Source organism: Myotis myotis, unplaced genomic scaffold (assembly GCF_014108235.1).
Source record: "Myotis myotis isolate mMyoMyo1 unplaced genomic scaffold, mMyoMyo1.p scaffold_m19_p_8, whole genome shotgun sequence".
Classification (NCBI taxonomy): domain Eukaryota; kingdom Metazoa; phylum Chordata; class Mammalia; order Chiroptera; family Vespertilionidae; genus Myotis; species Myotis myotis.
The window spans coordinates 33,324,875-33,467,091 of record NW_023416390.1 but is presented as its reverse complement, the minus strand read 5'-3'; the positions used below and the strand labels follow the sequence as shown (position 1 = coordinate 33,467,091).

At 52.0% G+C, this 142,217-nt stretch overlaps 1 protein-coding gene and 3 long non-coding RNA genes across 9 annotated transcripts; 2 read left to right on the top strand and 2 right to left on the bottom strand.

The window, feature by feature from the left end:
• Nucleotides 1–26,467: 26,467 nt before the first annotated feature.
• On the bottom strand, nt 26,468–30,892 carry LOC118662123. Of its 2 annotated transcripts, XR_004969596.1 has the most exons (4): nt 29,934–30,892; nt 29,306–29,462; nt 28,675–29,118; nt 26,468–26,677 (listed from the first exon to the last, which is right to left on the bottom strand). It is a non-coding gene; the product is annotated as an uncharacterized LOC118662123 (long non-coding RNA). The 2 variants fall into 2 exon arrangements; XR_004969595.1 differs by having other exon boundaries at nt 29,306–30,892.
• Nucleotides 30,893–39,292: 8,400 nt separating this feature from the next.
• Nucleotides 39,293–65,838, top strand: LOC118661274. The gene is made up of 3 exons (XR_004969249.1): nt 39,293–39,484; nt 65,159–65,304; nt 65,690–65,838. It is a non-coding gene; the product is annotated as an uncharacterized LOC118661274 (long non-coding RNA).
• Nucleotides 43,445–123,364, bottom strand: SH3BP4 (SH3 domain binding protein 4). 4 transcript variants are annotated; one of them, XM_036319096.1, is made up of 6 exons: nt 123,233–123,289; nt 88,221–88,298; nt 60,750–60,993; nt 51,746–54,108; nt 46,390–46,578; nt 43,445–45,348 (listed from the first exon to the last, which is right to left on the bottom strand). In XM_036319096.1, exons 3-6 carry the CDS (start codon nt 60,865–60,867, stop codon nt 45,124–45,126), a joined length of 2,895 nt encoding a protein of 964 aa, XP_036174989.1. In that variant the 5' UTR covers nt 60,868–60,993; nt 88,221–88,298; nt 123,233–123,289; the 3' UTR covers nt 43,445–45,123. The 4 variants fall into 4 exon arrangements, 3 of the variants coding, with proteins under 3 accessions (XP_036174989.1, XP_036174990.1, XP_036174991.1); XR_004969246.1 differs by having other exon boundaries at nt 45,214–45,348; nt 46,390–46,651; XM_036319097.1 differs by lacking the exon at nt 88,221–88,298 and having other exon boundaries at nt 123,233–123,364.
• LOC118661273 lies at nt 99,166–101,573 on the top strand. Of its 2 annotated transcripts, XR_004969248.1 has the most exons (3): nt 99,166–99,565; nt 99,783–99,964; nt 100,553–101,573. It is a non-coding gene; the product is annotated as an uncharacterized LOC118661273 (long non-coding RNA). The 2 variants fall into 2 exon arrangements; XR_004969247.1 differs by lacking the exon at nt 99,783–99,964 and having other exon boundaries at nt 99,297–99,565; nt 101,201–101,573.
• Nucleotides 123,365–142,217: the final 18,853 nt, after the last annotated feature.

The window sequence follows — 142,217 nt, the reverse complement described above, 5'->3', positions numbered from 1 at the left end:
GTCTCCTGTCAATTTAATTGTTAGGCCGGCTGAAAGAACCCAGAAGAATAGAGGAAAATTTCTTCCTCCCCACACCTGTCCGTCAGAAGCAGGTGACAATCTGGGCTCTGCACTGGCTTCTGGGTGAGGCAGGGTTGGGGGTGGGGAAGCAGTGGGGGGGAGTCTGTGGGACTGAGCCCTCAACCTCTGGCACCTAATGCTACTTCCAGGTGCGCAGTGTCAGAATTGAGCCGCAGCTGGTGTCCCACAAGTGCTGGTTGGTGTGGGGAAGCCCCTCCCCCCACACACATTGCAATTGGGACCAGGAACTCATAGAGCTTAAGATCAGAAGAGGCCTCCCCTCTTCACAGCAAATGCAGATGAAAATGTGTCACATGTCATCGGGGACCGATGTCCCCATTCTTTGTGGCATGAGTGGGAGCAGCGAGCAGCACCAACCGGCAGCTCTGGGGGAGGGAGGTTTCTGCTGAGACCTGGGGGGACAGCAGAGCCAAGCCTACAGGTGAGAGCCAGTGCTCCTTGTCACCCTGTCCAAGGTCCCTGAGCTGTGACAGCTGGCAAGCCAGGGCCAGACGGGAGGCCTCTCTCGTGAGCACTCCCTGTGTTCTCACAGTGGATGCATGTCTGAAGTAAAGCCTGAAGCATGTTGTCTTAACAACAGCCAATGTGTATAATTTGGTTCACTATGTTGAGTAGACATTGAGTAATAATTAAAGCATGAGATAAAGCAAATACTTGCAATATCGCAGAATCCAGCGTGTTGTTATGTGAAAAACATGCTCAATAATGCTTTTGTATTTTAAAAGTAATACAAATAACAAATGTTTAGAAGAAAAACACAGACAAGCAAAACGAAGGTCCAGCCCCCCCGGGGTCAGGCAGCTGGTCCGGAAGGCTGGTCCCCAGAGGCTGGTGGTGTCTGCTGCCAACCTCCCTGCCCCTCTCGGACTGCCCGTGCCCCCCCCCCTCCCCCAACTCCTGCACGGCCCTGATGTGACCGAGACATGGCACCTGGCTTGGCAGGACAGCCCAGACCTTGATTTTGTGTGGACCTTGGCCTTCGGAATACTGTTCTCTTATCTTTTTGTAATTTGTTCTGATCTCCCAGAGGCTCAGTTTCTTCGGGCAAGCCCCCTCGAGTATCCTGCAGGAGACACCAGCCTTTCCTGGTGCTCCCGTCACCCCCCACATCAGAGGCTAGGCATCTGGTCCACTTCTGGGACCTGGTCCACTCGTTGCACAACAGCTTCATGGAAGACCCCCCCCAGGGCCCGGTGAGGTGAAAATGCCGGGTTTTAGTGGTTCTAGGTGGACCAACCTAGAGCCCTCCATTCTTTCCCTTGTAAACATTCTAGCAATTAGATGTGCATTTGGATAAGACACTATTCTTTAAACTACTGTCGTCCCCTGTAGGGTGCCCCTCGGGGCTCTAGTGAGCTCATTTATTTGAATGCCCGAAGGCCAGCGGGGCTCTGATGCAGGAAGGAAGCTTAGCATCGAGTGGGAGTGGACGTTCTGAAAAGCCAGAGGTCAGTCCAAGGACTGTGGCCCCTAGGAAGGTGGGAGAAAGGGACAGGGAGTGGGGCGGGAGAAGCAGAATCACCTGTTACAGCTCTGCTTAGGGCTGTGGTGGCTGAAGGACAGTGAACTCAGTCTGCACCTTCCCGGCTCCCATCTCCTCTCCCGTTTCCACCTCTTGAGGTAGAATTCCTCTCCTTTCTGCAAAGGTGTGGAGAGAAAGTGGAAAGTGGATGAGAGAAGGAGCCGGAGACCAGGAGACAAATGGCCCTGGTCGTGGCCCAGTATCTGGGGCTTCCCTGTGGGTGGAGAACTCAATGGTGGGCACAGGCTTGGTCTCCTGGGCACCTCTCTTCTGTAGATGTGTTGAATTTGCCAATAAAGTGCATCTTTATCACAATAATGAACATCTGGAGGGAAAACTGGCCTTCTGGTTGCATCTTTGGAATTCATTCTGGAGTGCTTTTGGAATTCAGACTTAGAATCAACAGTTTTACTGGGTGCTCACACTGCTAGAGGCTCTCTGTCTGTCTGTCTGCCCTCCTCTTCCCTCACTAACCCTCCTCCGCCCTCGCCCCCCGACCCCCCGCTTCCCGTCCCTCTTCCTCTCCTGCTGCTTCACTCCCTCCAGACAAGGGCTGGGTTCCCGACAGCATTTTCTGTTGGGGGCACTGACTGGATATCACTCAGAAGCCACACAGTCCATAAAAAAAAGGAAGTTCTTTCCCGGCTCCCTGTTGCCAAGGCAACCACTTGCTTAGGATCCAAAACATTAATATCTCTCTGCCTCAAATCTGTTTTCTGGTCAGACTTTTTCCTGCAGTGACATCTAGTGACCACAGGGGGGAAAATGATTGATGCCTGGCCTGGAGGGTAATTTTAGAGTAGGGAAGTCCAGGTGACCACCCCCTCGGACACCTGGCACCCCACCCAGCCTCAGGCCCACCACCAGTGCCCTTCCAGGAGCCCTCCTCTCCCCGGGCTCCCCTCCCTGGGATCCTGCCACCCAAAGTCCTCTGGGTGCCTGCCTTAGACATCTCTATCCATGTGCAGTACCTGCCCTAGTCCAGAGCTGCTCATCACAGTAGCATTTTAAAGTGCTTCTACACTCTGGGCTTGAATATGGGAACCTCTGCGTGGCCCCTGCAGATATGTTTACTGTGTGACTCATTCCAGACCTGAGGTTGCCCTTTCTCTGACATCTAACAGGAACCTAGACTTCCTCTTCCGGCTGTCAATCACTGATGCTACAGGGGCTGCAGACAGACCTGATCATCAAGCTAAGGACACTGGGACAAATGGTCACATGATGCGTAACAACTGATAGTGATGAAACCCTTTGTTAATCAGACCCCTCCAGTGACCTTGAGCAGGGACACGTGGGGACACGATGCAGATAGAATCTTCCCCAGAGGTTAGGTGCCTCCTACCCCAGGAGGCACAGCTTGATCATCTCTTGTGGGGCCCCAGGAGGTGCAGACGGTGAGATCAGAATGAATTTGGGACCTGGAAGGTCCTTCTGTTTCTGGGGAGATCATGGTCCCCATTTCCTCTGGATCAGCCTGGTTTCCGCCGTTGTCCACCACATGCGAGAGTCCACCAGTGGTCACAACCCTTCAGACCTCCTGGTATTCCCCCCCTTTGCGGGATGACTTTGCAGTTCATCCCATCAAGAGGTGGAGTCTCCAGCTTTCTACTGCGTTGAGGACTGTGCTCTGGGTAATCAAGACTGAACAACCTGAACGTGTAAAGAGTTGGGGGAAAGCTCATTCCACTCATAGGGGACATCAGTGAGAAGGGCAAGGGTGGGAACCGGCTCAGCAAAAAGTGTGGTGGCCGAGGACAAGAACGCCATTGAAAGGTATTGAGGGATTTTAAATGGGCGGTGATCCAACCTAGATTTGTAAAATATCCCTCTGGCTACTTGTATAGCGTGGACTAGAAAGGAGAGACAGGAGGGGAAGCGGAAGGCATTCAGGAGGCTGTTGCCGTGGCCCAGGAGAGCCAGGTGGTGCCTTGGACCTGATTGGTGTCAGCAGCAATGGGGAGAACAGAGACTTTCTAGATCTGTTCTTGTGCGGATGGGGCCTGTGGGGACACAGTGATGGACTGGAGGTAGACCCTGCAGGGAGGAAGTGTTGAATGGTGTGGTGGGTTAGAAGAGGATATGGAGAGCTGGAGGAGTCAGGGTTGAGTGAACAAGTGGGTGGTGCCGTTATTTGTGGAGCTGGGGAAGAGTAGGGGAGGAGCAGGTAAGAGGCAGGAAAAGAGAGGGGTTGGTCTTTTGCCACACAAAGCTGAGGTGCCTATGAAAAAAAATGGAAATGGAAACAGCCAAATGGAAATATCTAATAATCCATTGGCTGTGAGATCTTGGAGCTCAGAGGAAAGGAATGAACCGGAGATGTAAATTTGGGAGTCATGAGCATCTAAGTGGCATTGAAAGCCATGCACAAATTATCCAATGAACTTATTCATGTGGCTTGAATTTTTACTCTTTTAAATGTTGTGACCCAGGCTGTATCAGTCAGGCCCCAGCAGGAGGCAGGTGGTGTGCTCCAGTTAGGATACTCTGAGGAAGGTTTATGAATGTGCTGGGCTCAATAGTGGCTCCAGAGATACCAGTGCTAGTGCCCGGAACCTGTAAATGGTGCCCTACATGGCAAAGACTGCAGATGTGATGACGGGTCTTGAGATGGGAGACTAGCCTGATAGGTCCTAAATGCAATCACACGTGTCTGTGTGAGAACGTGAGGGAGATTTTGCTGCAGACAGAAGAGAAGGCAACAGGGTCCTGGAGCAGAGACCGGGGCCCTGCAGCATGAGCCGAGGAAGGCCAGTAGCGTCCAGAGGCGACAAGGGCCAGATCTCCCCTCAAGGAGGAGAGGAGCCCAGCCTACCCCTTGATTGCAGCCCAGTGATGCTGACTTTTGGCTTCTGACCTCCGGAAATGTGAAAAAATAAATTGTTTTAAGCTACTAAGTGTGTGGCAATTTGTTACTGCAGCAATAGGAAACTAATACAATGGAAGAACTGGAAGAACCTTTTACAAAAGTTTGGTCCTGGGGCAGTGCCCTGGGGCTAGTGACAGCATCCCTAGGCCCTGCAGGACCAGGGGACAGAGCAGCTACAGAACTTGGAAGGAGAGGGACACCCAAAGAGAAGAGGAGCAGGCACAGCCAACCGGAGGGGACCTGCAGTGAGGGTTGGGGGGGATGTAAATACCCTAACCTCTTGGGAATCCTGATGGCGTGCCCCAATGGCCACGCCTGCGAGGCAGGGCACCAGCTGGGGCCCAGAGGGGGAGATGGGTGGAGTGGACCTTGGGGGAAGGGAGGCCGAAATGGACAGAATGTCATGATCTGTGCAGCCTGGGTAGGAGAAAGATGCAGATGAGGACACACATGCAAACACACACATACATGCACCCACACGCATGCACGCACATGCTCCTTCCTCTGGCTGGAGAAAGTCCTTAGAAACGAATGGTCTGCACACACGTTTGCATTGCACTTGCTCACTGGGCAACCTCAGAGCCTGCCCTTCCTGCTACAATGGAGGAGGAGTCATTCCTGGGCACAGGCCGGGCCCACACAGCAGCATCCTGGGAAGTAGCCCCGGCTTCTTTCTCCCAGAATCCCAAGCCCTCCATCTGCAGTGAGCTTAGTCTGGCAGATGCCCCAGTGGGGAGCTAGGATAGCAGAAACAGGAGCTGCCACGTGGAGGCAGGTGTGCCCTGCCTGTCTGTGCCCCGAGAGGGGCATTCTGAGGGAGACCTTCCCTAGACCTTCCCAAGCGCTGAGCCCAGGTCTATTTTTAGCTGCTGATGGAGACACACCAGACTGGCCAGAAAGCGGCGGCAGAAGCAATCTTCCGGAAGGAAATGGGATGGAGCTTTGAGATCAGTAGGCATCCAACTCCGAATCCTGGCATTTAAAGGACACGGGGAGCAGCAACTGGAAGAGAATCCCTGCGGGCGCTCCGGGAGAGAGGGGTGTAGGGCCTGCAAGGTGGTTTCAGAACGGCATCAGGAAGGGTGACCTGAAGTGCCGAGATTGAAAAGAGCAGGAGCTGGAGCAAGTCGGTGATTCCTATCAGATCTAAAAATGTAGCTGCTCTTGGACCCAGCAGCTCCTCGTACACATACAGCCACCTGGGTATTTGCAAAGGCGAGACCTCACTGCAACCGCAGTGACCCTCATAAGGACCCATTGCAGTCACACACAGAGAATCTGCAGCTGTGGGAAGAACACTGAGGAACTGTGCCGCTAGACGTGGGGAGACGGCTACAATGTGATTTTAACAGGCCAGAGAGCAGGACAGTGAAAGCAGGCTGCCTCACGGAAGATGTCTGGGATGAAGAGGACCAGCCTGGAGACCTGGCGACCTTTGGGGCGACAGGGAGACAGACTTTCACAGCTATTCTATAGTTTTGTACTGTACATGTACTGTCTTAATCTAAAACAATCAAAGAGCAGGAAGTATAGCTGGTATGCATCCCTCACTCAGCAGGTCCCGTGCCTGGGGGGAGGTCAGGGCGGGACCCAGTGCCCCCAGTGCCCCGGCCTCTTCATTTTCAAGCGCAGAGTCCCAGTTTCTGGGCCATAACCGCCCAGGCCAGGCCAACCCACAGATAAACCTGCTTTCCCTGACCCTGGAAGTTTAAAAATTGCCAATTTTAAAAAGAGGGCACTGGCCCCACTTACTTGCTCAACGGTCAAATCCTGCAGAGGCGGCTGGGGGGCGTTCGGCATTCCTGCTTGGCCACAGAGGACACTCAGCTCCGCCGGTCCTGGTCCCCCTGCTCCTGGGCCTGGGCGGACTGTCTAGAGGAGACCCCGCCGGAACCCAGTCTCCCTAGGTTGGCCTCAGTGATGTCAGTGCACCCCCAGGACGCCCAAGCGTAGGAGCAGTGGGACCAGGACCCTGTATTTTGTCCTGAAGAGTCCCCTCCCGGGGTTCCAGCTGTATTCGTTTCCTGTTGCTGCCACAACAAATCCCCACAAACTCAGAGGCTTAAAACAGCACAGATTTCTGATCCAGAAGCTCCCATTGGTCAGCCGTGCAGCAGGTCCGGCTGCTGCGCTGCAGGTGTGTACCTTCTGGGGGCGCAGAGAGTCTGTGTCTGTCCTGCTCCTTGAGTTGGGGGGCTGAGGCCTTGTCCCACTGTCGGCTGCAAACAGCCATTCCCAGCCTCCAGAGGCTGCCACATGCCCTGGTTCTGCCCCCCTTTCTCCATCTTCAAAGCCAGGGACAATCCCTCTCACCCTCCAGTCCCTCTCACCCTCCAGTCTCGCCTGCCTCTCATTCCACCTTCGGGTCCGTCTGACCCACCCCCAGTTCCCTTTTCCATTTCGTAGAGTCCCATCTGGATGACCCAGGATCCTCTCCGAGTCTCACCTTAGTCACATCTGCGCAGGCCCTTTGTCACATAAGGTAACATTCACAGGTACCAGGGATTAGGGCATGGACATCTGCCAGGCCATTTTTCAGCCATCCAGGTGTCCCTCTGGGCATGACGGGCGACTGCCAGTCCAGGGGACGGAAGGCCAGGAAGTGAGGAAGCCGCGGTGAGCGAACTCCCTGCCTCTCTCACCAGGACTCCAGGTGCTAAGAAGTGAAGTCCAGTTTGCTACCGTTCAGGTCTCAGGGGCTTCAGACCAAAACAGTGGCCCTGGCCCTGGAAGGAGGTCTGGAAACCCGAGGACGAGAGAACACCACTGCCTCCCGGTCCTGCCTGTTCCGAGACTGGGGATCTTTAGGAATGCAACTTTCTAACTTAGCAATTATGTGCGAATTTAATTATAAGTGAAAAGAGGTCAGCAAGAGCATTCCAGCCTGGAGTACCATTTATCCGGTAGGGCTCGGTTCATCACACAGGGGACCAAACGAGCAAGCATAAGCAGAGAAATAATGGAGCTGTTGTTCTCCATAACCGTGGAGGGAAATGGGCGAGTGAACCCACAATTCCTTTACGCGATCACCGCGTACTTGAAGAGGTGGAATTCGCAGAGAATTAACACAAATCTCAAATACCGGGAAATGAACGTGCAGCTAACATTGAAAAGCTGAAAATCCTAGCAATTAAAAGAATGTCAATCAAAGGAACAGCATGCCCCCCCCCCCACCCTGCCCCCTTCGCCTGCTTGCGCTGTGCAGCGGGGCCTCTCCTCCGATCACGCACATTGCTGCACACCGCAGCAGGCTTCGCCTCCCATCGCTGACTCCTGTGCGTCTGCTCTCATCTACACCATCTGAATCTGTTCGCCTGCTTCTTGTCAAAACGACTAGCCAACTGCCCCGGTGCTGAGGGCTGATGGCTTGCTCCTGCACCCCTTGCTGCAAGGGACGACGAGGCCCTGAGTGTCACAACGCTGTTCTAGCCCAAGCTCTCCGGTCTGTATTTGTGACAGGATCATGGGCAACCTGCACATGCGAAAGGAATGCAAGGATGAGCTTCCCGGAGCTCACAAAGACGCTGACAGCTCTTTCCCTCCATATACTTCCAGTCGCATTTATCAACCCTGGGGAGCACACAGCCCTAGGTCAGGGGCACGTCCTCCCTCAGTGGGGTGCTCAGCCGCTGTACTGGCTGCTTGACAGCGACCTCCCTTCCTTCTGACCTTAGCACATCGACTTTCATTTGAGAAAGCCCCACCCCCAACCCAGTCCCTAAGGCAGTGGTTCTCAACCTTCTGGCCCTTTAAATACAGTTCCTCATGTTGTGACCCAACCATAAAATTATTTTTGTTGCTACTTCATAACTGTAATGTTGCTACTGTTCTGAATTGTAATGTAAATATCTGATATGCAGGATGGTCTTAGGCGACCCCTGTGAAAGGGTTGTTCGACCGCCAAAGGGGTCGCGACCCACAGGTTGAGAACTGCTGCTAAGGTGTGGGTGGGTAGTTCCAGGGCTGGGCCTGGTCAGCGGGTACATTCCATTCCTCTAGCCACTTCCCCAGCCACAGGAACAAAAGGGAAGCCCTCCTACTGGCCAGTAGTTACTTTGCAGCCAGGGACAAGCCACCCCTAAAACATACAGCCAAGCCTTGCACCCAAGGAAGACACTTGACTGGAGAATTGAAACCATGAGCTTCATATTTATGAAGGATGACTGCAACAGCTATCCACACTAACGAATCTAGGTGTTTGTCGATAAATATAAACCCACATACACGGGTCCTACGGCTCTGGAGGAAAACCAAGCATAGCCAATGACTGGCAGGAGACATGGTTAATCCAAGAAAGAGAAGGAGGTCTTTCGAAACCCTAATTCATATCCTTAGAGAGTTTTGAGGATCAATACTATATTCATTCAACAAGAACAGGCTGATCAATCAGAGGATGACAAACAGTTCTTGGAAGTTAAAAACAATAAAACAAAAAAATAATAATATATCTAAACAAGAATCTCAGTGGAAGACTTGGGTGGCGACATGGATGTGACTGAGAAACAAGTCCAAGCTTAAGAAGACAGAACATACTAGTAAACCAAAGTGACAAAGAGAACAATGTTCTGGAAGAAATTCTCAAGCCTGCCACGGGCAGTCACAGGGGGAGGGAGACCTTCCTAGTTGACTTTATAGACACTCCCTGCTGTTTGAATGGTCTACAATGAGCCTGTGGAATTTTGTAATTTTAGAAAAACAGGAAACATACATTTGAACCCTCGTAGCCCATTTATTAAAACTGTCTGTGTGTGTTCGGGCACAGGACCATCTTCAAAGGCTGTTCTCCGCGCGCTAACAGCTCCTTTCGGTAGGGTGGGATTTAATGGTTTGCATCTGCTTCCATCAGTGGGTGTTATTCGTGAAGAAAACTCTACATTTCCAGTGCAGACAATCCAGTTTGCAGGGGACTGGCCGCATCATGTTGGCAACTGGGCGACTGCTCACTTTTGCAGGGGGCGAGGCTGCGAAGGCTTAGTGCTGGCTTTTGAGTTGGGAGTTGATGGAGCCAAAGGATCTGGAGAAGGTGCTCCAGTGGAAGTCTGACTGGGATGCCTCAGGCCCTCGCCAGCGAGAGAAGACATCGCAGGGCCCTGCTTCATCACAGCCACAGCCCATGCTGACGTGGTTTGGGTTTTATTATGACTTTATGTCCCCTGTAGTCTCTTGGCCCTCAGTGACTCAGTGTCTAAAGAGTTACCAGCTATGTTAGTGGTGCGTAACAAACCACCCAAACTTAGGGGCTTGAGTGTGCGTCTGCAAGCTAGCTGGCGGAGGACGGCTCAGCTAAGAAGACTCAGCTCTGTTCCGCGTGGTCTCTCACCCTCCAGCCGGTGACCCTGGGCTCCTTCTCCTGGGAAAGCAGGGGCGCAGGTGAGTGAGCAGAAGTGCACAGAACATCTTGAAGTCCAGGTTTAAAGGCCTGTCTGGATTCAGGGGACATGGAAACATAACCCAACTCTTGATAGAAAGAGGGTGAGGTCCCATTGCACAAGGCGATATGGGTGTGGAAAGGAGTGGAAAACAGGGGCCATGTTTGCAATCAGTCTATGTGACCCTGCTGGTGCCCCAAACCTCAGCAAGGGCATGTAGCGACAACGATACACAGTCACACGTGGGCATGCATTTTGCCGTCGAGGTAGCTTTTGATGTACATAGAGTTAAATCTCAATGGGTGCCCAACAGTCTCCTCTCTGTCCAGTCCAGTGCTCCTCCCTTTTCCTATCCCATCTGAATGGTCTACAATGACATGTGGAGTTTTGTAATTTTCGAAAAGCAAGGCCCCAGGGAGCCTCTCTCACAGGCCACAGAGATTTCAGTTCCCACACCTGTCCCGGGGGCACAGCTCCTCCCAGGAGCAGGCTCATCCTGCCATTCAGCCTCTCCATGCAGCACAGCTACTCCCCACCCATCCCCTTGCTCATGCAGACCACCAGTCACCTCTCTAAGATCGCTTTATTGTTTTATTGCCTAAATGACTTTTGCACCAAAGGTGAAGAGAGAAAGGAACAATGGAGTGAAGGAAAGAGGGAACATTCCACCAGACCATAAAAAAGAGCTTGTTTTATTTGAGGAAAAGAAAGCGAGTAACAGATGGGGGAGGCTCTTTGCACATACTGCATGGCTTCCACAGAACCATCCCAGTAAACCCCCCCATCCCGACAAATCCCCCCATCCCGACAAATCCCCCCATCCCGGCAAATCCCCCCATCCCGGCAAATCTCTCGGTGCTAACACGCAGCCTGCTTCTCAGTGCTCAGCGCCCAGGAGCCTCTTCTCTCTGGAGAAGAAAAGGCAAAGGCAGCTTCCTCTGCAGCCTCCGTGTCAGGAAACAATGGTGGCCCCGGTCCCATTGGTCCTTTCCCGGGCCAAGCGGTGACATCACGGAGCCATCTGACTTTTTCCCTACATAAAAGAAGATTAATGGCCACGACCACAAGAAGGACTATTGTTTTGCCAGCTTTGTTCACATCGGTGGTTAAAATATGTTCTTTCACAAAATGCAACATTGCCCCCGAGGTAACGAAACCCCCTCCTTCTGTGGCGTGGCTTCCCTCCTCTGCAAAAGACCACACACGAACAGAGCCGCGCCCACCGTCAGTGCCCCGATTGTCCGATTGTCCGATTATCCTGGCTCCCGGCTGCTCGCCATTAGCCCGGCAGCCAGGAAATCAGAGCCTCACGCAGGATAGCCAAGGTGAAACACACCCATTTGGGTCATGGTCAGAAAAAATCCTATTTGTCCGAACCAAGGGTCTTTAAGATGCTGGAACCTGAAACTTAGAGTGTCAAGCCTCATCGGTCGACCTGTGTTTTATCAGTTGGGCTCCCGGTCCTTTTTAGAGTGTGATGAAGGAAGAGAAGCCGCACAGAGCTTATTTCTGAGACTGTGATGCTATCGGCTTATTATGTTACCTGCTGTGGAGTCTGGGGGATGTTCCCAGCAACGGCAGAGTCCCCTCTCCATTCTATGGGGTTCTTGGGGCTTGCAGCTGTTGGCAGAATTGGCAGAGTTCCAGAGGACAGAGGGTCCCCGTGGGTGGCTTCCCCCAGAACAGCCAGCTGCTCCAGTGCAAACAATCACTTCTTCCTATCGGACTTCTTGGTCCTTGGGGGGCTCCAAATACTAGTTCTGCAAAGTGGATACCAGATGGGACGTTCCCTGGGTTTGGTGAGGACCTGTGTGTGGGACAATGTGAGATAGAACACCCATGGCTTTTACAAACACCTGTCGTTTGAGTCAGTGAAAAGGTTCCTATTCTGAAACTCGACGTTTAAACCCATAGCAGGGCTAGCTGGTGGAACTTCCTGGGGTGACGGAAACTCTCTATCCGCTCCATCCCACGTGGCAGCCACCAGTCACCTGTGGCTGCTGAGTACTGAGCCCGGAGTGTGGCTACCGCATCGGAGGACCTGACGTTTACGTTGTGTTTAACCTTAGTTGGTTATATGTGAAGAGCCGCACGTGTCATCGACGGCTTTTATAGTCATGCGGTTCCTTATAAAGCTTAACAGTTACTTATGACCCAATCAAACACCTGCTCCTAGGTAGCTATCCAAGGTGAACATAGAAAATTGCATTCAAGTGTCTGCAGCAGCTGTATGCAGAATGGCCAGAAACTGGAAGCCGCTCAAATGTCCATCAGCGGATGAGTGGGAAAAACAAGCTGTGGGGTATCGGACAGTGGGACGCCGCCCAGAGATAAGAAGGGGCACACTTCTGGTAGCAGCCTCGCCCTGCCGAGCGGATTCTTCCAGGCTGCCAGGGTGTGTGATTTCCTGTATCTAGAAACGAAAAAAGACGGAGACAGAACGCAGGCGAGTAGTTGCCTGAGGGTGGAGGACAGGACAGGCGGGGAGGGAGACGCCAAGGGGCACGAGAGGCCTTTCCAGAGATGGAATATTCTAGATCTCACCACATACAAAACTCATTGAACTGTACACTTGAAAGAGGTGAGCTGTATCTTATGTAAGTTATATGCTCGTAAGCTGGTTATTAAAAACTCTACGTAGCTTTTAAAATGAAAATTATAAAACTGATTTCCGATGGGTTGCTTACTTCTCTATTTATCTCCCTACTTACCTTCTCTATTTACCACCACGAGGCAAGCTGGTGGTGGCTATGACAAGCCCGCTGGTGACCGGAAGGCCTCCCGATCCCCTAAGTCCATAATGTGGAAGAACGCAAACAATTCTCCAAGAAGCAACTTTCTCGCTTGCAGGTAGTTGTTCTGTGAACGTGACAATGAAGTCTAGCCAATGCCAGGCCCAACGGTGTCAGGGCTGCCTTTGTGCCCTCTGAACTGGAACGCTTCATGCTCAGGGTAGACCCAACACCAGGACCCAGACAAGCGCCCTGTGGCCAGACGAGCTCCCACTCCCCGCCCCCTGGGGCTGACCACGGGGCAGACTATCATGTTCTGCCTGGGATGCTCGCTCACCAGCCTCCTGAAGTCAGAGGGACCAGTTTTCTTTAACAGGAAGCGCTTCCCTCTGAGGGACGGCGTTGAGCCCACCAGTGTCTGGAGGAGGCATGCTCTTAGCCGAGGGCACAATGACTGCATTGGGTGCTGGTGGTGAGCTTGTCCAGAAAGCAGCCCTCCCAGGAGCCACCCGCTCAGCCCGGCAGGTAATTACGAGCACCAGGGGCTTCCTGCCCCGGCCCAGCAGCTAGCGTCCAACTGGAATGAGAACTGCCCCTTCAGGATGAGCTGTCCAAGGTGAGGCTCATAGGAAAGGTCTGGAATCAGCATGTCTCCAGGAGAAAGCCAGTCTCCCACCTGCAAACCCCTATCGGCGGGCTTCAGCAGAACAGATTGTCTCTGCTTGGGGGAGCTGGACCCTCGGGGAAGGTTCAGTCCAAGTGAGCAGGTGAGCAGGTGAGGAGGTGAAGAGGTGAGCAGGTGAGCAGGTGAAGAGGTGAGCAGGTGAGCAGGTGAGCAGGTGAGGAGGTGAGCAGGTGAGCAGGTGAGCAAGTGAGCAGGTGAGCAGGTGAGGAGGCAAGGAACCATGGACCACTGATGTAAAGGTGTTTGCTTCTCCCACTGGACGAGGCTCCAGGGCATCAGTGGGAGGCTGGGGCAGCCCTGGGAGGAGCCTGGAGGAGAGGAAGGGGCTGACCCTGGGGACAGTGGGGAGGAAGAAGGGACCAGCCAAGGTGGGACTACCTGGCATAAGCTGGAGGAGACCTCCTAGAATCCGGGCCCTTTGGTTTGTCAGATACCACGACCAGGACACAGAATGGGCTCATCCTTTAGTCCAAACGGCACCAAATCTCCAGCCAGCAGAGCTGGGACCATGGTCGTTATCCGAAGGGGTCTGGTGAAATCTGTTTGTCTCTCTAATTGACTGTTATTTTTGGTTTTAATTTTATTCGCCCTATTTTAAGTTTGTTAACTGGTACAAATCATTTTTAAAGACCTATTCACAGCCTAAATCAAAATAATAAATAAATTAATCACCACCTTTTAGTTTAACAAGTAAGTACAGCCAAATGATAAATGACCTAATAACTAGTTACATATTGCATTTCTTTGGGGCTCGGGCTAAACATAAACTGGGCCAAATTGTTCTCATTTAGGAGACAGAGAGAGATCAACGGGCCAGAGCTAGTTTTTAAAATTGTTTTTTAAAAATGGCAAGAGAGCCCTGTCATAGACAGAATAACACCCCCACCCCAGCCCACCCCCAGATGTCCACATTCTAACCCCTGAAGCTCAACCTCCATTTATTTTAGGGATCTTCCAACAGGGAGATGTTCCCTGGGTTATTTGGTCTGTTTATTTCTCTGTTTCCCACATGAGGACAATTTATTCCAGTTTGTGTCTAGCTTTAGTCCCAAAGAAATGTAATATGCAACTGATGATTATTAGCTAATTTTTCATTGGGGATTTTGGGGAGGCCGGATTAGGGTCTGGCTTTTGGCTGAAGAGGACGCCTGGCCTGGGGTTTACCAGGGGTTTGAGCAGGCAGATGAGAGAATGTCCGCAGCTCTGCACAAAGCCCTCGTCCTTGCCTCCTCCGGCTTCTGCAGAGAACCTGCTCACAGGTCGCTCGTCGTGCCCGCTCTCCTGGGATGTCGGAGTCCAGGGGTGTGCTAACATCCATGGCGGCACACAGCCCGTGCACCATGCCTGCAAGGGTCGAGAAGGGTTTTCCCAACCAATATTTGGAGTAAGTCGCCTCCTTGCAGATGTTCCTTCTCAGGTTCCAGACCCTGCAGGTGGGGGTCATGATTGTTGATTTCTACCAACCGGGCACTACCTTCCCCAGGTGTGTGTGTTGGGGGCGGGGGAGGGGCGGGGGCGGGCTCTGCAGGGAGCAGACAGTAAGGGAAGGGTTAGTGTTAGGTCGTCTGAGGTACGTGGAAAAGAATAATGGAACCAGCTAAATCTGCATCTGCCCTTTGCCACCTGCTGTGCCAGCAAGTCTACGCAATGCCAGGGACAAAAGTCCTCCTGTGTGAACAGGGATCTTTTAGGGTCTAAGTGGCAGACAATTGCTACAGTCACTGTTTCAGTAGTAAAAGTGCAAGCTTCCAATGAGCACACTGATTCTTACTCAGGCCTTAACAAACACCGTCTTCTACACGGGACTCCATTCGCAGAACTCCTGGTTATGTGGGCGGGTCTTACACACTCACTGGGTGCTGTTTGGGTCCCCAGCTCTGGGGCTGCATGGTCCGCCGTCAGCAGGACATTTGGAACACGGCAGCGCGGAGAGGTATTTTGGAGGAGGGACCACGTCCCCTTCTGTGATTCAGGGCCGGTCTGAGTGACAGGTTGGACAAGAGGATGCTGTGGACATGACGCTCTGGGATCTGGAGGCCAGGGCTGGGAGACCTGTAGCTTCTCCCCAGGGATCTTGGGAGACTCACCCTGGTCAGGGTCCCCTCAGAACCTCGTCTCCAGGCGGAGAGGGGCCTGTGGTGCCTGGACAGTGCCTCCAGCCAAGTTCCCCGGACACAGCCGCAGGAGGGCGCCATCCTGACAGCCAGAGTGGAGGCCTTCGGGTGCCTGAGTGAGAGCCACCCAGCTGAGCTCCGTCAAGCACCGAGCCATGAGGTGTGATAAGATGCCATTTCAACCACTGAGCTTTGAGATGGTTTGCTACGGGGGACAGACAATGGGGACGGTGACCTTGGGCAAGCCCCTCAGCATCTCAGGTCCTGTTTCTGCCTCTGTTGAAAAGAGAAGGAAATAGTCTTCCAGACTGGCCCATAGGTAAGACTCATGAAGATCAAAGACAAAGACCTGTGAAGTGCTATCAGTTATTACGGCCTTTGTCTATATGAAGTTTGGAGAGATAAAGTATCTTTCAAAAGATGTCTTCATTTGCATAAAACTATGAAAGAATTTAAATTGCAAGACCACATACAACATCATGAGATAAGCATAAAGAGCATGTTTAAACATGGGACTGACGGGGATGAAATGATTGGTTTTGGGGTGAAAAGTCTGGAAATACACAGACTAGGTTTTTCTTCCTAGTTCTTCCATAGTGGATTCAGGAAAAGATCACAATTGTTATAACCTGTTTCTTACCACCAGGGGGCGGTGTAGTATTGCAAATAAAGGAAAATAGTTCAATGAGTAGAAGAATAGCTATAATTCAAAACGTGCTTTTTGCTGGTTTTGCTAAGAATGTAGGGAAGGAACAATTCTGAGACTAAGTGGACAGGCCTTTTGTGCTTAATTCTTGTACCACAGGATGAGGATTAAATTCCCATGGAGAGATTCAGTAAAATTCGTTCTGCTTCTTTTGGAAAAAAGCCATACTATAACTTTGGGGGGAATGTATTGATATGAACTTCACCTTTGTGTTACCTCTTCTAACACTGGTACAGGCGAATTTCCAACTGACATCAGTTACAACTTTGATCAAGGCTGACTGGCTGGATATGAGAGCGGAACAATAGTCATTGAGGGTTTTATAAATAAATTTAAACAGTTTATAATTTGCCAAGCACTGATTCATACATAAATAAGGGCTGCTGCCCAGAGGGCACCGGCAGTTGAAGGCTGAGATAGTCACAGGAGATGACAGGAACGAGAGGGAAGAGGCTGAGTGTTTAAAACAGACTCATGGAGGCTCCGGAGCCTGAGCTGACCACCAAAGAAGACAGAGAGCAGGGCATCTGAAAGCCGGGGGCCTTGAGGGAGGCTGGGGAGCGGGAGCTGAGGACGCATGCCCCAGGCAGGGCCACTGACCAGAGCGGACAAGTGCAGCCGGGTCTGAATGATGGACGGCCTTGAGTGCCAGGCCCAGGTGAGGGCCAGGGCCTGATGGAGCCAGGGGCCAGTGGCACAGGCAGGAGTGTGGCTGAATCTCACCCCAGAGACCCAGGCTCAGTCAACACTTTCTCATGCTCACATCTGGTCAAGTCAAAGGAACAGCTCACATAAAGCGAGTCTCGATAACAGACACGTGTGATGGCCACGCAGCTGGCTGCCTCTGCCCTGTGAGATCTGAGTGCCTCTCAGCCCCGTGGCCCTCTCACCACCGCAGGGTACACAGGACCCCCGAGGCCGAGTCCTCTTCTTCCTGCCCTTGGCTGTCCTCTCTGCGACCTCCAGACATCTCCGCTACCCGCCCAGGTGCCTCTCCTGCTTTCCCTCACTCCTCTGTCTTCCAGCTCCTGCTATATGAGTCCATGTAGCCTTCGTGCGTCTTTCCTCTGCAGCCCTGACTAGTTCTCCACAACCAGTGAGGACTTGGCTGTGACTCAAGGCAAGAGTGCCGCCCGCTGTGTAGCCAGCCCGGTCTCCATGTCTCAGGGCCCTGCGACTACAGGACACTGCGTGTGAGGCGGCATCCCTCATCTGTGCAGGGCTCACCTTCGGCCTCTGCGAGGACAGCAGCACAGCGCATGCACGGCTGCCCGGCTCCCTCCCCATCCTGCCGCCGACGCCTGCTGTCTAAGGACGCGGCTCCTCTCTGTTTGTCAGCACGGAGGCCACCCCTTCGATGGCTCAGGTGACATTCCAACGGGAGGTAATGACCACATTAAAATGACAGCGGGCGATGGCCCACAGAGGTCCAGCGGCAACGAGGGACACGTCATTTTTAGAAAGACGGATAGGCAATTGGTTGGCAGGCCGAGTGCCCTGCCACGTGACAGGAGCGTGAGGACGACTGGGAGTTCTCTCGGCTCGCGGCTTTGGAATGACAGCACCCCAGTCTCCCTGGTGTTTTTCTAAGTAGAGGGGGACCCATCCCATTGGAATGAGGTTTTATGCATCTCTTCTATCCCATTATGTTTACTTTACACAATTTAAACACACAGAACAGCGATTTTCAGCCTTTTTAATCTCCTGGCACATAAACTAATTACTAAAATTATATTTTTTGCTGATCTGACCAAAAAATTAGCTATAATTTTGATTCATTCACACCGGACGGCTATTGTTGTGTTGGCTGTTGTCTTTTTTTGTTTGACAATCTAAAGGAAAAGAGGTCAGTGCCCCTGACTAAATAGTCAGGCATTGCGTGTTTTAAAGTTCCCGCGGCACACTGGTTGAACCCGCTGACCCAGAAGAACACTGTGTGGGATGGCGTTTCCTCTGCAGCGTAAACGAGGTGGTGAAGCAAGTGAGGGGGTGCTGGGTGAAGCCTAAGGTAGCTTGGAACCAGACCCCAACGAGGACCCAAAATGGGTGGGAGGAGGTGTGGGTTCTGCCGGGTGAACGCAGAGCGAGGGAGCCAGAGGTGGGCCAGCAGCCGGACTGAGTGCCCGAGGAGTATCCTCGCCTCCTGCCACCATCTCCCCCCTGCAGTGGGGCCAGCAGGTGGCGCAGGGGGGGGGGGCCCGGGCCCATCCCCCCACCCCCCCATCCGCTCCCTGCCCAACAAGAGGGACCCCCCACACACACACCCCGACTGTTGTCCAGTGGAGACCTCTGTGTTTAACATCACCCGGGACCACTGCCATCCGAACAGAGGGGACCGAGGGAATGACTGAGCAAGCTGGAGGACAATGGGCAGAAAGGCCCCTTCCCTCAGGGCAATGTCACCTCCTGCGCCCTGACAGGGAGCGCTCTGCTCCGATGTCACCTGCAGCAGCAGAGCCCACTTCGCTGGCATTGGCACCTCCAGGAGAGGTGCCTTCCGGGTGAGCAGCGGAGGGCGATTAGGGTCAAGCTGGGGGCAGGGCTGGGGATGGGAGGCATAAGACACGCGGATGTGAAGGGAGAGAGAGGGGCTGAGACCGGGAGATAGTTATTTGGAGGAATTGGTGCTCACAATTGTGAGGGCTGGCAAGTCCGAAACTCTCAGGGCAGGCTGGCAGCCTGGAGATCTGGCAAGAGTGGGTGCTGCCGCTCAAGACTTGAGGCAGAATTCCTTCCGGCTCGGGGGAGGTCAGTCTTCACGCTTAATGCCTTCAACTGATTGGACGAGGCCCACCCACACTGTGGCGCGTGGTCCGTTTTACTCAGAGCTTACTGACTTCCACGTTCATTCGTCTGAAAAATACCTCACAGCAACATCTAGCCGGGGGTTTGATGAACACACGGGGCACCCGAGCCCAGCACGTTGACACCTAAAATTAAGCATCATGCCAAGCAGGCCACTTCTTAATTTTAAATGGAGTGAGTCACATAGTCTCTGTCCGGATTTTCACAAAATTGGGCGGAAGTGAGTAAAGAGTTCTGGAAAGTACCAGAAAGGTTGGAGCACTTTACGATGGGCTTGCTCCCGGCAGCGGCCTGCTGTGACTGGCCTCAGATTTCCGTTTCCAGAGAGTGTAAAGAATCCATTTGCATCTTATCCTGCACAGCAGAAGGACGCTGCCACCCCCAGGGAGTGAAAGGGTGGCTCGGTTTTATTACGATCACAAATCTATGCTGGCAGCCGAGGCCGAAATGCCCTAGTAAGAAGCTGGGAATGCTCTGCTGGGGGCAGGGCTGCCCTGCAATGATCATAGAGTCCTTCCTCCTCTGAGCACGTACGCGGGGCTCTGTGTCCAAGAAACAGCGGTCTGCAAGGCCTGGGCTGGCCAGTCCTTCTGTCTCACTCCTGCGGGTAGAGTTCTTCCCCAGACACGAGGCCCTCACGTCACAGGGCGGTCCATTGGCCGAGGCCTCCTTCTCCACTTACAGATGCAGTGACCGCAACGCAGGAAGGAAACTTTAGGAAAAACCTAACATCCTACAGCCGCACACCTGTTAGAACCGTGGAAATCCAGAACACCGGCACCACCAAATGCTGGCGGGGTCTGGAGCGACAGGAACTGTCCCCCCGCTGCTGGTGGGGACACACAATGGCACGGCCTCTTTGGAAGACAGTTTGGTGGCTTCCTGTCAAACTGAACACACTTTTACCATATGACGCAGCCACCACGCTTCTTGGTACCTACTCGAAGGGGCTGAAAACTCATGTGCACACACACGCCTGCACACGGGTGTCTGTAGCAGCTCTAGTCTTAATCGCCCCAACTTGGGAGCCACCGAGACGCCCCTCAGTAGGTGATGGGTAGTTAAGCTGTGGTGCATCCAACCAAGGAATTTACTCGGCGCTAAAAGGAAATGAGCTATGAAGCCAAGAAAAGACAGGGAGGGAGCTTACATGCATCTTTCTAAGTGATAGAAGCCAATCTGAAAGGAATACTGTGTGATTCCAACTACATGACATCCTGGAAAGGGCAAAGCGATGGAGACAGTTAAAAGCCCACTGAAGACGGGGACCATGGTCTCTTCTTTCAGCTCTACCCCAGCACCGCTGTGGGCCTCATAAGAACACTTTTAGGTGGATGAAAGAATGAACAGATGTGTAAAGTAGTAGCAAGTAGTTTTTTTAAATTGTGGTAAAATAGGCATAATCTAGAATTTATCAACTTAGCCATACTTAAGTGTATAACTCAGTGGCCTTCAGTCCATTCACCACCACCACCTCCCATGTCCAGAACTGCATGGACCGGCTCCCGGCACAGAACTCTTCTCATCTTGCCAAACTGAAACTAGATTATCAACATAGCATAAAATAAACCCAAATGTTTGGATTTTATTGTATAAGTTACCACCCGCATGATTTCCACTACCCCTTAAAGAGATATCAGGATTCATAGAGACTTGGTTTCAGCATCACACGTGTTATATGTAGAGCTACATTAGGTGGTTTCATAGTGAAACGTGTTCCTCCACCACCATGCTCAGGTGCTCAGAGAACTCTGCTTTTCCCGGGATGTTTCTGGGGTTAATGACAGGAACAGACAGTAGGAAAGTGATGCTGGCCCCACTGGGCAGACAGTCACGCAGCCACGCAGCCACGCTACCTGCAAGAAACCACCCGACGAGGGGATTATTTTGTATTTCCTCTTTCCTAAAAGCTCACAGCGCCGTGGCCGCCTCTGACAGGTGCAGCTGACAACCTGCAAACCTGCACAGCTCAGGACAAAGTCACCTTTGGTCTCCAGGTGGAAGACCCATGACCTGGACAGTGACATTCAGGAAAGCAGAGGGTTAGGGTTTAGGATCACTGGGTGGCAGCGCCAAGTGCCAGGCCCTGAACAAAGGGGAGCCTGTGTTCGTTACTATATTTACTGGGGGAGTGTTTCTAATTGCTGGCCCCCTTCGCCAAGACCAAAGGCAGAATCTATTAGCAACTTTGCCCAAGATCCAGATGGGTGGGGTCTTGGCATAGAGGCCCACGGGAAAACGTGGCTGCCGGTGCCGACAGGTGGCGCTCGCGCTCCAGCCCGAGACTAGGCTCATTCTCTGCGAACTGGATGGGCTCTGTGGATGCAGCATTCTCAGTGAGCCTGGACTGGAGCGGGTGGTGGGGGAGAAGGGGATCTAAATGATTACCTAGTGTGAATCCCTACTGGACTTCACCGTCGAGAGGCTGCCCCGGCCCAGGAATCTCCCAGTGGCTTATTGTAGGAGGAGCCACACCCTCCGTGTTCACTTCTGTGCCGGCAGAGATGGGGACCGGCCTCAGGTCCTGTGAAAGAGGAGACCAGGGACCACGGGGCCCCCAGACAGACAGGCAGGAATAAGGACCACGTGGGCCCAGAACAGGTCTCCTCTGAGCCTCCCTCAGCCCTGTAAGCGCACTGTTATCACCACCCCTCTGTACCGGTGAGCTCACCACGCTTCCAGAAGCATAAGGACTGGGTTCAGTGGCCCAGGTGAATCCAAGCCCGTCCTCTTGACAACGACGAACATTCTTCTGAACACAGGGGAGGGAACCACGACCAGGCAACGCCAACAACAGCAGCGAACCCATGAGAACAAGCCACAGAGACCTCAGCCTGGGCGGTGGAAGGCTGGCTGATGGGAGCTCACCCCACCCAGTCCCCACCAGCTTCCCCAGAGACACTCCGGTCTGCACTAGAACAGCTAGAAACGAGGTGCGGGCTGCAAATCCAGCGTCAGGCCAGTCACCTACCAAACCCTTCCAACCCATGCCCAGTCCCCAACCTCGGCAGCCACCCCTGGGAGCAGGTGGCTGGACCCGCCGCTGGAGTGGCAGCTGGCCCATGATTCACAGACAAAGTGGACCCCACGAGCACGCAGGGCAGGTATGAGTATAAACCTCCGTGCACACGATGCTCATGCGTACATCCTCACAGCAAATTTCCAGGGACACCAACAACGCACCTGCACAAACCCAGAGGCGGGAAACAAGCCCATTAATTGTCTCCCAGTTCTGTGGGTCAGAGTCTGAGTCCAGCTGTAGGAGGCGAGAGTGTCCCCAGGCCGGAAGCAGGCTGTGGGGAGGGCTGCGAGCCTTTCTGGAGGCTCGGGATCAATGAGCCCCACGCCCACTCTGGTTTTGGACCAATCCTGTTTCTTAGGGGACTGAGATCCCCATTTCCCTGCTGGCTGCCAGCCTGGGCCAGTCCGTGCCCCTAGAGCAGTGATGGCGAACCTATGACACGCGTGTCAGAGGTGACACACGAACTCATTTTTTTGGTTGATTTTCTTTGTTACATGGCATTAAATATATAAAATAAATATCAAAAATATAAATCTTTGTTTTACTGTGGTTGCAAATATCAAAAAATTTCTATATGTGACACGGCACCAGAGTTAAGTTAGGGTTTTTCAAAATGCTGACACGCCGAGCTCAAAAGGTTCGCCGTCACTGCCCTGGAGGCTGCCCGCGTCCTTCCCGTGCTTTCACGTGGCTCCCCTCCAGCAGCTAGTGTTTTGAACTAGAAGGAAACGCAGGGAGCCGCGTGGCTGCGCGTCCTCACTTCGCAGGGTCTAGAACTGGCCTCCGTGGTGATGAGGTTACTGGTCCAGGCTAGCCTGCCAGGGAAGAGGTGCCAGAATCAAATCGCCTGACTCTGACCCAGTGCTCTGCATTCTAAGGGGTGCACGGAGGTTTCTCAAGTTGCTAACCCAACCCTCTGTTCTCACAGATGCATGAGTTCTTTTTAAAACTCTTGCTAAGATAAATTATGCTGACTTTTCTGATAAGGTCTGTATTCGTTTTCCCTTGTTGTGTAACAGATCTGACACACAGCGGCTTAAAACAGCACATTTATTCTCTTGTCGTTTTTGTGAGCGATGGCTCAGCTGGCTTTCCGCTCAGGTGGCACCGGGCTGCACTCAGGGTGTGGCCACAGGGCCGTGGTTCTTGTTCAAGGCGCAGTTCCACCTTCCCCGCCGTGTTGGCAGAACCCAGCACCAGGTGGAGGCAGCCCCGAGGCCCTGCGTTCATCCTGCCGGCTGTCAATCAGGGTCACTGTCAGCCCTAGAGGCCTCCCTCCCTCGGGACCTAGTGATGTGGCAAGATGTGGCCGCTCACCTCGCAGCTGTGCTTCTGCAAGGCCAGCCGGCTGCACAGGTGAGGTCAGATAATCACAGGAGTGTTGTCCCCGTACCTTGTCACACCGTGTAGCCCCATCATAAGAGCAACATCCCTCCCTCCCCAGTCCAGGCACATTCACCAGGAGGGGATGGCACACGGGGTCTGCACCGGCGGCTGGAACCTTGGGGCCCCTCAGGGCTCTGCTCCCACACCGCCTTGTACACATCTCATTCCCATGGCATTTCTCTGGGATTCTTTCATTTGGATTCTTCCATGACTTCCGAGAGAAACGGGCACGCCCACATTTGCGAAGACCACCAACTCAGCCCTTGGGTTTCCCCTCTCTTCAACAGCATTTCATGCAGATATTCTGCAGAGCCCACTTTGAACCTGGCTTTGCTGAGTCTATTTACTCTCTGCTGGGAATGGTATGTTTGGAATGTGATTTTTGCTTTATATCATCTACATCCCACTGCCAGCCCGGCAGGGATATCGCCCCAGGCTGCCCAAAGCTCCTATTTCCAACCAACCCCTCCCACCTTGGCCTGAGCCCCCACCCTTCCCATTTATGGGGGCTCCTCCTCCCAGGTGACCTCCACCCACCTCCCTGGCGGCTGCCCTGAGCAGGAGGAAGATGCTTAGAATCAAAGAGCTTCTGAAAACTTCTTTGTCCACTTTGATGTCCTGGAAATTCCATGATTAAAGAAGACAAAGTTCTTTTGTTTCCAGAGCCTTAATTAATGAAGACTCTCCAGGAGGCCAACGGCCGGATTAAGGCAACAAATCCCCCTCTCAGAAGCAGGTGCCTGGGCCGCCTATTTATTGATTTACTCGGCACGTGGGGCTTGTTTGTGACTCGGTCCCACAAACGCCCTGCAAGAGGGGAAATCCTCCTCGGAGAGGTTTTCCTACAAGAGAAGGGAAGAAGTGTCTGTGTGCGGGCCTTCATGGTGTTGCCCTGGTGCCCGCCCCGTGGCTCCAGGGCCCGCAGTTCTCTCTGTCCCGCAGGGCGCTGGCGCCTGACCTTCCGCTGATGACGAGATTTGCAACAGCACACCTCCCAGAGAGCAGCTCAGGCCACAGTGCTCACTGTGTGAAGAAACAGTGCTTCTCCATTAAAGAAAAACGGCCATGTGCTAAAAGGTCATCGTACCAGGAACTATCTCCAGATAAATCATCCGAATCATTAGGAATGGTTTTAGAAAGTTTAAGGGGTTGTGGGGGAAGCAGCTACTGCATATCCATACGAGAATGATCTTTACTTGCATACATTTGGATTTATAATAAAATAAAACTCTGACTCTCAGATTGGGGATTTGATGTTCCGGTTAATTTAATCTTCTGGTTTCCTAAAAGCCAGGCTAAACGCTAGTTTCAGCTCTTGTCGAAAATCTTTCTAACATGTGATCGTCGGAGAACATGAGAATCCACTCTTGAAAGAGGAAAAGGGGTTCATTTTAATGGCCCAGTAAGTGTATTGGACTGAATAGATGGCGCTCTAAGGACTTTTGTGATGGATACATTTGGGGGTGCCTGCTCAGCTCAAGATGACCCCCAAAACTGTCACACTCTGGTGGGCTCTGGCCACTTGTGTAAAATGGCCCTGCCCTGTTGGCCCCGAGGGGAGGGCACCGGCCTAGGAAACTTTTCCCTGGGAGTTTGGGGTCAGTGGCTCCCAGGGGCTCGGGCGCTGGGGGCAGCCCTGGACTGAGAACGAAAGCCAGTATGTTATGGGAAAATAAAGGGGAAAGGTGGAGTGTGCTCTCCCTGGTCCCAGCTCTAACTCTTCTGGAGGCCCAACTGCATGTCTGCCCTGAGCCTCAAGGTCTCCCTGGAAGCCTCCTAGGAAAGTGCCCGTTTCCCGTAGGCCAGCTCCAGCTGCCTGATGTTCCTTGCATCCCAAAGAAAAGCACACTTCCAGTCCCTCAGGCCTTCATGCTGACCAGAGTCCCCAGGTCTGGCCCTGGGGTTAGCGCCTCTCTTCCTGCCCCTGCTGTTCTGTCCTGGTTTCCCCTCCCCCGTCTCCTGGGCTTGGAACTTCCAAGCCTCCTTCAGTGTCTCTCTGTGTCTTGAAGCCAGTCAGATGCCAGGACCGGTGGATTCCTCCTCCCTCAGTCTCTCCCTCGGACAACATTTTTTGTTTAACAAACATTTGAGATCGTTATATATTCATATGCAGTTGTAAAGAAAATAAATGGAAAGATCTCATAAACCTTTCACACAATTTCCCCAAAGGTAGCATCATGCATAATTATAGTTCAAAATCACAGCCAGGAAAATGGCACAGAGACCTACAGAGACAGAGAAGATGGCCATGGGCAGACACAGGGGAGACTGGAGTGAGGCGGCCACCAGCCAAGGAAGGCTGGAGCCACCGAGGCAGGAAGAGGCAGGAAGGACCCTCCCCTAGAGCTTTCAGGGGGAGCCTGGCCCTATTGACAGCTGGAATTTAGATTTGCCCTTCGGAGCATGAAGGAAGAAACGGCTGCTATTTCAGCCGGGTGGTTTGTGGCCATCGGTCACGGCAGTCCTGGGAGCCGAATGCCAACCTGACTCGGCTTTCGTCACTTGTGAGTAGCAGCTACTTGAATGCCCCCATTAGTCTCTGGGCACATCCTTCTTCCTGGCACTGTTGGGTGTCCCAGGCTGGCCTTGGACCCTCCCCGCTCCAGGCCTGGGTCAGCCACCTTTCCCTCTGGTGGCGAAAGGTATTTAGAAACCAAGGTCTGGGTGCTCTGTGTGCTCATGACAGTCGATGTCATTGTTCCTTCAACTCCTCAATGGACAGAGATTTAAATATGTTTTTCAAAACATCATGAGTTCATACTGACGATGCCTTCACCTCCAAGCCAACATCAGGGAGCTTGTCCTCACAGCCCCATGCCTCCTGTGGGACTACCTCCTCCCACAGCAAGAATCTGGGCTTCCGACATTTGTATAGTGACTCATGTGCAAGAGAATACGCATGAAACAGTCTTATTATCACTGCACCCATATCACTACTGAAAACAAACCTATTATGTACATTTCAACATTTCTTTGTCTTTAAAAATATATCCCACTGGAGGCAGTATGGTCTGAGTAACCTTTTCAAGCTCAAATTAGCTGTTATTTTTCTGTGTGCTGTGATATCAGTTTGACACAGAGTGAGACCCATCTGTTCCTGCCTGCGGTCCGTTGTGTTTGATGCCATATAAAGCATGTGCACAGCACGGAGACAGTGAAAAATATCACTCAGGAAATTAAAATGCACGTTTTAATTAAACAAGATGTTCCTAAGCGATGTGGTGATGTAGGGCTGACTGGACGTAGAGGATGGTGGCCGTCGGCTGTTCCCTTGCTGCTCTTTGGAGCAGTATTCAGAGCCAGGACTTCCTGTGCAGCCACAGCAGGCAAGGGCGAAGGTGACTTTCAGAGGCGGAAGCGGGTCCTGAGAGGCGATCACGAACCAGCTGAGGAAGGAAAGGAACTCGCTGCTGAAGGGAGGCAGAGGCACTTGGCGACCTCAGCGGATGCCAGAGAGAATGAAAAGTCAGCACCCACTGGGAAGGCAGGCTTGCCGGACGCTTTTCTGAGTGTAAGTGGGGAGCAGTGATGGTGAGACGGAGCCACGGTGAGGACGGCCTGGTGGGACACGGGGAGGGCTTGGGCCACCTTTCCCGGATTCATTGGCGGTCCCATCGCTGCTTCTGCGGACACAGCTGCCGTTTGACTGACAAGCTGCTCTGACTGAAATTTGGCCGCTGAGTTGGTCCTTTAAATCTGGCTTTCCCCAAAGTGTATTTCATAATATCAATTAAACTTTCAATTCTCATGGGATTCACAAGTGCCATAATTTTTAAAACGTTGTGTGATGTCTGAAATTGTGAACCAGGTAATGCTGACCTCCCCAAGGAGTCACTGGATGTCAGACTGAACAGGCCCGAACGTTAAATGTCAGATGTGAGTGAACTCGATACTCTGCCTTCACAAATGGCTGCGTGCTTGCATACTGTGAGTTCAGACCTGCTCCCCTGTGCCTCTTCTTAGAGTTACCTAGGAAAGCCTGGGTTTCCCTGGAAACCATTGATAAGGTTTCAAAACATTTCAAAACAATATAACTGTTCTCTCGAGTTGTTTCCTTGGTTGCCGAGGAAACCCATCTTTTATTTTGACGCGGCCACGAAAGCAGAGGTATGCCTATGCCAAGAGCAGCTCGGTATCTGAACATTCTTGAAGGGAGGATCGGCCCTGAGTCTGAGGGTCCACAGATGTTTCCATCCCTCCACCCTCTGTCCACCGCCCTCCTGTTGGAGGCCCTCCTGCCCCAGGATAGGGCAGGGAGAGATCTCGGCTCCCAAGACCGGCCCTCATTCCTCAGCCCCCTCCGGCACAGCTGGTGAACGCTGGGAAATGCAGTGTGTGGTCGTGTGGCCCTCACCCCTTGTTCTTGCTGCTATCCAGATGATGAATAGACACCAAGCACACCAGGTCCCACCCCGTCTTCCTGCCTCCCTGGCCGTGGGAAAGGCTCTAGGGTGGGAGGCAGAGAGTGGGCAATGCCACCGGGAGGAAGTGACCTCAACCAGCCCCTCCCTCTCCTGCCCCAGCTCCCCAGGGAGCCCTGAGGTGTCCTCTCCTCCCGTTTGTGAGATGGTGCAGCGAGGCTGCAGGGGGCTGGGGTGAGGCAAGTGCACCAGAGGGGTGGGATGGGAATGGGGCCTGGGCCTGGGACGAGGGGGCAAGCAGAGGGAATGGATGGAGGCCTACCTGGCCCCAGCATCAGGACTGACTGGCATGGCTGGTGAGACCTGAGGGAGAGGGGTCAGTCCCCACTGTGGAGGCTCCATGGAGGAGGGAGGAAGGAGGTGTTGAGGAGGGCGTTCCCAGGAATGTTCCAGAAGTTGTTGGAGGAATCAGTGTCCAGCCACAGGGTGAAGAGCCTCCCCACAATGGGGAAGTCCACTTTTTGGAGAAACCACGGAGTTTTCCAGGAAAGTGAAACAGTGTGTCCCTCGGGCTCAACTTGGAGGCATGGGTTTGACTGGGGTTGGGAGCGATTCCTGGCCCTCACCCTTCGGAGCAGCTGTTCTCAACCTGTGGGTCGCGACCCCTCTGGCGGTCGAATGACCCTTTCACAGGGGTCGCCTAAGACCATCCTGCATATCAACTATTTACATTACCATTCATAACAGTAGCAACATTACAGTTATGAAGTTGCAACGAAAATAATTTTATGGTTGGGTCACAACATGAGGAACTGTATTTAAAGGGCCAGGAGGTTGAGAACCACTGTTCCGGAGTGTCAGGGCCCTGTGGCCTGGGAGGGCGGTAGAGGCCTTTGGGAGCCTGGCTGCTTTGGGCACAGAAGTGACTGGATGTGACTGAGTCCTCGGGAGACACGGGCAGCAGGGGAGAGGTGGGAGGGGCGGCAGGGGAGGCAGCATTGGAGCTGAGCTGGAAATCCTACCTGTGGTTTCCACAGTTGGCCAGGAAGGAAGCTCCCGGTGCAGCATGTGTGCCCAGCTGTCTGAGCTCGGTCCGTGAAGGGGAAGAGGCAGGTGCATCTGAGCAGGCCCAGGGAGCCTCGGGGCCCTTGGCAGACAGGGGGCACCGCCCTCAAACGGGCAGTGGCTTAACTCATGCCACCTGAGCCCGTTTGGAAAAGAGGGCGCCTTCCTCTCCCAGGAGAATGGGACACAGGCAGGATGCTGGGGAGTCTGGGGCAGGTGGAGGGGACAGGTGGGTCTGTGGCTTTTCAAACCCCTCCGGGTGGGAAGCTGCCTCCTGGGTGGAGTGGGTGGCTGGTAAGCTGGGCTGCGTGTGTGCAGTGCTGACGTGGTAACTCCTGGCACCGGCGTGCCTCTTGCTGAAGACAATGCTGGTCAGGCGGCTCAGCTCCTGGGCAGGGGCCCTGGGAGGGGAAGAACTTGTTTGCTCCAAACAGGGAAACTCGTCTGATCCTGGGTCACATTCCTTCTCCCTCCTGAAGGACATCATTCCTGAATCGCCACCCCCCACTTCCACCAACCTCCCCCCGCCCCCCCGCCTTCCTTTCTCTCTAAAATCAATAAACTATTAAAAAAAAAAATACACCGAACTCCAAAGCATGTCCTTGATCAGTGCCTGTGGCTCCAGGGAGTCTCTCATGGGGGGCGGGGACGGAAAGGTGTGCCTGTGGGTGTCCTGCGTGGTCCCGGAGGGCTGGCTGGGCAGCTGTCCACGGCGTTTCTCAGGTCGGCCTTGCCTGAGGAATTCCTAGGGAGATTTTCAACATTTTCACAGAGATACCTGGATTATGAAAACAGTCCTTACATTGTTTGCCTTCAAAAAAGCATCTTTTGGAAAAACATTCTTTGGGGGCACCCTGCCCCTCTCCGAGGGTACGACTCATTGCTTTCTGTTACTGGGCAGGCGGGGCAGGTTCCCGCGGGCCAGGCTGACCTGTGCTCATCCTGAGATTCAGGCAGACCTGGGCGTGTCTCTGTGGCCTCTGGGCTGACCCCACTGAGGAGGATTTGTTTCCAGCCTTTGGCTCTTCCTGGGAAATAACTCAGTCTGAGGGGAGGGAGAGTGGACAAGCACAGAGTGGCCCAAAGCCAATGACCCCACGTGGCAGGGAGAGCAGTGTCTGTGCCACAAACTGCGCGTGGCTTAGCCCACACGGACTCGGGTGTCTTAGGAAGAGGACCCGGACATTGAAAAGTGACTAGGATTGAGCGGACTTACTGCTGCCCTAACCTTCTCCCATTCTGCAGCCCCGGCCACGGTAGAGAAAGGGTGTGCCATTGGGGGCTGTGCAGCCTGTCCATGGAGTTTTCACGGTGACCCTGGCCACTTTCTTGTAGGGCCGGCGGCTTCAGAAACATCGCTGACCTTGCCATGCAAAGCAGTCATTCCAGTGGGGAGCTGGAGTCAGGGCCCGGGCCTGGTACCGACTGTGGCCTGGAATGCGGAGACAATTCCTGGGCTGTGCATGCAGTAGTTTCTGCATCAAGCCATCCACAGAGCTGGATGAGACCGGCACGACTAGGAGTGCACCAGAGATGACTGAGACCCTGTGAGGAGGCCTGGAAAGGAAGGAGGTGGGCAGATGAATCGGAGAGGAATCCTGTGACTTGAGAAATAAGTAACAAGTTAACACTGACCAACTAGAATAGATAGGTCCAATTTATCAGCTATGGAGTTGGCAAAGACATTTTAAAATTACAACTCCAAGGGAGAGCTAACGCCATTAGGTGGTTGTTGGTGGGGAACATTACAATGAGTGGATCAGGCTGGCAACAGCTGATCCCTATCATCTTAATGTCACCGAAGATGGGGCACCCAGACATGGGCCTGTCGAAGCTCCACAACAGGAAGCCGCAGCACTGCCTGTGCAGTATTACTGTACCTCCACCCTGAACCTAATTGAGCCTCTATCAAGCATGCCAAACTCGCAGCCGGCATGCCGCAAGTTTAAATAAACGAGGCATGCGGCCCACCGGCCACGAGTTTGCAATGCTTGCTCTAGATCTAACTACGGACCCACAGGAAATAGGAGGCTTAGAACAAATGTAGAGAACTTCTCAGTGGCCCAGTGGTTGAGCATCGGCCTATGAAACAGGAGGTGACGGTTTGATTCCCTGTTAGAGCACATGCACGGGTTGCGGGCTTGATCCCCAGTGGGGCGTGTGCAGGAGACAGACAATCAATGATTCTCTCTCATTATTTATGTTTCTATCTCTCTACCTTTCCCTTCCTCTCTGAAATCAATAAAATATACATATAAATATATTTTTATTTTTAAATAAAATAAAAAATAAAGAACTCCTCAATGAAGTGAGACATTCTCTCGGACAAATGACCTGGGAAATCACTGGATTGTTTCCAACAAATACCTGCCCTGGAGAAACCAGAGGAGAAGGCAAGAGAATTAAGAGACATATCAGCTAAAAGCGATGAGAGGAGCAACTGTACCAAAATGGCCAATCCCAACTTCCCGAGACAATCAGGAAAAACGGAGGAGGGACTGGTTAACAGGCAGTAGGAATAAATTATTGCTAATCTTTGGGGTGTGATGATGGCATTGTGTGTATGCGTTGAAGCTTTGGCCACGTATTTGTTAGAGATGAACACTAGAGTATTGGGGAGTGAAATGATATGATATCTGAAATTTGTTTTAATTGCCCCAGAAAAAACAAAAAGAGTTTTGGAAGGACAGATGAAACTCAAAGAACACAGGGGGAATATTGAAACGGGGACTGGATATTGGGAGTTCATTATCCTCTTCTCTATATTTTTGTGTATGTTTGAATTATTTTCATATTAAAATATTTTTTAAAAAGCCATGGCAGTTCCCATGGATTGGCAAAGATATGAAGAATTTTTATTATTTCAGATATTATATTATCCAGTTTAGCAGTTTCCTTTGGTTCTACCTTCAATTTCTCTCCTCATTAGGTTCTTGTTATCCTTAAAACTCTTGAGGGTAGGAGACCGTTTTAGAAAACAAAGTCTTTCTTGGCTAAGTCCATTATCTCTCTGTCATCTGTATCTTTCCTGGGTCTGCCTCTATGACTGGTTTTGGCCCCAGCTTCATGTTGCATCTTTCACATCTTCACCTGTCTAGTAAATTTTGATGGCATATTAGACATTGTGAATATTACATTCTTGAGTGTCCAGATTTTGTTGTCTTCCTTTAATACTATTGCGGGTTTTTGTGGGCTTTCTTTCTTTTTTTTTTTTTTTTTTTGGCAGGCGGTTAAATTAATTTTTAATCAGATTGATCTTTTTGAGTCTTGTTTTTAACGTTTTTTTGTAATGACGGGTTTAGGCTAGCTTTTATTGTTGAGCTAGTTTTGTATAAGACTAAAGCCTGACCTTTCTGAGTTCTTTTCTGCGTGCTCTGTTTATGCAACAAGGTCTCTCCACTTGACTGATGGGAACTGTGTGAGCTCTGGAAATTGTGAAACTTACAAATTCCAATAGTGGTTCTTTCCTTGACCTTGGAGAGTTGATCCTATGCATGCACAGTGCAGTTTTCAGCCAAAGACTCAAGACGGGAGGGGAAGCTTTCAAAGGGCAGTTCTTCTGTGTGGCTCATTCCACCTTCCATATATTCAGCTCTCAACTCTCCTTGGCCTCCCTGACCCCCGATCTCAGCTCCTCAGCTCGAGGAGACCTCGGCTCAAGGAGGAATGCTGGGAATTGCTCTCCCTTTGCTGTGGTCCAGAATCGGGGCATGTGGTGACATCAGAGGAGTTCACCTGATTTGCTTTCCTTCTCTCAGAATCCGGCAATGACCTTGGTCCGATGTCTAAAAACATTTGTTTCCTGTACTTTGTCCAGTTTTCTAGTTGTTCATGGTAGATGGGCAAGTTCAGTACTGGCTACACCTCATGGCTAGAAGCAAGAGTCCAACTTTCCCATTTATTAAAAAAAAAAAAAAATCATTTACCCAGTTTAGAAACTTCTTTCACTAAATGAATGAAGGCAGTTTCTTTCACTAAATGAATGAAGGTGAAGTTTGCACACACATAGGATCAGCGTTTTATGGTGAGTATGAGGGACACCTAAGGAAGCCGGGACAGTGACTCCTTATATTATTTCTTCGTGTGTTGTCTTTGCAGGAAGAAAAGGTTGGAAAAAAATAGAAAAACAAAACAACAGTAAACCAGAGTAGCAGAGGGAACTAGTCCCTATAGGCGCGAAAGACTTTGAAAGGAAGTTTAATCCTTCAAATGAAGAACGAAAGAGCCAACTGGTAAGAAAACAGACGTCCCCAGCCCCCAACCACCAGTGAGTCCAGAGGACCTGTCTGCTCCCCGCACAGCGCAGCATCGAGGCGCAGCACACGATAAACACGCACAGAGGGCTCGGAGCTTCCAGTCACAGCCCTTGAGTGGCTGGTGTTGGTATAAGAGCACTTTCACTGAGAGTGTGAACTCAAAACTAAGGGGACTATTCAAGAGCAGTGAACAGGTTTGGAGAGAAGGGCAGTGAAACCCACGCCTCTGCTCTTCAGGAACTGCCCACCCTATTCTCTCTCTCTCTCTCTCTCTCTCTCTCTCTCTCTCTCTCCCCCCCCCCACCCCCTCTGGCTCTCGGGTGCTGCTCCCCTATGTGCTGGGGGCGTGGTGAGCACGGCTGAGATCACATCGGACCTTGCAGGGTGGAAGGGGGTGTCCTGGGATGCAGGCAGGCAGGGAGCGGGCCGGCTGCGGCCACGCTCATTCAGGGACGCGGCTGCATCCTGGCGTCTGAGCAGCCTCCCCCGGGACTCCCACTTGCCACTCTAAAACGCCACTATTTCCCTTTATGTGAGGTTCAGGCCGACTCCTCAGAGGTTAGACCTTATGTTGCTCCTTCTTCACTGAACGCCAGATCTGAGTGCGTAACTCAGAGGGAAAAGGCAGCAGCAGAAAGCATTTGTGGCAGAGCCAGAGGCAGGCAGTGCAGTTCAAGGCCCTACATTTGCCCAGAAGACCAGAGGCGCTCCCACGAGCTCCCGGGGGCCCGTGGCAGCCCTCCTTTGACAAAGCTGAGCTATAAAGCCACAGGTAATGATATTAGAACCCGACGCCTGCAGGCAGTTTTCAGAAACCTTCCATATATCCAGCTCTCAGCTCTCAGGGTGTGAAATGGTTTGTAAAATATGATGGCAGTTTTGTTCCTTTAAGCGCCTCTAAGCGCCATGGAAGACGCTGCTGAAGAGTGACATTAAGAACGATAAATGAGCAGCAGGGAGGAAATTCTCGCTTCAGGACTGGCAATGGCTGGCTGTTTGCATTTTGGACATAATAAAAGTGCCAGCAAAACAAATATGTGCTCGGCTTTCATTCGGAGCTCTGCGGGGTTGTCAGCCCAGACCCTCCCTGTGAGAATCTGGGTGACCCTCCTGTCCCCTGCCCCTTTTTCATCCTTTCTCCTCCCTCCCCCTCCCTGCCCTTCCTAGGGCAGGTGTTTGTTGTGCTGGCTACACCGGCCACCAGGGATGCAGTGGTGAGCAGAGCCAGACCAGGCAGCAGCCCAGAGTGTCCAGGGGGAGGCAGGGGTCCAGGAAAGAATCATATTAAATATGGTGCAACCACGAAGTGAGAGGAACTCTCTGGAGGAAAGGCACCAGAACTTAGGGGTGTTTAACAGCGGACAGGGATCGAGGGCCCCCCTAGAAAGAGCTGGAGGAGAAGCTACCCAGGAGCGGGTCAGGAAGGGCTGGGATGGAGGGAACCATCTCCAAAGAGGGGCCCTGGTGACAGGGAGGGGTCAGGGAGCAGAGAGCAGCCCAGATGTGATTTCTCAGGTCTCTGTTCATCCTGCCTTTAAGGAGGTCTCTGCGAAGGGGCAGTCCTGGCCAGGCTGCCACGGCGTGTTTCGGTCCTCCCCGGCCTGGGCAGATAAGGGCATCTGGCTCCCTCTTATCAGCAACTGGGGTGCAGGAGGAGAGCCGTGCCAGACACCGGTTGGCGTCTGCGGGCTGACCTCACCACCGCATTCAGAGCTCCTACATTTTTCACTGCATAGCTCTCATTTTTCATGCTGCTCACCCGGGGATGGCTTCAAGCTGTCACAGAGGGCGCCACGGCTCTCTACGGAGTCAGTCTACCCGAATCTACCTCTTCAAACACTGCGGAGCTGGGATGAACAAAGAATATTTATGGTGGAGAAACATGGGTTGAACTTCATCTTTGGGAACTCAGTGAAAGGGCTGATATTCCCCCAAACTACAGCTGCTGAGTCACCTTGCCGTTATTCCTTGGGGTGCATAGAAACCATAAATCAAAGGGGTTTGGGATGATTTTTCAAAGACTGTGTAACCACGAGAGAGGAGGTACGATCCGAACGCACCTGACAATTATCTCTCTAAAAGGCTGAGTAGCTCTCTGGGTATTTTGAGCTTTCTCTTTTGGAAACGGAGAAAATCTCACTCTTCTTCTTAGTCTGTGGGTACTTCTGCAAGGACACACCTGATCATTTTTTCCTCGTGTGTTAAATTCTGATGCAGACAAATCCACCCGCTTAGAACACCATGATGTTGTGGAAAACAGGAGGGAAACTGTGACGACTATATTTCTCAGCAGCCTCCCCCTTAAATTACAAGGTTTTCAAATTAAACCTTCGGAGTTCATGTAAAGAAGATGGGCAGTTTCTAAGGAAGAGGATGCTGTTCAGTTTATGTTCATACTTAGTTTCTGGCAAAATGTTGCTAGGGTTCTTGGCCTTCAGAGAAAGGCCAAAACGTCTCAGCCAAACGTCTCCAAACCTGCTGCAGAGAAAAAGGCAGCTTGACCAAGGAATTCTCGGGGGGGGGGGGGGAGGTTAGTGGGTGCAGGGGGACTGTGGGCTGTCTGGGTCGTGTATGACAGAGATGGGTGGGGGTATGGGAGCGGCGTAACCCAGGACCTGGCTGGTGTCCTATATATAAGTCAGCATTACTTCATTCAACACAAAGTCTGTGGAAAGAGGGATCTATTGCTTCTATGGGCAGTCGCGCATTTACAGACCTGTTTTGTCATGTGGTTCAGGAGTCTACATCTCGTCACTGCCGGTCCCTCTGTCTTCCATCGAAGGGCTTCCCTGGTGACCGGATCGTTGGCTGCTGCAGCCGACGGCCTCGGGCCCCCTGCTGGGAGAAACCCATCTGTACCGCTCTGGAATCCCGTGGTATCTGGGTAGAGAGCTCAGAGAAAGGCCGCCCATTGTTTCCACGTGGACGCCGTGAGCAGCAGCTCTGTGGCCAGGCTCCTGGGGTTTCCTGTTGATGATGGAGGTGCCCTGAGTCCGCTCAGGTTGGGACTTTGCCTGTGTCCCCAGGGGAACCCCGCCCTGGGGCTGCTTCATTTATTCTTTTATTGCGTGTTGGTTTTATTAAAATGCATTTTGCATTCCACTTATACATGTATTAAACCCTTGAACCTTAAATGTATACAGTGCTGTATGTCAATTGTGTCTCAACAAAACCAAAAGAAAATGCATTCTCCTTTCACCAGGATTCCTTTGCCATGTATCAAGAATTACATGTGAAGAGTTTAAAACCACGTGATTATATCTGTCATTGATTCCAATGGCACTGTGGATGCAGGTTTGCACGTTAGGACCCTGGCTGCACTTCCACAGTAACCGGATAGGCCAGTGTTTAGGCCCAATCGACCAAGTAATCCATGCTTGCCAGCTCACCGCAGAGAAATAGGCCCACAGACACACGCTCCCACGCACATGTGTGGGCCACTTGGGGCCACACAATCTCCACTGGCCCCTACCCCTCCTCCTAACAGGAATTCTAGTTGGTTCATGGTTACATTGCAACCAACTAGGGCAGTGGTCGGCAAACTGCGGCTCGGCAAACTGCGGCTCACGAGCCACATGCAGCTTTTTGGCCCCTTGAGTGTGGCTCTTCCACAAAATACTGGCTCTTCCACAAAATACGGCTCTTCCACAAAATACCGACTTCTGCGCATGGGCCACGAAGTTTCAATCGCACTGCATGTGCGCGCCTGCATGTGGTATTTTGTAGAAGAGCCACACTCAAGGGGCCAAAGAGCCACATGTGGCTCGCGAGCCATGGTTTGCCGACCACGGAACTAGGGGCATAGAGCTCCCACCCGCAAGCTCCCAGGTGACTGAAGAATTTTTGGCTAATGAAACAGTGGAATTCTATTGGGTATAGGTGGCCAGGAAAGTTCTCCTTTGCCTTGTAAAAAGAGAGATTTAGCTGGCAGACCCCACACCCTTTTTGCTCTCCTTTTCTTACTGCCCGGATAATGGTCCCAGCCCCGGGTGATGCCGGCCTGGCAGTGGGACAAAGCCACACCCTATGGACGGCTGTGCAGGAGACAAGGGAGGCGGTCCCTGAGTGAGAGCATCACCCTGGACGACTTGTCAGGTGAGAAAAACGAAGCCCTCCCTCAACAGGGCTGCTTGTGACCAGTGTCCTGCTGCGTCCAGACTAGTGCAGTCCTGGCCGACAGGCAGAGGGACAGGCACGGTGCACCTGGGCAGGTGTGCCCTGGCACAGGCAGGCTGCACCTCATCAGTGCCCGTGTCAGTCCCTCCCGCCCCCTCTGTTTACCTTAGCGCTGCAGGTCCCTCTCTGATGCTTGTTAAAGTTCTGCATAGCACAATCTTTTACACAAACACCACCTTTCTCAGAGCTCTAGGCTAGTGGCTGGTAAACTTTTGTGACTCATAATCCTGTTTGAGAATCTATTAAAATGGTGGATAATCCCCTTAGAAGATGCACAGACCATAATAAACAAAAATTAGTGCACCACTGAGGGGTTCATACACCCCCTGAGGCCCATCTGGGGGCCCTGGTGGAAACCTCCTGTTCTGGGCACACAAATCCGTTGTGATTATCTGCCTGTATATGGCCTCTCAGCTGATTAACAATATGCAAATTAGGTACTTGTTTAATTTTTAATTTTGCAAATGGGTATTCATTCTGTTCCTTGGATACTTACAGCTAATTCTAAATGACTCTCATTTCATAAATTATTATCTGTAGCAAAAAATATAGAGAGAATCAGGAAACTATCACCAGCACAGAGCAAGAAATCCAACAGCACAAAAAGACACCCAATGGAAACTGAGTCCTCCCCTCAAATGCAGATTCCCAGGCCCCAGCAACCCATGACCAAGTATCGTGGTGTCATTTTAGGAATGCTTTGTGCATGGCCCTGTTATTTAATTTTTTTTTAAACAAATATTTTTATTGAGTTCAGCGAGGAAGGGAGAGAGAGAGAGAGAGGGAGAGAGAGAGAGAGAGAGAGAAACATCAATGATGAGAGAAAATCATTGATTGGCTGCCTCCTACACGCCCCACACTGGGGACTGAGTCCACAACCCGGGCATATGGCCCGACCGGGAATTGAACCGTGATCTCCTGGTCCATAGGTCAATGCTCAACCACTGAGCCATGCCAGCCAGGCCTATTTTATCTTTTAACAAAATGGGAGATTTTATACTCAGTTCTAGTTTTTTCATTTACTATATCTTGACGATCTTCTCTCACCGACAATTATGGATCTGCCTGTTCCTTTAATGGTTGAGCAGTGTTCCGCTGTGCAAACGTACTGCGATTTATCTGACTGCCCCATTATTGATGCACATTCATGTTGCAGCAACTTTAAAAATCGTTCACGGTTCACCAGGCCTCTGTGTCTCCATGCCAGCTGCTGAAGTATGTGGAGAGCCTACGAGCTCATTATATCTGCTTGCCCAGAGGGAATTAAAAACGAAAAACCTATGGCAAACCCGTCTCCACTTTTCATCGTCTCCACATAAAACGCTCTCAAGGGAAAAGTACAGTTTTTCCTATTGGCCACTTTCAATTATGCAAGTCACCATTTCTATCTCTTGCTGGGGCTTCTGACCCACAGCAAAAGGTCAGCTGGATGTGGCAGGAACGTACAGAAAGGACCTCAGAGCCAGGCTGCCTGTGTTTGAATCTCAGCTGCACACTTCATAGCTGTGTGACCTTAGGAAAGTTACCTAACCTCTCTGAGCCTTACTTTCTTATCTGGAAAACATGGATACTAATTGTACCTATCTCACAGGGACCTCTTAAGGACTCAGGTCTTTAGGACCTTGACAGGCATGGCGAAAGCGCTAGGTCAGTGTTGGCTAATTTTAGTCTAGATGGCCTTGGACTAAAACCGAGGAACCCTTTGCTTCTGTGGTGGTGGTGTTGTCCAAGGTAAGGAATACCAGGCCTGTCTCAGAACCCTCCTTGAGCTTAGATGCAGGCACACACATGCACACTCCACACCCACCTCCCAGGGGCAGCTGAAACCTATCAAGCCTGCACTGGCGTGCAGGGGGGCTCCTGCAGGGTGCTGCAAGGACAGCGTTAAGCAAATGAGAGGGCTGTGCACCTGCCCAGGCAGGGCCCCCATGGGGACAGGAGGCAGCTGGAATCCCACAGCCATGGACCATAGCCCTGAAGACAGCGCGCTGGCGAGGCCCAGGCCTGTGGAGCAGTGTCCAGGGGAGAGAAGCCACTCCTTCTCACCAGCAGGAAACCCCAGAGGCACAGGGCAGGTGGAGGTGTGCCTGTTGCTAAGCGACAACCAGCCCATTTACCCCTCTCCATGGGGACGGCCCAACAAGTCCCAGAGGCACAGTGTGTATCAGAGAAGCCGCCTCGAAAACAATTGCCTGGATTTTAATTAAAGTTCAGCAGGAGGGACTGAAACTGGGACAGTGAGCGGGAGCCGGGAAGCATGGAGAGGCGCTGTGGCTGCTGGAATATTTAGAAATGACGAAAGAGAATCCACGCCCATCCCTTCCTACCTAGAAATGTAAGCCATTTATGTTTCTCTCCTGTCTAGTGTTTCACCACAACATTAAAAACTGCGCTTGTCTTCACACTTCAGGGCACCCATGAATCAAATGGGAAGCCTGGTAAGTGCAGGCGATGACATTTTTAAAAATGACCTTAAATAGCTGAAGTCTTTCATTTTTCTCAAGATTACTAGGCTGGTACCCATTTCACCTCCTCCAAGAGCTGTGGGTAGAAAAAATATACGGGAATCCAAAATAATAATGGTATTTCAACCAGCCCCCTGTTGTGATTTGACGGGCTTGCAAAATACCCAAATAAGAGTGAATATTATATACATTTGAATGATGCAAAGTAAAGTATTATATTTTGAAGGCATTTTGAAAATGATACTAATAAACTGCCTATTTGAAGTGAGATACTATGCAAAACTCATTTTGGGAGAGAAGGCTGCCTGACTACAGAAAGTGCCCAATATTTTAAACAGAATGGTTGAAAATGTTACATGTCACAGATGGAACAGGGAGTTAAATGGAGTTGCTTTTACTTGAGTATGAATTTCTGAATGCAAAACAAATGTATTCCTGTTTGGATAGTTTGACACCCTGTGCATAGCATAGTGACCCCAGCTACCAGTATGTCTCTATGTGTTTTGCACAGACGTAATATTTGAAAAATAATAGCTATCTCCCAGGCCCTGAGAGGAATGCATATATTTCCAAGGTCTGTGTATATTTCTAACCAGGTCAAGTGTCCTGAGGCCCTCACTATGCATCAATCACCTTTTCTGTTTTTAGTTTCTCACCTCATCTGTCACATGGAAAATGTGATAGTTAGGAATATAGAAAGGTGTTTTGCAAAACGCCTTGGAGAACTGGACTCTGATTATTCAAAGAGATTTTGAACCCGTAATTGCATTCTTATGAATTCACTGGTTGCATGAAGCATACACCTTCATATGGCACTTCCGTTTGCACACACAGGTTGCATTTGCATATTTCAGTGTTATAAATAGCTGTGACTTGTCAGCGTCGATTTTACCATAAATTCGTCATTCTGTAGATGTTGATTCTATCCAGGCTCAGAGTGAAGACTGAAAGTGACTCAATTCTCCAAACCCTTTCTCTTCTAAACAAAGACCATGGCCTGTGATTGCTGGGGTTGCCAAGTAAACGCCCCACCTGCCCATCCTCCTGCTTCCTGCTTTGCTCAGGTGCCCTGGTGACTTTCCAAGGCCTGTGACACTAAGACAGCTCACCTGAGCCTATAGATGTCACCAAGTGTCTGCTATTCTCACGCAGGTGTGAGCATCTGCACCTTGGGTGTGAGTGTAGAAAAAAATGTGGATGTGTGAAAAATACAGCAAATACTTGTTATGTCAAAGTGTGAGCTTCAGCTGAGCTAAACATGTAATAGTATAATGGGGAGACCAGTGAACTAAAATGAGTAGATAGAACTTTCTAGAAAAAAAAATCTAGAATGGACTCCCCATAAAACGTATCCTATCTAATAAAAGAGAAACATGGTAATTGGCGTACGACCGCTACCCTTCCCATTGGCTAATCAGCGAGATGTGCAAATTAAATGCCAGCCAAGATGGCGGCCGGCAGCCAGGCAGCTTGAAACTAACATGAGGCTTGCTTGCTTCAGTGACAGAGGACTGCAGTGTTCCCTGCCTGCCTTGCCGGCCTCTGAGCCTGCAGTTTCAAACATTGTAACAAATATAGACGCTAAACAAAACCCCAGAAACCCAGCTTTCAGCCGGCTGGGATCTCAGAGCTGGAGTTGATACAGAGTTTCGATTATAGAACCGAAACAAACCAGATACCTGCTTTCAGGAGCGGAGGCCTAAGAGCTGGAGCCTCAGAGCTAAAGCTGGCCCAGAATAAAAAAAAGAAAAAGAAAAAAAGGAGCAGTTGGGAGCTTCAGTCCTAGCCTGAAAACAGCCCTCAGCCCCTCACCCAGACTGGCCAGGCACCCCAGTGAGGACTCCCACCCTGAAGGGTGTGTGACCAGCTGCAAACAGCCATCATCCCCTCATCCAGGCTGGCCAGGCACCCCAGTGGGGACCCCCACCCTGATCCAGGACACCCTTCAGGGCAAACCAGCCAGCCCCCACCCATGCACCAGGCCTCTATTCTATATAGTAAAAGGGTAATATGCCTCCCAGCACTGGGATCAGTGGAGCTGAGAGACCTCCCGGCACCGGGATCAGTGTGACAGGTGGCAGTGCCCAAACCCCCTGATCGCCCTGTGGCTCTGTGTGTGACAGGGGGCGGTGCCCCAACCCCCCAATCGGCCCTACCCTGAGCGTGACTGAGGGTGGCATCGCAACCTCCCAATCCGCTCTGCTCTGTGCATGACAGGGGGCGGCGCCCCAACTCCTCAATCGGCCCTGCTCTGAGCCCGACCAGGGGCTGCACCTAGGGATTGGGCCTGCCCTCTGCCACCCGGGAGCAGGCCTAAGCCAACAGGTCGTTATCTCCCAAGGGGTCCCAGACTGTGAGAGGGCACAGGCCGGGCTGAGGGACCACCCCCTCCCCCCCGAGTGCACAAATTTTTGTGCACCGGGCCTCTAGTATTTGATAAAAGAAAAGTCACTCCAATTTCACACAAAGCTACTCAGGTACTTAGCCTGCATTCCCCTAAATCCGTGGTCGGCAAACTATGGCTTGTGAGCCACATGCAGCTGTTTGGCCCCTTGAGTGTGGCTCTTCCTAAGCCTTAGGAGTACCCTAATTAAGTTAATAACAATGTACCTACCTATATAGTTTAAGTTTAAAAAATGTGGCTCTCAAAAGAAACTTCAATCGTTGTACTGTTGATATTTGGCTCTGTTGACTAATGAGTTTGCCGACCACTGCCCTAAATGAACTGATCTGCAGTGCTCACTGGGAAGATGTTTATTCAGTCAGTCATCCCCCTAGGGACTTATTGTGACTTTGCATGTATTAAGTGCGACTTTGAATGCACTGTGTGGGTGTTGGGCGTCTCCTTGCCCAGTTTAGTCTGAGGCACAGCTCTAGTGGAGAGATTTGGGTTATATTCGTGGTGAGGCCAGAGAGCTGCAGGAAAGCAAGGGAAGGACGGCCCAGATGGGACGTCCAGAAAGACTTCCCAGAGGAGTCTGAGTATCAGGGCAGAATCCTGAAGGAAGAAAAATAGTAAGAAATCAAGGTGCTTATTTGCAAGCAATGGAAATTAACAATGGCTCATTCTTCCAAAAAGGGACTTAATAAAGGATAATTGGGTAATTCAGCAGAGGGTTGAGAGATCTAAAGAACCGTGCTCAATTTTGAGCTTCCAGGACTGGCTTGCCGAGGAAGGTGTCATGGCATCGGGGAAATCGCCATGGACGTGTGTGTCCCACTGAGGGAGGCCACAGCCGGGGCGGGAGCTCTCCCTGCAAGCAGTGCCACCCTGGAGGAAGATGCTTTTGCCACCAGCCTCGCCTCCTTCTGCAAGTGGGTGATCGAATCAGAGATCCATGAGGTAGAAGCCAGACACACCTGCATGTAGCTGCAAGGGAGGCTGAAAGTTTATGTTTTTGGGGTTCCAAATATAGCAAGTGTTCTCAAGATTCGGAGCACCCAGAAAACATGACAAAGCCACTATCCCAGTGAGGAGGGTGGTGCCGGTAGGAACAGCCACAAGTGGACTGGCTCAGTCCTAAACTATATTGTGGAATCGGGGTTGCCAGTCCCAGGGGTGTGGAGCCAAAATAAAGGAAGCCGTCCACCTGAACCCTTTGTGTGCTCTGGGCAACGCCGATTCCTACTAGCCAGCGATGACTGAGACCCCGATGTTCCAAGAGCAATGACGTTAATATCAAGAAAATAGATACCTGTTACCAATTGTCACACTGTCACTTAGGGGTGAGTGTCAGGGGAGGGAGCCATTGTTCTCTGTACAGATACTTACACGAGGTTTTATTTAAAGTCTGGTTGGTATGGAAAAAAACACCCACACACTTAAGAGGTCAAAATATCCAAATAAAGTTTACTGCAACTTCTGTAGAATTTAATTTGTGCTACAAGACATGTTGCATAGGAAACTATTTTAAGCCCCTGAGGAAAAATATCCATGGTTTAAGGTGCAACTGGTTTTGTTTCTTTTTTGGGGGAAAGGGGAGAGAGGACCTCTGGCAAGAATGATGGTGGAGGGTTGAAAAGCTGAATTTAAGGTTATCTCGTGTGATGATTGGGGAACTGTGTGTCTCGGTTCTTGCAGCATAAAACACGTAGTGTTTTTATTTTTTGGTATCGTTTTTTTCTAGCCAGTTGATCTTCAGTATCTGAATCAATAGATACCTAAGAATGCTTCAGCCCCATAAGGGACTATACATTGATTATAGTAGGTAATTACAGTGTTTCAAGAAAGCAGATTTAGAGAATGAGACTGGGATTTCAAGTGGGCCCACATGACTTCCTACGTGCCGGGTGCCTATCCCAGCACGTTCCTGGGGACTCCAGCCATGCCCCTTGCTCCCTCTAAGATGCCACAATGACAGTGCCATCGTAGAATTCAACACAGCAAGTCGATCTGCAACCATAAAGGTGATCGATGCAACATTCCACCACGCCCCAGGCTTTATGTGGGAAGTATTTCATTTTCAGGAAATGTTCATAATGCTCAGATAATCTCTGTATTGTAAATAAAAACGGTTCCCCCACACTATTCATGCCCAAGGAGACATGGGTATACCAGGAAGGGAGAGGGATCACGTGGGGGATGAAATGAAGCGGAGAGTTTGGCAAATGGCCGCCGGCACCTAGCACAGGCTGTCCTTGTGGCGAACTTTCCTTCGTGACCACAGAGAGGGGGAGTTTTGCAGGGACCAGCTCTATCGGAACTGGGATTGCGCTTCTGAATGAGCAGGGGCCACAGAGAACGTCAGCTCCCAGCTGCTTCCTCGTCTCAAGGGCACCAGTCAGACTTAACTTTGCCCACAAAACGGTCCACGTGCCCGGTGGCTGGTCACCTACTGCACCACGAGGCCAAGGTACAGAAGAGAAGAAAGGAGGGGAGAACAGGGCCCAGGACGTTCTCCGAAGGAATGGGCTTGGGCTACACTCATTTACCTAAAACCACGGTTCCTATTTGATTGACGTTTGCACAGGTACGGAGTGAAAGAAGGTCCGACGCACGCACAAGCGTCTTCCCGTGCTTCCTGTTGAAATGCGAGTGTGTCTGGGAACAGGAAATGCCCCCAAGTACTTTTAAATACATATATACATCTGTAACATAATTTAAAAAGGTCTTTAGAGAACATAAAAACCTTAACAGCGTCTGCCCCTATAAGCTGTTTTTTTTAACCTATATGGTCCATTAAAAAAATTAGATACCACGTTTCTCCTATGTCCCCTCCTCCCCATACTTTAAAAAAGGGATTTTAAATTTAAATGTATACTTAACAAATAGGAAGCTATTTGATTGGCAATGACCTGCAGTAGAAAGTCCCTTCAGGCCTCCCCGCCCCCGAGATGGAGGCGGCAGGTGGAGCACGGGGTGTGCTTGGTCCTGGGCGCGGGGCCATCGAGCGACCCTCATCTGTCTGAGCAGCCGGCTCTTCCTCCCTCCCCAGCAACATGTGGCTGCATGGGCTTCGGGGCAGACGGGGGCATGGGCCCCAGTGCAGCAGCAGGCAGGGGCATCCGTTCAAATCACAAAGTCGTCCTGATCGGCAGGACTGAAGGCAGCCGCTCGCAGGATGTCCAGGGTGTTCACGAGGATGAGGGTGCCCGTGAGGTGCTTCCAGCGCTTGGTGATGGGGTTCTTCATCCTGTCCAGGCCGGTGTGCAGCTCCTGGATGACGTCCCGGTAGCTGTCCCCGATCTGGTGGCTCCAGGTCAGTAGAAAGTCATATGCGGGTTTCCACATGGCCTGCACGGGGGAGTCGTCCGAAACGGAAGGAAGGAGAAAGGACAGAGTGAGGGACAGTCAGACATTTGGCCAGGTCACCAGCTACAGCTCCTCTGCTGTAGCTGCTTAGTAAGAGCAGAGCAAATCGGAGCCACAGGAGACCGTCTCTGTCCCGGCCTCCATGTTGCGGAGGGAACTGCATTTTGTGTGAGAGCAGGACGTAGCCAGTGGTGTCTCAACGAACAGAAAGGATTTCTCTCCTTACACGCCCTGTGGCACTTTCTATCGTGGCCATTTACTTAGAAATTCACCCTATTAATAATAAAGGACACCCTTGCCCGAGCCGGTCTGGCTTGGTGGGTAGTGTCAGCCAGCGGACTGAAGGGTCCTGGGTTTGATTCCAGTCAAGGGCACATGCCTGGGTTTCGGGCTCAATCCCCAGTAGGGGGCGTGCAGAAGGCAGCTGATCAATGATTCTCTCCCATCACTGATGTTTCTATCTCTCCCTCTCCCTTCCTCCCTGAAATCAATAAAAACATATTTTAAAAGAAAAAACAATAATAAAGGACACCCTTATACTAGGAACTTCCCCCATTCCTAGGTCTCGGGTAGCTTAAAGCGACCTCCACGAACAGGTGAGAAACAGAACTTCTGAGCAGGAACCCAGTCCGTGCTGGCCCACATCAGACATCCAACATGCCAGGAAATCATGCAGCAGGGGCGGGTAGAGGCCCAGAGCGAGCGGATCCCAAAGGGCCCAGTCACCCATCATTCCCTCTGACTGAAGGTCATTTAAGATCAGGATGAGCAAGGGACGGGCAGGCACGCCGATGTTGTCCCAACACCCCAGCCCCACTTCACGGCAGCGAGGCCTTGCCAGCGCCAGAGCGGGAGTCACAACTAAAGACCCCAAGAAGGAGGGGACCTGCCCACTCAGTGAGGGCCTACTGTGTGCTGGGCACGCGCTTTCACGTCTAACTCATTTTATCCTCATAAAAACGCCACAAAACAGATATTGCTGTGACTGAGTTTTATAGGCTGAGAGAAGGGCTGCCCACTCACCTCACTGTCCACGACCCCGTTCCTGTCCCGGTGGGGAGACTCGTACGCGTCCATCTGCTGCTTGGACACCTTGGCGAGCTTCTCAGCCAGCTCCCTCCAGCGCTGCGCCACCTCGACGGCCGTGGTCAGAAGCACAAAGTCCTGGATGAGCCGGACCACCAGGCCCTGGCAGTCCATCTTCAGCAAGGCCTGGGGGGAGGAGCACAGCGTGAGGCAGAGGGCGGCTCGGGTGCCTGTGGATCCTGATGCAGACACCACCTGTCTACCTGAACATTTTTTTTTAAAATATATTTTATTGATTTTTTACAGAGAGGAAGGGAGAGAGATAGAGAGTTAGAAACATCGATGAGAGAGAAACATCGATCAGCTGCCTCCTGCACACCTCTTACTGGGGATATGCCCGCAACCCAGGTACATGCCCTTGACCGGAATCGAACCTGGGACTTTTCAGTCCGCAGGCCGACACTCTATCCATTGAGCCAAACCGGCTTCGGCAACCTGAACATTTTAATGCCTGTAATACACCCCCGAACCCCTGCCTCGCTGTGACTCACAGGACAAAGAAAGTCGGTGATGTGTGTGGGGTGGACGTCCCTCCAGAACCTCAGCATGTGACTGGATTTAGAAGTAGGGTCTTTGCAGATGGAATTAGGTAACTGAGGTCATTCTCGATTGCAATGGGACTGCAGGTTCTGGAATATTGTCACGGAACCAATATGGACAAGCACACAGACACGTGGACAAGGGCGCACCGCCCAGAGTGCTGCAGTGATCGGACAGAAGCTGCACGCCCGGCCACAGACTGGAGACCCGTGGGCCTTCCCAGGCTGAGAGCCGCAGGCCTCCACGGCGAGCACATGTGGCTGGGAGAGCAGCCTGCGGGACAGCCTGGGTGGCATAACCCTAGGGAACTGATCATAACCACAGCACACACTCCAGGGAGGACCTGCTTTCTGCTTTGCTCTTCAGCACTGATTGCAGAATTTCAACGCAAAAGAAGCATTCTCTGTCTTTACAAATAGAAATAATCAATGAGGAAAGAACAAAACCTGGGCGGAGCCAAGACCACTGTGCAAACAAGGACCCTGAAGCTCTCCAGGTCAATACTGACGGGCACAGGGCAGGGAAACACAGAGAGCCTAACCCCAGGGCTGCAGTGCAGGGCGGGCCCAGACCCCGGGCAGGCAGCCGCAGACCCTGCCGGCCAGGTGAGGGGGGCAGGGAAGGCCGCCAGATGTGAAATCCGATGCACAAGCTGTGAGGGTGTTCCCAGCCAGGCAGCCCTTTGGTGTGACCCATACCTCTTACCTCTCACCTTGCCTGCTTGTCTTAAGTCCAGGGGTGAGTATGAACATTAGGTCCTCAGCCCCAGGCATCCTGGCATTCTGCAGGAAAGGCACTCAGAGCGGGGCACTACACTGCCTGCCACCTGAGTGACTCAGACTGAGAAGGGGCAAGGGGCAGGGACACCCCTGACTTCACAAACAGCAGGAATGGCTCCGCCTTGATTCCCCTACTTCCCTTGTGACTGAATGCCCACGGGATACAGAGCAAGTGTTGTCTGGCCAGGTGGCACCAGGCCACTCTCCTTTGCCCCATCTACATGTACTATTATCTCTTGTCCCCAAGGCCTTGAATTCAACCCGGCCTCAAGCCTCTGCTTGACCCCATCCCATGTTCTCCTTCAGCCTGGCCCTTGCCCACAGTGTACCTAGGACCTGACAGCCCCTCCCCCTTGGCTGGCTCCTGCACCCCCGTTTGCCTTCCCCTGGTCCACCCAGGCCAAGCAGGTCCTTTCCTTTGGGGCCCATTACAAGCCTGCCCAGTTCTCCTGACTGTTCACCCAAGTCGTCCTCAAGTAACAGGCCCGAGTTCTTCAAAAGCCCAGCCCCCAGCACCCCCACTAAGCACACAGCAGGCGCCCAAGAAATGTTTAATGCGTGTGAGTACACACACCGCTCCTGCTGTTTGCCGTGGCTCTCCCTGGCTCTGTGTTAGAAGCTGCACCTGTCCTGCCTTTGACAACAGAATTTGACTCCAAAAGCTCTTCAAATGTGCGGTGCCCATTGCCACATCTGCCTGACCGGTAAGTCCCACCAGCACGGGGATCCCCAGGGGTCCACTCAACACCCTCCAACACTCAGGGGCTCCAGGGGCTTCGTCCACTCTGCTGGGGCTGGCAGCACCACCCCTCCCCCGACTTTCAGTATGGTCTGGGGGCCTCATGGAAATGGGATGATCACAGACAGGCATGGCTCTGCTGGAGAGCTGGGTGGACTGGGGACAGGAGGGCCATTCTCTGTGGTCACAGCCGGTGGGTGACAGAGGGCAGGCACAGTACCCCACGAGGCCCATGCACACAACACACCTCCAACCAGCTGATAGGGAGAATATGCATCCACAAGAGGGACTGGAACGAAAGAACAGAAGCACGGTGGTCTGACCACAGGAGGCTGCCTCATTCGTTCATGCATTATTCATTCATTCATTCATTCATTCATCACATGTCTGAGTCTTGCCTATGTGCCAGCTCCTTTCTCCCGTGGATTTTGTCTTTAATTAGGGCAACAAGACACAGGAACCCAGGTAAACAAGGCCATTTCAGATTCTGGAAAGCACCATGGAGACGATATTACGGATGACGAGGTGCAGTGACCCAAAGGCACAGAGTGGCTTTACAGAGAGTTGTGGGAAAGCTCTTATAAGATGAGGTTTGGGCTGGTATCTGAAGGAGGTGAAAGCCCAGCTGCGTGGAATTGGGGGAAAGAGAATTCCAGGCAGAGGAAACCACACGTGCAAAACCTGAGGCAGGAGCAAGCGAGGTGGGTTCAGGATGCAGCGACAGGGCCGGAGTGGCTAGTGAGCAAGAAGCATGCGTGGCCCCCAGCGATATGAGATGGGGGGGGAGGGGGGGACAGGTCTTACAGGGCCTGGGGGCGGAGGAAGGGGCCCAGACCCCATTCTGATGGTAGTGGACAGATGGGCCTTTTTCCTTCCCATCTCCCGCAATCTGCTGTCCAAACCCTTCTTTCCCGCCATCTAATTCATTTAATCACGACTTCCAAACCAAGGCATCATCACTAAACAGACTGTCTTCACAAGGAGCTGGGTGAGGCGGGGGTGGTCTGGCCCTGAGGCGGGGGCGGGTTAGATGCTTGGTTGACGCTGTAGGAAACTCCACTGCTCAGCGATGTCTAAGTCCCTGGAAACGAAACACCTGGTTCGCAGCGACTCCGCCAACACCCCGACTCCGCCGACACCCCGACTCCTCCGACACCCCGACTCCGCCGACACCCCGACTCCTCCTACACCCCGACTCCGCCGACACCCCTGGATAAGCCAGCCTGGGCTTCTAGAAGTCGGGCCAGCCGTTCAGATCTGCTGCTCAGAGGTGAGGAGGGGAAACCGGTTTCGCTTCAGCCCAAGCCAACCTCCCCCAGGCACCTTCCTGCCACTTCCTCCTCCTGGGACTCTGGGAGCCCCGGTGGGTGTGGGGCTGGGGGAGGCGAGAGGGTCCCAGACAAATACCGGGCCCATCCGCACACATACTAACCTCAGGAAGCCACCGAAAAATCTCCTCTGAGTTCCCCGAGGTGAAAAAACGGAGCCTCACTTAAGTCTTCAGAAAAGAAATGAGGACCTGAGAGCAAAGCCACCTCCTCAGACAGGTTTCCTCAGCCCTGAAGGCGCTGCCCAGGTCGGTTCGTTTTCCTCCTGTGCCCGTGCCAGGCGAGCGCTTCTCAGCTGTCACGAAGGCACAACCAATCGTTTATGCTCCATGAAAGCACATAATTCCCTGATCCACGGAGAATTCCAGCCTGAGGCCTGCGAGAGGGAAGCTGGGCCCCTGCCCACTGTGAGGTCGACCCAAAGAAGAGACGGGCAGCTCGGGCTGCACGGGGACTGATTCTACAGGCGGGCCAGGGAGGTGTGCCCTGAGAGAGGGCCATGGTCATCCCCGGGGAAGCTTCCCTGCAGCCACGCTCACCCCCGGCCACGCCAACCCGCATGCTTTCCACTAATGCTGCCAGTGCCCAGTGACTTCCAGGTTAACAAGGTCGCCCCTCTACCTGCCACTTCCAGTTCCCGCTTGCTCCTGGGGGCAGTGCCAGGTTCCCATCTGCTCCACGTGACCAACACTTTATACTATCGCCGGTCACATGATGCCTTGCATCATGCCCCACTCCCTCTGCCGCAGTGGCCGTGGCACAGTGGACTGCATCCCTCTGTCCCCCGGCTCCAGGGGGCAGCAGAGAGACGTGTGTGCAAGGAACCCACATCAGTAACACACTCATGTCAACGTGGGCAACCTCAGACGCACCTGGCTCACCTGTTCCCAGAGTGCAGACACGGAGCGGCAGGTGCTGTGGGGAAGGAGGGGGGAGAAGTGGCAGAAAGGCCAGGAGTGCTGAGTCACACCTCACCAAAGTTAGGAGGTGAAAGGCTGTGTGGAGTCGGCGGAGCAAGGGAGAAAGGCATGTGACCAAGTCACACAGGTGTTCCCATAGGACATCACATCAGGGGACCGGGAGGGAGCTGAGACGGCTCCTAGTATCCAAGGGAGTCAACAGGCAATGGCAGCACAGACTCGACGAGAGATGCCAACAGAAAGATATTATTAAGCTTCTCTGAGGCCACTCCGAGAACTTATCCAACAGTGAAGAGTGGGGCTGTGGGGCTGTGGGGCTGTGGGGTGTGGGGCTGGGGCTGAGCCCAGGCACGCTGGTGCCATGAAAGGTCAGTAAATGCTTCCCGGCTGGCCGGTGGGCTGGTGTATCCCGTACTGTGACACCAACTTCCCCCTTTTTACTTCTTCGTATTCCAATTCCTGGCTGTGCTGGCAAAACCAAGGCTGTCCTCACCCCGACTCAAACACACACGAAAAGGAGGGAGAGGAAACAATACAGAGACATGGTGGAACCTTCAAGTAAGACGCAGAGGAAAAAACTCATTAAAATAAAGCCAGATTTTGGGGCAGTGGTTCTTAAAAGGTTGGAGTCATAGGTGGCTCTCACGGGGAAGCTGATGAAAACCTTCTCCCCAGAGGCTTATAGAGAGGTGGTTGGAGCACAGGCCCCGTGTGTCCACATGCCACTGGGCACGTGGAGGTCCATCCTGAGACCTCTGAGGAGCCCCCAGCTCAGCGGGAAAAGAGATCTGAGCTGTTTGGGGAGCCCCATGGCCCCATGTGGACGCCTCTCTCCAGGTGCATTTCCTAAAACCCTGTCCTTGCACCTGAGCACAGATGAGCCCAGACTCCGGTCCAACGGTTCACCGAACCATGTGGCACCCACGTGTGTGAGGAGAAGGCTGGCTGTTGCTCACCCTCCCGACACCCAAACCCGCCAGGACCTACCATCATGAGCTCCTTCTGGAAGGACTTCCGGTCTTTGTTCTCCGCGTTGTTACAGTCCTCCTTCAGCTTCTCCAGGACGGACGCCACCCGCTCGGGCTCGCTGTCCAGCTCCGCTCGGCAGAAGAAGGTGAGCGGCAGGTTCCCGTAGCCCAGGGCGTCGGCGAAGGAGCGCCAGCTGCTGATGTTCTCCATGAGCAGCGTCCTGACGGAGGCGTAGATGTAGGTGAGGAACTTGCAGGGCCGCAGGATCTGCTCCAGCAGCACCGAGGTGCTGAGCTCGGGCCCCGCCAGGAGGCTGGGCCGGGCCTTGCCCACCACCAGCACGTTCTTGGCGTGCACCAGGCCCACCTTGCCCTGGTGGTAGCCGATGTACCACTCCTTGGTCCACAGCTGCCCCTTCAGCCGGATCTTCTCCTCGCTGAGCAGGGCGATGGCGTCGCCCTTCTTGTACTCCAGCAGGTAGTGGTTCTTGCTCTGCCGGACCACGGTCTTGAGCAGCTTGCCGAACTTGAGGCTGGACACGGGGCGGTCCTGGAAGGTCGGGTACTTGGTGGTGGTGGCGGCGAACGGGGACAGGATGATTTTCCCGACCTCGTTCTTCTTGAGGAACCGTCTCTGCCCGGACGGCTTGATGGCACTTTTCGGGGGCGGCTGGGGAGTCTGGACGCAAAACTGGGTGAGGATGGCCTCCTGGTCGCCCTTCACCTGGACCCTCAGGGTGAAGTCGGAGAGCTCGCTGGGGTTCTGGCAGGCGATGGGGAAGATGAGGCGGCTCACCTTGCCCAGCTTCATCTGGAACCCTCGCACGACTTTGGCCTGCTCGCCGGCTCGGACCTCGTAATTTGTCATGTTGGAAAACATGCAGACCTGGAGGTCCTGGGGCCTGGACAAGACGAAGTGGTGCTTACCCCAGAGCTGCAGGGTCACGGGCGCGGGGCTGGGGGCCTGGCGGGTGACCTCGGTGACCAGGAGAGTCTTTGGGGCACAATCATGCCCAAAAATGGTCACCACTGTCTTGAAGGACGGGTGAATGTGTTTGGGGCCATAGAGACCCACTGTGACTTTTTTATTGATGAAGTCCCACACGGTGGAAGGGTAGAGGATGTTCGGTCCATGGGCCACGATGGCCAGGTACATACAGGGCTCCAGGTTGTCCAGGTGCACCTGGACCGTGTCCCCGTAGCTGTAGTTGAGTGGGACGGGGACATAGGGCCCTTCCTTTAGGTCGCTCCTCAGGCACTGGAGGCCCACTGTGCTTTTGCTGAAAATGTCGTTTTTCACCTCGGCCGAAACTTTCATCTCCAAGACGATGACGGTTTTCACCTCCAGGGTGCTCAGCTTCACCTCCAGCACCGGGCTGACGGTGCAGCAGCGGTCGCTGTTGAGTTCCAAGGGGGGGTCCAGCAGCGCTTTCATGGAGATCTGCTGCGTTTCCCCCCGGGCCACGTGGCCTTCCGGCACGTGGAGGCTGATGCCGGTGTCGGGAAGCTGCACGGAGCCCCCGGAGCTGTCCAGCTTGCACACCATGTTCGTCTCCACTGCTTGGGTCTGGCCCCACCCAGGGTTTTGGCCCAACAAGTCCAAGTCGTGGCAAGACCGAGCCAGCTTCCGGTGGCTCAGCCAGGCTGCGCGGAAGTCCTCCCGGCTCTGGAACTGCTCTGGGGCCGGGGACTTCAAGCCCATGAAATACCCCGATGAGTCGGGCGCGTCGGACTTGGCCTGGAGGACGGAGAGTTCCGACAGACTGTAGGAACGTTTGCTCCGGAAGAACGGGTTGTCCCGCTTGACCGGCCCCTCGGTGTGGAGCTGGTTTGTGGCCGGCAGCTCGTCAAGGATGTTGCCGGTGCTGTTTGTGGTGGCTGAGCTGGACTCCGTGAAGGAAGACGTGCCCGTGTCGAAGAGCAGCAAGTCCACAGAACTTCTGGGAGCCAGCTCGTCCACGCTGGGCATCACCGGCACCTTCCCGTTCAGAAAGGGGTTCGTTTGGACCCCATTCCAGAAAGGGTTATTACTGTAGGTTTTGCCCGATCCCTTCTTGTCATCTGTCCATCCTCCGAGCAAATCTAACTCCTTGGCTACTTCCTCTGGGCTGTCGGGAAGATTGTCGATCATCCCGCTGTCACTCAGCGTGGAGTTCCGGTAGTTGAGGGGCTGCACGTAGGAGGAGGGGATGTAGCCCATCTCCGTGGTGTTGTGGGCATACCACCACTCCCCACCGGACGTGTCCAAGACGTAGAGGTGGTCGCCCTTGGAGAACTTCAGGGTGGTGAAGTTGTTGGGGCAGTAGTCCTTGATTGCGATCACTTCCTTTGCGTTTCCAAAAGGTGTGGGATTGTCTCCTAGCAAGGCACTGGGAGAAGGCACTGCAAGAAACACACAGAGCAGACGGTGAGGGCGAGGCCACGGGCTGCAGGACACTGTCCAAGCTAGAGAGGGTGGCCCAAGAAACTAACACACCAGATGCAGCCACGAGTCAGCAGCGTGACTCTCCGGAACAAACCAGAGTGGGTTTTGGTGTGCGATCAACACACCAATGAGGGTACGAGCGTTTCACCACCCTCGGTCTCGTCCAGGTCCGACACACACAGGCGAGGCCACGATGGAAGTCGGTCCACCAACCGCAGAAATGCAAACCAGTACCACATTCCTGTGCCTCTGACATCTCAATTTGATCAAATTATTTCTTTATCTAACTAACTGGCCAGAGAGCTGCTGGGCCGCGAAGGAAGCAGACCAGGCGGCCTTAGAGTGTGCTGCTGCGGTCTGTAGACTACTCTGATCTAAAGACAATCAAGGCCCCAATGACTCAGGCAGAGCTTCTCCCTTCTCCCTAAGTGCTGCCAAGAACTTGGATGGAGGGCCCGTTCTGGGAAGAGTCATCACCAGAGAACTACAAGGAGGATGGGCCAGCTGGTGGGCTGGGGGGCTACAAAGGGACGTTGCGTCCCAGTATCTCTGAGGGGCAGGAAAGTACTTGTTTATCAAGCATTTGCGCTCCCATCTTCCTGTGACCCGTCTTCCCTCCCTCCCCCCGAAGCCCCAGTCCCCACCTCCTTCTTCCCAGCTCAGCATGCTGCCTGCCTGCCCCGGGTCTCAGTCTTATGGCTCTCCCATACATATGCCATTACATTCGTTTTTCTCCTGTTAATCTGTCTTATGTCTATTTAATTACCAGACCAGCCAAAGAACCTGGAAGAGTAGAGGAAAAACTGTCCTCCCCCAAAGGAGGAGAAATTGAATGGAATTTACTTAGAAAACAGAGATGCTCCGCGTTTAGGGGTCCCAGGGCACAGGCAAGAAGAGCCTCCACGTCTGCCCTGAACACGAAAGATGTTCCCTTGGCGCTCAGGCCCGTTTCTTCCATTTCCAAATTGAACCCATTCTTTTTTATTTATTTACTAGAGGCCCGGTGCACAAAAATTTGTACAGTCGGGGGGGGGGGGGGGGGGGAGGTCCCTCAGCCCGGCCTGTGCCCTCTCGCAGTCTGGGACCCCTCGGGAGATAACGACCTGCTGGCTTAGGCCTGCTCCCGGGTGGCAGAGGGCAGGCCCAATCCCTAGGTGCAGCCCCTGGTCGGGCTCAGAGCAGGGCCGATTGGGGAGTTGGGGCGCCGCCTCCTGTCATGCACAGAGCAGGGCGATCGGGAGGTTGTGATTCCACCCTCAGTCACGCTCAGGGTAGGGCCGATTGGGGGGTTAGGGCACCATCCCCTGTCACACTCAAGGCAGGGTCGATGGGGAGGTTGCGGCGCCACCCTGTCATGCACAGAACAGGGCCAATCAGAGGGTTTGGGCATATCCCCCATCACTCACAGAGCAGGGCCCATCAGGGGGGTTGGGGCTCTGTACCCTGTCACGCACAGAGCAGGGCCCATCAGGGGGTTGGGGCACCGCCCTCTATCACCCACAGAGCAGGGCCCATCAGGGGGTTGGGGCGCCGCCCTCTATCACCCACAGAGCAGGGCCGATCAGGGGGTTGGGGTGCCGCCACTCTCACACTCAGGGCAGGGCCGATGGGGAGGTTATGGCTGTACCCTGTCCCACACAGAGCAGGGCCTGTGTGTGTGTGTGTGTGTGTGGGGGGGGGGGTTGGGGCGCCACACCCTGTCACACACAGAGCCGCAGGGCGATCAGGGGGTTTGGGTGCTGCCCCCTGTCACGCTGATCCTGGTGCCGGGAGGCCTCATGGCTCCGCTGATCCCGGTGCTGGGAGGCATATTACCCCTTTACTATATAGGGTAGAGGTCTGGTGCATGGGTGGGTGCCGGCTGGTTTGCCCTGAAGGGTGTCCTGGATCAGGGTGGGGGTCCCCACTGGGGTGCCTGGCCAGCCTGGGTGAGGGGATGATGGCTGTTTGCAGCTGGTCACACACCCTTCAGGGTGGGGGTCCCCACTGGGGTGCCTGGCCAGTCTGGGTGAGGAGCTGAGGGCTGTTTTCAGGCTGGGGGTGACTGAAGCTCCCAACCGCTCCTTTTTTTCTTTTTCTTTTTTTTATTCTGGGCCAGCTTTAGCTTTGAGGCTTGGCTCCAGCTCTTAGGCCTCTGCTGCTGAAAGTAGGTTTCTGGCCCTTGCTTACAATGTTGCGATCCTGCTGGCTGAAGCCCAGCAGGTTTCTGGGGTTTTGTTTAGCTTCTATGTTTGTTACATAGTTGCTTGCAGCTCAGAGGCCTGCAGTGGCAGGAGGGGAACATTGGAGTCCTCCGTCACTGAAGCAAGCAAGCCTCATGTTCGTTTCAAGCTGCCTGGCTGCCGGCCGCCATCTTGGCTGGCAGTTAATTTGCATATCTCGCTGATTAGCCAATGGGAAGGGTAGCGGTTGTACGCCAATTACCATGTTTCTCTTTTATTAGATAAGATTTTCTTAATTAAAATTTTTTATGTTGACACCACTGCAGATACCCCCCATTTCCCCCTACTTTGCCCACCTCCGCCTCCCCCTCCCTTGGCCTTCACCACACCACTGTCCCTGTGCATGGGGAATGCATACATGTTCTTTAGCCAATCCCTTCACCTTTCTTATCCAGTCACCCACCCCCTCCCCAGGCACCCGCCAGTCTGTTCCATGTATCCATGCTTCTGGTTCCATTGTTCACCAAACTGTTTATATGCCCTATGATTTTGAGGCTGGTCTTTCTTTCCACCTCCTTGAACTGATCACTCAAAAAAACGCCATGGAAATGGTCTCGCCCACATACCGTAAAAATCAAAGGTTTCTGTCTGGGGGAGCGCACTGTTTCTGAACGCCTGCTGGAGCAGTCTGAAAAACCACGGCGCTCCAAACGGTGACTCAGCTGATGTGCGGTTCTTGGTGTTCGGCAATTGGAACAGCAAAACGAAGTCATCTAAGCAAGTGGTGTGTGTTTTGAAAAATAATAATCACACACCTCGGTGTTTTATCTGCCTCCTATACACGACCAAGTATATTCCGCAGGAAGCTCTTTCTGAGGTAAACAAGCCCCACCCCCTGAACTGTGCCTTGTTTTACAGTGTGCTCATATTCTAACTTCCTGTAACAAACAATTGAAAGAAAGGAAACCCTTTTTAGGCTGTCTACATAAACAAGCGAAGGACGGGCTAGTTTTCTAGTTGAAGTGCTCTAATATGTGACTCAGTTCAACAGGCATTCTAGTCTTTCCAATCGGCCTCCAAAACACCCCATCTCCCACCCAGTTTCCCTTTCCGTGGAAAGGAAATAGTGAAAATTAAATTGCATTTCCTTGGCTAAGTCTAAAGCAGGAGGTTTCTATTTATTGGCATGAACCAGGTAACAGAGATGTGCGTGGGAGAAAGCACATCTGGGCCTCAAAGGACCCCCTGCCCTCCCCGTCTGGGCACTGGGAGACCTGGCTCTGGGTCACTAGACCTCGGAAGCTGTCTGACCTCCAGAGCCCGGATTCTTCATGATGGAGAAGAATCTTTCTTCAATGGGCCCTGGTGAGGAGTAAGTGAAATTGTGCTGATAAAGGGCTTAGCAAAATGTTTTGTTACAACCGACACCTGCACCCCCCCTCCTAGTTTTATTTCTCTCTGTAACACATATCATCAACCAATACATCAGACACCTTACACATTTGTTTAGGGTTTTTTGGGGGAGGGCTCCATCACCCATTAGCGTACAAGCTCCATTAGGGTCTGTCATGCTCATGGGTGTCCCTGGAAAGAGCCTGGCACATAGGAGGTGCTCAAGCTACATTCACTGAGTTACTGCTCACCTGGTCTTGTCTGCTTACAACAGAGAGGGCATGTCCATGCTACTGGGCCAAGGTGATGGCCAAAGTGAGGATTCCCCCCTGGCTGTGCCCTCAACTAAATAAAAACAGCAGCACAAAAGGAAATGGCTTCGAAGGGGAGGTGGGGAGAAGGAAGAGGGATCAGGCTGGGGTTAGAGATAATGTAAGACCTTCTCTCCATTCTGTTGTCTGGTCACGGGCTCCAGTAATACAAACCACCTTTGTTTCCTTGACACGTCTAATGAAAATGTCAGATGAAAATTAAAACAAGCCTTCAAGCTATTCAAATCTTGTTAGAATCCCTCAAAAGTTAAATCCTTGCCCTAGCCGGTTTGGCTCAGTGGATAGAGCGTTGGCCTGCGAACTGAAAGGTCCCAGGTTCGATTCCGGTCAAGGGCACATGCCTGGGTTGTGGGCTCGATCCCCAGCGGGGGACGTGCAGGAGGCAGCCAATCCATGATTCTCTCTCATCATGGATGTTTCTATCTCTCTCTCTCCCTCTTCCCTCCTCTCTGAAATCAATAAAAATATATTAAAAAAAAGTTAAATCCCTATAATGTTGCCCCAGAATAATTCCCTTACAGTGATATTTTTAAAATTAAAAGCCAAAGCTATTAGGTTGGCTTTGTACATAGCCTAAGAAAATGTATCAATGCAAATGATCACTTCCAATGACCAGACTGAAGAATGAAAATGGTTTTGCTTAGCATTCCAAGCGCTCTCCTTAGAAGGTTAGTGGTAACATTTCACTCTAGGGTCAGCTCCTTCCCATCGGGGCCTCATGGGTGTGGGCAGTGGTGTGAGCTCCCTTCCCCAAGGTCCCTCCATCAGTCAACCCCCACAGAGTGCCCTGGGACACCAGGCTGGGGCCCCATCCCATCGAATGCAGGAAAATCCCTATCGAATTCCAACCTAGTGAATTCTGGGGAGTGCTGCCCAGATTCCCAGCTCCCTTGCTTTTAATACAGACAAGCTCCCTGGGCGTCAGGAAGTCGGTGCACTGGGTAACACATTTCCTACCCTCCTGCCTCAGTTCCTCTGCAGGCAAAACACGCATCAGGAGCAGCAGCTTTCACAGCAGACAATTTGGCTGGAATAAATTCCCACCGTGAAGCCTGCTCCTGCCCCTGCCCCTGCTCCTGGACCTGGAGAGTACAGTCCACAGGGTCTCTGACCCCTCTCCCCCACACACACACACACACACACACACACACACACACACACACACACGCTCACCAGCCCCTCCTCACATCCCAGGCTGCCTTGCCTTCCTCCCCTCGCTGTGCTATTCTTTTAGGAATAACAGCTCCTCCCAGATTATCATTATTAACATTCAGCTCTCTGCCCCTCGTAAGAACCCGACCCAAACCCCACCGTTTATGCTCACACTTCCCAGCTCTCCCCGTGATCAGCTAAAGTAAGAAAATGATGCCCGTTACCCATCTATGAAAAACGAATGGTTCAGTTATTTATGGCGACGCCCACTCGCTCCGCTGCTCTTATGAATAAACCTCAGGATTCCCTGTGCCAGTCTTCCTCTAAAGAATATTTGAAGCCATGCTCAGAGCCGCAGCAGAAAGCCCAGAGAGGAAGTAGAAGTGGAGGATGAAGTGGAAGAGAGCAGAGAGCAGAAAGCGACACACATCTGCATGACTCTCAGTACGTGGGGAGAGGGCCACGATGTTATCCGGGAGACAGCAGTTCAGTTAAGGATGGTTTATTTAGCGCTGGCTTTGTGCCGTGGGCCAAAGATTTAAAGGCACAGATACAGCTCCCTGAATGATGAGTGATTTCAATAGAAGGCGGTCACGGCTGTGGGATAGTCCATTCATGATGATGATGGTGGTGATGATGGTGGTGGGAGGGGGCACTCAGCACCAGGAGAGATGCTGACTGTGGCCTATGAGGTCAGGATGGGCTTCACGGAAGAAGATGACCCACCAGTATCAACCTTGGGTCCAAAAGATAGGTTTTCTCATTAACCCAGGTGCAGGGTACTTAAACCCTACAGCCACCTGTAAACCAGGGGTCAGCAAACTAGGGCCCCTGGGCCACATCTGCTGTTTGTTTTCATCAATAAAGCTTTACTGAAACAAGCCACGTGCATTTGTTTGCTCTCTTCTATGAAGACTTTCAAGCTACAATGACAGGACTGAGTGGCTGTTACAGAAGTCACACGTCCTGCAAAGCTTAGCAGTGGTTCTCAACCTTCTGGCCCTTTAAATACAGTTCCTCACGTTGTGACCCAAAATATTTTCGTTGCTACTTATTTATTTTCGTTGCTACTTCATAACTGTAATGTTGCTACTGTTATGAATTGTAATGTACATATCTGATATGCAGGATGGTCTTAGGCGACCCCTGTGAAAGGGTCATTCGACTGCCAAAGGGGTCGCGACCCACAGGTTGAGAACCGCTGGCTTAAAGTGTTTCTTACACGACCCTCTGTGGAAAAGCTGGCTGACCCCTCCCAGACCACGCTTTTTCTTCTCTAGTGTTTCCAATAATTATTCATCCTTTCCCCCAGTTTTCTGTACCATCAAGTTTCCTACCGCAATGTCACCAAAACACAAGAAAAGAGAAAACATATTCTGTATGAAGTTTCATTCCTAAAGGGCAAATTCAAAACAACCTCCCAATACACCAGAGAAACAAAACAAGTTATTTATCGTGCATTTAGAACACGATGGAGATCAGGGAGCTAAAGTGTACTGGTCTGAGCATGAACTTGGCAGCTGAGAGCCCTCAGACCCAGGTCTGGCCCCGGGAGCTCACCTTTGACATCGTTAAAGCTCGTTTCCGAAAACCCTTCACTCAGGTCGATCAAGGTCCCCTCGGACTTGCACCGGGGGAGGCCGCTGGCGTTGGCGGCTCGGATCCGCTGAGCTGCCATCCTGGAACTCTTCCGGGGTGAGCCGCTACGGTTCCATGTTCCTTCCTCCAGCTACTCCAGCGACTGCGGAAGCTTCTGCCTCAGGCAACCATGCTGCCCGCCGTGCCCGCGGTGCAATGCTTCCTCCTGAAAGCAGAGGAAGAAAACGTTTCCCCTGAGCAAGTGGAATATGGGTTAAAAAGTAACTTTATGGGAGGCGGGAGGCCTCTTTCTTCCAGAGCCCATTCCCATAAAGAGAGACTCGAGTCACTTCCTCTGCCCGGGGTCCGTGCACCCGGCCCAGCAGTGTTCTGGCCGCTGTGGGTGCCCTCTCTTCCTGGGCACAGGGGGTTGTGAGATGGGCTCTAGCACCTGGCTCGCCAGTTCACTCGTCAGAGGAGGAAAAACGGAATCTGTGCCGTCCACACAGCTGGCTCCACGGTTTGGGAGAGGAGGTTAGCTCTCCAGCTGCCCACAGGGGCTGGGTCCCTTGTCCGAGCAGCCTCGGCAGTGACTCCAGCCCCTCCCCTGGGGCAGGACTTAGCACACACACAGTGCCTCCGCCCACACTCTCCTTAAAGCCTCTCGGGGCACTAAATAAACAAACAATCATAAATTAAATATGCAAGTGGCCACATGTACATAAAAGGTATTTTCATGTAATTTCTGCAGGAGAAACCCTCCATTGACTGAGCCGCGGTGTCCTTACAAAGTGAGCACAGGCATCACACCTGAGGGCTCGGCTTTTTTTGGGGAGGCACACACGGGCTTTTAGGGGGTTCTGGAGACACATGGGATGTCTGGCCAGGAGCAGACCTTCTCCAGGACTCCGGAAAAGGAGCAGCTAGGAGCCTATTTCAAAGAAGTAACTTTCATCTGCTCTCCAACAGGAACCGGCAGACACACCACAGCGGACCACAACTGGCCACAGCTGGCCTGCATCCTGAGGGCAGGTGGATTTCATCCCAGTGTAACTGGGCTCATGCAACCCAGTCTGAGATCCTTTGTTTCTCTATCCAAAGACGCCCTTAAACGCAGCTTCTGACCCAGGTGTCACCTTTACTAATCAGAGGGAGCAAGAGGGGCCCGACACCGCCCTCTGTAGCCCCTGGGCCATGGCGAAGACTTAGCCCATCCCCTGACCCCTTTCCCCAAGGTTCTGCATGCGGTGGGTGCAGCGAGCAGCCCCAGGTTTGCATGCACGCTGGGCATGACCTTGAGTTCAATATTTAGCTCCACTAAGCCTCAGTTTTCCTATCTGTAGCATGGGGTGAGGAGGGCACTGTCCCGAGAATTCATGATCCACGTGCAGTGCTTGGAACAAGGAGCTCCGTCGCTATGGTCCCTGCATCTGGGGCATCAGCAGCCCCAGTCCTGGTGTGGGGTTTAGTCTTTGCCCCGGAGACCCCGGGGGCCACAGAAGGTTCCTGATTGAGAAAGAGACCTTTGGCTACAGATGAGAGAAATGGAAGCATCGATGCCGTTACCTTTGAAAATTACAGGTTAGGGGGTGGAATGCAGGTGGATGGCAAGGAGAGGAGACATCGGGACCAGCCCCCCCGCCCTCAAAGGCCCACACAGAGGGCCACGTCCTCAGCAGACGAGGTGGGTGAAGTTGGAGGGGGCTGAGTTACTGGGGCTAGGAGAGTGCTGGCCATAGCTCACTGGACACCTACAGACACCGAGACAGCTTTCTAGGAAGCAGCAGGGAGCACCCGCAGGTCGGCCAGACGAAACGAGAGAAGCCCTTCAGAGTGACCACATTCTTAGCTTCCTTATCCTCACTGCCCGGGAGGCAGCCGGGTGGAATCAGGGCGAAGGGGTGGGCAGAACGAGTCGCAGACCCCTGGCATTTTTGGAAACTGAGCATCGTTTTTATTTATTATTGATGGGAGGACAGAGTTATGACCCAGAGCCAGGGAGAGACAGAAAGTGTTAGCAGTTGTATAAAGAGATCTGCAGTCCTTTTTAAAACACAAAGATACCCTCACAGAGGCTGCCATTCAAGGCACAGATAAGCCACTGACTGTGCAGCCCTCCCCACTTATCAGCCGGAGCGCAGCCCAGGCACTAAGTCCGACTCCCTGGTGACCAGAAGCGCAGCCTGCACGCTGAGGTCAATGCAGCCATTCACAGGGTCTTCCACAGGAGGGGGCGTTTTTGTCCCATGGTGCTCAATGCCCCTAGGAAGCCCCTAGGAAAGTCCAGAATGGCGACTTTTTTGCCAGTGGCAGTGGGGGACGGTCCTTAGACAGAATCCTGACACCCATCAGCACCTTCGGGGTGAGCCTGGGGCACCATCGCCATTTGGAGATTTTTTTGTTGTTGTTGCTATTGTTGATCCTCACCAGAGGATATTTTTGCATTGATTTCAGAGAGAGTGGAAGGGAGGGGGAAAGACAGAGAGAGAAACAGCGATGTGAGACACTTGGTTGGTTGCCTCCCACACAGGGCTGTGGATGGAGCCTGCAACTGAGAATCGAACGTGTGACCCTTCAGTTTGTAGGCCGATGCTCTGTCAAGCTGGAGCCAAACCAGCGAGGGTCAGAGATGGGCACAGAAAGGGCAGCTGGCCCCGCCGGCCCAAGCCTGGAAGGCTCCCTCCGCCTGGCACCTCCCCGATCAGACACAGTGAGGTGAGGGTTCAGAGGGGAGCCCTGCACCTCCACCTACTCCAGAGCCAGGCATGGAAGGAGCCTGGAGTCACTTGCACAGTAAGGCTCCAGGAAGTGCTGCTGTTCTCCCAGGGTCTCCCCAAGCCCACAGGGTCCCCGGCCTTCCTCACCTGCAGCCATGGGATCCCTGGCACCTTTCAGTCTCCACGGGGGCCCCTACTCTCTGCAAAGCTCTCCTTTCCAGTCAGGTCATTCCCCGACTCACACCCTCAGGGGGTTGCCTGCTGCTTTTAAACCAGCCATGCTCAGCGGTTCAGGCGTGTGACCTCCACCCACAGCGAATCCGGGCCCACACTCACGCCCCACTGCTCAAGCACCCACATTCCAGCTCCTGCTCTGGACTCACGCCCCTCACAGTGCCTCCAGGAAAACCTCTCTCCGCCTCTTTCTGCTCCCCGCTCCCCGGCACAGCCCTGCAAACCACAGTGAATCACCTGCCGGCCTCAGATCTGCATCAATGTCCCCGAGCTGCAAATTCAAGTCTCATGAGCTCATACCGCACCCTTCAAATGAGTCCTCGCTTTATTAGAAAGTAATGTTGGGAGAATGACAGGATCTGCTTTATAAGGGGTTCATGAAGGTTCAATATACTGTATTTTACTAAACATCACACTATGACTACAAACATATTTATTTTTAAGTAAATAAATGCATCACTGTAATTACTATACATAATACCATTCTCCCTATTTACTTACTGTTTTCCTATTTCATTATCTATTTTTATTATTATCTTATTTTTACCATTTCCCTATTTCTGCACATGTTTTAAATATCTGCAATAAAATGTTTAAAAACTTAAGAAAGTAATAGGAAACATTTGTCACCTGCCATCCCAGACATGTGTCAGGAGTGTGTGTGTGTGTGTGTGTCTCCCCTTGACTTGGGAAAACTCTAAGGAGCCATAAGCTCAGGTGTCCGGGCAGCCTGAGCCCCTCACAGCACACGTGGCCATGCGGGGGGCGGGGTCCTGCTCAATTGACAAGTGACACCTGAACCTGGAACTCAGACCACTGAGGGCTCCCCTTCAAGACCGATGGGTACCTCGAACCTCCCAGGTGCAAACCCAACTCTGGAGTTTGCCCCAAACCTCCTTTTGTCACCTTTCCCCAAGAAAAAGTCAAGTCAGACAAAACGTAAAAGTCGAAGTGCTGAGATGATGCAGGGGCGGGCGGTGGGGGTCACTCTGCCGTCAGACATCCATCTCAGCAGCCCCCGTGGCCATGCACACCCCAAGCTCCCAGGTGTTTACATGAGTTTCCAGAATGTTCCTGCTGAGTCTGACTCCCAAAGAGCAAGTGGATCTGGAGATTCGGCTACGGAGACGCACAGCTCAGTCTTCAAGTGACGCCTCAACCACTGCGGCCGAGTGCGGCCAAGTGGCGGGAGCCTCTGCAGCTAGTGGACGAGGAATGCGTACAATGTTAGGGAGGAACTTTATGGAGAGGAAAACTCAGGCTGGTGAGTGGACTTCGGTTGAAAGCGATCAAATGGAGTTAAGCAATCCACCATAATAAAGACGGCTTAACAATTATAACAGAACAATCACCATCCCATTATCCAGGCCTAAAAATCCAGGTATTTCTAGGAGTCCCAATCTCTGCCAAATTGACTTGAATCCTTCCATTTGTGTGCAGGTGTTCTCCTGGTGTAGACCTGGTCTCACAGCACTCGGCGTACAGGGGACAATACTGACATCTACGTGCTCCGGACACTACCTGGGCGTTTCTGCAGGCTCATCAGGAGTATGTCTCTCTTCCTGCCAGGAGGAAGCTGTGCCCAGGTCAGTGGACTGTGTGTTAAATAAAATAAAAAACAAAAACAAAAAACCCCAGTGATGGGTTTGCCTGGGTGGCCTGGTCTACATGTCTGGCCACCCTCCATGAAACTGGACTTCATCCGCAGGCCCCCGGGGTGGGTCACTTCTCAGGGACAGTGTGCAGCTGTAGGCACCCTTCGCCAGGGTGGTCGGCCAGCCCTGGGGCTTGGGACATCTGAGAAGAGCAGGCTGTAGCAGCCCCCACCCCCCACCCCACCCCCATCTGCACTGGACTTGCAGAAGCCGCCTCGGCGCCCCTGGGGGGAAATGAGGTCTAGAACGATAGGAAGGGGCATTACAGCTTATACTTCCATCTGACTCGTTGCTAAGAGTTTTCCTTTCCCTGTAGAAAGGCCGATTCATTTAGAGAGAGAAGAGCCTGCGTCTGCTCCTCACAGAACCGCGAGGCTGGCCTCTGAACAGACGCCATCATTGTGCACAGACAGACTTATTTACAGATTCTGCTGCAAGCTTGGGAACCGCACGCAGCCCCTCCTCAGATCCCAGGAGCCCAGAATATCCCGGTGGGCCTATCTGCCAACGTTTGTTCCAGGAACAATGCAAGAACAAACCAACCAGGAAAAACAATAGGTCACTGGCATCTCTGGGGTGCAGGCTACACCACGAGGGACCGCAGGGTGTGCACAGGGACCGGCCAGCCCAGCCGTGGGCAAACTACAGCCCACGGGCCAGACCCGGCCCGTTTGAAATGAATAAAACTAAAAAAAAAAAGACCGTACCCTTTTATGTAACGATGTTTACTTTGAATTTATATTAGTTCACACAAAGACTCCATCCATGCTTTTGTTCCGGCCCTCTGGTCCAGTTTAAGAACCCATTGTGGCCCTCGAGTCAAAAAGTTTGCCCACCCCTGGGCCAGCCTTTCCAGTGGCTCTGACCCATGTGGGTGCAGAGGGAGGGCAGCCTGCAGGAGTCGTCAGGAGTGAGGCGTGAAGATGGCTCTGGGTTCCTGCCCTGTTTAAGATGACTCATTCCCCATGTTTGACTTCAATTTCTGGAGTAGGAGCGTCATGTTGATTAATCACATTTCCTCCGGGGTAAAAGAGCAGGCCTGAGTTTCGGCTCACTCTTGGTGATTTAAGTCACCAGGCTCTGTCAACAGAAACTCTGTCACGCCTGCTTCCTCTCACTCACTCCCCAAAAGTGTGTCCTTGAGGATCCAAATCACCCAATGACACCCTTCCTCAGCTAACCTGTCATCCCTTGAGCAACTGCCTGAACCCCCAGGCACCAGTCTCCTGACTGGCAACTCGGAGGCTGTGGGGGACACCTGGCCTTCATTCACGGAGTCACACTGAGACCAGAGGGAAGGCGGGTTGGTGGTCTCTCTAAATGTCTCAACACCCATGCAGACAGCCCTGGAGGAAGGCCGGCCCCACAGCCTCCACAGCACCCCTGTTCCCCCTACCTCTTGACCCTTGACCTGACTGGTCTGGGCAATAACCCAAGTGGAAAGCCAACACGTGACTGGTGTCCCCTTTCCAGGTTCTCCCTCCCCTGGCAGAGCAGGCACAGGCTCCGGTTACGAGAGAGAACCAGCCCTGCACAGAGAAACTCAACCCTCCCGGCCACCTCGGGGACTTCTCCCAGCTGCAGAAGTCTCACCTCGAGACACTGTCTGTGCCCCCGCCCTGTGTCCCCGAGGAGGGCACACCCCATCGAAGGTAACAAGGGTGCACTGGCCTCACTGACCAGGGTCGCCAGAGTGTATTTCACTTTGATTTAACACTGAGTTCAGTTTTTTGGGGGTGGGGGGCACAGCAGCTGTCTGGGGGCCCCCCAACAAGCCGTCTGGGTCAGTCATGAGGTGTGTGTGCAGGACCATGCACCCGGTCCCTGAGTCTGAGAAAGGTGGGCGTCTCCCAGGCAGGCGCTGAGCATCCACCTCTAGAACAAGGCCTCGTCCTGACGGGGACACAAGACATGTGGAGCAGTCGTGGATGAAGGACCACGTCTGAGAGTAACTATAAAGCTCAGAGGGAATGAAGGTGTTGTCATCTGCTGACCCAAAGTTGGTGACTCGACACCTCCCACAGGCTCTACGGGACAGCGGGCGGGGCCCTGGAGCTGTGGTGTGCCCACATGGTGGCCTTCTTGCTGTTTTTACTGTAGAAAGTATGACGGCTGGGCGTGGGCACCATGACTTGGGGTGTTTTCACCAGCTTGTGAAAGTAAGAAAGTCTGGGTCTGGAGAATCAGAGGGTTGTGGGTAGGGCAGGAAGGGGCGGAGGGTCTCTGGGGCCTGAGTGTCCTACCACCCAGCCTCCTCCCTGGACGCCCAGCTATGGGATTGTTCCTCCTGGCGTGCGGGACCCATACCATCACCTCCTTGGGTAAAGCCACAATCGCAGGCTCTTCGGAGGCTCCCCCATTCTGTAGAAGACTAACCCCCTCTCCATGTCTGCATCATGCTTTCTTTTGCATGCCCTGGTGCTTCGGTCCCAAGCACCAAGGCTGTGATTGTGCACGTGCTGGCTTCGCTCCCTAACGAAACAAAACACGCTTCCTTGAAGTCTGTGGCTTCTGAATAGACAGCTGAACAGACAAATGTTTTGTTCAAACAATCAGAACCAGAGCCGCAGGACCACCAAAGACACAAGGCCACGCAGCACCCGGTCCCTTCCCTCCACTGCTTGTCATCTGGCTGGAACAACAACATACATGACACCACCTCGGAAAGGAGGGAAAGGGGTGGGGCTTCCACCATGTCTGCATCTCGGCTGGCCCGGCACACGCGTGTGCTGTGGTGGGCGCTCCTCATCTGTCCCGCACCCTGCTGCTGAAAACGCCAAGGGTTCAAACCAATGGGTGGCCAGTCACCTGCTCGGCCAGCATGGGACCTGGGTGGGGGGGGAGGGCGGCGTTCATCACGATGGAGGCTTGTGGTCGGTCTCCCGGAGTCACATGGGAAGGCCGGCCCACCGTGAGACAGAGCTGGCAGCAGGCAGGCTGTGAAGGGGATCTTGTGATCAGCCCAGGCCAGAAATAGTTCTGGTCCCCAGCCAGTGACTGGGAAGAAAAAGCATGACTATCTGAAGAAGTTCTGACAGTCATGAGAAGAGAAGCCCATTCACTTAACCGGGCTGGGCATGGGCAGTCCGGATTGCTGGCCCGCCTGCCACATTCACCAAGGCTGCAAAGCATCAGCCTTCGAAGGATTTGTGGTTTCCAACTTTAGTCACTGATATTCTGTAGTCCTTAAAAAATAATAATAATAATAATAAATAAAATATTGTTTATCATTTCCATTTCAGCCAACTTAAGTTTATTCAAGGCAGTTATTTTGAAGGCAGTGTTCCATCACTTTAAGGAAAAAGCTAGTCCGTTGGCTAGAAAGACTTAAACTTTTTTTTAATAGTTCAGCTTAGATGCACTCTGAGAAACACAGATCTCAGTTTCTGTAAAATAGTGGGCCCCACCCATTTTACAGATGAAGAAACGGAGGCTTGTTTGGTCTTTATTGAAAGGGGTTTACCCCAAGGTTCGTTTGTGGGACTCAGATTAAAACACAGGAGTCACACAAGCCTGAGAGGGGAGGCAGCTTCCACGTAGGGTCTAATGCAGAATTGTTACCAGGCGAAAGAGATTTGAGGAGGGACAGAAATGTGACCAGACCACCTGGGCCTTATTTTCAGTTCTGCAAGGGGAGAGCACCCCAACCCTGCTTCTCCCAGCAGCTTCCCAATGTCGGCTGCTCTGCATGGCAGGGCGGTGACCATCTTTACACCCATCTTCCCCAGCCATCGAACTATACTCAGGACTACCGAGCAGAGCAAGAAGCGCGGACAAACATCTCCCCAGAACGCTGTAGCAATTTCTACTCTCAACAGCAGTGGGGTCCACTTCCCACCATTCATTTACAGTCCACGCAAAGCTTCGCCAACCCACTTGTGGGAAACAGGGTATGGAAGTCTAAATTCACATTCCTTTGACCATTAACCAGCAATTTTTTCAAATATCTACCCTTCTCATTTCCTGCTTCGTGACTATCCCCTTTTGGATCCTTTGTTCAGTGACACTCTGAAATTCAGCCTTATCAGCTGCCAATTCTCCGGGCTAATCCATTTGCTAACCTGATAAAGTCTTAATTATGCAACCGTATCAACCTTTCCTTTGTGACTCTGCCTTGAAGTGCAGAGGGGACTCTGCTAATGCAAAATGTGATGAACAGTCACATCTGTTTCCCTTTATTTAAAAAAGTGGCTTGTGCACTGAGGTTAATGTACAAAGAATTTATGTTGCTGCTCAGTGAGGAACTTCACAAAATTAATTAGCAAACAGCAGAGCAATGGCTCCTACATCATTCCTGACAATCTGTCCAACCTGAGCGAGGTGATGTCATCTACATGCGCTCTAAAAGTGTGCGGACACCAGGGTTTGGATGGGGCCTCTTTGTGCCGTTTGTTGACTATTTTTAGAACATCAGCCTTATTTAACTATAGTGGTCTGCCCATGTTTGGCTCTGCGGAAGGACTAATTTCTATGACCCATTCTGTTTCAAAGTCTCCTATCATTTATTTTTTTTCCTTCCAGAGGAACTTCAGAATAATTTAATAAAATGTCTTCCCACCTCTTCCTTCCTTTAAAAAAATAACCCCACTAGGATTTTGGTGATGTGGCATTGCTAAGAAGTGACACCCTTATACTATTCTTTTTCTTCTCGAAAAACAGTGGGTCTGTTTATTTAAGAGTGTGGTAGAACAGGGGCTGTAAAAGGACAGAGAAAATTAGGCTTTGGGGACTTACGTTCGCTGTCCTCACATCAGGCAGTTCCGGAAGGAACAGTACCGCACGGTACCTCCCACCCTGATCTTGGACTTCCAGGCCCCAGGACGGTGAGAATGAACGCCTGTTGTTTTAAGCAGCCCCGTCTGTGGCACTTCGTTATGACAGCCCCAGTCTCACCCTCCCGCCAGACACGGGAACGGAGAGGTCTGGACGAAAGCTTGTCTTCTCAGAACCTCACTCTCCTCCTCTCCGCAGGTGTGGCCTCCTGCCTGCTGCTACACCTGTTCCCAGCTCGCTCTTTTCTGTCACATCTAATACAACCGGAACTCCAAGCAGCAAATGAAACAGAGGGTCAGACCTCTATAGTGAAATGGAATCTTGCTTCCATACTTCTGGAACATCCTTTCCTAAGATCTCCAGCACACAGGCCACTGCCGATCTCTGGTCGCCACATTCCTGAAGGACGAATATCGGGATGTTGGCAGGCAACGAGCACCTCTGCATCCAAAGCCTCTGCACAGGTCACCGCAAGAGCCTTGCCAAGGCCTCTCTTCGTGGCAACCAGGTAAAACTGGGGCTCTGCACAGACACGGAGACGAGCAGAGCCCCAGGCACCAGGTTCCCGCTCGACGGCAGCGAGGATGCGACGGGACCATCTGCCTCGGAACGGGCACTTGGGAGAGCTCAGGCCGGGAGGGCAGACAGAGCGGGCCAGGCAACCCGTTCCTTGGCTCTTAGGGCTTTAATGTCTCTTCTGGCACAAATGGAATCTCACCCTCAGGGGCCCTGGGATAATACTTCTGGGAAGACCAGGGAAGAAAAGGCCGTTTGGGGAACACAGGATGTTACTGTGAGTACATGCGTGCTGTCCTCTCCCCAACAGGCCGACCCCTCAGCAGCCTGGGAGCTAAGCGGGTCATTTCATCCCCGCACCGACAAAGACGAAGACATTGCAGGTCTGCACGCTCAGCATCCAGCCCCAGCCCTCTGCCGAGACCTGGGAGGGCCCAGCTCTGCTCCCTGCCTGGGAGGCCCTCAGAGTCCTCAACTGATGCTCAGTAAGTTATTAACATGTCACCATCCTCTTCCTCCTCCTCAGGCTGCACTGGGGACTGACCTGGGCAGGTGACAGGGCACAAAGAAGGCGACACAGGGTTTTGGAGTCAGATCTGAGCGCCAACGCCAGCTGCGTGCTCTCGGACGTGTTACTTAGCCTCTCTGAGCCTGTTTATGCCACCGGAACCAGGAGGACAGTATAATCAGCCAGACCAGGTGAGCACACCGTACGCATGCCACGATCACTCCTCTTCACTGTCTTACCTGCAGAATGAGGACGCATGGGCACAGCACGGGTGTCCCCAAACAGCCGTGTGCCAGAGACTCAAACGAACTCAGGCTCCTACAAACCACACATGCTCTGCACTCCTACTTGGAGGAGTCCACATTCATTCAGAACCAAAGCACCACCTTCTGGCTTAAATGCTCTCCTCGTCAGTCAACAGTGTCACTTTGCTCCAAGTTTGAAATGCCTCAGATGGGCAAGTTATTCAACTGCTTGGTGCCCCCATGTCCTCATCTATAAAAAGGGGACAACGATACTATCCACCTCTTCAAAGTGTGTGGGCAGAACCCGCTGCCCCACGCCTTCTGCTCAGCAACAGCCCCTAGGTCAGGGTTTCCCAGCCTTGGCACCACAAACATCCTGGAGGGGATCATTTTTGGTGGGGGCTGCCCTGTGCACTGCAGGGCGTTTGGCAACACCCCTGGCCTCTGCCCACCCGAAGGCAGGGGCATCCCTGTTCCCAGATAACCCAAGCTGTCTCTAGCCATTGTGAAGGGTCCCCCGGGGGCAGAATGGCCCCTGTGAAGGATCACTGTCCTGGTGAGGGCCATTACCCGTGTAGTTATTCGCCCTTTGAACCTGAGCCGTTGGCTGGAGTGCCGCTCGACTTCCTGGCTCCTTTCCCCCCCATTTCCCGTCAGGGCCAGGCCAGTCTCCACCTCCCAGCCACACCCGCACGCCATGCCCCAAAGGGCTGCCAAGGAACAGCTTCTCAACCTGGGTCTGATGTAACCACCTGGGGAAGTCTTTAGGCAATACTTTTACTTTTAAGAAGTTCTTGCATAATTCTCATTTCAAGACAGGACAGAGGATCACCGTGCAGGCTGGGCCCATTCACCCACCCGCCAAGAATCTACCACTCCATTTAGAACCCAGGTCCCTTAGCCTCAGTGCAGACGGTGGTCCAAGACATCCCCCTCCTGGCCTCCCCTAGACCCAACCAAACTCTCTCTACCTGTGAGGCCTTGGCCCCTCTCCAAGGCCCTCTAAACCCCCCACTATCTGCATATTCTCATTCCTTGCAAAAAAGAAAATCCACTCATTCAGCAGCCAAACTGCCATCTGCTTCATCATTCCCACTGTCTCCCACCCAACCCCCAACTGCAACAGTCCTTATGTTCACTGCTGCGGCACCAACCTAACCTCCCACCAGAAACCCAGACTCAGCACGCTCGGCCAGGCCTGCCGCTCCCCTGGCCTGAGGGTTCTCTCTGCCCTGCTACGCCTGGCCAAACCCGTCCATCCTCCACCAACTCCCCACACTGCTGTGCTGTCACTGACCCTGACCCCGACCCCGACCCCGACCCCCACCACAAAACCACGAAAAGGGCAGTAGCACTTTCCGGATGTTACAGGAGCTCCTGTGTCAGCACACCCACCGCCCTCACTCCATAGGCCAACTTCTTCTGTAGCCGCGCACCAAGCACATGCAGGACTCCCGAAGTGGCGAGTCCTCTATCGGTGCAGACTGAGTATGTGAGCTCTGCTCACCATGGGCAACTTTGTCCTGAGTGAAGGCCTTGGAGGGACCCCCGGAGCCCATGCATGGCCTGGAAGGCCTTGGAGCTCAGGTCGGGGTGTGGTCACTGCTGCATGCAGAAAGGCCTCACCGCATGAGCCTAACCGAGGTTCCTCCTGGACGATTTACCAACTAGACCACCTGGGTACACAGCCAGGCACCTGGAAACCTTGCCATATCAGGAGAGGCCCGGAGAACCAAACCCGAGCGTGCCTTGGGATGAGGCCAGGCCTGCGGCACATGGACCACTGGTTGAAAAGAACACTTTTCTAGTGGAGTCGGTCACATGCCCCACTTAGAAACAGGAGATGCAAACACATTGTAGGTCTTTCTTTGTGTAAGATACACACAGACAGATACACACACATACAGACATACAGACACACTCACACAGGAGAGAACAATAACAGGGGAAAACCTGGCAGGGAACTCCACCTCAGCTCCCATTAAAAGATGTTTAGGGATCCCCTATTCAACCAGCACAAACAGAGCCTCTTCCAATGACCTGCCTGTCTGGTGAGGACCCTGAGCCCCTGGCTGAGGCTGTCAATCACTGAACCGAGCTATGACATGGGGGACCTCGGATGCACCCATCCCCAGGGGCCCAGGGGCCTCTATGCCCGCCTGCTCCCACAGGTGCTTGCAGCAGCTGCCGATGCCTGTGACCCCACGCCAGGGCAGAGGGGAAGCTGCCAGTGTCCACGGATGTCCATCCTGATACCACTAAGGTCCCTTGAGTCAGTGCCATGTCTGTGGTCGACAGCCCTGGTGCCCCAGGGTCCCCCACGACAAGACCTAATGACTGAACTGTGACTGCGTATTTAGCTGTGTCTCTCCAGCCAGGCCATACGCTCCGGGTCAGCAAGGACTTCAGTCTTTCAGCATCCCCGGCACCCCCTGCAGTGCCTGGCACACAGAGACAATCGCTCAGTAAGTAGTGTTAAACCAAGGAAGGGCTCGGAGTGGCTCCCATCTCACTGTATGTGAGTGAGGCTGCTTCTCCAAAGCAGGACTTAAGTTTGCAGCTTCCTCCTGCCCTTCTAGGGCAGGTGATCCGAGGGGGCACCTTCCTTAATTTAAGTCATTAACTATATAGGTACTGAGTGCTTGCCACGCTCTGTGAGCTGCTGATGAACACAAAGGAAAACAAGACCACTCCTGCTCCTTGCAGCTCACAGAAATGGAGACACAGGCAGGAACGACAACAGAAACCCTCCCACAGGCAACACAGCAAGCACACGGCTGTTGTCAGGTCAGTGGTACCCCAATGATGCAATGCCTGCGAATTTGACCTTATTTGGAAGCAGGATCTTTGCAGATGTGATCGAAATTGAGGTCACACTGGACTCAAAGGGGGCGCTACATCCACACCTGTTGGACCCCGAGTGCATCCGGCACTATCCTAAGTGCTTTCCATGTGATCGTGAATTACACTGTCACAGCCACCCAGTGAGACAGACACGATCACTAACTCCATTTTACACACTGAGGGGCGAGAGAAGCAGGCAACTTGTCCAAGGCTCCCAGCTGCTGAGTGGCAGGGCCGAGTGGCTCCAGGGCCTATAGCCGGAGCCCAGCTCCAGGACCAGATGGATCAGCTCCTATCTAGACAACTCTGAGGATACGAGTTGTCCCTCCACCTGTCCGGCTGGGCAAATGTCAGCCCAGCGGCGCCTGGAGACCAGGACCTGGGGGACCCCCAAGGTAGTGACACTGTGGGAGAGCTGACAGGGCCCTCGGAACGTTTGCCTCACTGTTTTTTAAAACCAACGCATACATTAGCAAACCCTATGTGAATCACCCTTCTGCTACAAGTCTGTACCAGGCAGAGATAAGATGGACTTGAACCGAAACCCCAGGCTTCCCACAGGACAGGGAGTGCAGCCTCCTGATAATTCGGTGTTTCCCAGCAGTTCTGCCAGGGACGCCAGGAGATGCACGTGACCAGGAGCCAGTGTGACCTGGAGCCAGAGGGCACAGCCAGAACCCAGGACAAGTGGGAGAGCCTTTGCTTCCACCTCCAACCACAAAGTACCTGAGAACGATGATTTATACAGAGAATGAGAACCAGGAGAAAAGAATTACCCACAAGCAGAGAGGGGCGCCACCTGGAATGCTTTTTGTCCTCGGCTTCAGGTTGCCATGGCTCACACCCGATGTCCCGCCCACTGTTAGTGACACCTGGTCTCAGGCCCCTCCTCTGCAGGAAGGCTGCGCTGTCCATCACCACCGTCTCAGCCTAGAAGGCAGCAGCCCTCAGCTGGGGCCTCACTTCCCTTCAGCTCCCAAGCATCCTGCTGTGGGCCAGCTTCCTCCTGCTAGGGCAGCAGCAAGGCTACGCCCGGTGAGGAGGGCAGAGGAGGCAGCCTTTTCTGGTGCCCTCATGCAGGGGCTGCTCCATGCTCTTCATCCTGGAGCAGTGGTTCTCAACCTGTGGGTCGCGACCCCTTTGGGGGTCGAACGACCCTTTCACAGGGGTCGCCTAAGACCATCGGAAAACACATATATAATTACATACTGTTTTTGTGATTAATCACTATGCTTTAATTATGTTCAATTTGTAACAATGAAAATACATCCTGCATATCAGATATTTACATTACGATTCCTAACAGTAGCAAAATTACAGTTAGGAAGTAGCAACGAAAATAATTTTATGGTTGGGGGTCACCACAACATGAGGAACTGTATTAAAGGGTCGCGGCATTAGGAAGGTTGAGAACCACTGTGCTAGGCCCTGCCCCCAGCTCCCCTGGAAGACAGGCTGTTCAGCCACTCGACCTAAGGGGGAGTTCCGGTGTGGGTCTTACCCGGCAGCTTTGTAACCACTGACTGCTCTGTGGGTGTCTCTGCTGCACCCCCATGGCTGGTCCTTCCCGCCTTCCTTCAGAGATCTCTTGTCCTCGGCTTATGTCCAGTGTCCCCCGAGTCCATCCTCGCTTTTCTGCTCCTCACTGAGACATTCTCCCAGGGGCCGGGCCAGTCAGGGCACCCTAGGGAACGGAGCTACGGGCTGCCTAGTCTCTGCGATGCCCAAGCCCATGTCTCTCGGGGCAGCTCTGTCTCCCCAGCACCATGAACACAACAGCTGCCCCCAGGCCTGGCCCCCAGACCCGGCCTCACCCCCCACCCAGCCTGCCAAACTCCCACATCCCCATCCTAGCAGAGGGCACCGCCCAGACCACTCATCCTCGACGCCTCCTTCCCCCCACCAGTTAGTTCTCCAGCCGAAACAGCAAACTCCCCAGAGAGCAGCGTGTCGGAACCTTGGCACTGCTGACATTCGGGGGCTGGTCACCTTTCTGTGGGGGCCACTCTGTGCACCCCAGCCTCAACCCGCCAGCTGCCAGCAGCACCCCAACCCCAGTCCTGATGACCAGAATGTCTCCAGACATTGCCAGATGTCCCCTGCTGACGCCAAAGGGACAGACGGTGACTATTTTGGGCTCTGTGGGCCATTTGGCCTCTACTGGAACCAGTCGCCTCTGCCTTTGAAAGGCAAACCCAGCCACAGCAGGTGAGGGGCACAGCTGGGGTCCAACGAAACCTCACCTACAGAAGCCTGCAGTGCAGCCCAGCCTCCCATCCTGGGCGGCTCACGCCCTACTGATGCTGGTCCACAGGAACCCAGGCCAACAGCCCTGGTGACAGTGTGGAGTGAGGTGGCCTGCAGCCGGGGTGGCTGGCTGTGAGCACCCTGCAGTCCTGGCTGCCCTCACCCCCTGGCTTCCCTTTCTGGAATGTTTTTGTAACAGTTAAAAATCTACTACAATGAAAAGGGAATACATTTCCCATAAACATGTGACTCCACTGATTTCTGACTGATCCATTTTTACTAAAACCCATGAATTTAGGTCTAATACCTCGAAGGCAGCAAGTGGCCCACCTGAGATTTTCTGAATATGAACACATCCATCCCAAAAGGAGGAAGGAAGGAAGGAAGGAAGGAAAAAAGGAAGGAAGTGGGGAGGGAGGAAAGAAAGAAGAAGGAAGGCCCTATTGGAACAAAGCAGGAAGGGACAGGGGCACCAGGCTGGGTTCCCATGCCACCTGCTGTGCTTCCCTGTCGGACCCTCGGTGGGAGGAGCCAGGCCAGCACTGCTGAGCCTGCAGGGGCAGCTTTCTCAGGTTTCCTCCATGCCTGCAGCCCAGGACAGGATTAGAGGCTGGAGCCAGAGGCCTAGGTGTGAGCAGCTGCAGGGACCCCTCCCCCAACTCCCAGTGACAGAGGCAGGGGCCATAGCCATGGGATTCCTAGCCCTGGAAGGCAGCTAAGTGGCTGGGCTCCCTGGGGGCTCCAGGGTGAGTCACCCAAAGCCAACAGGCTCTCTCCTCTCCCTGGCCACCCCCAAGTCCTGCCTGTAAGATCTGCGTTAAACCTGCAGAAGCCAGAGCCAGGAACGTTCAGTAAACGTTTCTTGCCCTGACAGATGCTCCAAAAGGCAGAGGCAGGACAAGAGTGGTGGGTCCAGGGTCTGGACACAAAGAAGCAGAGAATGTCAGGGGCCCACTGGCTGGTGGTCCCCCAGCTCGGAGGATTTTGGGGCCTGAGGGGTGCAGGTTCCTGGCCCTGCAGTGGCAGGTTCACTGGGTAGGGACAGGCTGAGCTGTCACTCAGAGTCACAACAGGAATGAGACCATGCCTTCAGATTAGCATCATTTTATAAGAGCTTAATAAAAGGGCAATTTACAGGGGTGTGGGTGTGGTGCAGGGCAGCAGGAGTGAAGGGAAGGGGGCAGCGGTGACTGGAACCTGGGGAGACAGGGACCCTCGGTCAGGGACAATGGAGACAGTTCCAGGCTCCCCTGCAGGGAGAGCAGAGCCGGCCTGTTCTCTCCCTGCCTGGCCGATCCTACCAGGAGGCAAGGGAGCCCCACCTGCTACCGTCACTCAGATCTACCCACAGCAGGTTTGGAAAAGCTTCGAGGGACACAGAGACAGAGGGATAGACCCACAGCAGACAGCACAGAGGAGGCCCAGAAACCTGTTTTCTCAAAACAAGCCTCCCGCGTGATCCTGATGCAGGTGACCGAGGGGCCACACCTGGAGAAACACCTGGCCAGGCCTGCTGCGGACACCCCCTCGGCGAGCAGCACTTCCCGCAGGTGACTCACTGTTCCTGGCATTGCTGTGTCAACACGCAGCCGAATGAATCCACAGAGACCACAGCAAGCTGGCCTCTGCGACAGCGACCCAAGCTGGTCCACACCGAGGGGGATGTCAACACAGGTCAACACTGGCTTCTGGGGGTTTGAAAATACTGGGGACGGGCATGGGGGGGCGATCAAAAGCTAGGGGTCTCTCCAACAGCGCTTAGAATTAAAGTAGGACCCCAAACACAACGAATCCCAGCCACACTATTCACAAGAGCCAGAAGGTGGAAACAGCCCACTGGTGGGTCAGGAGACCAACAAAGGGCGGTCCATCCTTATGGCAGAGTGTTACCATAAAAAGGAAGGAAATTCTGACCCACACCGCAACATGGGGGAGCCCTGGGAACATGACGAGTGGAAGAAGACAATCACAAAAGTCCCGTATTGTATGTATGACTCCATTTACAAGAAGAATCCACAACAGGCAGATCCGCAGAGACAGAAGCAGGCGAGCCTTTGCCAGAGGGTGGGGCAGGCAGGGACACCGACTGCTCACAGAAATAGGTGGAGGGCGTGGCTGCACAGCTCTGTGAATATACTAAATCCCATTGAATTGTGACACTTTAAAAAGGTTAACTTTATGTTCAATAAAAAGTTAAAAAAAAAGAATCTTTACAAAGAAGCAAGGTCACAGGTGACATCCTAAGTTAGGATGCGTCCAGCAGAACCTACCTGGGGCTAAAATGCCCTGCATGTGCACAGTCGAAAAGATAGCTTTATTTAAAAACTATATGTGCGGAGGCATAGTTTTGTTATAATCAGGACAGAGAAAGAAGCCCACATGTAGTCAGCAGGGGAGCCAGCCGGTTCAGTAAGGGGAAGAAACCATAAAAGGCAGACGGTACCCCAGTCACGGCCAGGATGCAGTGGGTGGTCAGAGGTGCTGACCGAGACTTCAGGCACTGTGGCCCCTGGAGCAATGCGCCTGGAAGGGACAGGTGAGGGGCTACCTTGGGTTGTTTTTTAAGACCCTAAGACCCCAACTCAAACTCACTAAGCACAAATGCAAACAGCCTGGGGATACCCAAATCAAGGTGAGGGAAGGTTGGGGGTGGGCCTGGGCCTGGAGCCATTTGGAGGCCAGTCAATACTTCCAGCCTCTAACCCCTGGTCACCGTCCCTATGGGGTCAGCCCCATCACCCCTGATCCACTTCCCCACAACACAACAGCGCAGCTGTGCAGGTGCCACACTCATGGAACCACAGCTTCTCGTTCCCATTTTGCAGATAAGGTAAGTAAGGCACAGCAAGGGTCGGTGAGCAGAGATACAGAAGTCCAGGCCACACCCCACCAGAACCACATGGGAGAAGTGGGAGAAAAAAGGAAAAGGGTCCCCAAGGAAAGAGGGTCTTCTTGTCATCACCCAACTGAGGACCCTCATTTTGTTCTCAGCAACAACTGCCCCCGGACCCCCCATCCCCGCCATTAGTGCAGCCAGGATGCTCTATTTCAGTGGTTCTCAACCTGTGGGTCGCAACCCCTTTGGCGGTCGAACGACCCTTTCACAGGGGTCGCCTAAGACCATCCTGCATATCAGATATTTACATGACAATTCAGAACAGTAGCAACATTACAGTTATGAAGTAGCAACGAAAATAATTTTATGGTTGGGGTCACAACATGAGGAACTGTATTTAAAGGGCCAGAAGGTTGAGAACCACTGCTCTATTTGCATCACCAAAGGACCTGCTTTTCTCAGATCCCATTGAAAAACTGGGTCTGCAGGATCTAGGCCCACCCCAGAGTCCAGTGCCTGAGGGCCGAACCCTGGTTGGTCATGGGGCCCCAGCCCCAGCCCCAGCCCCAGCCCTAAGTTGCTCCTGGACCAGCCTCACAGGACAGCCAGGGCAGGGCCACCCTGGTTCCTGCCACGGGGGCACACACCCTGTCCCCTCAGGACCTTACCATGGGCGCCTCCCACAGGCATGCTCAGGTTCACGCAGAAGCCCACTCATGTGTGGTACCCCGAAGGATTTCCACAGAAACACAGGTTCCCAACGTGGACAATTTCCTGGTGACTTACAGGCAAACTGCCTCCTGACAAATGTTTGCTGCCCAGTCAGATGGAGGCCGGATCTCAAGTTACATTGAGTCCTTTTGAAAGTAAAGATCTGAGCCCGGCAGGAACCTGGTGTGCAACCCACATGGCCTCGCTGCTGCCCGTGACTCCTTCCATGACGGAGAGCTCCAGAGCCCTGCTCAGCCTCCCATCATCCCCCCTCAGGCCTTTGGCTCTGGGGAGCCCGTGTGAGGGTGTTGAGGTCCCGTCTGACCTCAGTCAATCACTGTTGAGCTTCTCTGAGGCACAAGCTCTCCCGTCTGTAAATTAAGATCTGGCTGGACCCACCACTCCCTAAGAAAATCAAGAACAAGCCCAAGAGCGTTACACGCTGTAAACCGCTGTGCAAAATGTAAAAATAACACAGTTACAGAGGAGCTCGGCCAACACTGCAGGTGACGTTTCTCTCCGGGAAGCTTCCTCTTTGTCAAACCCACGGCCGAGGATCTGGTGCACCATTCATTCAGGACGCCGCCCTCCTCTGGAAGAGCCCATTCATTAATTCCTCCTCAAATGCCACGTTGAGAACTGACCCGTGCAGCCCGCACCGTTCAGAGGGACCTCTTTCCAGTCACCTGCCCACAGACGGCCTGCTAGTCACCTGGAGCTGCCCGTGACCCGGACCCTCGGTTTCCGTAAGCCACCTGGTGAGCACCTTTGACTTTCAGGGCTCACTCAGAGTAGGTCCAAGTTCAATACAAACCCAAAGAAAGCTCCTAAGCTAGGTCTTCCCTACTCTGTAAATGAGCGAATGTTACCTGGACTTAACAAAAAGCAGTATTATTAAATAGATAAAGGAAATAAAGAGGTTTCTGTCCAGGTCAATCTTGGTTTAAGCTGAGCACTCCAGCCTCGGGGAGATGTCCAGCCCGTCTCAGAGCCACCAGGCTCGCTTATGTCCAGGTCACCTTATCCCCATGCAGGTCTAGGCCTTCCTCCCAGTCAGGGCCTGTGACCAAATCCGGTGAGGAACTCGGTAAGACCTGTGGGTTTTGTCTTGAGAAAACCACTCTCACCTGTAAGGTTGTGCTGCAGACCCTCTCAAAGAACCCTGCCAGCCCCAGCCGGTTTGGCTCAGCCTGCAGACTGAAGGGGTCCAGGGTTCGATTCTGGTCAAGGGCATGTACCTTGGTTGCAGGCTCCTCCCCAGCCCAGGCCCTGGTTGGGCTTGCACAGGAGGCAACCAATTGATGTGTTTCTCTCACATCGATATTCCTGTCTTTCCCTCTCTCTAAAAATCAATGAAAAAATATCCTCGGGTGGGAATTAAAATAATAATCATCCTATTTAATAAAGAAGGAATATGCTAATTGACCCTCACACTGTGGCAAAGATGGCGGCGCCCACAGCCAATAAAGAGGGAATATGCTAATTAACTACCACGCCCTCAAAGATGGTGGTGCCCACAGTCACAAGGTGGCGGCGCCCAGTCCCTTCAGCCCCGCTGGGGCGCCTGCCTCCAGAGTCCCCCAGTCCCCTCAGCCCCTCAGGCCCCCAGGGCCGGCCCAAGGCGCAGGCAAGCCTCAGATGGCGGCTGCCCAGCCACCCAGGGCCGCCCGAGGCTCAGGTAACCAGGGCCGGCCGAGGCTTGTGCTGCCGGCAGTGGCAGCAGCAGAGGTGTGATGGGGCGTCGCCTTTCCCTGATTGTTGGTCACCTCCTGCCCCTGAGGGCTCCCAGACTGTGAGAGATGGCAGGCCAGGCTGAGGGACAACCCCTCCAGTGCATGAATTTTCATGCACCAGGCCTCTAGTAATTAAAATCAAAGGACCCTGCTAAGAGTCCACTAGGGTAAACACACTTCTTCTGTTGTTGATAAAAATTATGTTCAATGGCAAGGCCCGGACCACTATTCTCCATCAGAGGACATCCTAGGCCAACAGAGCATCAACTGGCACTTTTCTAATTGCATCCGAACCAGGAGAAACGAGAGCACACACCCCAGCTCATCTGTAGGCACAGTGAGTGTAAGCAGGATTTATGGGCAACGACAAAGGAGGAAAAAGAATTGAGCCGTGTTTACTGAGCGCAAAGTCCAGGGCTGCCTGGGATGGGGAGGTGGGAGAAGAAAAGGTATCCCTGTCCAGGAACCAGGGCGAGGAGCACGCCACACAGGCACAGCAAGGCAGACCCTGCCGGGCGCTGACGGCAGAGTGGGCTGACCCTGACCTGGTGGGTCGCGGATGGTGGCCTGTAATAGGAAGACACCGTGTGACCTCGGACAGCCACCAGCTATGTAAGCCGGCTTCCTCTGCTAAACGCACAGCTTGGCTCAGCGGCCTTTTGTTGTGCCCAGATTTCAAGGTTCCCAGGACCCCCAGGGAGCCCGTCAGTCCGATGCAAAAGCAAAGAGTCCTTCATTTCGAACCTAGGTTCGGCTCCCCGACCACACTCACCGATGCAAGGGTAGCCCAGTGGCCGAGAGAGAGAGAGGCCTGATGGGACAGGGGGTTTTAAAGGGGGGTGGAGTGAGGGCAGGAGAGGGGACTGTGTGCCCCGCTGATTGGCCAGGCGCGAGTAGTGATGGCGTGCACTTCCCTTGATTATTATTGGTTCCTGGGCGTGGCCAGCAGGGGCCTGGGCTTCCGGGAAGAAGGCACTCTCCTGAGCACATGGCGGCCGCCCCAAAACTGGAGGACCCAGGGCAAGATAGAGGGCGCAGTCCTAGCCCCCCCTCCCCAGGGCGAGCTGAGCCCGGGCTCCAGGGGCCAGTCCGGTTGCTGGGGGTCCAGCAGATCGACCAGTTCCAGCCCAGACAGGAAGTCCATGTCCTCCATCTCGTTCCCGGGGGCGCCGGTGATCGCCTCCTCCTCCATCTCCTCGGGCGAGGGCACACGCCCCGCCCTGCCGCCGCTGCTGTCCGGGGGCGGTGGGCGGGTGGCAGCCTGCGCCGGGCTCCCGCCGTGGGCTGGGGAGTTGGTGCCCGAGGCCGCCAGCAGCGTGGTCAGGCCCCGCGATGACTCGCCCTTTCACTTTCAAGTCCCTCCCCACCCTGAATCAAGTGGACGGGGGTACTGGGTGCACCACACGTGTGGCTCCAGGACCTCTGTCCACCCCACAGGTCCCTCCTGCAAACACCATCGGAGCACACACGCCAGGAAGATCCTCTTGCTCCTTCTGCCCAGCCCTCCCCGAGGCCAGATGCACACCACTAAGCAAGAGGGCCCCCGGGTAATTCACTCTGGCCAGTGGGTCGTGTTAATGCCTCTTTGGACCTTTGGGACCCCTGGGGCAACCTGAGGTCAGGAGGGCAATGTGCTTCAGAAATGGCAGGAGCCGAACTGTCAGGGCCAGGGCCGCCCCCTCAACCACATCACAAAGGAGCCACTGGGCTACCATTTGGGGCCCTCAACAATGACACGAGAAAAGGGAGTCCCAGAGAAGCTAAATGGCTTGCCCACAGGATGGGGCTATGGGAAAATAGAGGGAAGGGGCAGCGAGGGAGGCAGGAGGGATGGAAAGCTTGCAGTAAGCCCAGGTGTTATGAAGCATGCCACCTCCTCCCTTAGCAGGAGAACCAATGGCCATCACTCCCTCCTGCAGGGACGCCCCCAGCCTGGACACCCCGGTGGCCCTGTCCCCTCCCCACAATCAACCAGCAATGGACACAGATCCACAAACTGCCTGCTGACCCAGCCCAACCCTGTTCTCCTGAGAGCTGGGAGCTGGGAACTGTAGGTACAAGTGGTCCAGGGCTGCTGTGGCTGGGGCCGCAGGCCATTCCTGGGCCAGGTGCATGCTGGGTGAGCAGCAGCAGCCAGGTGACCAGGGAGAAGCACAATTCCTAAAGAGCAGCTTCAGTTCTCAAATTCCAGGTCCTCTCCGGACTGCTGTGCTAGGTCTGACTCTCTCCGGGAATCCTCCCATTTTCCTTTCCTGAGCAAGCCTGCATGCCGATCTCATTCTTCTTATCCTTGAGAAACTTCTGAGGCACGAGCTCCGTTTCTGCAGATGAGGAAACTGAGGGCCAGGAAACCAATGTATGCAAAGTGTGCTTATGTGCTCATAACTGAAATTCATTTGAAAGCAAGGCCAACGCTGTAGGCTCTGGGCCTTTTGTCTGACCCAAGGATGAAACGCATTCTCTCTGCCCTTCCTAAATAACAGCGGCCTGCCCAGGCAACTTGAAGTAATGCACAAACAAAGGGGGGAAACTCCAGGCAGAGACAGGAAAACTGGGGTTTCTGATTAGATTGAAAACTTCTTTGTGAGTCTAAGTAGGTTTCAGTAAGAGACTGGAAGGCTCTTGAAATAAACAATGGTAGAATCTTTCTTCATTCACACCTTTTATCTCCAAAGCCTCAAGTATGCTAAACATTTCTCATTGTCTTCATGACATGGCCTGCTTTAAGGAGGATGAAAAGGCAGGGTAGCTACCAGGCCAAAACACAAGGCTTCTAAGAACACAACTGCCATTTTTAGTGTGGCGTGTGGCTGGGGGCAGCTAGGCGGCTCAGGTTTCTGGTCTGTTCACATGCCCTGGGCTTCACATTTTGGGGCTCATGACCTCATTCATCCAATGGCAGCCCTGTACTTACTGAAGCAGCCACAGGTGAGGCATTTTAATAAAGGGTTGGGAAAGGGGCCAAGTAATGTCTTAGGCTCATGCAGGGCTGCAAGGTTCCCCTCTCTCAGGTCTTGGGGAGGTCGGACCTATGGACACAAAGGGATTCCACAGGGTGATCCGATCATAAATTCCTAACGGGACAGGTCATGGTGGGTAGTCATGCCCATGGCCTATAACTTCTAAATGGTTTACCTTGGCCTGAAGCCAGCCCTGTCCATTGTTTCTGTGCATCTAGGTTAACTCACCTTTGAAATAAGCCTTAACCACCAATCCGCAATCCAATCTGGCCTTGCTTTCTCCCTACTTCATGAACTCTTCCTACGTTCCCTCCTTCATTCCTTAATCCTAAATGCGTAAAAGAAACTGCACACTGACATTCGAATGAAGCGTTTTTCTCAGTCTGTTGAGATCTTGCTTCCAGATGTGTCCTCTGTTTGGCTCCAATAGATTTTTATAAAACTTCTCTACAGGTTTGGACAGGTTACATCAACAGAGCTGACCCCATGCGGGGCCCAGGCAGGCCTTGGCAGGTGCGGCATCGGTGCTTCTGGGTCACCTGGCCAGTGATGGTCCATGCAGGCCTGGATGTCACCTGGCCTCAGCCGCTCAGTTCCAAAGACACCTGAAAGCTGGGATGTCCCCTACATACAGACCAGAGTAAAAGCGACGCCAAGGAACGAGGGGAGAGTGCCCTGGGAGGGACGAATGGGCATGGCATCCTTTTGGGGTGACGAAAAATGCGATGGTGGTGGATACAACACTGTGAACGCACTAAATGCCAACAAATCGTACATCTCAAAATGGTTAATTGGAAATATTGTGTGAAATTCACATAAACAGAACAAAAACACACCATCAGGAAAGTCTGGAAGTCCCCAGTCTGAAACCCCAGAAGAGCAAAAGTTTGTTAGTTCTCCCTGTGGACCAGTCAGGGTGCCCAGCCAGCCACCCCTTCAGAGTGGGGACAGGTCTTAACTGTATCCTTGATTTTCAAATAAACTTACAGTTCTGAGAGAACAAAAATTAATTTCATCTGTTTCTCTTTACTCTAAAAAGTAGCTGTGTGGCTCACGTTTGTGGCTCAGAATTGATTTCTGTTGGCCAATGCTGGCCTTGGGGACAGTGCCCACATAGCTCATGTGTCCTCCTAGGGGCCAGGTAAGGGAGGCAGCAAAGGAGTAGCTTGGGGCACTCCTCCTCGAGCTCTAGGCCTGGTCTTTGCTACTCATTGTAATAACCCTCTGATCTTGAACTCTCTGAGCCTGAGTTGTTATCTGTAAAATGGGCAGGATGCACAGTATCCCAGGACTGGAGTAGACATGACATGCAGCGAGCAGGCGCTTGGCTGGAGCTCCCACCTTCACAGGCACCCGCAGAGCCATGGGTCTCCCCCAAATAGCTCTCAGGGCAAGCTGTGTTATTTCTAGTTATATCCGTCATTGATCCTGGTCTTAAAGGGCAGGGCACTGGAGTCAGCCCCTTCCTGCTCCCTCAACTGGATCGGCATCCGAGCAGCAGCGTGGACACCTGAACTAGAACACCTAAGCTAAAGTTGCAGGAATTACATGCCAATCACAAAAAAAGAGGCACCGGCAAAACTCTAGACATAGAAACTGAAATCCTGGGAAGCTCCATCTCACAAAGAACTTGAGACAAATCAGATCTTGACTATTAAGCACAGAGAAAACATGGCATTTATGTTCCTGGGAGGAAAAGCCACAAAAGTTGGCCAAATGTGTCAAGATGACATTTTTTTTGCCATAATGAGGGCCGGTCTCTTTCATGCTGAGACACCCGTCCACTCTGCCAACTCCATGGCGGGTAAAGGTGACCCTCCCTCTCCAGGCTCCCGGAGCCCTTAATGCTCAGATAGAGACAGAGGGCACCGCTCTGGCTCATCCCTAGATGGCCAGGCCCCGTCTCACCCTCCTGTTTCCTCTTCTCAGAAGTCTTGCTGCTCTGGTTCATCTGGCTCAGAGCCAGAGAAAGCAAACCACATAAATGGCAGCCCGGGAGCCGCTGGAGCAAGGGAGGGGTCCCAGGCAGGGCCCCCATGAACCTGTTCCTGTCCGGTCCAAGGGGGGACTTGCATCGAACAAGCTGTGCCTCATGAGACCATGTGGGGTGAGACAGGTCATACCACACAACCCACTGGTATCTCTCGAGTATATCTAGAGAGAAGAGTCATGCTGCATACTTGTGTTTGATTTAAAAAGCCCCAGCAATCTCGCCAATGCCAGGCCAGAAGAATGCGAGGAATGTGGATGCCTTTCACTGGGTTTCACCACCACCCAAACAGACCGCAGCCAGCCGCGGCCAGGGGGCTGCACTTATAAGGCCAGGGCTGCTGGAGGCTGCTTCCTGGGCAGAAGTATTTTAAGTCCCTGGGACCTCAGTGGCAGTGAGGACTGACCCTGGGCCCAGAAGACTCCCGAATTCTTCACTAATAAAAGTCCCTAACATTCTTTCTGTCCCTAACATTCTTTCTATCCTAAAGCACAGGCCATAAGGCAAACAACGACCAGTGACATAAAAGTGGGGAGAAGAACATTGGGGCAAAATCTCCTCCCCCAGCTGAATAGAGGGTGGTGTGCTTAAAGGAAAACCTGAAATATTTCAGGTGCCCACTTGATGGGGAGAGGATTTTAGTATTCGAACAGGACCTGAAAGGAAGCTCCGGGGAGCTGTTACCTCTCAAATCCCGCCACTGCCCGGGATTATGCAAATGTCCATTATGATTCTGTCCAATCCTTTCACCCAGGGAGGAAAGACTGTGTCGTTGTTTTTGAGCACACGAAGGCTGTGGCATGTTAGCTGACGATCTCACCCCACTGGCTTTACAAAAGGCGGTTTCCTTCTATCGCCCAGAGAATAAAAAGTGCAGCCAAGAAAATACCCCAGAACATTCTACCAGGGAAAGGGTAGCATTTTCTCTTTCTTTTCTGCTGCGAGTGCCAACTGCCTCCAGCTCTTCCTCATGAACCTGGCTAGTGCTTCCTTTTAACATTTTCTGCTATTGTTTTCCCAGAGCCCCAGCGGGGGTGACCCGGAACCACAGGGCCACATGGAGCTCTCTGGCCATTGTTTGGGAGCGCATAACCTCTTACGTTATAAGAATAACTCCTTTGTGCAAACACAACAGGACAGCCAACCTGGGCTCTGTCTCATTCTGGGTAGAGCGAGAACATTCCATTGGTGGCAACAGAGGGGAAGTCGCAGAAAGTAAACAGAAATGAGGGGCTGTTCTGGGAACTCCATGGTGCCAGGCCCACCGGAGATGTCTGGCCTTCCCGTGAAGACAGAGCAGTGCCCTGAAATGCCAAGGGCCGCCGGAAGCTTCCGGAAGCTGCTTCTCCCTCCTGAGCTGTTCCGCACGTGCGCGGGGCTCCTCTCCCCACACAGGTCTGTGCACGTCGGCCGGGACACAGTTGCCTCCACACAGCGGGTGCAGGGACAGCGGCTCATTCAAACACCCTGTGTGCATCGCTTACCTGCCACAGGCCACCAGCTCCCGACGTCAGAGGTGGAGTCCCAGGACCCGGCCTTCCCTCCAGAGAAGAAGGGAGATGCTGCAAGACAAAAGGGAACCGTGACCAAGATTGGGTCTCGCTCAGCCCCAAACCCACGTCTCTATTTCCCTCCAAGACTCTCCCAAAGCTAGAGCAGCCGCATTTCCGTGGTCAGGCAGGGCAGTGGTGGACCCTGCGAGGTGGCGCCCAGGTGCCGTTCCACGCCAGCCGCTGGGCATGTGGCCGGCGGGACCCTCTCCTCGAACTGCCCTGTCCCAGGGAGAGAAGGCAGACCCTCACCTGCTCAACTCCTGAGAACTCCAGGACCTCCCAGGTCGGAGCTCCTTGGGTCTCAAAGGGCTTTGCTGAGACTGCAGGACAGCCTGCTCTCCTCTGCCCACGCGTCCCCCTCAGAGCTGGTCCCCACAGTGTCCCCACAGACCGAGCCCAGTCAGAGCTCGTGTGCCTTCCTTTCCCTGCTGTTACTTCTGCTGCAAAGACTGGCAGTGTTCCCTCAGCAGAAGAATCTTATCAGTTGAACCCTAAAGACACACTCCAATCGCCTGCCAGCAGTGGGGCTCCCTCCCCACGTGGTGGGGTCACCAGGAGGTAGTCCCGTTAATGTGTTAAGTACAGAGCCCGCGCCTGTGGCAGGTTCCATAAACAAGTGTGACGATGACAGAGAGGAGCGGGATTGAAGGTCACCACCCTGAGTCCCCGCTTAGCTCCCTGCATTCAGGCCGACGTCTGGACCGGCCACAGGGGCTCTGGGCTTTCGAGGAGCCCTGGACCTGGCCAGGCTGTGAAAGGGGAGGCGGATTCACTCTGCACACCTCCACTCAATCAAGGCCTCACAGCCTGCAAACCATGCCCGCCCCCAAGAACAGACCGCCCAGAGCAGCCCCCCTCCTGATACATATTTCACATGCCATTAAATGAGTATCGCAAGCAGGCGAGGATTACCCCCTGTGAGGCTGGGACAGCTGGCTAGTTTTCAGGACACCGTTTCCCCTGGGGCTTCAGCAGTGAAATGAATTCCAGATGCACAGAATGACGGGCGGGCGTGCGGGCAGGAAACCAGTCAGAAGGAAAGACCAATTCGCATGGACACAGCGCACCTCGCGGTAGAGACAGACCTCCCAAAGGCCCAGCAATGAGAGAAATCCCACAGGCGACGGGGACAGGCTTATCCCAGCCTGTGAACTCCACGGAAAAGGCAAAAACACGAGAAAACATACTCTGACACGACAAGAGAGCAGATCCCGAAGGAGACGGAGAAATGGGGGGGTAGAAGAGGGGGGAACTGGATGTTCAAGACACGGAAACAAGGGGCCATTGTCCACACATCGGTGTATCTTGGACGTGTCCACCGTACTGCTCACAGGTCCAAGGAAGACTCGGGTTATTCTGAGAACCTCAGACCATGCGGCCAAGTGCATGTGGGAGTCCGAGGATTCATGCCCGGACAGAGCTGTTGGGAACCTCATCGTGTTAAAAGGGGAGAAGGAAGTGAAAAACACACCAGAGGAAGTGAAAACCCGAACACAGGGGCCTCTTGGAAGTGAGTTTATGGGTGTTTTTCTGCTTCCTCAGACTTCAGTGTTTCCAATTTGTTCAACAGTGAGAGAGAGTGAGTTTCTTTTTTTTTTCTCTTCTGACTTTTAAGAGTGAGTCCTCAAAAGTCACTACACCAGCCTGAGAACTTTGGGAAAACTGGAAAACTGCTAAGCCTAGTCCTTGAGTTCCCAAGCCACCATGATGGACGCGTATGGATCCACTGGCCAAAGGGTCCCCACATCCTGCATCTGCTAATTTTGGGGGTGGAGTATCTCCAGGCAGGAAGTGGTCCGCCCCGCTCCCTGCCTCCACCACGCCCATGCCCGAAAGCGCGACAGCGGTGGAACTAGAGGGGGAAGTGGAACCCTGAAATCCTTGTCCTTCTTATTCTGGAAGCAAACTTTGGCTTGTGTGCCAAGTCCGTCCAATGTGTCACCTGCCTTTGTAAGGCCCATGAACAAAGAATGTTCTATTTTTTTAATAATTGGGGAGAAACTCAAAATAAGAATAATATTTCGTGATGTGAAAATTATAGGAAATTCAAATCGCAGTGTCTGTAAGTCAAGTTACGGGGAACACAGACAGCCACATAGAGTTCACCTTCTGTCCACGGTTCTTTTGTGCGTCAAGAACACAAACCCGAAAGTATCTCGTCTGGCCTTTTCCAGAAAAAGTGTGCCACCCCAGGTTCTCTACCAACCCCCTTATGCACTGGGGCAAAAGGCCAGGCCATGGCGGGCACACAGGACCATGGGCATGCACCCATGGGTGCACGGCTGGACACCAAGTCCTGGCCTAGTTGGCAGGTGGCATGAGAGATGGCAACAGGGAAGGAAAGAAAACAACAGGAAGGTGTGAGGTGTGGCTAGAAAAGGAGACAGAGGTGGCCCCAAAGGGAAAACTTCATCAAGTCAAAACTGCTGTCCAGAGCTGGCTCCAAGGTCAACAAGGAAGTGCTCCTATCCCGGGGGCCCCACCCCATACCTGATAAGGATCAGTCCTTACGCAAGTAATGCTCAAGACATTGATCTCTTGGCCTCGCCATGGGCCCTAAGTTTTTCACTGTTTATGGGAGAAACTTTAAGACAACCAACTTAGAAAATGGCAAAAGTAACACTTGGGTAGACTGGCGATGGCCTTTCTAGTTAACGCTATCAACACCAACACCTTGGAAGCTATTCGCGGAAACAGTATTCTGGCAGGTGGAGATAACACAGCCAGGTGAGAGTGTCTGACATCTAACCCGATTCATGTGGTGAAATTTTCTTACGCAGAACACAGAACTGGTTTGCTTACCTTTCCTATAGTTACTTAACATTTCAAATTTCACTGGGGATGAGAGAAGGAATACCCTTTCCTCTCTCCTGTACTGAGTATGAAGCACAAAAGGGAAGGGTTTATTGAGACAAACAACCAGACACCACAATGGTGTCTTTATGTGTCTGTCCATTCACTCTGCACACCTGCGGGTTCCTACCTGGCACCTGACACCTATCAAGTCAGTGGTGAAGTTCACCGACTATCCTTCCGCCTTGGGTGAGGTTTCTGTTTGTCTGTGTGAGAGACGGGAGGCCCTAGGTGTTACCTGTGCCCTCTCTCCCAGGTATGTGGACTCCCACAGACACCTGTGGTCAGAAGGTAGCTTTTTCCTCCTCCTCCTTTGGGCTTGTGCTCCTTCTGGTTGGACCTGGTGGGCCTGGGCATAGAAATATTTATGCATTTAGCTTACATGAATGAATGGACACAAGTGAGGCAAGAGCAGCTGCTAGGACAACCCACATGGAGTATTTCAGAGAGACTCCACAAAGGTGCAACGCTAAAAAGGGGCTGGCACACTGGGCCACATTCAACACTGGAGGAAAGAGGAATAAAACTCTAGAACTCTGGATTCAGACAATTTAACTAGCGTCTTTATGCTGTTGCTTGATTTTACCTTAAAAATCAGAGGACTACGCTTGCTAGTTCACATAAGACACTACTGTCCAATGACACTCAGAAACTACCTTCCCCAATGTTAGGAAGATGGAAGATGAACGCCCACTAGCCTGTTTCCCACTTTTTTTTTTTTTTTTTTAAACCTTCTTCCAGGCTCTGACTAGCTTTTCCAACTCACTGACCAGTTAATCTAGGAGTTTCTTAGCCAGACCCGGGCGGGAGGTTCAAGTCCAGGGTTATGACCATCGCCACTTAGAAGCTGATGAAGGAGACCTTCCCGGCAAGTCCTCAGACCTTCGATCTGATCCGTAACCTTCTCCCATGAATCAATGGGGGAGATGGCACCAGTCAGGGAACTGCGTGCGTGACTCCAGGTGGTGGAATTCAGGCTGTAAACACAGGACTTCTGAGACGTCCCCGTGTCATACCATGGATTCTGTGTCAGCTCTGCCCTTACTGGCTCCATGACCTTTGCTAAATCGCTCACCTGGACTCCGGGCCTCGGTCTCCTCTAGAGGAAAACAGGGCAGTCCGTAATCCCAGGTGAGCGTACCCCCACTCAACGTGGCTTTGTCTCTTCTGTGTTTTCCACTGGCCTGTAGATCACACTGAGGGCAGATCACATTGAGGTCTTTGACACATAAAAGACCCTCTATTTAGTGCCAAATACATAGTAAAAATCTCGAAAAACTTCTTCCACTTAAATAAGGCAGTGGTGCTCAACAGTGGCGATCCGACTCCTGGCCCGGAGCGCCTACTAAACCAGAAGGCTGGTTGGTCTCCACCCCCAGAGGCCCAGGGGTAGGGGCTGGGTCTGAAAGTCTGCATTTCTAACTCACTCCAAGCAATGGCGATGCTGTTGGTCCCTGGACCACACCTTGAAAGCCACTGGTATGGACATCTTGGCAAAAGAGAGAACTAAGGCTCGAGGTTTCAATGGCTGACCGAGATCAAGATATGGGAAGCTGGGAGCACACACTCAACGTAGTGGGCAAAGCCAGCACCAGTGACCGACACCCAGAACCATGGTCAAGTGCAAAGCAAACAGAGGGACACCAGGCAGGTGGCGGTGAGACAGGATGTCTCCGAGGGAGGGCCCAAAGCGCTGGGCAGGGTCCCAATGTCGCACTTCCTTCTTCCTTTCCTTCTCCCATGACTGACATTATGAAGCCTTCCGAGTCTGTTCAAGTGGGAAGGAGCTGAGGGTCCTGCTTGGGCCAGAGGCAGGGAGTTCCTGTGTGAGTCTGGGGAGCGCACACAGAGTAAGCAGCCCTCAACACACGCTGAGGAGCTGCGAACATTTAGGACAAGTTCATGGGGTGAGGCCCAGACCCTTTTTGAACTGGACTCCAACCCTGGCTCCGCCACTGAATATGTGACCACCCATATTCCCGGCGCTGGGAGGGTGGGTGACGTTACGATCTGATGCTGTCCCCATGGTCCCACACACATGGTGTTCAAGAGCTGGTCCCTTTCTTCCAGAGTCCCCCGCCAACCCTTCCTCAGGGTGTCCTCGTGGGAAGAGCTGGTCCGAGGAGGAACACCAGCCTTCTGGCCTCTTGGATTCTCCTTTCTGGGGGTCAAATCTTCACCCCGGCAACTTCTCACCTAGCAACAGTGAAAGGGGCAAGAGAAGGAAAAACGCAGCCTGGAGCGGCCCACGTCAGCCCTGCAGTGGGTCTGCGTTCCCTTCCACGCCTGACTCATCCTGGACTGAGGCTCTCAAGAGCTCCTGCTGCCCCCCTCCCCCCACACACACACCCCCGTTCAGCTTTGCGAAAGGGGTACAGGGCTTCCGTCTGCCTTACGGTCAGGACCGTGGTAACCGTCACAGTTTATTTAGAACACCTAGCCAAGCGGTGCAGTGAAGGGCGGAACACTGATTTTGTAAGAGCACCAAATAACTCCTAGTTCATTAACCTGAGTACACATCCCAGACCAGCCGCTCAGCAAGGCTGGAAAAGGGCACCCGCGGCTGCATGAAAAGGCATTTCCCTCCCGATCCCCCGAACTTCTGAGCACAGGTGGGAACACACGTGGAATCGGGACCCGGTCAGAACACGGCAGTCCAGGAAGTGTTTCGGAGAGGAGAGGCAGGTTCTCACTTCCCACCAGGGCCAGCTGAGCCTCCCTGATTAGTCTCTCTGCCCAGGGACTGCTCCAGATACTGACTTATTCGCACCTTCGTCACAAGCCACTGTCAGCCGGCAGGAAAGGTTCACGCAGCTAAAACGCAGCACACACTCGGGGCTGGCGCTCGTCTAGCTTGGAGGGATGCGGGGCTGGCGCCAGCAGTCACCCATCATCTCACGGATCACCGTCGGGCTCTGCTCCTTGTGAGCTAGAGGGACTGGCAAGATAACGAAAACGCTGTGCCCTGCCCTCCGGAATGGAAGGAAGAAAAAGCAGGTGCCTGCCTGTAAGCCAAGGCGGAAAACGAAGACGCTGAGAGACAGAGCTGCTCGTGTGGGTACAGAACACGATGGAGAGGGAACGCCTAGATGGAGAAGGAGCTCGTCGGACCGGAGAAGGTTCCACCGTGGCTGACCGGGCTCACACAGGTGTCAAGAGAGGATGCCACGCACAGGGGTCAGCTCCCTCTGCGTTGGTCCCGAGCTCCCCTCATCCCGCCAACACAGGGGAACTTTCTCTGATGATCTGAGCACCTTCTGCCTCGCGGGTGGAGGAGAGTCATGAAGACAGACTTGCTGTCTGAACTCTCGTTGGTGGAGCTGCGGTATCTGCCTTGCTCATGACTCCGGAACAGGGAAGCCTGGACTTCTTGAAGACCACAGGTATAGAATCCAGGTACAGCAGTGAGCCCTTCCTTGTCCTGTCCGACACTCTCTAAGGGGGTGGGTACAGTCTGCCATGTCCAGGGCAGCCCTGGGGTCAGTGCCCAGCCTTCCGTCTTGCCAAGGGACGATTCTCAGAGGGTCCCCAGCAGTCACGGTGACCATGAGTTCAGTTCCCCACCTGGCCCTTGCTTTCCCCCTTCCCCATCTCACTCTCCCAGTTCCCCACTCCTGCTTCGGGAGGCCACCTCTCCCCCAAAATCAACCCCCTTGCCTCAGGCTCGGCATTCGGGGGTCCCAGACCAGAGAAGAGGACAATATGAATCTGGCACCAGATGCTGGGCCTTTCGGCCAAGACACACACACACACACACACACACACACACACACACACACACGCACACACAGCTGGTGATATAAATGAGCACGTTCTTGGTCAGTGCCGCCCAAAGCCAGTGGGCTATTGTACCGTGTTAGAAATGCCCAATTTAGAAAGCCAAGGAAGTATTTTGTCCCGTCAATAAAATACATTTATACTCAACTAAAGCTGGAAAAAAGCAACAGATATTTATACCGCAACTGACATTTTTACATTAAAAATACTATATAAATGCACTGTGGCTCCCATCCAGGCTAGAGGCCATCGGAGCTCATGGTTCCCAAGGAATTCCTGATGCTCAGCTGGGCCTGGATCCCAGTTCCGGCCCCGGGGGCCCAGCCCGGTGTCAGCAGGAAGCCCACTAGCCTCCCGAGAGTACCACGAGTTGCGACCTTGAGTCACTTACATGTCGGGGCTCTGCTCAAATGTCACCCCCTCAAATCCCCAGACCCCCGTGCTGCTTTCCCAGGGCAGCTGCTATAACAGAATGCCAGCAGCTCGGTGACTTAAAACCAACTTATTCTCCTATAGCCTGGAGTCAGAACTCTGAAATGCGTTTCACTGGCTAAAGTCAAGGAATAGGCAGGTCTGGTTCCTTCGGAGGCTCCAAAGGTAGAACCCATCTCCCTGCCTTTTTCAGCTTCTAGCAGCACCTGGATTCCTGCCCTGTGGTCCCTCCCTCCACCTGCAAAGCACATCCCCCTAATCTGTCTCCATCATCTCATGGACTTCTCCTCTGTAGTCAGATCTCCCTTTGCCTGGCTTTTAAAATGTCACCTGTCAGGTCCTGGCCAGGCAGCTCAGTTGGTTAGAGCATCGTCCTGACATGCCAAGGTTCTAGGTTCGATCCCCTGTCAGGGCACATACAAGAAGCAACCAATGAATGCATGAATAAGTGGAAAAACAAATTGATGTTTCTCTCTCTCTCTCTCTAAAAATCAACAAATAAAAATACTTTTTTAAATGACACATCATTACATTATATTAATAGTCACAGGTTCTAGAGATTAGGATGTGTATATCTTTGGGGGCCATCATTCACCCCAACACATTCCCTACTTAAAACAGCACACCTTTCACTCCCCCAACTCCCTCACCGGCTTCACGTGTCACTCCTGACATTGTTTGTTGCTTGTGATTTCCTTTCTCTTCTACTAGAATAAGTGCTTTATGGAGGCAGTTGGCTCCCCTAGACTACCTGGAACAGAGCAGGCACTCAGTAAATGGCCATGGCACCCCCCAAGCAATCATCAGGAACTCACCTGTCTCATTCACTGTTGTATCCCAGCTCCAGGACTGCACTGGGCACACAGCAAGATGCTCCATTAGCAAGACCTGTTCCTGAACATAAAACCAAGTCCCCAGGGGCCTGTGATCTGCACATCGGGTTGCCTCCCGTGTGGTCCCAGGTGCTTCTCTCCCCCAAGCCCATGGCCCTGCAAGCTCCCCTTCAGCACATCCCTCTCTGCTCACGAACACAAACTGCCTGCTTCCTCCTGCCACCTGCCCATTTCAGGGCTCTCCCCAATCTGGCCTATCCTATCCCCAGCCTCCTTAGCCCCTCCTGCCAATTTCCTTCACTCTGGCCAGGTCAGCTGCCCACCCTAACCCTGCACACACAGCCCACCTCCTCCTGTAGGTAGGGAATGCCTCCTCGGTACCCTCCTTCCAGGCCCAGCTCCCACCCACCATGACTCCAGGTGGCGGTGACACCTCTGCCACCCCACTAAAGGACAGCACTTCGGGGCAGGCAGACCTACGCAGGTGAGCTCATAGCCTCCGGTTCCCTGGGGCTAAGTCTCTGACGAGCACTTATGCTCCCTGAGGAACAAGCCCTTACATTTCTCCAGTGCCCTCCAGCTCCTGGGCCTTGCATCAGATGGACCAGGAGGTCAGGCTCTGACTGGGCACAGGACGTCCATGACTGCATGGCCAGTCTCCACCGCAGGAAAGCAACCCACCCAGCGTCAGCGTGACGACGGGTCCAAACACAGAAGTGGACAAACCTAGCGAAGCCACAGGTCTGCCCACAAGTGCCACCAGCCCACAGGAGCAGGCGATGCCCCTCCTCACTGAGAGGGGCCCAGGCACCACAGGAAACCAAAATCGAAGTATAGCCGGGAGTGAGGGGGGATCAGGGTTTCTGGTAATCAGAAATCCAGGACACCCAGTGAAAGTGAATTTCAGATACACAACAATTTTATTAGTGTATGTGTGTCCCATAGGGTCAAATGTTCCTGGGTGTCCTGCACTTTTATTTGCTAAACCTGGCACCCCAAGGGGGCTACAGGGGTGCCCCCCCAGACTGTGCCACTCAGAGGGATTTCCCAAGACTTGCGGCCTCAAGGGGAGAGGTGGGAGATGGCCTGGCCGGGGGCAGGGTGACCAGAAGGCAAGCTCACCACGGGGCTAACGTCCACTTCTTCCAGAGTTCGCTAACTAAGAGGTGCTCTCCGTGCGATTTCCTTCTCATTGAAGAGCTTTTTAAAAATAAAATCTTTCTTGCCAGCTGTAAAAAGGGGTTGCCTCAATACTATTTTTCCATTCCGGCATAATTCTTCAAGAATTCACAAACAAAGCTGCGGCCCTCCGACAACAAAGATCGCCATGGAGACAGATCACCTCCATCATGACTTCACCTCCCATTCCACCAGCACGGACCGCAGATTGTTACCAGAAGAATTCTTGTGAAAACAAACACAAGCCCACGGCAGGCATGGCAGGAAACGTAGCAGCTCTTTCTAATTTTAACTTTCTCCAGGAATGCATTCCTGCCGAACGGCTGGGCACATTCTCTCCAGGCCCCGCGTTCCTTCAGGAAAGCGGTCACCCCCGGAGTCCACAGCGGCTGGCAGAAGGGATGAGCCCAAGCTGGTCTCTCTAAGAGGCCAAAACATGGTATTTGAACAGGAAAGCACTCCCCGACCAGAGGGTGAGCCACAGAGGGGGACAGAGGGAGCGGACTCGCCACAGGAAGGCAGCGTCCAATAATTACCATAAGCAGGAGCCAGTTTCCCAGGCCCAGGGCCAAAGCAAGGGGACCACGGGCCAGAAGTGAGAACACCTCACCAACAATCCTGCAGGTTACCACCCTGGGACAGACTTCAGAACAAGCCTCATTGGATTTTTAAAGCCCATGTGGCCAGGGGACCAACGGGGAGGCAACATTTGCAATGCTTACAGCCAAAAAAGGCTTATTTTCCAGAAAATTCCAGAGGACTACAATTCAAGAAGAAAAATGGGCAAACACCATGAAAAGGATCTTTGCATGAGAAGAAACCAGAATAGCCAATAAGCATTAGTTTGTGGCTAATGATAAGGAACGCATAAAAATTAAAACCGAGTCAGATACCTTCGCATATCCACCAGTCCAGACATCCCCCCCAAAGGAAGTCCGCTGAGGGCTCAGCTCCTTGCCTCCTGGGGCTATGTGACTGCTTGCTTCCTCAAAGCCAGCAAGACAAAGTCTGTCATCAAGAAGCTGGACTTTCACAGGAAGGCCTCCGGTGAAATCTAATCTTGGGCGTGGCCTCCATCACTTTTGATGGATCCTATCAGTTAGAAGCAGGTTGCCAGGCCAGCCCCATCTGGGCGGGATCACCGGGGGTGTAAATACGGGGAGGTGGGAGTCATTAGGGGTCATGTGAGAGCTGGCCAGCCACAAACTGAGCACAGTTCCATTTACATAGACAGAGGTTAAACAGTTTTAAGAAATGGCATTGCATAGGGACACCTGTTTATTGCTCTGCAGTAAAATTATAAATAAAGGGAATGATAACCACAAAATTCAAGACAGGACTACCTTCAATGCTTAACGCATATTAAAGACATTTTGGGGAGGCAGGTGGGAAGAACGCAGGGTTGGGCAGGGGCATCGGAACTTCAAAGTTAAGGGTCAAGTTCCACTTCTTGGCCTGGGTAGTGGCTACCCAAGTCTATAGGAGTGTTCATGGTTTTTGTGGTTTCCTGTTCATCCCCAATATGTTCAAGTATTATTAATATATCTCAAGACTTAGGGACCACAGGGCTTGGCCCCTGGGCACCCCATGTAATAGTCAGGTCAGGTGCCCGGCACACTGTGGGGCCTTGGAAATGCCCAGCCTCCCTGCAAGGAAACAGACCAGCCCTGACCTGGAAGCATGGCTCCACCTGAAGTCCCTCTCTTGCCAAACCAAATCCAGAGGCCTCCAGCGTTCCCTGGCAGCCTTCTCCTCCCAGGCTGGGTTAGGACTTCTGGATCTCACCCCACCCCTGTCCTGAGATGTGGGCCTTGGACTCTGCAGACCTCAGCCTCCTCATTAGTCCACGGCTGCCCTCCAAGGCCTCCAAGCGCCCTGTGGTAGGGGGCTTTGTGCCTCTCCAGGCATCTGAAAACAAGAGCCATCAGAGGCTGGAAGTTGGGAGCCACCCAGACCACATCCTGTTTGGCTGCGGCGCCGATTCAGTCGTGCCAATATTGCGGAACAAAAGAACGTTCTGCACAGGCTTCAGGGGGAGACGCCACAGTAGAGAAGGAACCCGACAGGGCTCTGGCCAGGGGCACAACGGCCCACGCGCCCGCCAGCTCGGCCCACACTCAGCCCACGGCTGACGGCCGGTTGTGCCCAGGGCCCTGCGTTTGCCCACCTCTACCCCGAACGGCTCAGGCTTTCAAATGCTTGGTAAGTGAATGACTGCCCACATGCTTTTGAGCGGGATGAGGACACGACAGGGTAGATGAGTCTTGAGTGACGGGGAGTTGCTGGGAGGACAGGAGAGCAAACCCCCGTGAGGCCTGGCCTCAGTGGCCACCCTGCTCTCTGGGGGGGGGGGGGGGTGCCTTAAGCAGGAATAAAGGCCCCCTGGAAGTCTAGCACCCCCAAACCTGGCCTCTTCTAGAAAAACCCTCCACAAACATGCCGGCTCCACCTGAAGAGCTGAGGAAGGGCCTGGAGGTGTGACTTCTCCAACATCCCTGAACCACTTCCACGGGGCCCGTTGTGCGTTTTGACTGAAATGGGCCATGAGTCTCAGTCAGGCACCAGATCTGCATGCCTGGGATGGAGAAGCAGAGCGATGAGGTGAAGAACCTTCTGGAAAGCCCAGGCAGCAGGGAAGGGGCTTGTGAGTGGCCCTGGTGCCGTCAGGACACCAAAGTGGCTGTCTGGCTCTTTGTCACATCACGGGAGAAGGGCGACACCGGACGTTCACCAGCCTCTGGTGCTCACCCAGCAGAAGGACCGTAAGCTCTGGTCCGAAGAGTTAACACGTCAGCTGGGCAGTGCCACTTGTCCCGCCCGAGCAGCTGCAGGCGCGGTGCTAACGCGCTGTCGCTGGACTGCATGGGGGCGGGAGCCCAGCTCCCACCCTCTCCTATCGCAGGGCCTTGGGCAGGCAGCAGACCTGCCTCGTCTCTACCAGGGGCCGTTGTGGGGAGTGAGTGACACGCAGGAAGCTCTCACAAAGCTCCAGGTCCAGTCGGAGCGACTTACGTGCTCACAGTCGTGTTTCTCTGATGGTGAACCAGACGGGCGCACAGACTACCCAGGACCACTCCCAACTCGACTGCTCCTCCCACCTGCCACCCCCTTGTCACTTTCCAGCTGAATCTCACCCCTTTACGCACATTCAGGCTTATCTTCCAATGTATCCACCTGACAAAATTTCAGATCCAGCTCACAAGGAACAAAGCATGAGCCCCAGTCCTCCCAGAGCCCCCCCACCTGCCCACCCAGATCGCACCCCTGATGATCATGGAGCACCTGGCTACTCAAAGTGCCATCCGGACCAGCAGCCTCTTCCCCAGGCCAGAATCTGCACGTTCGAGAGACCCCAGGCGATTCCTGTGCACACAGATTTGAGCTGGGCTGGGCGGGAACACGGCAGGTGCAGCGGAGTCCTGCAGTTATTGTCTGCTCTCCTGAGCTGGGTCCTAGAAGAAAGCCTTTTCTTCTAAGATGACTAACTCAGGTGCAGGGCCGGTGCCTGCGGGCGAGTGTGACTTCCTGGGGTGGGTGTGTAACTGTGCCTGCTCCCTGTGCCAGCTCGTGGCATGAGGAGAAGACAGCTAAAGGAGCAGATGGCTCAGCGTGGCCGCGTACTCTGTGCGTGCTTTATTCAGCCGTCTTCGGGGGAGAGACAATCTCATCCTGTTTCCCACGCATCAATCCTGGGCCCCGAGTGGGTAACAGGACTAGCAGGGCCCTGGGCCATCATCATGAACACCTGGCCCCGCCCCCAAGCCTAATAGCCGGGCTCTGCATTTCGGAGCAGTTTATAAAGGGGCCCATTGTCCCAGGCTCTGCTCCCTTTCTCAGGTTCACCTGGCAGACACGATGGCATTTGTGTTTGGAAACCCGCTCCTGCACCAGCCGGGAGGGCAGCTCACCTGTAAACGTCTGGTCCCGGACAGAACAAAGAACGCGCTGTGGGCAAGAGACAGGCCCCGGCCTGACCCCGAGTGGGCTGGGCCCCCAGCGCCCGGCTTTGAGGAACTGGGCGGCTGCTGGCCAGGGTGTGGAAGCCCTGGGCTTCTCCCTGGCAGGGGGCACCCGGATCCCGACACCAGCCGTGGTCACTGCATGAAGCAGACATGGGCGCAGAGGGCCACGCCGGCCCCAGAGCTGCATTATGAAACCCCGCCACCCACTGGCCTTCCCTGCCACTCTAAATAAACTCCTTTAGAACAGAGTTAGAGTCATAGAAAAGTTGTGGTGAAAATGGCCTATTTGTATGTATGACATTGACACAAACCAAATGGCAATCACAAAACAAAAATCCAGAGCTGAGACACGAAACATAAAAAAAAGAGGAAATTGAGAAAAATGATACAAAAGTTGTGAAGATAACAGTTTTGAGCAGGTATTTGTAAGTGACCTTCAACTGGATGTGCCCGATGTTTTTCTCATGGTTACTCTGGGGTTGTGGATTTTGGGGAGAAAGACCACAAAGTGAGGGACCCTTCTCATCTCTTCCAATCAAAGGCACACACTTGCTACAACCTACCATGGTTGATGCTGACCTTGGTCAGCTGGCCTCCTTCTCTTAACCTCTTTCTCCGGGCCCCACCTCCCTCTCTGCTGAAAGATTTCCCCACCTCCACCGCCAGCCAGAGCGTATAAACACAAGCGCCTCTATTTGTAAGAAAACAAGCAAAGAAAAGTGCACAGCACAAGTCCCAGAGCACAGAGCCCTGGCTTAGCTGTAGGCAGCTCTACGTCAAACATACAGCAACCTCTTCACCACATACACACACTCCCTGCTCCCTCATAAGGACTGAAGCTAGAGACACAGATCAACAGGAGTTTAAAACTGAGTGACTGGATAAATAAAGCTGATGACCTGGCCTTGTTTATAAAACGGCAATTTCTACGAGAGCCCAGATACCAGCTGCCCTGCGCAGGCTCCTGACACACACACCTGGCCAGGTGAGCTGGTGCTGGGTGAATGGGTTACCTGATGAGGTCCCACAAGTCTATGGTGTCCTTCACAAGGGTGACCAGAGGCGAGCCCCTAACCCTAGGGGATGCAGGCACATAGAAAGGACATGTAGGTCCCAGGCCCTGCACTCAGCTGAGACCCATCCCGAGTCATCGTTCCCTTCGGAGAGCTCAGTGTCTGTGTGGGACTTGAACACTGGGCTGAGGACACCTGCAGATGGAGGCCGGAGGATTCACTCTCGGGACAACTAACTACCCAGCCAGAACCCAGCGCTGTGTCTGCCTGCCGAGGAGCCCCCAACACACAGCTGCCGCCTCCACTGGGAACGAAGGCTCGGTCCCTGAACAGCACCAGTTCAGAGACATCCAATCCACACCAGCCTTCACCCCTCTGGTCCCCGAGCCCTGAGAGGTACCAGGCAGCTGCTTGCTGGGCCCTGCTCGCCAGCTCCCAGGGGCAGGGCCAGGCACATGTCACACGCCTGTCATCAGGGTAAGTTTTATGATTTTCCCCATTACAAATCACCACGTGTCCCGGTGCTCCCCCCCCACCCCCCCAGTGTGGGCACACTGCCTGCCTCAGACCCCCCTCACTCTCCTCCCTGTCCTCTCACCATGGCCAACACCAGCTGGTGAATGGCAGGGCGCCGAGGGGAGTGGGGAGGAGAGGGAAGCAGGGAGCTGAGCCAGGCAGTGAGCCCCTTGCTGTGTCTGAGGGAGAAAGCTCCTCCATGGAGGAGAGGAAGCCCCAGGCACCGGGCAGCTGAAGGCCCTGGGCAGCAGGGCCAGCCACCACTAACACAGAAGCCTCAGGGCTGATCAAGCTAAAGATTCCAGAAGCCTCGGAGCTCCAAGGGGCCCAGCACACCTTGAGCTGTAATTCAGGACATCAGTGTTAGCTGAGAGCTGAGTGTCCACAGATGAGCCCCTGGCCACTTCACCCAATGCAGCGTTTGAGGGGCAGCAAACTGGTCAAGTTCAGGATCCTCACAAAACTTTACATGACTGTTTCCCACGGCTGGAAAGGAGCGGACCTGCTGAGATAAGTGAACACATTCCTTCTCCAAGATTCAGGCACTTGTGATGGGCTCAGCCCATAGGGCAGTGGTGCCTACAGCCCTCCCCGTCCCCAGGCTAGAGAGGGGAGAGGGGCCTCAGGCAGCCTGCACCCAGCAGCCGAGGGATGCAAGAAAAACACTCCCCGTCTGTCCGCCGGGTCTGCACTGTGCACTCCTCCCAAAAGCTGGATCCCTTCCACACTGGTACCCGCCACATAACGCCAACAGATTCGGGCTGCAAGGGAAGCCGTCTACCTTGCTGGGGTGCTGCTGAAATCCCATCTGAGACGTAGGACTGGAAGGAAAGCTTGAAACTGGAGTGCACAGGAGTGACAAGTATGTGGACTCCCATCAATGCCAGGGCCGTGAGGAAGTGAAGATGGCATTGCTCCTGGCGGGCATGGCTAAGTAGCTGGATGGCACACAGGTGACCTCAGTGTGGCCTGCCCCCCTCGACTGACGGTTGAAGCGGAGCGGCAGGTTGCGAGAGAGAGCACACCTGACCCCATTTCTGAAATAACGCCCACGTGACTTATCTCACAGCAGTGAGTTACAGGTTGTCAGATGACTCTTAATTTCTTCTACAGGGTCTATTTTCTGAATCTATAAGCATGGATTACTCATAAACCAACAGAAAGCACAATCCATGGGCAATCTTTAGGGTCACTGGGTGGCTTCTCTTCTCAAATTTCACGCTTACAGGGTGATGATGGTGTTTTATATGTGTTATTCATGACAATGGACTTGAACGCCATCGACCCTTTAAACAGTGTGCAGGGGGAAGGCGGCTTTCTGGGAGTCATGCCAGAGGAGGCTTGTTCCCAATTTCACGGAAGGAAATCCTCCTTCTAAACGGTCTGTTAGATACAAGCTCCCCAGGCACATGTGGAATGGGAGAAATCCACGATGTCTGAAACAACTCGCTGGAGTTTTCATTTTTACTACAAGCAGATTTTTGTACCTAAGAATCGTCAAAAACACTTCACAGACAATCAAAGCAAACAAATAGTTTGAAAAGGGCAGGCCGACCAACAAGCACGCGAAGAGATGCTTGACGCCACTCATCAGTAGGGAATGCAAGTCAAAACCACAAGGCGACATCACCGGCCACCCACAAGGATGAGGACCATCGAATAACCCTATGCATTGCCCATGGGAGCGTAAAACGCTATGGCTGCTGTGGAAAACAGGATGGAGGTTTCAAAAAAAAATAAAAGAATTATCATATGATAAAGTAATCCCATCTCTGGGTGTGGACGAAAGGGGCCACATGCGAACCTGACAAGCTCAGGGGAGGCCTGCATGGAGGTCTTTCAAACTCAGAGACCTAAAGTAACCACAAAGGATGGTCTGAATTAAACTTTAACTAAAAGCAGTTATGGTGGGTTAGTTACATCCTAGGCTGGTATCTTCACTGACAAGGTCAACCTTTACCTTAACTGAGCCTATCTGTCTTTTTGCATCTATGATAACATACCCTTGAAAATTCTGGGTGACTTGTAACTTCCCTTTTTCTGGAGCCCCTGGGCACAACCTACTGTGCCTGGGCACCAGGACAGATACCACAAATTCCTTTATTGTTATCATGTTAATTGTTCCTGCACCCACCTAAGTATGTGTCTATCATTTTACTTTTTATCCAATCCCAGGGTCCCCCCCACCACCACCACTTTGCTTTCTCCTGCCTCTCTAGTCTACCACCAATGGATTTCATGTAACCCACCTACGCCCGCCCCTTCCTTTCTCCAGAGAATTATCTCAATTCGTTGAGGTTCTGCTTCCCGGCATATGTCAACAGTTTGGCTCAAATAAACTCCCAAAAATTCTTTACAGGTTTCAATGGTTTTTACGTTAACAGGGTATATATCCGAAAAAACTGAAAGTGGGGCCTCAAGCAGGTATTTGCACACCCAGGTCCACAGCAGCTCTATTCACAACAGCCAAGAGGTGCAGACCAAAGGCCCATGGACAGATAAGCAAAATGTGGTCCAGGCACACAGGGGACTAGCATTCAGCCTTGAAGAAAAGAACTCTTTTAACAGAGGCTGCAACAAGGATGAACGTCGAGGACATTATGCTGAGTGAAATAAGCGAGTCAAAAAGACAAGTACTGTATGACCCTACTTATACAAGCTACCTGGAACAGTCAAATGCACAGAAACAGAAAGCAGAAAGGTGATGGTGACCAAGGGGGGTGGGGATGGGAGAGGGAGGGGGGTGGAGGTGGGGGAGGGGGTGCTGTTTAATGGCAAGACAGTTTTGCAAGATGAAAACATTCTGAAGATCTGTTACACAGCAATGTGAATACACTTCACAGGACTGAACTGCACACTTCACTGTTGGGACAGTGTGAACTCCGAGAAAGAAGACACCTACTAAGAAAGGCTCCTGGTGGCTAGCTGAACTCAAATTAAAATAAAATAAAGAACTAAAACAGAGCCTAGTGGCCACTTGTACACAGGGGCCTCTCACACAAAAGGCACTTCAGGGAGAAGCCCGAACTGCCTGCCTGCACTGTGTCTCTGCCCTCTGAGCCAGCCCTTATAAAGGAGTTCCTGGAATCCTATTTCAACCAATAGGACTGAGGCTTTTCCCATAAAATTGGAACTTCACAGTTCCAACCAACCAGAGCAGTTCTATTCTGACCAAGCAGGTCTCTTTTGGGCCAATCAAACTTTAAGAGTTTGGAGTCCTCATTTGTATGAGGACAGACCTAGCAGGGACCAGGTGCGGCGACTTCTGTCCATAGAAGCTGGCTCCCTGACTGCATTCCCCTGCTGGAGCTGGAACACCAAAGATGTCTCACTGGACCAGAGCCAAGCAGATCAGCACAGGGCAAAGCGGACCACCCATGGAGGAGCGAGCAGAGTAGAGCTGTCTAGCCTGAGAGGGGCCTGGCCCCAGGGAACTGGCCCGAGGGCTGCCTCACACTCGTGCTGTATCACAGCTGAGCTGTTTGCACGGAATAAAGTTTCCTTCTTCACCCCACCCCAAACAGGGGATTTTTGTTAGGGTTGAATTGGTGACAATGACCATCAGTTGACAATGGTAAATCTTATGTGATTTTTTTTTTAACCACAATTAAAAATGAATAATTAAAAATCCTTAGAAAGAGAGGGCGGTCCTAAACAGTAGCTTATCCTGTGTTCTTCCTGTAGTTTCTGGCAGCACCTTGCAGCAACACACATGTAACAAGCTTCGATTCGGGCCTGGTGCCCCAGAAGACAGATGTAAAGCAGTTTATAAAGACAAACAATCCCGTCTGCAATAGCTTGTAGAGGCAAAAAGTGATCCTAATCCCCAAAGTCAGCCATTTTCAACCTTTTTATCTCGAGGCACACATTGGCTAATTACTAAAATTCTGCAGCACACCAAAAAATATGTATTTTTTTTGCCAATCTGACAAAAGTAAACAGGTACAATTTTGATTGATTTAAAAAGTAATAATAGTAATTACCTACCCTTTTTGCTCCAAAGTGACTTTTTAAAAACCCAGGTGCCTATACTTGTATATAATGATTTCTTTTTTTAAAAAAATATGTTTTATTGATTTTTTACAGAGAGGAAAGGAGAGGGATAGAGAGTTAGAAACATCGATCAGCTGCCTCCTGCACAGCCCCCGCCGGGGATGTGCCGGCAACCAAGGTACATGCCCTTGAGCGGAATCGAACCTGGGACCTTTCAGTCTGCAGTCCGACACTCTATCCACTGAGCCAAACCAGTCAGAACTAATGATTTCTTATATACCAACAATTAACCAATCAGACACAACCTTATTATGAGGGGTGACCAATAAGATGCAACTCTATTACATAACCTATATATTTATGGTTCAAGACAGGGCATTCACACAGGATGGCTATTGTTGTGTTGGCTGTTGTCATTTTTTAAATTTGACAATCTAAGGGGAAAAGAAGTCAGTGCCCTTGACTAAATAGTCAAGTATTGCATGTTTTAAAAATCATTGTGGCACACCGGTTGAAAATCGCCACCCAAAGCTAATAAACACAAAAGGGAACACGGAAACTTACATGACACAGTGCGCAGAAGACTACCACACAGCCAGTGGAATCAGCCCAGAAGTCAAGGCCAGAGGTCAAGGCTGGGAGGTCAGGCCGGCTTTCGAGGAGAGCAGGTAAGAATCCCAGACAGCCACTCCAGGGGGACGAGTGACTCACTTTTCACTTTGCAATGCCTGTCATGCTTGGAATTGTTGCAAAAGCACTCGTTATCCTTATAACTAAAATATTTAAGCAAACCTAAAGTTTAAAACAACCATTACCTCAGGAATGATAGATACCATTCAAGACATGGATTCCAATGAGGTCACTCGTTGCTGGTGATTTTCATTCTGGCTGGACTGAGTCACCTAGGATGCTTTTAAAATTAGGGATGCTGGGGCCCCAGCCCCAGGCCAACTGACTCTCCAGGGGTGGAACGTGAGCAATACCTGTGAGTAACCCTCATTGGGTCAATGAGGAGAAGGAGAGAAGCCCTGCGGAGACTGCCCTTAAGCTCAGGAGTCATAAGGATGCCCTCCAGGCCAGTCCTAGGTACCACTGTCCTCGGTACCACTGCTTGTACCTGGGCTCTGACCAGCGCAGTGGGCACTGAGACAGGCAGGCAGGAGGCCACAGAATGAAGACCCAGGATTGTAAAGTGACAAAAAAATCCAACTATCCTACAGAAAGAACAGAGATGAAGAAAACTGTTCATGCTGATCCAGAGAGAAAATGACAAAACCAGTCGTGTTGGGAACCCTGGACCCAGCTACTGAAATCTGACAGCCTTGCAGACAGGGCAAATGGCACACAACAAAGAGCAGAGCATAATCAATGAGCATAGTGTCATTGATCCGTATTGAACCCCATGTCCTGGAGTAGATGCTGCAGAAGGATCCAAGGATGCTCACCAGCCAACACGGGAAGCATTCTTGACACCTCGATAACGTCAAAAGTAGAAATCTGTGCGGACATCCACTGGTCCCAAGGCAATGATACCCGAAGTTAACTAGAAAATCAGGTTAGAAAGAGAGAAAAATAGAAAAGGACAGCACTGGTCACTGGGGCTCAGTGGCTGAGCATCGACCCATGAACCAAGAGGTCACCGGTTTGATTCTCGGTCAGGGCACATGTCTGGGTTGTGGGCTCGATCCTCAGCAGGGGGCATGCACGAGGCAGCTGATTGATGTTGATCTCTCATCAATGTTTCTATATCTCTCTCCCTCTTTCTATCTCTCTAAAAACCAATTACAGTGGTTTTCAACCTTCCTAATGCCGCAACCCTTTAATACAGTGCCTCATGTTGTGGTGACCCCCAATTTCATTGTTACAAATTGAACATAATTAAAGCATAGTGATTAATCACAAAAACAATATGTAATTATATATGTGTTTTTCGATGGTCTTAGGCAATCCCTGTGGAAGGGTCGTCCAACCACCAAAGGGGTCGCGACCCACATGTTGAGAACCGCTGAATTAAAACATGTTTTTAAAAAATAAATAAAAATGAAAGGGACAAAATTAAATACTTAAAAAAAGCTGCTTGGGTTAAAGAAGGTATTAAAATAAAAATTAGAGACTCCTTAGGAATTACAAAGACTCCTGGGGCCCACCTGGCTACAGCCAAAGAGGCTATTCTGGAACTTTCCATCTGTCCATCAGTTATCATCAGGCTGGCCTGAGTGCCGGATCTCCTGGTGGACTAGAGCACAGCCGGTCCCCGCCCATCATTCATTCCATCAATTGGTGGTGAAGATCTGCATTTCTAGATTATCCCAACCGAGTGTCCTGCCTGGTGCCTGGCATGGGGCAGACCTTGACAGATGACAGTTTCGATGAAGACAGCGCCACACATCACCACAGCAGGGCTCAGTGTGCTTGCCAAGTGTGAGGGGCAGTCGGGGAGGAAATGGAGCTCCCTCCTGCCCAGCTCCCACCCTCCCAGCATTAGGGCCTCTCCCCATCCTCAGGCTTGGCTCCTGCTGGTGGACAGGAACTGTCCCCCTCCGACTACCCACTGGCTGTTACCTGCCCATCCTCATCTCACCTGAGACCACACCTTCCCCTAGCCCTGCCCCACGCCGCTCCCTGGTCTGGTGGGAAGTTCACTCCAGGACGTCCTGACCCTGGGGAAGATCTAGTAGCCAATGAGGGGCAGATCAGCATAAGAGAGCCTGGACTAAGGGAGCCTGGACTCAAATCCTGGCTGCTGCACCCACAGCCCCTCTGGTGCCTCGGTCTCCCCATCTGTTCCACAGACACCGAAAGAGTCCCTCACCTCACAGGACTTGTAAAGTGCAAAGACGCTGGATGTCACAGAGCAAACGCTACTGACATCCTAGCTATTATCATCAGAAGCAGAATGTATCTGTTAGATTCCGTATTTCCTGATACTTCTATTACCAAGCGCAGGGTTAGCTTAATTAAGCAGAGTGGTTATACGCTCTGCCAGACAGGTGATGTTCACATCAGTTTGACACCAGGACTATCTGCCACGACTTCATTTCCGAGGTTTCTGAGTATCCTTATTATTCAAAGGAACTAAGGGAGTCGAAGGCACAGGCATCCTCCAATGTAGGGTGGGAAGTCAGCATAATGCCGTGTCTGAAACACACGTCGCAGGGGAAGGAGGTGGGAGTTCCTCCGTGGCAGCATCGATCCGAGAAACGCTCATGAAGGATGCCCATCAGTGAAACGTCTGGTTTCCTGCCATTGTTAATGGCCTGAATGGCTCCACTCTCCTAGTCCATGTACGCACCATGGTGCCACTGACCAAGGAAGCCTGGCGCTCAAGGTTTGGGGTAAAGACGCCCTCAGTTAGCATCCAGGCATAAGCTCCACGTGAACAGTTTAGTCCCTGGTATTTTCCACACTCACCTTGTCCGTGGACCATCCTCTTGGCTTCAGCTTCACCACTGCCGTGAACAAGGCCACTTATTACCTGGTTTTCATGAGGGTCACCAAAGTCAGGGGACCCAGTATAGTGACTGCCGGTGGGCACTTTACAAATATTAGCTACCATTTCTCCTCTTTTCTCCCCAAACATTTAAAATTTACAGTTTGTTTTGTTACAGTCAATAGAGAGAGTGGGGGGTGGGAGGTGGGAGGTGGGAGGTGTGGAGCGGGAGAAACCGCCCAAATCTTGCCTGCCAATTTCCACACCCAAACAACAAGGCCATTTCTGTTGACCCTCTATTTGCAATTCCCAGCAACAAAATCTGAAGCCAACAGAGAACCACAAGCAACCTGACACATTCAAAGTCACGACTCAAGTTTTCCCGTAGAGCCTCATGTACCATCATCTGAGCCGTAAATCAGAGTCTGTCCTGAATGCCTTACCTGTTCCCTGCAGCCTCCCACCTTCCGCTCCCCAAGGAATCACTACTATTCTGTCCCTTTCCCCACTTCTTCCCAGAATAATCATCAGCCTCCCAATTTAATCAGCAGCCGGTTCCTTGACATTTTCTCTGATGACAATAGAGTGTGCTTATGACATCATTTTCCAGCTCGGAGCTGTGTCCTTTTAACCATGTCATAATGATTCTACTCTGAGCGCAGTGAGGACAGATGGTTGTCCTCCCAGAGCAGAGGTTCTACTGAAGTGGACATGGGATTAGCAGGTTCCTGTGGGTTAAACACAGAAATCCGCTGGCCAGCCGGCCAAGCTGCCACCTCTCAGCAGATCGAGTGAGGCCGAGAGGGGGCGGGCAGGATGGAACCACTGCCCAGCCTGATGAGTTTCAGAGCCCGACAAGGAATGCCAGGACTCATCCGGGCTGCTGTCCCGTATGCTGTGGCCTGGGGGCCAGCCTCAAAGACAGTCTGGGGCTCAGGTGGCCAGGGGGAGGCATTCCGATCCATCGCACTGGATCCCTCCGATGCTGTTTTAACTGGAAACCTCCGTATCTTCATAATACCTTTTTCCTTTCTAAAACATAAACATGCTTTGACTCCCTTAATAACCCAACAGGTGGCTCAGTTTCCAAAGTGTCATTTTAAAATAAAGGTAACTCTTAACACTGTGCAGAGGGGTCACTTAATCCGATGACTGCACAAGCCTCTCACAGCAGGCCACGAGGGAGAAGCATCACTGTGGGCACAGAGTGGGGTCCCGGGATGCCAAGTCTTCAGGGGTGTCAGACTGTGAGGAGGGGACCCAGTCAGAACGAGGTGTGGTGAGTCAGGTCCTCTCCCTGGCCCCTTCTAAATCATGCTGGCACATTTCATCAAGGCTCCCCAGTGCCCTGAGATGCAGTTCAAAGCCAACTGCAGCCCAGAGGACCTGCCATCCAGCCACCTAGCTGCTCCAGGGCACAGGTGCTCCAGAAAGTGGTCACCTCTTAGGGTCCCCTGCACTTACCCAATCACTCGCCACGCCCAAGACCCCTGCCTGCACCACACAATTCCTTCACGTCACATCTCCCCACTTAGCGGGGCTTCCTTTGGGGAGCCTGCCCTGACCCCCCAGCACACCCTGTGAACCCTGACCTCCCTAGTCAGAGGCCGTCTCTAGTGGTTTCTCCATCCCCCCACCTGGCACACAGCGGCTCAGTGAGGGTGATGGAATGAAGGAGTTCAAGTCACATAAGAGCTAATCCGAAGGAGGAGAAGAGGACCAGGGTAGTGTCCCAGAGAGTTAAAAGGGCTCAGCAATCAGGCCCGGTCTAGGGGCTCCAGCCCCCCAAACTCCGTGAGGTGGGCCTGGTACTCCAGAACAAATAACCAGAGCGAATGGGCAGGTCTCCTGGTGTCCTGACGGCCCCCAAAGTGCTGTCTCATGTGCCAATAGGTGGACAATGACTCAGGATGCCGCCGGTGCCAAGACCACGTTCCGGAGACAGGCCAGAAGATCTTCCACCCGTAACTGAGTTCCCCTCCTGCCCGAACGAAGACGGCCTGTGACACCAGACCACAGTGAGGAATAAAAATCACAGCCTGGTCACCAGCAGAAGGTATTGAGCACTTTCCTCTTCGCGAACCTGCAGGTTCTGAAAATCCAGTCTACGCCATTGCCCTGTGCCAGCTGCAACTGCATCCACGGTCACAGCCGGTCAGGGACACAGCCCCACAGGGAACCCCTGGCGTCCACAGTGACATGACCTGGGAGCTGGCAGTGACCGTTCCTGAAGCTGAAACCACTCGTGTCTTCCCAGGAGGGGCGGGCCCTGAAGACCTCCCAACAGAAGCAGTTCCCGTGCTCTAAAACACACGTTTCCCCCGTGGTCCAACATTCCTGAAACTGGCGTGTCTATGTGCCTCCTGAAATTGAGGGGTGCACTCCCACCCCACCCAAAAACTCACCGTGCAGACAGAGCGTGTTAGGATTTGGACAATCAGAAAGGAATTCCCCCAGAAGCGGTGCCAGCGAGTCCAAGACTCATGTACAAGTTCACCAAAGTTTATTCAAGAGATGAAAAAACTCCCCCGCGTCACTCCTTGGGGGTGCTTTCCTGAGTAGTGAGCATACACTCACCCAACAGTCCATATAATTAGTTCTGTGCAGATTTTAAGCCCAACAAAAGCAAAATATATACTTGTGTGTGTGTGTGTGTGTGTGTGTGTGTGTATAGTATATATAGATGTGTGTGTGTGTGTGTGTGTGTGTATAGTATATATAGATGTGTGTGTGTGTGTGTGTGTGTGTGTGTATAGTATATATAGATGTGTGTGTGTGTGTGTGTATCATTCAAAGAAGAAATTTACAGGCATGGAAAGATATCTAAAGATGGTCACTGCGGTGCTATTTATAATTTCATAGTAACTGGAAACTGCCCATGAACAAGGACTTCTTAAATAAGGAGGGTGCATCCCCTACAAGCCTGACAGGAAGTCTGAACTTACTCACCTGGAAATATGTCAGCAACAATTTGAGGTGAAAAGCCGTTTTTGAAAAGTGTAGTATTCACTGGACAAATACTCACTGAAGGACTTGGGCTGAGTGGACAAGGTCCTCATCACCCTGGCTTTGTCTGGAAAGTCTAGATTTACATGTCAAATGTCCGGAGCGGTTATCGTGGGCGGCAGAGTTTCACTGATACAAACTTATTTTTCCTTTTGCATTTGCTAATGTTTCTAAAATGAGTATTTCGTCAATAATTAAAAAAAAAAAAAAGACTTAAGTGGACAGGATTTAAAGAAAAGTCGTAAGAAACTAGTCCCCAAACCATGCATATACCTAGAAAGTACTTCTATTGCCCACAACATGCTTCTCACCTCTCTCCCCCACCCCCCAAGGGCAAACAAAGCAGGTCTTCTTGCACACAGAGCCTCCAGTGAGGGGCTGGCTGCTGGTCCCCCCATGCTACCAGCCAGAGCCACACTCCATCCCAGGTCTGGGGCTGGGACACACCTTGCTTATTCCATCCTCACACCTCTCCTGCTCCCAGGACTTGAGAAACGGGGCAAGGATTGGGGATCCTAAGCCCTATTTAGACACCAATGCATCATGCTGCTAGTCTGCGCCCGCACACTTTTTAAAGGTCAGATAGAACACCTAAAAATATCCAAGTCCTGCACTCCTATTTAATTCAGATGGCACAACATTAAAAAAATAATATTGACTCAACACTTAAGAATAATCTACAGTGCACACAAAACTCAGAAGAAGCCACAGTGACAAAGGGCTCCCTGGACAGGCAAGGGTGACGTGGCGAAGTCCACCGTCTCCACAGGCCCATCTCCCAGCCCAGAGGTAAGTAGCACTATCACCATTTCAGAAATCAGAAAGCTGAGCTCGGAGAAGCCCAAAAACTTGCCCCAGGTCAAAACCAGAAGTAAACAGAAGCCAAAGAAGCAAACACAGACAGGTGTGTGGCACTGAGAAGCCTTTGCTGCTGCCACTGGAAATAAAACAGGTCCCAAGGGTGAGCCACTGAGACCCCACTAAGAAAAGGAATGTCCCCGCAGTCCAGCTTGTGAAAACTGTGTTCCAGCTACTTCTGTTCCCTAACAATGGCCTGGATATAAAACACAATGTTGGAAGAACATAAGGGCGATGAGTCACTTAATTCTTAATTAGGACTTTCCTTGAATCAAATATGATGACTTTCAGTTGTGCACACGGGGTTGTTTCATATTTGATTGGCTGAAAAGAAAGAGCCATTTACAGAAGCCTCGGGCACAGTGACACAGAGCAAAAGTCCAGCCAATAAGTGAAGCCAGGGGAAAGTCCCTGTTAAAAGGTGAAGGGGAATATTTCAGGTGTGTATCCCCAAATAGTAACTGTATTTGAGAGATTAGCATCTATCTAAATGTCGAACTATCTGAAACATGACTTCCTCAGACTCTGAAAATATGTAAGAATAACATGTAAGGGAGGAGACAGACGAGTCCCTGGTTCCACCTGGAGAATATGAAATCCTGGCAGCCGGCCCCTCCCCAGGACTGACTCTCACAGCCCTGGCTGTGGAGCCGAGAAGGTTCTACACTAAACAGGCCCTGGTCTGTCTCTGGGGACATATACTTACTTCCCCCCTAGCTGAACAGTCCCAAATCATGGATGGTTAATAACAAAATATAAGGAAAAAAAAAGAAAAGAAAAGGGAGGGGGGCACTAAGTAGAATCCAGGAAACTCATTTTTTATATCCAGCCAGTGACAGATCTCCTGTGATGTCACCCAGACGTAGGCCTGAAATGTGACCAAAATTCGAAATTCTGGTTTCCCATAAAGGCGAGCTTCCCAGCGGCTGCCAACCAGTACAAGAGCCAAACAGGGCTTTCTCCTGCGAACACCCGAAGCACTGATTTCTGAAACCACAAGGGAAAAAGAAACCCCACAGCCTCTGCCAGGGGACATGTGGTGGGGGTAGTGGGGAGGGAAAGTGAGACCAGACTGCAGCAGACCACCGTCTTCACTCCCCACCACCATCCGCACCGACTACGGGGCTGCTCTGGTCACAGGCCCTGGGCCCAGCTCTTCACAGAAATGACCTCTATGGACCACATCAGCTCCAACGAGCACTTCCAGTTCAGCCAGAGCACATGCCTTTCTTTCCCATTTATGTGCAGGACCTGTGCAAATATCTGGCCCCACCAGTCATTTCTTTTGTTTGTTAATCCTCACCCAGGGATATTTTTTTCCATTGATTTTTAGAGAGAATGGAAGGGAGCGGGAGAGACAGAGAGAGAAACATGGATGTGAGAGACACGACTGGTTGCCTTCCGCTCCAATCAAGGTCAGGGATCAAGCCCGAAACCGAGGTACTCGCCCTTGGCCAGAATTGAACCCAGGACCTTTCAGTCGAAGGCTGACCTCTCTAATCGCTGTGCCAAACTGGCTAGGGCAACCACCGGTAATTTCAAAATATTTAAAAGTACGTGCATTTTCAGACATTCCATTTACTTCTTTGTATCGTAAACCTATTAAAAATTCAAATGCTTTCAAAAAGGGCAAAAGTGTAAAGGTGGGTAAAGAAAGCTGGGTAAGCCTGGCTGAATGAAAAATTAAACGGCACAGAAGCATAGGACGGCCTCTTGACAGCAGTTCCAAGTAAGCTGATGGTTATTCATAGGCCAGAAATTACGTATTGTGAGTTTTAAACTGTTAAGATGTCTAAGAAGAGAATATTAGCGCTGTCGCTGTAAGGTTCTTTGGGAAGTCGCCACCCTACGCTGTCACCTCGGCCAGCCCCTCTTCAGCACCTTCATTCATGAGACGAGCTGTCTGCACTGAGGACTCGGAGGTAAAGAATGTGCAGCGCCTGCCTGGGGGGCGACAGGCATGTAGGGAAGCAGTGGTTAGTCCTTGACCTGGGGCAACCGCGAAAGGGTTCCCCGACAGGGAGCATTAGGAACTGGGTCTTAGGAACAAACGAGGCCCCCAGCTAGCCTCCCACAAAGGGTGCTGAAAACAAGTGGCAGATGTACAAGTTCAAAGGCATTTGGGGAGGCCCTTAAACCAGTTCCTGAGGACAACCACTCACACGCATCTCTGGTCACCCACCCAGGCACCCGGCCCATCCCAACCCTGGTCCCTCCTGTCTTGACACCCTCAAATGACAACCTTACTTCTTTTATCACTCACATTCTTCTCCGTGGCCTATGTCGTATTCTCTACTTTTTCTAGAAGCTTCCTACTCCCGCAATCACACAGTTCTAACAATCAAACCCCAGTGGTCCCGTGTCTGATCATTCAGTACCCAGAACTGTCTGTCTGTGGTGTCAGGCTCCCACCCCCAACCTTCTCCTCCTTGGCCTCGGGGACACGCCTCCAGCTGCTTCATTCCTCCTGCCCCTCGGCCTTCCTGCCCCATCTCCAGGGGCTGACCAGAGTGTGCTCCCAGGCCCCACTGCTCACACTCACATCTCCAGGGCGCTCTTCCGTACTCCTGGGTCCAACTCTGAGGGAACGAGGCCTGAGTCCACTCTCTCTCCATCGGTTCCTCCCTGACCAGACGGGCAGCCCCTGCAGTGCACACCTCCTTAAGTTCCGCACCCCAGGGGCCTCTTGCCTCTTTCTAGTCCCAGATCTGTCAACGTATTGTCACTTCTTACTGGCTCAGAAGTCCAATGACACTCGCTTCCCATGTGCGCCCTGCCTCCAAAGAAAGCTTTCACCTTTTAAAATAATGCTACTGCTAATTATGCAGAGAAAAAATAATCAGCTTATGTGTGCCACCAAGCTGAAGGACTGTGAAAAAAGTCCTTAGTGTCGAGTTCCTCCTCTCTTCCTTTGGGGGCCCTGGGGAGCTCCTCTAGACTCCGGCTCTCTGCTTTAACATCCAAGATCAGCCAAGCCCGCCCAAGGAGCCATCTCCTTGTTTCACCAGACCCTTTCTTCCACCAGGACCCTTCTCCATGCTAGACTAGCAGCTGCAACCGAGGCACAACAAGTATGTGGACCAGCAGCGGGAGGGAAAGGGCCACTGGAGTAAGACTGACAACTGGCAAGTGGGAAGATCCAGGTCTCTGCCTGCCTAGTCCTCACACTCGAAGCTGGAAAACGCTCCCAGGCTCCACAAGGGAAATTTCAACTTCTTGGTGTCAAATACAGGGTCTGGCCCCAAACTACTTCTTGTGAACCGAAAAAGGAGCTGTGTCATATGTCTGGCCAAACTGTAACCTCACAGGTTTCTCTGATCACAAACTCCTAACTGGACAGGTCATGGTGGGTAGTCACTAACTGGCCGGGTAATGGTAGGTAGGTACATCCCAGGCCTATAAAAAGATATATGCTTGCCTTAAGCAAGCCCTGTCCATTGTTGCTGTGCATCTAGGTTAACATTGTCAACCGATGGTCATTAGTGCCAATTCATCACCAATAGGAATCTCCAACTTGGGGTGCAGTGAAGAAAGAAACGTATAAAGCTCAGTCCTATTGGCTGAAACAGGACTCCAGGAAACCTTTATAAGGGCTGGCTCAGATGACAGGAACAAGGTGTGGGCAGTCTAGGTAGGCAGAGGCCTCTTTTTGAAGTGCAGTGTGCATGAGAGGCCCTGTGCAGAAAGGGCTGCTTTTTTAAAATTTGAGCTCAGTTAGCCAACAGGAGCTCTTCTTAGTACGTCTCCCCATCACCCACCCCCCATCAGGATTCACAACACCTTTGAAATGCCTCTTCTTCAGATCCCTGGAAGCAAAACCACCCTCAAGAAAGCACATAATCATGTTAACTATCCTGTAATCCAGTCCCTGCCTTGCTGTCTTCCACCTCCACATAATCTTCCTTACATTCCTTCCTTACTTCCGAATGTGTAAAAGACACTGCAAACTTATTCTTCAGATCATTTGAGATGTTGGTCCCTGGCAATGTCCTCAGTTGGGCTCCAATAAATTCTTATAAAAACTCTATAGTTTGGATACTTCTTACGTTGACACTTTCCCAAATTTCCGGTCAGTGGAGTTAGTTCAACCCTGGATAGACACAAGAATGGTGATTCTACCAGGGAGTTTTTACTTTTATTATTATCATTTTTAATCCTCACCCAAGAATATATAATTTTTTTTAGATTTTAGAGAAGGGGGAGGGGCGAGAGAGAAGCATCGATCAGTTGCACACCAGGGATAGAACCTACAACCTAGATATGTGCCCTGACCAGGAATCTGAACCCTGGTATATGGGTTAATGCTCCAGGCCAGGGTTCTACTGGGGAGCTTTTAAATACTATTCATGTCTGAGCCCCACCCTCAGAAATTCTGATTCAAGGGGAAGGAGGCAGCAAAGGTTTAAAAAATTTTTTTTTAACTCCTAGGTGATTTGAATGTGTGCTCTGCGTTTTAAAGCACTTTACACTTGCTGGCCAAAACAGGCTACTCAACGACACCCAAATTCTCTCTCCTCTCACAAAACTATGCTGATATGGTCCAAGCCGGCCAACCATTTCATTCATTACATGAGGGGGCTTGGGCAGGTGGGCTAGGTCCAAGAATGGTAAACTGAATCAGCTCTTATTGGCTCACACAGATTGTTGCATATTTAGTAATGTGCAGCCCTAGCACTAGTACCTTGAAGTCAGCCATGGTGGGAGTATTTACACCCAGTAATTGGCAGATGCTACAATCAAGGCTCTTTGTCTTTTCCCCTCAAAGAGCAGGTTTCTCTGCAGTGGCACACTGCAGGCTCAGGACCTCCTACATTGGAGAAGCTAGAAAAGGAAACATTTGTATTCCATTCAGGCCTGCAGACTTTAGTAGGCTTCCATGTTCTGAAGAACCCGGCAGGCTTTTCATAAATCGCACAGACTAGCGAGACAGGGAAGAGAGGAAAGGATGACCTAAGAATTCGGAACCACAGAACCGTTTTTGCAGAAAGTATTCTTTTCAATCTGTTCAGAAGAGTTGGGCTAACAGGCTTCGGCAGAGTTCCCCGGAGACTAGTTTTTACTGAGCAGATAAGAATAATCTCAGTAATATGTCATTTCTGAAATTGTGAAGGGGAAGGCGGAACCCTTATCTTACATTTACTTATCAACCTTCCCATAATCTTAATCTTATTCTAGTGATCTCATCTGCCCTGAATAACACTTTTCAAGGTGCAAGGAAAAACTTCATAGCAGGTGCTGAGTTATCCCAACTTCACAACCAGTCTTCCAAAAAAAACCAAGCTTTACCCTGCAGGCAGGGTGAGCACCAGCCCCCAGGAACAAAGGTGTAAACTGGCTGTCTTACATTCAGGCTGAAAAAATTTCACAGATTTTAAAGATTTTATCCAATATATATATCATGGTGTAAGGGAAGCAGGCACTCTGCTCCTTTCATGCCTAAATGCTACCAAAATATGTGATAGACAGCTGCTTGTTCAATTTCAACTCACTGGGAGACATGAGCTGGGAGATCAGCTGGCTCAGGGGTTAGTGTCCCAGCTCAAGCACTTACTAATGGACTCTTATGTTGGAGGAGCGACTTAAATTCTCATTGTTTTGGGGAGACTTTCAAAGTGTGCACACAGGGCCTGGTATATCGTAAGCCCTCAGCAAGCGATACTGATTTCTTCCCCTTAAAACACCCCAAATCTCTATTTAAATTAGGCGAACTCAGTCCACCATTCTCTCCCTCAAATCACTACTGATGTTTGGGAAGGTGTATGCTCACCTGATGGTCCAGAAGCTGTGCACACATATGGGACTTCACCATTCCCTCCCTGAAACACCACACGCACACCCTTCATTTCTGAAACACTTTCTGCATCCCCTTGCCTCCTTCTAAAGGCTGAAGACTGACATTCTTTCCTAGGAGCCGCTGGTCCTGCCCGCACCAGGTGCTGTTATATAACAGGGATGCCCTGGGGCCCACGGAGCAGCAGACTCAGGATCTGCCCAGGAAGATCCTGAGTCAGTAGCTGGATTGTTCTCTGGGCTTGTGGGGGTTTGAATTACTTTTCTGTTACCCCTCCAGAGGGTAGTGGCAGAACATGGGGCTTCTATTGTGCGAAGAGCTGGGGCCCAGGAGACCGGAGTGTCAACCGTGAGGGCCGGAGCCAAGCAGGTCTGTGCACGCTCTAGGAAGTCTGTTTCCCTGCTCAGCGACCTTTCCCAATCCTTGGTTGTCAGGCGGCGGCCCCGGGACAAAGAAGTCCTAGTGCCCATCTCCAGGGCCTTAGGAAATAAAATATCCCATGGACTGGGCTCCAGTTCTCAGAAGAAAAATGGCAACACGGCCCAGTTCAGGTGTCGAATTTGAAAAAAAACAAAGCTAAAGGAAACCCACATGGCTGGCCCAAGGCCCACTTGCTAAACAGCAGCTTCTCCTCAGTCAAAACAAGGCTGGAACCTCAAACGGGGGAGCCTGGGAGGCTTGCCCTGAGCCGGGATGAGGTCATCAGGGGTGAACTGGTAGCTCTTCTGTTTGTTTGGCTCCTCCCCAGGAAGAAGAGTGAGCACACACACCTCCCACACTTAACTGGCGGGGATCCAAGGATTAAAACCCCACTCACCATTAGCATATCTTATTATCAGACTAGAAACCAGCATTAGAATAAGAAAGAAGTCTGTTCACGCAGCCTGCAGGAAAACAATTCTAGGCTGCCGGACCAGAAAGCAAGTTCACAAACAACAGCAAAGGAAAAAAAATCCAGCCAGCCCCCCCTTCCTCCCCACACCCAGATAAGGAAGAGCACATTACCAGACAATGAGCTGGGCTAAGAACACCACAGGCAACTTGTCCAGCCCCCTTTCAGGGACCTTCCGGAAACCCCCTGTGCCTGAGCTTGGATAAGCTACTAGAGACCTTGGGCAGATCAAAGTGCTGGTGGGAGCGACAATAAAAAAATGAAACTATCAAATGACGAACTGGAGCCCGGGAGATGTTCACAGAAAGAGGATCTCCGATCTTCCGTGGTTTCTGTTCTAAGGGAACAAAAGGCAACCTGTGCGGCACCTCTCCCCACTCCGGCTTCTCATACCTGGAATTAACTAATGGCAAGAAGCCCTTCTAATTGCTATAAGAGGTCACCGAAGTGTGGTGCTCTTGACTTTGGACAACAGGAAAAATATTTGAGCTCACAGAAGCTTCTCCAGGCAGGCAGATCTGAGGTGGTCATTGTTCATTTAGCAAACAAGTGAGCCATAAAGCAAACCCTTAGGAAGTCAGCTTTGTGCACTTTTGAAGTCCCTCTCCCAGAACTAACTGCTCCCTCTCCCGCCAGGGTGGCCTCAGCAATACACAGATGGACAAGCATCAGGCCTGTGCAACTTCGGGCCGTCTTAGTATCAATGACCCCTCATCCTCTCCCCATTTGCCCACATGCAGAAGAAGGCAGAGAGGAGGTGGTTTGGGGGGTGCTGTCTCTTCCCAAGGCCCCCGTTTTCTGGGGTACCAGGATGGTTCTCCAGGCTCCACCGGACATTCCTGGAGTCTGTCTCCTGATCAGGGTGGCCAGGTGGGAGGCAAACTGCTTCACTTGATGATGACAGCAACACAGAATAGCAAGCAAAATGCTCCCTAGCCCCTTTAAAGTACAGCCGCTGTCCATCCAAGAACGGCAACATGCTTTGCAAACCACCCATTAATTTTTATGGTGGCCTGAGAAGCAGATTGAGAATCATTACCTTCATTTTTACAAGGCAAGGAATCAAAACCACAGGGGAGGGGAGAGGCACAAGGCCAATCCTGTCTGAGCCAGTGTTCCAAGCTGACCACTCCTCTCTCCATCTCGGCTGCAGAAGGCAGGGAGTACACCGCCCCCTGGAAAGGGAGCTGCGCCAGCTGAGCAGGAAACAAGGCCACCAACCCAAACTTCGGTGCTCAGGGACCTCACATTTTGAAGGGTTGGGAGGGAAGAGTTGCAAAGAGAGATTACTTTTGATTTAGGTTAGAGAGGCTCCAGTTGTAACTTATTGATGAAATCTGCAAACATGTGACCCCAATAACGATGAATAAATATTAAAGGCTGGAGGAACAAAGGGTTGGTTTCTGTTTGATGTCTTTATTTCCATGTTTTCTACCCAAAGCATTTATTGTTTTTGTGATCAGAACAAAAGTTGTCCTAACTTATCACTACTGATAAGCACACGGTACCAAAGTTGCCGCACTAACTTGGAAAGAATCAGCACGAATAAAATCCAGCCCAGTGTTCTCTCTTTTAAATCTCACCGATCCACGAGGCTCCACAACGCTCTCCGCACGTAGAGAGCCCGGCCGCTCCTCGGGCCAACCAACACCGCGGGGAAGGGCCAGAGAGGGCCTGGGCCCCCGGCTGCAGGGCCAGGAGCCACCGGACTCCAAGGCTAGGATCCTAGACCACCAGTCCGCGCCGCGGAGCGGGCTTCCCAGGAAACATCACTTAGAGAGCAACGTGCCTCTCCCAGCTGTCCCCACCCGCCAGCCGCCAGCGTTTTCAACTCGCGGCTGCTCGGTCGCCGCACGGCTAGCCGAAAACCCGGGCTTTCATTTCCATCCTAAAACGAGGGATCTCCGAACTTGAAATATGCATTGTCACCAGCAAGTTTAACCCAGGACCGCGCGCCCTCCCCTCCACCCAGGATACGCGCGAGGGGGCGCCCCGACCCTCCAGCCCTCGGGGCGCCCTACGGCCGCGGGAGGTGAATGAGCAACCCCCACATTCGTGCCCCGTTGTCGAAGTAGGTAGGCCACCCCGCAGGGCCGGGAGAACTGGGATCCGCCGGGCGACGGCGGGGGCTCCGAGTGCGTCTCGGCTCCCGGAACCCCGACCCGCCTGCCCTGAGCGGGTGATCCCGGGCGCCCGGGGAAGCTCCAAAATGTGCGCGAGGCTTCCCGAAGCCGCCAGGCGCCAGCCCCGCCAGGGCACCCGGACCCCGAACTCAGGCGGCGGGGGAACGATCGGCGCTCCAGAGGAGCGCAAACCCGCCGAGCCCGAGCAGGCGCCGCGGGAGCGAGGCCGGGCGCGGGGTTGGAGCGCCCGCAGGGGACCGCCTGGCGCGCCGCCTCCCTGCCTACCTGGCTCGCATTGCGATCCACCGGCTCCAGCGGCTCTCCTCGTGGTCTGCGAGCTCGTCCGGCCGGGGGCGCGCGCGGCTCCGCGGGAATCACCGCGCGGCGGAGGCGAGGGGCCGGGACCTCCGAGAGTGCCCGCAGCGCTCGGTCCCCGCCTCCGCGGGCTGAGGGTGGTCCCCGCGTCGGGGCGGGGTTCGGGGCGGGGGCAGGGCTCGCGAGGCGGTGCCCCGGGCGGGAATAGGCGGGAGCCAGGGGCGGGGGTGGTCTCGCGCCGGGGCGGGGTCGCCGGCCGGGGAGGAGCCTGACCCGAGGCTTCACGGAGGCAGCCGGGCGGGCGAGGGGACCGGGGAGGCGGATTGGGAGTGAGCGGGACTGTGCGGCGGCCGCCCAGATGCTGGGCCAGGGTGTGGACTAAGCTGAGCGCGAGGCGGGACGCTCGGAGAGGGCGGGGCCGAGAGGAGGGAGGTCGGAGGCGGGGCGAGCGTGGAGGGCGGGGCCTCACCCAGAGGCCGGGGCAGGGTGTGAGCCAGTCGGGGGGCGGGCCGATCGCAAAGGGGCGGGGGCGAGCCCAGGCGGCCCGGAGGCCGGGGGCGAGGTCGAGGTGCTGCCTCCTGGAGGCCGGGGCCAGGCGTGTTACCTGGAGCGAGGCGGTGGCGCTTTGCCGCCGGGAGCCGGTTGGCGCCTGGTCTCAGGATTCCCGGGGGATCCCGCCTGGGCGCCTCAGTCTTTTCCTCTTCCCGGCGCCGCCGGCCAGGGAGCGGGCTTCAGGACGCAGGGCGCCCCTGGAATCGTGGTCCCTGGCTGTTTCATGGAGACCTTTTGGCCACACTCTTGTGCCTAGGGCATCCCCATCTTCTCACCTCTTCTCCGAGGTGCTCAAAGTGAGGTTCGGATCTCCAAGCGGGAGCGTCAGCCAGGCCCCGGAGGGTAGAGCCTAATTCTGAGACCACTCACAACACTCTCTGTTGAGGACTGTGCAAGGCAGGCAGGGGCGGGGCTGTGGGGGCAAACGCAAAGTTAAAAGGTAAGAACAAGAAAAAAGGCAGACATTGAAAATTACAAAGGAGAGCTTGCTGCTGAGCAGGATGCAGATGGAATACATACCGGCACAGCCATTTACACTTGGTATGGCCGGTGCACCGCGGGGTCCGCATGCCAAGAGCATGCCTAACACGTAGTAAGTGCTCAATCAATGCTCAGTAAATGAACGCACCACTTACTGGGTGGTAAGCACTTTCCATGGACGGCCACACTTAATCCTCAGAAAATCCCGCACTTGGCTACTCTCATGAGGCCATTTTACACTTCAGTAGCCTGAACCTTGGAGGGTTGATTTGAGGGCAGCAAAGTGATGGAACCAGAATTTGACCCAAGGCCACTCGAGAGGTTGGGCTCCAACCACTTTGGGACTGAGGTCCTCCTGCAGGACCCGGGCCGCCCTGCACACTGAAACCAGGGGAAGCACAGGTCTTTGGGGGGAGAAAAGCTAATAACTGTCATGTCAGGTCCAGAGCTGGATGCCCTTTGAGTCTTTCCTCACCTTACCTCCTAAGGCAGATAGTCACACATTGCAGGTTGCTTTAGACCTCGAGTACTGTGTCATGATCACATGGAACGTGTGAATCTAAATCCAAACCTCTATCTTCAGGCTCCCTCTGCCTTGGAGACAGACCTCCCGTTACCTAAGGAATCTGGCTCCCTAACTCTGGAATTGAAGTCGTGTAATTTTCAGGAGACACGGGGAGACAGAGACGTGGGTCTAGAAGGGTGGAGAATGGTGTTCTGATTCTGGTGTCATCTATGTGCGGACCATTGAATTCCTGAAAATGGATATAATTAGCCCTGCTGACCTAAAAATAAAGGGGCCTTTCACAGTGAGGCAACAAACATGTATTTGAAATCAATACGAATAGCTATTTGGGGCCACACTGACTCAGACAGAAGCCCAGATAATGTTCTGACTAGGAGACAGAGGCAATGAGTATTTATGAACAAGAGAAGGGGAGCAATTACATCAAAAGAAGACAGACATTTCTATTAGCGCAGATAACATAGCATAGTGATGTTAATTCTAAACAAATTTTTTAAAAAATTTCAGTCCAGTAGTCATCAGCCCACTAGTCATAATAACAACTTTCTTATCTTTGCAAACAGTTCTTTGGAATACGGTTTTGCTTTAGGCTCAGTCCAAAGGTTTTTTGTCATGTTTAACATTCCAAAGATTTGAGGCATCTGGCTCCATTTAAAAATGGCTCTGATCATGGTATTTTGACGGCCCTAAAATGTATACTGCAGCTTTCAAAAGGAGACAGTGCCCCTGAAGGGTAGGGAGAGAAGCCTCAGAGAAGAGGACGATGGCTGGAGCGCATGTGGGGTCCCAGGGGTCCTAGGTTGTACAGGGACACATGGGGAGCACTGAATTGGGAGTCAGCCTGCTGGACTGGAATGTCTGACAAGTTTTTCTGCCTCTGTGACTCAGTTTCCTATATCAGTATGAAAGATTAATGCAGCATGGGAGTGCTCAGAGGGCCTGGCATAGACTGGTGTTCAAGAAGTTTTAGCTACTAGTATTGCTGCTGTTCCAAATGACTAACATCCTCACTGTTAAAAAAAAATGCTGATAAAGCATTGCAGAGGACAAACCATAGAAAATGGACAAAGGTATGAAAAGACAATTCTCAGAGGCACCACGAGTGTCCCAAAGCATGCAAAGCTCTGCAGGCAGGCACGCTGGTGCAGAGAGCAAGGGCAAAGAACAAAAATAGTCAAAGACAGAGCCCAGCCTGGAAAAAGCTGAGTCCACTGAGGGAGGGAGGAGGAGACAGTAAAGTCACAAAGAACAAAGTGCTGTGGGAATGCAGGGCAGGGTGTGAGTCAACGAAGCTCCTACCAGGTGTGAAGGGTTGGGGGGCAGAGTATGCCTTATGGTGTCCACAGTTGTATGAACAATACTAGGTATCGTGGTGCCGTGAGCTTCTTCAAACCAGCCCACCTCCTAGGAGGGGGATTTATGGAGGTCAGAATGTTTAAAGAGAGTAGAAAAAAACAAAAAACAAAAAAGCATAGACATCTTATACTCTTACCACAATAGCTCAATTGCGCTTGAAGCTGGTAAGAGCTGGGAGACAGCCTGGCATGTTGAAGCGGATGCTGTTCATGGACCATTTTGTCGTCTGTGTTCTGGAAGGCAAGGAGGCCTCGAGGTGTTGCTCCCTGCTGATGCTCTGTTTTCTCCTCCCACCGGTTTTCATTAACTACCCTCTAAAGACAGAAGAAAAAGCATGAGCTACTCATAACACTCACAGCGTTCATTACTCAGTAAGCATGTCTAGTGGGAACATGTACAGCCAATCAGTAACTTGGTTTTTCAGGTACACATGTAAGGCGTGTTTGTCTCAAAGGATCCAAATGATGAGAGAAGTGTGTAGAGGGTTAAGTAAGCATCAACCCCAATTTCATACCCTCTTGCAAGAGTCCATGGTTAACAGTGTGTTATATGTCTATTTAAAACCTTGTTCTTAGCATTTGTTAGTGTGTGTGTGCATGTGTGTATGATATATATATGTGTGTGACAGATATATATGTGTGTGACGTGAGTGTGTGCATATATACACATATGTACATACACATGCACAAATAAATAAAGACAGACTGAGCATGGTGGGGCCTCTAATCAGACTGTCTGGGTTCAAGGCCAGCTCTACCACTTAAGGCTGGGTGTTTTCTCATCTTAAAACGGGTGCAATATTTGCAAGGATTTAATGAGGTAATGTTTGCGATTGCTCAGTGTAGTGCTGGGCACACAGTACATGCATCATTTATAAATATAAGCCGTTGTCCTTATTGTTTACACATGCACACACTTATAAGGTATTCTTTGGTTCACATAAACCCCAAGAGAATGGCCCTAGCTTTATACCAGCCATTCACAGGAATGTCCTCTTTCAAGCCACAGTAGTTACCAAGAGGCTGCCCACACTGCCCTGAGGGAAAAGGGTGGGTGAGACAGTACAAGAACGTGAACTTCAGGCTTCACGGATTCCACTTGCCCAATCTTGCCATGAGCGCGGGCTCCTCTCTCGTGGTGTCTACTCTCTGCATAGGAAAAATGACAAGAAAATGCAAGGGGAAGTCAGAGGAAGGGGGTGGGGTGGTTTTGGACTGTCAACTTGTTACCTCTGTTATAAAAATCAGCAATAGTTGAAGTTTCATCCACACCACTCACCACCACTAATGATTCATTCTGGAGGCTTCTCAAAATAGACACAACACTCCCAGAACAGCAGCTCAAACAGGAATAACTGTCCATGGACGGTACTATCCCAATCTGCTACTGCTAATATGGTATGGCATTTTGGACATCTATAAGGTACACTTCCCATCAGAAAGTGACTACTCAGAAATCTCATGGGGGGGGGGGGCTCACAAACGGGGTTCGGACATACAAGGGCATCCTCAACATGAAAATAAAAGGAGAAACGCTCCTTTGGTGAAGTGAAATCCGTAATGGACAAAATGCCCGTGTCAAGGGGGAAGCAGAATAAGATGCAAAAACACAGCTCAGAGAAAGGGAAGAGCATCGGGCATGAGGCACTTTTCCCAATGGAATCTGCAACAATAGACACTGAATCATCAACATGGCCAAGTGGAATTTCACATTTGTTGTCCCCGACTCAGAATGTGAAGAGTGGCCGTTGTGAAACCCTAGCTTGGATAAATACACTCCACGGGTTTCAGTTGCGAGAGAAGGTGCTTTCTGCGTGATTCACGAGCCTGAAGAGTGACATCATGTCGGTGCACTCGAGAAACACTGGGCGGCTACTGTGTGCCAGACCCAGGCGGCCCTGGGATATGAGGCTGGTGGGACAGAAGCAGCTCCACCCGTGTGGTGCTGCGACTTGGGGGGGGAGGGGGGGGAGAGGGGTGGTAGTAGAAAGAGAGGGTTCAGCCCACCCCTGGCAAGGGCTCTAAAGGAAACCACAGGCGCCCGAATGGAAGGTCACAAGAGGCACCTACCTGCCTTAGGTTAGAGCCAGAGAGGGACCTCGGGGGAGGTGACGCCAGTGTTTCTCAGGGAGTCTGAGTCAGGCCAGGGAGCAGCTTGAGTGAAGACCTTGAGGCCAGAAAGAGCGTCCACCCTGTGGACCTGTGAGGACAGCAAGCAGTGTGGCTGGAGTGAAAAGAGGGGGTGGGGGCGGAGAGATTCACAGGTGGGGGCCCCAAGGCTGGCGACTGTGCAGGGGTCCCGAGAAACTCAGGTGTTCAGACTCTGCTCTGTCCTCTGCCACTGCCCGGCAGCTGAGAAAGCTGCTTTGCCACGAATCCAAGAAGACACTGGCTCTACGAGTCTCTGTTTTAGTCGAACGATGTTGGGGAATGTGTGTGTCATCCTGGGAACCCCCTATCCTTCCCATCCCAGAATGCTGTGGCACTGAGCCCTTCATGCTGCTGGCCGTCCTTAGTCACACACACAGGGGAGCTTAACTAGAGTGTCACGGGACCGAGTATTCTCTCATGCATTATAGCTGAAGTCTCACAGATGGGGTGGGGCATCGTCTGGGAGAAGGCTAGGAAGTGAGAAGTTCTTTCAGCAGCAACAAGAGCACTTGTTCTGAATGTCGGGATCACGCACAGCACCTCTAAAAGTGTATCAGGGTGTGCTGCCCTCCGGAAGGCCCCCGGGCGTCTGCTACCAATTTCTGGTTCGCCCTCACAGCGGCTGTGGTGCGGAACCTCCACAGCGGGATGCCGCTGTCTGGACCGCTTCCTAGTCCTCCGTCAACCTGATCTGCTTCATTGGCACAGGGACCCCATGACGAGGTCCCTGTCACCGTACCTCACAGACGAGGACTGGCAGGCCCAAGTGATGGACACTCCGTTGACGCACTTGCTTAAAATAGGAGCTCTTCCTGCCCTGTGCCTTCCAGGGGGCCTACCCAGCCTGAGCTTGGAGATGCTGACCCCTCACCTTCCCATCCAGGGCCTGGGCAGCTGCAGAAGGAGCCAGTCAAAGGCACACGTCAGCCTTGAACCGTGGTCTCTTCTGCATCAGAGGCTCTTCACCAGCAACCCTTGCACCTGCTGCTGCTTCCTAACGAGGGAGGCCCGTGGAGCCTTACGTGTGCATGCGCTGTCTGTGGGACCCTGGACAGGCCATGTTTCCTCTCAAAGTTTGGGTCAAATAAGGGGATGGACTAGATCATCTCTGAAGTCCCCTCAAGCCCCATGATTCCAGATTCATTATTCATTTAACAAATATGTCAAAGTTGGTAGGGCCTGTATTGTGTGTCCCCCCTCCCCGTACCCTAAGCCCTAACTTCCAATGTGATTGCCTTTGGAGATGGGGCCTTTAGAGAGGTAACCAAGGTTAAACGAGGTCATCAGGATGGGGCCCCAATCCAGTGGGATTGGCACCCTTAACAGGAAGAGACACAGGAAGCTCTCTTCACACCAAGAGAGGAAGGGCCATGTGGGGATGCAGTGAGAAGATGCTGTCTGCCAGCCAAGACGAGATCTCTCACTAGAAACCAAATTTTCTGGCATCTTCATCTTGGACTTCCAATCTGTGAGAAAATAAATGTCTGTTGTTTAAGCCCCCCCCCCCCCCCCCAGTGTGTGCTATTTTCCTATGGCAGCCCTAGAAAATTAATACGTGTCAAGCAGTGTTGTAGCCACGAGAAAGGTAGCCCTGGGCATGCTCCCACAGGATTTAAAATCTGGTAGAAGACACAGACATTAAATAACCATATAAAAAAGTCCATATAAGTCTTTTCTTTCTCCTTGCCACAAAGTTGACAGCCACTGCCAAAGATCATCACGGGTTCGGAGGGAGGAAAGAGCCATTGGGGGGCGGGAGGGGTTGCCATAAACCGAGACACCCTGGGTGGCAGGGAAGCTCCAGCAAGAAGTGGGACACACCTGGAAAGGTGTGCCAGAAAGAAGGGAGGTAGATCTTCCTTCAGGCTTATTTATTCCTGCCCACGTGGCTCTAAAAGGACTTAGACAGTTAAGAGCCATAAAGCCATTAAAGGGAAAATAAATGTTTAAGAGCCTCGTAATGTGCATTACAGATGGAAGGTTTTTTTTTTTTTATCCGGCCCAAACTGGACTCGTCAGAGTGCCCCAGAGCGGAACTCTGAGCTCCCTGGCAGCCAAAGAGAAGGAAACACAGAATAAGTTATGGATAAACATGTTATCACTTCAAGAGAGCCAGTGTGCGCCCACCTGATGCGCTCAGCTCATCTTACGGGAATGCTTTGTTGTCTCTTTCAGTGCACATGAAGCTTCTCTGTGTTCCCGGGGTTATGAAGATCCCTTGGTATCTTTCTATTTTCATTTATTATGATTTGTGTCAGGTAATTTAACAGCCTTCGAAACCTGTCTTGAAGCTGTGGAAAAACTTCCTGACTTAAAAAAAATTAGTAAATTGAGAAACACCTTGTCCTTTCATTTTTCTCTTTATAAAACTTGGTTGTTGCATATTTGACCTCCTGGATTGATGCCCTGTTTTCCTTACCGTTTTCCTCATCTATTTTCTCTTTCTTTGTCCTTTGCCGTGTGTGTGTGTGTGTGTGTGTGTATGCGTGTGTGTGTGTGTTTTGAGATAGTACCTCCATTTTATTTTCCTAATTTTCTACTAAATTTTTATTTTTGCCATTATATTTGATATGTATTTGTGCATATGATAGCATCGCCCACACACAATTGTGCAGCTTGTTAGCTTATTTATTTATTTATTTATTTATTTATTTACTTATTTTGCATCAACAGAGTGTCCTGGTGATGGCTCTGAAGCAATTTCCACACTCTGCCTCCTCTTCAATGAACATAGTGTTTCACTTTGTGGATGTGCCAGAATTTACCTAACCAGTTGGGGTTGCATTTTAAAGGATGACGGGCACAAATTAATTGAAGATGTTCTGGGCATTACAAGCAGAGGAACAAGCAGGTGGAAAGGTATGGGGACATGGAACAGCAAGAGATATTGAACAGCTCACTTTGGTGACTCAGGGTGGGATGGAAGAGTGTGTGTGCAGATGTGTGTGCGCACATGTGTGCATGTGTGTGCACCAGTGTGTATGTGTGTGCATGTACATGTGCATGAGTGTGTGTGTGTGTGTGATGGGGAGGAATGCATCTGAGAACCAAATGATGGACAGATCCCTTTTCCAAGCGATTTGTACTGAAGGCTCTAAATTCCAGGCAGAGTGGGAGATAATGAAATCTGCTCTTCAAAAGTCCCCTCTGTCAGGAATATGGATGGTGGGCCCGGAGGGGACGAGACTGAGGTCAGGGAGGACTGGTTGTTGCAAAGGTTGGGGCAAGAAGTGCTGAGAGCTGGGGCTGTGGCCCTGGGAAACGAGGAGGGGAACCCAGGCGGAGTGTTATGTCCTGTCCCACAGTGTCGGAAGCTCAGTCAGTATGGATTGAATGAAAGAATTCATGAATGAGGCCTAAGAGTCAAGCATCTCCATATGCTACATGACAACCTCATAATAGACAACTGGCAAATAATTTGCTCATTTAAATACATTTTTTCAAAAATAAAAAATGATGAAACATAACTGTGTGTGTGTGTGTGTGTGCGTGTGTGTGTGTGTGTGTGTGTTCCTTTTGGCCATCTTCTTTTAAAGAAATCCTTTGAGAATGCTGTCATTGACTCAAAACCCTTCCACCACCTTTCAATTGCCTGCATCCCTGTGTTTGCTTCCCAAAGATTGAACTTTTGCATGCATTTCAGTTTCTGAAGATTTTGGAATTTCTTCAGCTTTGTTGAGTAAGCTCAGATTCCCAAAACAAAGAATTAAAATAGATTCACCATTTGTTACTAACTGAAGATGCTTCTCTTCTTGGTGGAAGAATGGCTCCTCTTGGTACCATTTACAGAAACACTTTGGCTTCCCTAAATATTTATTAATGAAATATTTTTATCGGCAAGCATGCCTTCTAAATATTTATTTCAAAGGGGTTCTTTGCTAAGTTCTGTTTATGAAATTGCCTGGAGAAAGTGAGAGCAACTCTTACTTCACAGGACTAGGGTGATTTTGGCAACAACAGTGAAGGTTTGTTTGGCTACATTGGCTTTGCTGCTATTTGATGAATGAATTTGGTTCTGTCGCCTTTAGAAACACTCACCCAGAAATAGATGCAGGCAAAGTATCTGCAGGAAGAGCTTGTCTCTCAGTCCCAAAGACAAGAGGGGAGCTGAGAGTCAGGAGTGGGGCATCCCATTCTGGGTCCACAGCATCACAAGCTGAAGGATAAACCCAATGCCACCTCGCTTGGCACCAGGACACACATACTTCATGCTCACCCAGACAGGTGGCTCCTCAGGTTGCTCTCTGCTTTTCCAGAACGTCTCCCATCCCTATGGTCCCCCTTCATCCCCACCTGGGCTGAGCAGCACAGTCTCCCCTTGACTGGCTTCCTGCCACTTCTTAGATCTTACAGGGTTGTCTTGAATTGAAATGTTCGGTCTGTTTTCTGACTGCACATAGCAGATTTGTTCCATTTTTTTTTTTTTGGCTTGGAAAATGTGGTCCTCCATAACCAGGTGCCTTCTAGAATGTGACTTGGTAAGAAAGAATGGGTTTTCTTAAGCCTATCTCCACCCAACTCTCCCAGGAGATCTGGGAGCTGCTGGCATTTTTTTCCAAAAATACTCCCAGCTCTTTCCTGTCTCTCAAAGGTGAAGGAGGCAGTTCTCGGAAAGACCCTTGACGTCTGATTGAGAATGAGAACTTTGAGGGAGAGCAAAGGAAAGGGTTTATTACAAGATCCATACTTGCATACGCTTCCATGTACTTTATGAAACTAAATTATTTGTGCTAATGGAGGAGGTAATGAGAAGATAACACAAAATGGACATCAAGCCTAATGGTCTTTATTTTTAGCCCAAAGTGTGTCTCTGTGTCTCTGATCAATGGGTCTGCCCGGTTGTTTTCTTAGGCTGCATTGCACTGTGAGCACACGTTTCCATCCGTGGTGAGCAAGCCCTCGCTAATCTCAGGAAATGTTTCCAAGATGGCAGTAGAGGCGAGCCTGCAGTTTAATATTTATTTTAGAAATGCAAAAATTGTATAATCTACATCCCTTTAGGTGGGTGTTGGTTAAAAAACAAACAGAAACCAACCCGGCATCCGAGGAAACAGAATTTATTAATAATAGAGTAAGATCACCAAGATTTAGTGAAACTGACCACTGTGTAAACTGGTTCTTTAATGACAAGCTGCTGAAAAGTATGTTTTCAAGATTTCTGTGGGAGTTTATCTGTAACACAATGTTCTACAAACAGCACTATTATCTTTAAAATGCACCTAGCAATTATTCTTGAACTGCCAGATGGTATCCACCCAATTGTCATCTTTAGCTGCTATTTAGAATTTTAATTATTCAAGTTTCTGCAGACTTCTTTTTCATCGTTTTAATGGCAGGGACTGTGTCTTTTACTCACTGGAACCCTCTGATGTGCTGAGAACTGTCTATACAGAATAGAGTTCCAGGAAATGTTCATTTGATTTGCTTCTCTCCTCTCAGAGCCACGGAGTAGATTTTAAGATTTCGTGTTCAGAGACCTCCTGGGGGCTGTCCTCACACTGTGGGTTCAGGGGATTAGGATTTCCGCACATGCATTTTGAGAGGACACAATTGGGCCCGTAACAAGTGCAGAGTGTGAATGCTCCTGGACACGCTGAAAGTAGTCAGTCAAGGTTAAATTCCATCACTACCTCCATATAGACAGGGCTCACCCTTGGCCCGGGGACTCTGAGAGCATCACCTCAGAGCATCGCCTCGGCTGCTCTGGTGGTGTCGCTGAGGAACCTGGGTGCATTCGGGCCTCATGGACCAGTGGGAGGCCGAGCACCGCCTGCTGCCCTGTTTCTCTGGCTCACCCCAGTAGTTCACGTCTCTTTCTTGGCCTGCTTGTCTCTGAACAAGGGTGAGCCACGCGGTTTCACTGTGAAATGCGTTGTGCAGTGACGGGCTCTTCACTCCACTGTGGATCTAAGTTTGCTATGAGCAGGCCTGGCAGTCAGATGAAAGGGCTGGTTTGTCCTGAGTGGCCCTTCAATGGCTCACGCTTCCCTGGACTTTATGGGTGTTTCTGCAGGGAAAGGCAAATAATGTTGAGCACTTTCTTGGGCCAGAATGGCCTCTCAGATCTGGCATCCGTTCCTCAGTGCTCAGCTCAGCCCTAGGGGCCGAGTGTGGGAAGCGGTGAGGCCGCCAGCAGCCGCCTGAGGCCTGCATGGCCTGCTTTTCCCAGTCTTCTTTTTAATTCCCCAGTGACAAAGGTCATACAGGTGAGCGCATTTCCTAGAGGACCTGAGAGTAAATCAGGCACAAATTACAAAACGCTTGGGATTCCTCAAACTTTGTGTCCTAAAATAGGCTGAGAATAAAGCTACGTACACTGGAATCTTGCTGTTTTAGTGAAGACTTTATGACTGGAATTATGTTAAGAAGCAAGTTTTAAATATGGGTCCCCTGGTACTTCTAGGAATCCGCCTCTGACATGGAGGTGGACGGGGAGGGCTGCATAGCCCCATCCTGTTCTCCGTGGGTGGCTCTGAAGAGTGCTAACACTGCACTCCCGTTGTCTGAGATTGAAAATCCTACAAATGTGTTTGATGTGCAATCTGAGTGCATGACCATTTGTATCTTGCTGAAATGCATTGTCAAGATGATGTACTACTCACTCAGCTGTGTATCCAGGATTTGATATCAAATGTCACAGTCCAATTAGAAGGGACCTCAGAAAAGGCAGGTGTGGCTGGTGGTACTACGTTGCCATAGAAAACGGAAGCTTCTGACTAACAGAGAGTAAGATCAGCAGGATCATGTTATCCCGGAAACCTGAAAATGTAATATCCTTAAGGAATGTCTGTCTGCTCATCTATCTGTCATGATTTTATCTGCCTAATGACCAGGACTACAATTATTCTCAGAAAGGCAGCTATTTAAGAAAAGCCTGATAAGCTACTTGATAAAAATCGAAAACCCTGGTGGTACAAAGATACAAAAAGATAGCTATTCTGCTCCATTTTACAGAAATATGCAGGAAAATGGTTAGAGCTAGAAGAGGAGATGGAGGGTAGAGATGAAGGACTTCTAAGAGCTGGAGTGTTGGCTGGAGACTCAGTTCCTCCCAGGGGTCCTCGACCTGTGGATCACCTGGGTGTCGACTCAGGACTCTCCGCACCTGAAGCTCTTGACAACTGGCCGGAGTTGAGCTCTGCGATAAGGAGCCAGCTTTCTGTGTGGACCATGGCTTATGCAAGGGGACTTATGGTTCCAGTGATTTCTCTCAGGCAAACCTTGTTCAAGAGTTAGGGGACCTGGGAACCAACACCAGGGGAGCCACGGAGAACCCATTGCAAAGACTGCCTGCTTTCCATCCCATCCTCCATGCACAGAGACTGCAAAGTTTTACTTGGGGGCAGGAAACATAGATTCTTGGCTTGAACCTGAGCTTGTTTGCCCACAGCTAGACAGTCGGCTACATATCACCAGAGAAGCAAAGTCTGTATGTGGTCTCCGTGAGAGTTCCCCGGGGATTCCCAGTAATGACTGGAGGTGGGGAGGGCATGGGTGGAAGGAAGGCTTGGTAGCTAACACGGTAGATAGTGACTGAAACAAAACGAAAAAATTCTGTGAGTGATCATTATTGTGATCATGAGCTTATCTCCGGGGTGGGGTTATCTGGACCTCTTACCACGTGTAGCTCTTTCAATTTACAAGGTACCTTTCCTTCTGAATCGTCTGACACACCGTAATGAACACGTGCCAGAAAGCCCACGTCAACACATTTTTGCATCAACAAGGAATACTCTAAGTATGATACCTAAATCCGAGACCAAAACAGCATCAAAAGAAATAGAAAATGGTCGCTAAAAGGGAACAACTCAGAGGTCGAGGCCAGGCTTCCTCTGGTGGTGTCTGTAGATTTATTTCAAGTGGAACTTGAGTTAGAGGGACTGCCATTAATCCAAGCAGAAATATGCACTCCCCCAGAATCAGAAAATGAGACACATCTGCTCATTCCTCTACTTAATGACTCCTTCTCTATGGAAGATTTAGGGTCTGTTAACAGGAAGTGGGTTATAAAATATTTACAGGTCTTAGGTCCAGGATTTTATGGGCTCTGGGGACCATTTAAACTTATGACAGTGAACTTTCCCACATAAGATGTGATTTTTCTGAGGTTAGTGAATATGCTGAAAATGTGACTCTCCTTAAAGGGCTCTTTAAAATATATTTCATGTTGATTCATGAAACAAAGTGAGAGGCATAAAAAAAAATGTAGGCCTCACATTTGAACGAAGTACGGAAGTGATTGGACATTTTCTCATGGAAAAAAACGAAAGAAGCCATGATATAATTCTCTATGAAGACCATGGGCACATTCCTGTGAATTTGGGGCTGGTTTATACCCCTCCCCACATCTGTGTGTTGCCTCAATTTCTGACCAGAGATCCAAGCCACTGTCACCTTGGGACACACCGAGGTGGCTGTTTTAGTCCTTTGTGTGTCTTGTGGGCAGAACTGCACAGAGCCCTTCCTCACACCCACACCCCCTGTCTCTCATCTCTTGCCTCTGGGCATCCTGTTGTCACCAAGGATTGACCACGGAGGACCCAGTGCACACCCAGCCCAGAAGTGCAGGGCCCCGATGCTCAGGTGAGTGAGCTGTGACCAACTGAAGTGGAAGCCAGAGGATCCACTCTTCTCCTGTGGTCCCACCGGGTGGGTAGTTGGGATTTTGTCACTTTGGAGCAGCGGTTCTCAACCTGTGGGTCGCGACCCCTTTGGTGGTTGAAGGATCCTATCACAGGGGTCGCCTAAGGACATCCTGCATATCAGATATTTACATTACGATTCATAACAGTAGCAACTTTACAGTTATGAAGTAGCAACGAAAATAATTTTATGGTTGGGTCACAACATGAGGAACTGTATTTAAAGGGCCAGAAGGTTGAGAACCACTGCTTCGGAGAGTTTCTCTAAAGCTGTCCTGGAAGATAAGAGCTAGCTTCTTCCCAACTGGTGGCCCGCTGGTGACATGTTCTTCACCCTCACACTCCTCCTTCCCTGCTGAGTTGAATCTGGGCCTACAAATACTCAATAAGATTTGCAAATAGCTAACTTTAAAAAATTTTATAGATATTTGGAACATTTCACTGTTAGCTGTTCTGAATATTTATCCATACATATAAATATATTTTGAATATATGTATGCACATGTATACATCTATATATATAAAAGCATAATATGCTAAGTGTGTGACCATTCAACAGTTCGACCAGTTGCTATGATGCACACTGACCACCAGGGGGCAGGTGCTCCAACTGGTAAGTTAACTTGCTGCTGGGGTCTGGCTGATGGGAACTGGGCGAGAAGGGCTGGACGCCCCTGGAGCCCTCCTGTGGTCCCTCCCGAGCCCCGATCGTGCACTGGTGGGGTCCCTCAGCCTGGCCTGCACCCTCTCGCAATCCAGGACCCCTTGGGGGATGTTGGAGAGCTGGTTTCGGCCCGATCCCACAAGCAAGGCTGAGGGACCCCACCAGTACATGAATCCGTGCACTGGGCCTCTAGTGTGTATATAATCAAAATGAATGGACTCCAGTTTGCCAACTCAGCTATACCTTCTCCTTCAATTCAAATTAAAATTTGCAATGGCTGTCACATCCATTGTTTACTTGATTGGCTAATAATTTGTGGGTCAGGGTGGCTCCTCTGTCTCCTGTGGGGTAATTGCATTAAAACCTCTTCTCTGGACATTGTTCCTGCTGGCCACCAAAGCTTGGTCCATAAGCCATGCTCCTCCTTCCCACGTGCCCCTTTTAAGTCTGATTGCTCATCCTGGCATTTTTATGGGTAAAAATAATTTGCAGTAGTACCAATTTTCCACAACTCACAGAATTGTACAATAGTTCAAAGACAGTGGATGGGGACCCTGGAAAGGTATGCTAGACAAAACACAGTAATATTTTTATTTTACCTTTTTTCCCACTTCAAAGTCTTCCATCATTTTTCCCAATAGTAGTAGGAACTGATGGTGTGATTTAAGGATTGAGAGTCTACAGTAACAGTTTTTTAAACAAAAGTTTCTTTGTGATTGTCTCCTCTTTGCTATATGCACTATTCACTCATCTACTGAAAATCTGATTTTAAAAGCAATTAAATGTGGGAACAAATCCTAATTAATACCACCTTTGCTCCCTGTTTTTTACAACGGGAGTTTTTTTATAGTCATGCTGGGTGAAATAAAATGATTTTATAACCTTGGGGGAATGACCTCAGTCCAATCCTATTTCCTATGTTGGTTCCCACCTTTTCTTTCGCCCAGTCTCAAGGATCCTCTTCTTTCCTCAGCTAAAGTTTCAGGGACATTCCTTCCTCCCTTTTCCTTCTTAGACAAATATTTAAACTCAGCCAGACCAACCCTGAGAGGCTGAGCAACGTTCCCCTTTGCCCAAGTCTGATGGGGTGGGTCCTCTTTTATTTCGGAGCCCTGAGACACTGTAGCCATTGAAGGTCTGAGTGATTCTGCCTGGACATTGGCTTTGGTCCTGATGTTCATTCCTGGAATGGGTCTGGCGTCTGTCCCACCTCCACCCCTGGCCCTGCCCTGCTGGGACTGGGTGTGTCCCTCCCAGGGGCTGAAATCTAACACATCCATGTGCTCATTCCCTCCAATCACTCCAGTGTTGACTTCCTGCCTGATGTCTGAGCATTTCTCATTCTACACCCACAAGCCTCCCTTTGTGATCTTTTTATGTATTATTGATTTTTGAACAGAGAGGGAGGGAGGGTAAGGGGAGAGAGAGAGATGTGAGAGAGAGAAACATCAATCAGCTACCTCCTACATGCCCCCCGGGGATCGAGCCTGCAACCTGGGTATGTGCCCTGACCAGGAATCAACCAGAAACCTTTTGGTGCACAGGATGGCACCCAATCAACTGAGCCACACCGGTGAGGGCTCCCTCTGTGGTCTTGCTGGTAGATTTCCTGAGCCATGGCAGGTAGCTTTGCATCCCTTACACAGGGGTGGTTCCCACTGGACAGAGCATCTCTGTAAGTTCGCCCAGCAGCTGCCCCAGTGCAGGGTCTATTGCCAAAGCCACGGCTGCTCTCCTGCAGAAGTGGCCGTGAGCAGTAAACTCACAATCCCACACGTAGATTGTGCTATTTGTCAAAACCGTCATGAAAACAGAGAGGACTCGTGCACATGTTTTCTTTAGCATTCCTGAAGCAGATCTTTAGCAAGCACCTACTGTGTGCCTGTTAGACAGACATGAGCAGAGCAACGACTATGGACCAGTACAGAAAGCCCCGGAGGCCTAGCAAGGGGCAAAACTGGGAAAACAAGAACCTCGCCCCCAGGTAACCTTTCCTCCCCCAGCATATTACTGGCCATGTGGTTTGGACACCCCGTCCTCCCCCCCCCCCCCCGATCTTTCATATCATTGGTCAGGCGGTTTACACCCCTGACCTTTTCCTCCTTAAAGATAACAGCTAGGCCTCAGTTGTATTTCAGCTCCAGGCCCAGAAAAGCAGCAAAACCAGACAAGAGGCGCCATGGCCGCCTCAGGACCAGCTTTAGTGACTAATGACCCCCGCCCTGGCTCCGACCAATCAGTGGAGACCAAGACCCTAAAAGAGCACACCTGGAAAGATGATGAATGTTCTATTGAGACCCTCCAGTGAGACCTTCCCTAAGATTCCCACCTGCAAGAGAGAAACACGCTCAGGACAAAGGACCCAGTGTGTGCTCTCCCTCCAAGGAGCATGCCCCATGGCATTTCCTTCCCCCGCTTCTTCCCCCACAGGCACGTATCCCCTAACCTCTAAGGGATCCCATGACACTTGTAACCAGGGAAGCAATGGGCAGTGGCCCCTTGTCCTGGGCTAACCCCTGGACCTGTCTCCAAGGCCCCCTTTTCTCTGAGTTCTCAGTGAGCCAAAGCAGCCCCGCCTAGACTCTCATGTTGATTCTTCTATGTCCTTTCTTGTTTCACTGTCCTAAGGATATTTTTGCTGCCATCATGGACCCTATACCTTTAGGCTCAGTGCCGTGTAGCCCTTCCCTTTGAGTATCCCCATCTTCCATCTCCTCCCTTAAATACATTCAATTAATTGTTCTGTATTCACTGTCTGAGACGGCTATTTAGGCTCCAGCACATCACTGACTTTCCCCTTTCAGTGCCTTATCTCTCAGGCTTATTATCCTTAACCCTTGGGATGCAGAGGTGTTGAGTGTGGTGTGAATGTAGACCAGTTGCTGAAGTACAGTCACAGGGAACACCAGCAGTGTGACACGGCATGGTCAGGGTTTGTTTTTTAAAAATTTTAACAAAAGCTATGTTATTCAAATTATTCACTTGTCTCCAAGTATTGGTAGTCTGGCTATTTTTATGCAGTGTCAGCTCTTTTTATAAAATTCTTCAATCTACCTCAGCGATTTTCAACCAGTGTGCCTCTTGCAATATCCGACTCTTTAGCTGGGGGCACTGACCTCTTTTCCCTTAGATTGTCAAATAAAATTATGACAACGGCCAACACAACAATAGCCATCTGGTGTGAATGAATCAAAATTATACCAATTTTTTTGCCAGGTCGCTGTAGACGTTTAGTAATTAGTTTATGTGTGGCCTGAGATGGAAAAGGTTGAGAATCGCTCCTCTAGCTCAATGGCAGAACAACACAGTGCAAATAGTAACCATATCAACTATGGCAATAACAATATCAGTAATAAAACCTTGAGATGAGCAGCTAGAGGAGAGCAAAGGAGGGGCGAAGGCTGGTGATTTCAGGCCTTGGAGTCTGCATGGCTCAGAGGGGGACATGGACACTCTGAGAATGAAGAGTTGGGGAAGCAGGAGAAAATGACCTTGGCCGGAGTCAGCTGCTCTGCGGGCCTTTGGAGTGACCTCCCTCTGTACCAGACTCAAGAAGAGCTCACATCTGGGCTGTCCTGCTTCCTCTAGAGAGCGCTTGTTTAGCAAATCAGACATTTCAGATACAGTCCAGAAATTCTGCTGTCGAGATCACCTTTGAAGGTGGCAAGTGAAACACTTTTGTGTGCAGCTTGTCTGTTATTTCCAAGACCAAGTGTTATTTCCAGAGAGCTTGTCTATGAGGTAGAGGCGGCGCTCTGCGGGCGGAGCCCAGGACAGGAGCAGACTGCAACAACCTATTGGATTGATAGAGAACAGTCATTTTTATTAAAAAACAAAGAACGACACTGTTTTTAAAAACTAAAATCTAGGGTTGTAATTATCTCGGTTTAGTTAAAGCTAGGATAAAATTAGTACCCCTTTCTTTTACATAGTGTTCTAGTGAGAGTGTGGCTTTGGTAAGGACGACTTAGAAAAAAGTGTGCTATGATTTTATCTGAGCCTCTATTATTTATTACATAAATCTATGACATGGTGGCAAATGGGGGTGGTTTCTAAGCTATTTCCTTTTAATACTGACTTATGAAATCCATTGTTAAACATAAAGGCACTTAGCACAGTTAATGGTAAATAAAAATAAGTTATTTTTAGGTTCACTGGCTATTTGTCCTGAAATCTAGTTAAATGTTTATGGCTAGTTTAAATTAATTATGGTAGCAAACAACGTTTAGCTCTGTGTTATATAAAAGAAAAAGTGACGCTTTAGGTGCAGAGACCAAAACTAGTGGCTTTCCTTTCTGTGCAGGTAGAGGACATGGCTAATTGAAGTAGCACCAGCTCCCTGACCATTGGCATTTGGCAAAGCCACCGGCTCACCCGCTCGCCCTCTCAGAGGTCCCTGGCGGACTCCCAAGAGCACGAGCACTATTTTGTCTTTGGGTCAAGGAGAAAAAGCTGCCGGATTTCAAACAGGTGCCTCCCCAAAGTGCCTAGCACAGTGCTTGGCATATAGGGCCCTCAGAGCAATGGGTACAATGGTTATCCTCTATCATCCATCGTCTGTTCCCATGACAAAACATATGGAAGG

What these genes read in the sequence shown, in the direction of transcription:
- SH3BP4 (XM_036319097.1), bottom strand. Translation starts at nt 60,867, where the DNA reads ATGGCAGCTCAGCGGATCCGAGCCGCCAACGCCAGCGGCCTCCCCCGG. An exon ending in TCCAGAAGGAGCTCATGATG is followed by an intron (nt 46,579 to 51,745) that starts GTAGGTCCTGGC and finishes TCCTCCCCCCAG; the next exon opens with GCCTTGCTGAAGATGGACTG. An exon ending in ACGGGGTCGTGGACAGTGAG is followed by an intron (nt 45,349 to 46,389) that starts GTGAGTGGGCAG and finishes TCCCCCGTGCAG; the next exon opens with GCCATGTGGAAACCCGCATA.